Here is a 144,179-nt window from a genome sequence, read left to right on the forward strand (position 1 = left end):
TGTAGCTGTGAGTCCCAACACGCTGCAACACGCTCGATAGTGCCACCGCTGCAGGTCCCAACAGGTTCAGACACGTCGCTGCTGTAGGTCCTGACAGGCTGGATGATGCCGCACCCACCGATGAAGAAGGAAGAAAAACCGTTGCAAGCTATAATAGCAGCAGAAAGACTCCATCTTTCTCACAATTATAGTAAATACAAACATTAAGCACCTTCCACGGCTTCTAACTATTCTGCTGCTGCTGTGGCTGGTGGCGCTTCATGCTGTCTGATTGGAACTGAGGCTGCAGAGCTGTAGGACTCACCTTGTATGAAACATGTGATCGGATACTGAGTTCCTATTGACTAATACCAATTTCGAGCGCGTCTGGTAGCATAATGGCGAACTAGACCAGTTGCTTGCTCCTCTAGATTGGTGGCAGATGTCTCTTGTGAGGTGGAAAACTGACTGTGCATTTCAAAAATGGCATGCAGTTACTACAGCAGCATTGGTCAGCATGACTTGTAAAATGCATCTTGATACCATTCTGCTGCATAGCCATTACCTGATGGACAGTATTCCTCTTCTTCTTCAGGCACTCATCCTACACAACTCCTTTCCATTCTTCATGTAGGAAGCTATGGGCGCAGTCCTCGGCTTTATGCTTATAGGCAATGGTACGAGGGCAGTTCAATAAGTAATGCAACACATTTTTTTTCTCGGCCAATTTTGGTTGAAAAAACCGGAAATTTCTTGTGGAATATTTTCAAACATTCCCGCTTCGTCTCGTATAGTTTCATTGACTTCCGACAGGTGGCAGCGCTGTACGGAGCTGTTAAAATGGCGTCTGTAACGGATGTGCGTTGCAAACAACGGGCAGTGATCGAGTTTCTTTTGGCGGAAAACCAGGGCATCTCAGATATTCATAGGCGCTTGCAGAATGTCTACGGTGATCTTGCAGTGGACAAAAGCACGGTGAGTCGTTGGGCAAAGCGTGTGTCATCATCGCCGTAATGTCAGGCAAGACTGTCTGATCTCCCGCGTGCGGGCCGGCCGTGCACAGCTGTGACTCCTGCAATGGCGGAGCGTGCGAACACACTCGTTCGAGATGATCGACGGATCACCATCAAACAACTCAGTGCTCAACTTGACATCTCTGTTGGTAGTGCTGTCACAATTGTTCACCAGTTGGGATATTCAAAGGTTTGTTCCCGCTGGGTCCCTCGTTGTCTAACCGAACACCATAAAGAGCAAAGGAGAACCATCTGTGCGGAATTGCTTGCTCGTCATGTGGCTGAGGGTGACAATTTCTTGTCAAAGATTGTTACAGGCGATGAAACATGGGTTCATCACTTCGAACCTGAAACAAAACGGCAATCAGTGGAGTGGCGCCACACCCACTCCCCTACCAAGAAAAAGTTTAAAGCCACACCCTCAGCAGGTAAAGTCATGGTTACAGTCTTCTGGGACGCTGAAGGGGTTATTCTGTTCGATGTCCTTCCCCATGGTCAAACGATCAACTCTGGAGTGTATTGTGCTACTCTTCAGAAATTGAACAAAACGACTTCATCGTGTTCGTAGGCACAAAAATCTGAACGAACTTCTCCTTCTTCATGACAACGCAAGACCTCACACAAGTCTTCGCACCCGAGAGGAGCTCACAAAACTTCAGTGGACTGTTCTTCCTCATGCACCCTACAGCCCCGATCTCGCACCGTCGGATTTCCATATGTTTGGCCCAATGAAGGACGCAATCCGTGGGAGGCACTACGCGGATGATGAAGAAATTATTGATGCAGTACGACGTTGGCTCCGACATCGACCAGTGGAATGGTACCGTGCAGGCATACAGGCCCTCATTTCAAGGTGGCGTAAGGTCGTAGCATTGAATGGAGATTACGTTGAAAAATAGTGTTGTGTAGCTAAAAGATTGGGGAATAACCTGGTGTATTTCAATGCTGAATAAAACAACCCCTGTTTCAGAAAAAAAATGTGTTGCATTACTTATTGAACTGCCCTCGTATATATTACACATATAAATATGCTTCCGCTGAAGAGAATTAGCATCAACTGCCTGGCTCTTCCATTTTGGAAGAGTGAATGCTTCATGTGGAATATCTCAGCGCCGGCCGCTGTGGCCGAGCGGTTATAGGCGGTTCACGTTTATTGAAAGTGAGTTCTGGACGATAAGATTTAATGGCTTTTTCTGAATTTTTCAAGGACAGTCATTTGGTAGTTTTACTTCGTACTGAATTGCATGAGCTGCTTTATAGCGTGGAAGTGCGCAATGCTGTAGTATAGGATGTGTAGAAAGCTGTATGAGTTATTTCTAAGCTATAATGTTGTAATATTAAGGCTGTAGTAACAAGAGCAGTGATCAGTGAGGACACAGATGACCAAATCTGTATCAGAACTGCATTCCTACGTAAGGAGCAAGGGTTTTGTAAGACGTTATCTCAGTTGTCTTGCACGAAGTCTTTTGCTAGTTAAAAGGGAATGAGAAGGTGCTAGCTACTATCCCACACCAATATGAGTTTAATGAGCTACTCAGTGAAGCTTTAGATGCTCATGGACGGCTACATTTAAATGAAAATTTTTCGCCCCATGTGAAGCGGATTTTGTTAATGGTTGTAGCTTTACAGAGGAAATATTATACTTAACTATGCTAGTTTATGAGTAATGTTCAAGTTGAATAGATAGTTTGAAAAGTGAATAATTACGTGTCATTCAAGTACCTACCAAGAACGAACTAATTTAACATCAGTACATGCGACTGCTACGGTCACAGGTTCGAATCCTGCCTCGGGCATTGATGTGTGTGATGTCCTTAGGTTGGTTAGGTTTAAGTAGTTATAAGTCTAGGGGACCGATGACCTCAGATGTTTACGTCCCATAGTGCTTAGAGCCATTTTTGAATATCTCAGCAGTTTGCACATAAGCATGAGCAACTTGTATCTTGGCTCCATCCCACTCCACTGTCACAGTCTGCTGAACCAAATTCTTCTGCTTCTTTCTCCTACATTTTTCCATTATCATAGTCTTCCAATCCCTGTGTAGTGAATTAAGATCAAAGTCCTTCCCTGAATGCGTACATGTAATACAGCTATTGAAATTCCCTCTATCCTTTACATTGACTGATTGATCAAGCACATCGCGATGCCTCCACAACAGCAGCTCAGCATAGACTGAACCTCTCCACCAGTTCTGGTCACATGAGGGCAGAAAAGAAATACAAGCCCAAATTTGGATTTCCTGCCAAATCATGGAGGGCGGGGGGGAGGTTTAACGTGATGTCAGCACAGCCTTGAGACAATGAAATTCCCACTATTTTTTAAATTACAACCTTTTTTTTAATTTACTGCCTAAATCCGAAATTCCCGCCATAATTCTAAATTCGAGGGGTGAGGGAGGGGTCAGGGAATACTAATATACATAATTAAATTGATTAATGTGTGTAATTAAGTTGCGATCTTGCAGCCTCTAGCACTACAACGCTGTACCAAGCAGGGGGAAATGGCTCTGAGCACTATGGGAGTTAACAGCTACGGTCATCAGTCCAAGCAGGGGGAGGGCGAGGAAATTTGACAATTCAAACTGTGCTAGTATTGGCTCTGCCCTCTTACTACCGAGAGCAGCTGCGTTTCTGTAGAGTTGTCAGTGCTGACAGACAAAAAGCACTGCGTGAAATAACCACAGAAATCAATGTTGGACGTGCGACGAACGTATTCGTTAGGACAGTGTGGCGACATTTGGTGTTAATGCGCTATGGTAGCAGACGACCGATGTGAGTGCTTTCGCTAGTAGCACGACATGGCCTGCTGTGCCTCTCCTGGGCTTCTGACCGTATTGGTTGGACACTAGACGACTGAAAAACCGTGGTCTGGTCAGATGAGTCCCGATTTCAGTCGGTAACAGCTGATGGTAGGGTTCAAGTGTGGCGCAGACCCCACAAAGCCATGGAACCAAATTGTCAACAAGGCCCTGTCCAAGCTGGTGGTGGCTCAATAATGTGTGAGCTGTGTTTACATGGAACGGACTGGGTCCTCGGGTCCAAATGAACCAACCATTGACTGGAAATGGTTATGTTCAGCTACATGGAGACCATTTGCAGCCATTCATGTTTCATATTCCCAAACAACGATGGAATTTTTATGAATGACAAAGTGCTACGTCAATGGGCCGTAATTGTTCATGATTAGTTTGAAGATCGTTCTGGGCAATTCGAGCGAATGATTTGGCCACCCAGATCGCCCGACGTGAATTCTACCTAACATTTATGGGACATAATCGAGAAGTCAGTTGGTGCACAATATCCTGCACCGGTAACACTTGCGCAGTTATGGACGATGTAAAGCCAGCATGGCTCAGTACTTCTGCAGGGGACTTGCAACAACTTGTTGAGTTCAAACCACATCGAGCTGCTGCACTGCGCCGAGCCAAAGGAGGTCTGACACAATATTAGGAGGCATCCTGCGATTTTATCATCATAGTGCGTTTTTTACTCTCTTAATTACAACACCGTCTGGCAGCAGAAAGTGTTGGATGTACAGGGTGTCCAGAAAAGGGCTCCCTGATTTCAAAATTAAATATCTCGAAAACAAAGATCGGTAGAGGAATGCAGTAAACGGTATGTTTATTGTGAAAGCTGTAAGAAGTTTATACAGCAGTTTTAAATAATAGTTACAAAAGCTGCTAACAGATGGCGCTGTACGCTGTACAGCTCATATCAGCATACATAAGTGAAATAATCGTATGAAAACAATCTTTGCAATCACATCACAATGTTTTCAAAATGTTCACCATTGGCACTACAGAGGTGGCGCAAACGAAGAATGAAATTCGCCATCACATTTCGTAGTGTCTCAACCGAAATGGATTCACATGCCACAGAGATCGCCGATTCAAGCTCGTCCAGCGTGATGGGATGCTTCGGGTAGACCTTGTCTTTCACTGTGCCCCACAAAAAAAGGTCACAGGGAGTCAAATCCGGCGAATATGGAGGCCAATCCATGCCTGCACCAGTAAATTTTGGGATATTCCAAAGCAATGAGTCGATTCCCGAAGTATTCGTCAAGAAAGCGAAACACTTGTTCGGTCCGATGTGGTCGGGCTCCATCTTGCATAAACCATTCAGTACCTGGTCGATTCTCTAACACTTGCTGTGTGGCGACAAATTGTTCCAAAATTGCAACGTAACGTTCACCAGTGACCGTTTCTCGAATGAAAAAAGGGCCAACAATGCGTCTGCTGCATACTGCAGCCCACACAGTGACTTTAGGAGAATACAGGGGTTTCGCTTCACACCAATATGGCTTTTCGGAACCCCAGAATCGCCAGTTCTGCTTATTCACGTATCCATTCAGGTGGAAGTGTGCTTCATCTGTAAACCAGATGCAACCAACATTATATCCTTCACTATCAATCATTGTGAGCATCTGATTAGCAAAAGCAACCCTTTCTTGCACAGCTCGTACGGTTATGGCCTGGTGCGTTTGAATTTTGAATGGAAACATGTGTAGGCTCTTTCTCAGTATTTTCTGCGTGCTGGAACGCTTCAAACCAGTCTCAGATCCAATTCTACGGACGGATGACATTGGATTTCGCTGAATAATTCCAGAAACTGTGACGATATTTTCAGGCGTAACTGCGGTTTGCTTGCGGCCAACATGCCCTACTAGATCATCAGTTACGCTGCCTGTTCGTTGAAATTTTGCGAAGAGCGTATGAATGGTTTTCGCATCGGGTCCTTTTGGAACATTAAATCGTGCTTGAAAACATCGCCTTGTTGCCGTAGGACCTCTTCCAACCTGTGGTACTCTAGCACCAGAAAAACGCGTTGTTCAATGGAGTACATGGTTTTAATCTCTTCCTTCGGTACGCTAACCTCCTTTCACGTTTCAATAGTGGAATTGATCGCTCTGGGCTTCGGATCACTATTTATACTATGCATTACGTATGGCGATTACAGCGCCATCTGTTAGCAGCTTTTGTAACTATTATTTCAAACTGCTGTATAAACTTCTTACAGCTTTCACAATAAACATACCGTTTACTGCATTCCTCTATCGATCTTTGTTTTCGAGATATTTAATTTTGAAATCAGGGAGTCCTTTCCTGGACACCCTGTATCTAAGGATTTATAACAAACGTCGAAGTGTGGAGCAGGTTTTCGAGGATCGAAGTAAGGCCCACTGTTTCCTAGAATACACTATGCATATAGCATTATGACTGTGTTACTTGCTGCAGCGTTACGGACAACACAGTGTCACATTTAATACACTGTACTTCGAATAAAGTATCTGTGAACTTTCTACTGGGCGATTCTGCGATAATGTTACAAACTTTTAGAGACGATGGAGAAGAGTATACGTATCAATTTGAGATAAGGACCCTAGTCCGAAAATTACCGAGTTCAAAGTTTAAAAGAAAATCGTTCTGATATCTCTGACAGTGGAATACATTTATTGGTTCTGTAGTTGCTGCCCAATTCCCATGTCATATGGCACTTTTTATTCGTCAGTGGATGTCGTTCCAACATGATGGAGTCCCACCTCACTTTGGAATGAGGGTTCGTGAACACCTGGCTCAGACATTAGACAGGCAGAGGAGGTCCTATTTCCGGGACAATACTTTCACCAGATTTCCCCCCATTTGTGTCCTTCTTGTGCAGCCATGAGAAACGTCTTCCGAACGAGACAGCTGTCAAGAATGAAGAGGATCACCTGGCTAGAATTTTCGCTGTCTGCGACACTATTAAAAAACACCGGGGATATTACAGTTGGTACAACAGAACTTAATGCGTCGATGCCATGCCCGCATTGATGCTGGCGGGCGTCATTTCGAACAGCTGTTGTAACTGTAACAGTGTGTAAGTTCTGGGCTTCATTATTACTGCGTGGACTTATATTCACTGTGACTGTGACGGAATACACCGGGTGATCAAAAAGTCAGTATAAATTTGAAAACTGAATAAATCACGGAATAATGTAGATAGAGAGGTACAAATTGACTCACATGCTTGGAATGACATGGGGTTTTCTTAAAACCAAAAAAATACAAAAGTTCAGAAAATGTCTGACAGATGGCGCTTCATCTGATCAGAATAGCAATAATTAGCATAACAAAGAAAGACAAAGCAAACATGATGTTCTTTACAGGAAATGCTCAATATGTCCACCATCATTCCTCAACAATAGCTGTAGCCGAGGAATAATGTTGTGAACAGTACTGTAAAGCATGTCCGGAGTTATGGTGAGGCATTGGCGTCGGATGTTGTCTTTCAGCATCCCTAGAGATGTCGGTCGATCACGATACACTTACGACTTCAGGTAACCCCAAAGCCAATAATCGCACGGATTGCGGACCTGGGAGGCCAAGCATGACGAAAGTGGCGGCCGAGCACACGATCATCACCAAACGACGCGCGCAAGAGATTTTTCACGCGTCTAGCGTTATGGGGTGGAGCGCCATCCTGCATAAACATCGTACGTTCCAGCAGGTGTTTACCAGCCAGGCTGGAAATGATGCGATTCTGTAACATATCGGCGTACCTCTCACCCGTCACGGTAGCAGTTACAAAACCAGAATCACGCATTTCCTCGAAGAAAACAGGTCCGATAACGGTAGATGCGGTAAATCCAACCCATACCGTGACTTTCTCGTCGTGCAATGGAGTTTCCACGACAGTTCTAGTATTTTCGGTAGTCCAAATTCTGCAGTTGTGGGCGTTGACAGACCCTCGGAGCGTGAAATGAGCTTCGTCGGTCCACAACACGTTACTCAACCAATCGTCATCTTCCGCCATCTTTTGAAACGCCCACACCGCAAATGCCCTCCTCTTCACTAAATCGCAAGGTAACAGTTCATGATGCCGATGGATTTTGTACGGATAGCATCGGAGGCTACCCCTAAGTGCCAACCAAACAGAAGTGTAAGGAATGCCGGTGCGACGTGCGACTGCACGAGCGCTGACTTCCCCGTGCATAGACGAACCCGCTACAGTCTCCATTTCTTCCTGAACTGTCTCAGCAGCATTATGCCTTTTGCTCGGTCGGCCACTACGGGGTCTATCGTCTAAACAACCCGTGGCTTCAAACTTCGAAATCATTCTCGCCACAGCTGCATTTGTCAACGGACCTTGGCCCGTTCGAATCCCCTTCCTATGGCGATAGGATCGTAACTTTGAACTGGCACATTCCCCATCGTAACTTTGAACTGGCACATTCCCCATTTTGATAATACAGCTTCACTAAAAGCGCCTTTTCAGGTCTAAAGTTGTAGGCAGCCATTGACACTTACGTTAGGAGGTCGTTATCTGAAGTTCACATTTTATATTTTTAGTTTTGACTCGTATATGTTGAGTTTCGTGTTTGGTTCGCATCAGATCTGTATTATTTTGACTTAATCGAACCACTGTGTTCCAATCGAATTTCTTGGCCCTTGGTCATTTCAGGCCAGTGAGTCTTCTCACCTATATGGTAACGTTGGATATGACGTTTAAGACTTACTTTCGTAACATTTCCTGTTAATTGTTCATATAACCTTACTACAATTAAGTTATAAGCGCGCTCTTACCACAGCGAGTATGCGGTTAGCTGGTACTTAGGATGGATGATACAGTTTACAGACGCACCGTTATAGGTGTCACCCTGTCAAGATTTAATGATACCGGTATGCATAAATACGGAATGACTTGTATTTCAACTTGTTGGTCCAGGTCATCAGTGATGTACCAGCAAGATTACTTATTCTCTTATGGATACTGTTAGGTTAATGTTGCCATACATCTTCCAATGAGTTACTTAGTATACTTGAATACCGGTGATTATGAGGAGTCTAGTATAATACTTCAGAATTCTACGTACTATACTTAGATGCTATTTTGATATTTGCCAACATAAGGCACATATGGCTCAACACCACACTTTTCCCCTCCTGTGGAGGTCTCCACTATCATAATTTTCAAATGTGTTCAACATTTTCTAACGCCGTTGGATTACTCTACTGGTCATCTGTCGTTACACTCTTGAATATCCTATTTAACCAATTTTTATCTTTGATGTGACGTTGCATTTCCTTGATACTTAGCTGATGGGTATAAATTCGTTAGTTTGATTTTAGCTAGTCAAATATTATGACTAGCTTTTAGGTACCATTACATTTAGACCCATGCAGACAGTCCCCAACTCACCGAGGTCATTAGACAGAATACGATGACATTGTATGATGTAATTAAGATCTTGATTGTCACTTTATACGATACCTACACCTGGCCTTTTGCAACCATGAGAATGGTTTGACATGAGTATAGGTATACCTTAAATTTTGAGGTTATGTTCGGACTTACAGGCGGCCTCCTATATTTTTCTCTTTCTTTACCTTTTTATTAGTTCGATTCCACTTGGTATAATCCTACATAATTGTATAGGACTAATATGTAGGGAGGTAGACATTTATTGATATATAGGGATCGCGAATCTTCTTTTTCACTTTGACTATGTGAGGCAGTTTCTGTTGTTGCATTAATCCACTCAACACACTGCGAGGTGGTACTACATAGGGGTTCCAATGTCGTGCTTAAGAGACCAGATATTTGATATTTTTATAGTACGATTGCATTGGTTCAATTTGTGAATGCAATTGGGTTTTAAGACAAACTTTTTTATGCTTCTTATCGTCAATACTGCGGCAGCTATTTATCATCGTACCACACACAACACGACCTACGCTACACATATGTAACTTACGTATTCCGACATGGTTATGTCACATTTTATTGTATTTTAATTTATTTTATTAATCATTTATATTAGTTAATGATTTATATATAAAAAAATTCTTCCACTGGGCATATGATAGTATGCAGTACATTTGTTGTGATGCACGGCCTATTACTACTGTGTGATACGGATTTATGAATAATAGAGTATAAATATGTTCCTCTGTTATAGTATATTCTAGTAAAACAGGGTAAACTATTAGTAACAGCATGCCATAGGCAGAAGCATATTTGCCCTAATGTTACATATTGTTTTAATGATGTACAATGTCCTTTTTAGCCACTTACATAGTTAGCACAGAAACCTGTCGATTGTTCACGTATATTCTATATTTTTATAATAGTACATTTGTGCTACTCATTGTACAGGGGCCTGAAGATGGCATCAGTGTACTGCCGAAACTGATTGCATATTGAAGTTCATACAATAAATATCTAAAATACGTACTGCTGTTGGTAAATAATTATATCAAATATCTGGCAGTAGATAGCAGCACAATGCACCTAATGTGAAAAACGTATGTTATTTGAGGTGTCCGGATACTTTTGATCATAGTGTATCTGAGGGTACTGAGAAGTGTTTAGGGGGAATTCTGTTTGTCATGATCAGAGTACGGAACCTTGGTCCCTAGTTTCAGCGCTGGGTGAAGCTAACAAGGCAATGGTTCAATCCGACATGTCGAAATCTAACCTGCAATTTTTCATACAGAAAGTATACACCGAAAGAAATGCAGTGTCAAAATTTTAGCTGCTAAGGCGCACTGCAAGTAATTTTAAAATAACGTTAAAATTAATCATTCCCGCAAGAAGAACCGACAAAAGTAGTTTGTACAACCCTTCGTGGCTGAGGTGCGACTGGGCGGATAAGCAGACGCAGCCATGTCAAGAGAACGTAGCGCCACGGTGAAATTCAGAATGCACACCTGCAAATATTAAGCACTGAAACCGTAGCAAAAGTGTCTCAAATCATCAGTTTTTTTAATATCTTGCATTTCATATCGTCAGTGAAACTGCTGCTGATGTAATTGTTACACAACTGACTCGCAGAGGAAAGAAAATCAGGGCAGTGTATGATGTTACATTGGAGATGACTTACATCTTTCGGGACTTTAGTATGTTGACACGAAATATTTTATAACAATTTCTGTAGCACCGTTCTTATGATTTTGAATAATGTATATTTTACTAACAATGAAACAGTTTCGTGGTTATTTCCAGTGGTCGTCAGAAAAATGGGTAGTGTCTGTTGGATGACCCAAACATATATTTTCTTTACACCTGGCAATTAATGCATTTATCCGTTTCAGAGAAATTGCTAGTTTCATTTAGACAGAAGTAGAATGTAGTAAGAAACGTTCGTGGCTGTTGTGCGTATTGTTATGCATATCCGGCATACTTGATCAAATTCGTAAAACTTGGTGATGCAAATTGATATTGCACAAATGACTGAAGTTTAACAATACTATTCCGAAGAGAGATCTGATGTGACAAACAGCTAGCAGAAATTTGTCTAACAATTTTCTGAAAAATGCTTGAGTGTCGAAAAATATTTTTATCGAAAGGCTGAATCTTTGGGTCGTCCTCTTAAAAACAGACGTGGTGTTAACCAGGCCAAGAGTCCAACAAAATCAGTGAATTATTTGCCGTAACTGGAAGAAGACATTTCGGATGTAATACTGAAAGTTATTCTCTTCCATTTTTCCAGATTTTGCAACGTCGATTACAAGTTTATTGCAGCTAAAGAGTGCTTCTTTTAATTTTAGGTCTAATTTACCTTAATGTTCCTGAAGGCAGACGTAAAGTTGCAGAAATACGAGTAGTAATCCGCTGATACTTACCACTGGCACTGTTGTATACGAAAGCGTCATAGCATTCATCGACTGCACAAGCGACTTTTTATTTCTTTCGCTCGAAATGATAAAATGCGGCTTGCATGCAATTCTTGGTCGAAACCTGACTAATTGGCTTTATACACAGCGTTTTAAGAGATAACAAGAAGCTTTTTACGCCAGCTACGAACTTCTCTGTAGTAATACCTATTAATCACATCTCCTACTCTGTTATTTGTAGTAAACTTCGTAATTGACGACTTCTTTTTCCATATAATTTCCTGAATCTGTTCAACTAGGTGGAAGAAACTTGAAATCATTGACGTTATCCTCACTTGCAATTGAAGTCGCAGTCATGTAGATCTCCCTCGGTAACGTTGCATTGACTCTAATGAGCAGTTCTAAATCTTCCGAATAGTTTTTCTTCCTCAATTTTGCGTAAATTTTTGTTCCGTTTATGCAATTCACGTTCAGATTTTATGCACCATTGCACACTGCTTAACTTTCAGCCCTTTCTCCCGCCTTCGGTTAACCAAAAAGCTTACAGCCTTTTCTCTGGCCCTGAAAGCTATTACCGTATGTGTTTTCTCCGGGATAGCAAGGCATTGTGTTTTTGTTCTGGACTTTAATTAGCACAAAAATGATGGCTCAAATTCACAGAACCGTCAGCTATTTCCTGTTTCTTCTAATGTTTCCATTATTTCTAAAGAAATATCGACATCAATAGAATGGATGTCGAAGAAGACAACTAATAAATAATCTTCTGGGGAAATAGATGGTTTCGACTACATACCACTTTCATCATACTTCGTCTTAACCTGCTCAAAGACAAATGTTATTAACCAGCATATCCATAGAAAACGCAAAGAAAAATTAATTTTATTTCTATTGTCAGTCCGCCGCTCGTAGCCTCGCGGTAGCATTCTCGCTTCCCGAGCACGGGGTCCTGGGGATTTTCACCTGTCCCGAGATGGCTGGGTGTTGTTGTCATCATCATTTATCCCCATTATGGTTGGAGGAAGGCAACGGCACACCTCCTCCATTAGGGCCTTGCCCAGTACGACGGTGCGGGTCTCCTGCATCGTTCCCCTACGCTCTGTCTGTCCTTTATCATTTAGCTACAGTATAGTAAGTCAGCCAGTGGAAGCAGTTAATTCCATAAGTTATCTGGGAATACGCATTAGGAGTGATTTAAAATGGAATGACCATATAAAATTAATTGTCGGTAAAGCAGGTGCCAGACTGAGATTCATTGGAAGAATCCTAAGGACATGCAGTCCGAAAACAAAGGAAGTAGGTTACAGTACACTTGTTCGCCCACTACTTGAATACTGCTCACCAGTGTGGGATCCGTACCAGATAGGGTTGATAGAAGAGATAGAGAAGATCCAACGGAGAGCGGCGCGCTTCGTTACAGGATCATTTAGTAATCGCGAAAGCGTTACGAGGATGATAGATAAACTCCAGTGGAAGACTCTGCAGGAGAGACGCTCAGTAGCTCGGTAGGGGCTTTTGTTGAAGTTTCGAGAACATACCTTCGCCGAGGAGTCAAGCAGTATATTGCTCCCTCCTACGTATATCTCGCGAAGAGACCATGAGGATAATCTCAGAGAGATTAGAGCCCACACAGAGGCATACCGACAATCTTTCTTTCCACGAACAATACGAGACTGGAACAGAAGGGAGAACCGATAGAGGTACTCAAGGTACCCTCCGCCACACACCGTCAGGTGGCTTGTGGAGTATGGATGTAGATGTAGATGAAGCATGGGACTTCATTTACATTCCATTCCATTGTTAACACTTAGCGACACGGCAAAAGCAATTGCTAGTTATTATGAATATTAAATGAGTTGCAAATTCTAGTGAATAGTAACTTTGAACAGTTGACAGAGAAAGTACTTTCAGGTACTGAAATACGCTTAACAAATTACGATTGTGTTGTGCCGTGTTATCTGTTTAGCTATTTGCCGTTTACCAAGGTTACGCACCCGCCGTGTTGCGCATGCGCTGTCTGACGGAGCTACGGCACGGGTGTACATTCTTTCAGCCACCTGGAGAACTAAAAGTCTGGCAATTCCAAGCATATTTTTTAAATACTTGCAGTGAGTCCTAGCAGCTAAGCTTTTGAAAATGTGATTCGTTCATTGCATTTTTCCCCCATAAAAACTTTCAGAACATGTTTCGACATTTCGGATTGGACAAATCATAGGGCGGAGTTTGAATAAATATTCGTTTATACCTTTCGACTGTCGTTTCCAGACTACAGTCCTTTACCACAAAGTGATCCATTTGCACTTCTCCATCATCCCTGTAAGTTTGTCACCCTGCATAAAACATAGTATCTATTAATAGGTAACGTAGGCAACCATTGTTAGCGTAGATGCGAGGGAGTAGAGCAGTCAGAAGCTATTACTGCAACTTGTCCTCTCATCGCTGCTGGACTCGCTAATTGCCGCATGTGAAGTGGGCCCGGTTTGATCGGGGCTGGAAAGAGAGACTAGTTACTAAACGGCTAACTGTTGTCACTTGCCTGTCCACGACGAACCCAAAAGCCTGATCACTGCACCAGATATGAGATTTGCTCATTTTCTCCGACGTAGTTCGCCACCACATAGCGTTGAAACCACAAATATAAAAATACAGGATTGTAGCAGCCATAGACAATCAAAACAATCTTTGCCTTTGAATTCCTACCCCCGATTCTGATAGTTTTTGTCTTAAATATTGGTAGCTACAAACTATATCAAGGCTTCGAGCATCACAGTTCGAAACCATTGTGCAGCTCCTACATCATTAATTGCATAACTGATCGCAAAATGCTGTTCTCGTGGAACTGATTCAATCTCTACAGGGAAAAGCAGTCAAAACTAAGTTTAAAGTTTTGGTTAAAAATACAGCGTGAGAATTAATGAAAGCGAAAAACTGCAGGGAAATCGAGCAAAAAGGTCCTATGAACATGTGTCCGAAAATGCATCGTTGCCACGGTAGATGACGCGGACGAGTTACAGTTCCTCTGAAAACATGTCGTGTGTTCCTTGTGTGTTGCGGGCTGTGTAATTAATGCATCTTACCGTAAGCAGCAGAATGGTCCGGGACTCGTGTCGGGCAAAAGCCGAGATAGTTTTGTGTACAGGCAAACAGATGGAAACTGGACGAGAGACACCAACCTCATCGCACAACATTTGAAGCTGTTTTTGGTCATTTGTGTGATCATGGGTCCTTTTCAGACAGCGAACGTGCAGGGAGGCGGTGGACTCTGCAAACACCAGATCTGGAGCATGTGCTATTGTTCGTCTCAGTATCCTGTAGAACCCTGTCCTCCAAATCTAGTATACAGAGTCCGACGCCTCCCTGCAAGATCGTCTCTCTGAAAGGACCTATGACCACACAAACGCCCAAAAACAAAATGGTTCAAATGGCTCTGAGCACTATGGGGCTTAACATCTGAGGTCATCAGTCCCCTAGAACTTAGAACTACTTAAACATAACTAACCTAAGGACATAACACAGATCCATGCCCGAGGCAGGATTCGAACCTGCTACCGTAGCAGTCACGAGATTCCGGACTGAAGCGTCTAGAACCGCTCGGCCACCGCGACTGGCCGCCCAAAAACAGCTTGAAATATTGTGTGATGTGGTTGGTGTCTGAGGGTAATTGTTTTGGTTTAGACGCGCTACCTCTCGACCATTTCCTTCCGCTTGGCCGTTCACAAACACCACCTCGGCTTGCTCCCGACATGAGCCCCGGACCATTCTGCTGCTACTGGCAAAAAAAGTTTTTCTGCATTTATGAAAACCTACTTACTTAAAAAAAACGCGGAAAATCCCCAACACGAAAATCTGAAATTAGCTACTAGCCACCAAAAGCATTACAAGCAGGAAACACTGCGGTAGCCCTTTCTGCACATGTGCGACTTGTCGGTGCCTAGTGCGCATACGCGGATTGATGGCGGTTTAGAACTGCTCTCTCTTCTGGGGCGCGGATTGTCTGCTAATTTACGTAGTTTCACCAGTTCTACCGCTAGATGGCTGTCGTGCTAGACCAGTACCGTTCGCAGCAGATCGTCGTGTAATACCCGCATAACAGGGAGACGACTGTCAACCTCTCGTCCACACCTACTGCCACCAGCACTGAGCTTCCTCTCCCGGGACTAGTGCCACACTGCCAGCCTCCGTCTGACTCCTGCCAGAGAGCAGATGGTCGAATCCTGCACACAGCAGTCCCCACACCGCCAGTGAATGTGTGTTGAGCCGAGGGGCTGTTCCAGGGCTCATCGCCGTCGGTGAAGTATGACGCCATTGATATCGCGAGTGTCGTCTAGAGATGCTGCTGGCGGCCCATGGACCTGCCATCAGTATCGCAGGATGGCTACGCAGAGTCGTCTCATCAGGGCTGAAGCTGCCGTATGTACTTCAGCGCCGTCAAAGGTCAAGAGTGAGGCGTGTTTCACCTCGCTGAGCAATGACGGAGCATGCACCGAGATTCAATAAAACCTTCTTTATCATCTGAATTGTTTCCAATGGACCCTCAGGTCTGTCACCACCACCATTCCCCCCTCGACGTGCAACAGCACTCTTCAGTACTGCGACTACTGTACATTACTCAACAATAATTAATCAAATGTCTTTTATGCTTTTCGTTGGACGTTCACCTGGCTCCACATACCTGCTGTCATGCTAAACATCTCGCAATGCCACCACAACCTGCTTTGGAGTGAATAATTACATTTGCCGTCCTGACCCCTGCTACAACTGGCGTCAGATGTGGCCTTGTGGATTTGGGATGACGTCAGCAGCCACGATATGCATCATCTGCACGGTGGGTTGCGTGCAGTAACTGTTCTTCGTGTTTTCGGTAAAAAAGGAACCATTGGAGGATTCGCCACATTGTCCGTCCGTCCGTCCCTCTGTCTGTCTGTCTGTCCAACTGTAAGGACCCCTTTTCCCTTTTCCTCAAGAACGTGTTCAGGTATCAAGTTAATATTTATGTCACATAGTAAGACCTACTGTCCCTTGGCAGTGTAAGCTGCTAAATCTGTGCAATCAAAAGACACGGCCATTTTTTGATACTCGCAAATTCACTCATCAAAACCTATAGCGTACTTCCTGTTGATGTAGAATCATAAAATTTGATAAAAGGCAAGGTATCACAGTTCACGAAAAAGGAAAAAATCCGAAAATTGTTGATTTTTTGTTATATCACATATTTTTTTTTGTAAACACGAACTTACATTGCATTTGTAATCTGTCAGAAATCTCAGGAAGTAGTGTATGAATTTTTATCTGGTTGTGATTAATAGTCAGTGGTCACGAGGAAGGTTTTTGTGCATAATTTATAAATATTTCGTGCTAACCGGCTGAGGTACGAAGAAATGAAGTCCCCTGTCATTGTGAAAACATGCCTTTGTCATCTAATGGTGGTAAGTGTCAGACTGCCCGAGTACCGTGCCACACTGGCGTTAACACCAGTAATGTTTCAGAGCAAAGTACTACTGGTTATTGATGCAGGATTGCACTTTCACTCTTTGGGACGAGGTTCCGACATCACATAAAATATCCGTTACAGCATTCCACAGAACAATTCGACACTTGGACAACAATAGCCTTATGACTAGTGCTATTTTCTTCTCTGGAAACTTATCAGATCTTACCATTAACCACAACAGGGACGAGAGCAGACGAAGTAAATGCACCTGCAGTTGCCAATTAGCATAGCATTTTAACATAACTCTAAAACTAATGAAATAAATGGAAAATTATGAAACTGAATGCGAAATTACACAAAAATTTCAGCCTATAACTGAAAATTAAAACAATCTCGAAATTCTGGGATCTGATATCGATAACAGGCAAAGCTCATCGACTTATTCGATTCCCAGGATGACTGATCTACCTGTATACGTAATTAAGTTTGTATGGAACCCTCCATGAGCCAGTCCTACACTCATTTGTCCATATCCTTTTACTTTTTGCGAGTGTGATGGCTGAACGTCTGGAATGGTCGATAGGCTTTAGGGTCAACTTAGACTGGATGACACAGAGGCATGAGACAGTCTAACGGCCACGTAAGAAAAGACTGTGACAGCATGCATCCTGTGAGGTGTGCACAGTGTAATTTGTTAGGTCATGGTGGACTTTGTATGGATTGCCTCCAGTGACCTGCTCTACATCCCACAGGTACACGCATTATGCTAGGCATTGTCGTGAACCCATGTGGGCTACGATCGGGCACAAAGACTAATGGTAATGTTTCATTGATATGGTCCCACTGTGTTTCTCCTCTTTTTTTTTTTGTATTGCATAAAGGCTTCATAATGAATAAGTCAACAACATGGGGGTCTACCATTCAGGAAGTGATTCATTTCCTATTAGAGCAGGTAGCTCAGTTGAGCAGATGACACAGAACTGCGTAAGCAGTTAAATGCTCCCGGAAAGCACAGGAGGCCATCCAGTTCGACTGATCGCATCTTAGATCCAGCTACTACTGGATTAGTTAATATTTTTTCTTTTTTTTTCAGGACAGTAGAGGATATTGTATCATTTATAGATAACCTGTTGACAGCTTCAAAGCTACATAGTTGGAGAGTTGAACAGTTGTTGTAGGTGACTAAGTTATGGACAGGAGACGTGAAATATTATCTTATGTACCACGAGACCCTAAGGAATGCTCAATAATTACATGAACTCAGGAAACGTCTAGTACAACGTTATAGGAGGCTAAATAGCTGCATATTCTATTGCAGACAAGTAAATGGGATGCCATTAAACAAAACGAATCTGCAATAATTTTGTAGACAGGATATGGATGTTCGATGTTAATACCTATCAACACAGAAATAATGATGAAACGAATAAAATATTTCTGCAAGAAGCAGAACATAGGGCATAAGACAGATTTCTAAGGGGACTGTCACCTGATGTGTCGAGGTCATGGCTGACAATACTAGCATTGAAGGAAGTAGATGTGGTAATGAAAAGTCCATGATAAAAAATGTCTTCCCCACTGACGTGAAGTGCTATTCTTATGGACATTCAGGTCACGGATTCATTAAACAGTGATTGCACAATGGCAATATTGAGGAAAGTAGCAGACTGTGGGGTGCGCCTGTCAATGTACAGGCAAAACAAAATCTTCAGATGGTATGAAGAAGTATAGGTTCTGTTGTGACTATCAGTACCTTAACAGTCAAACTGTTACAGATGCATATCCAACACCAAGTATCTGAGAAACCTGAATAACTTGTAACAATGAAGATATTTCTCCAAAGCAGAAATATGAAAGGAGTTCCTCGGTTGGAAATAGTGCCACAAAAGTGACTGAAAACTGCATTTACAGTTCCTTGGATAATCAGCAGCATCAGAAAATTCCGTTTGGTTTGAAAAGTGCACCACCAACAATTCAATGGTTGTTGGGTGGGGTTTTGAGGGGATTAAAGCCAAAACAGTGTACAATGTATCTAGGTGATATTATCGTGTTTACAGATGATATGAAGGAATATGTACAATGGCAGAGAGAATTTTTTAAAAGACTATGTTCACCACACTTGAGTCTTAACATAGAGCCGTTGGTACTGAAAGATATGAGTTAGTTAGGATACATTATTAGCCAGGACAGAGTGATAACACATCCAAGATTAGTGAACACTGTACAAAGCTTTCCCACTCCTCAGACAAGTAAGGAATTATAGTCAGGCTCTGGCGAATTACTATAGGAAATTTGTAATGAGATTTGCAGATATAGCGTGACTACTCATGCACTTGTTAAAGAAAGGCATGAAGTTATAGTGGACATCAGAGTGCAAAACCCCATTCGAAAAATTAAAAAAATTATTAACAAGTAGACCAGTACTGATATTCCTAGCTTGCAAACAATAATTCATTTTATCATGCGACACTAGCAACCATGCAGTATGTTGTGTCTTAAGTCAAGAAGTGGAGGGTAAGGAAATTCAAGTCGCTTACATATCATGGTATTGGAACAAAGAAGAGAAGAATTATTCTATAACCAAAAAAGGGATATAAGTGTAATATACGGAATAAAATAGTTTTGCTGCTATTTATATGGAAAAAAATTTAAGGTTTTATCAGAGCATACACTACTGAAATGGTTGTTGGAATTGCAGGATCCTTCAAGTAGTCTTACAGAGTGGGCGTTAAATTTCAGTGACTTTGTCTCTGAAGTGGCTCATAATTCCAATAATAAACACAATAATGTGGATTGGCTTAGCCAACAAAATTGGCGTATTGCAGCCAGTGGGTCATAAAATTGCCAAGTGGCAGAGAGTGGAAGCTGCTGATGGAGTTCACAAACTATTTGCAACACCACCACAGATCGCCATTGATGATGGTGCATTGTGTAAGGAATCAACTCTTGAACTGCACATAGAGGTCCCTGATGCACTTCAAGAGGAAGTATTGAAGGAAGCACCAGATCATCAATTATCCAGTCATGGAGTAATTATAACCACAGGTCTAAGAGTAGCTGAGCATTACTGGGAGTGAACATGTAGACGTGACATGAAACACTATGTAAAAATACTGTATGCCATGTGTACAACGTGCAAGTTTAAGCCATCAGTGTGTGCCACTACAGAAGTACCCTAATTTTTTTAAAAATGATTGGAATGGACATTTTAGGACCTTTTAGCCAGATACCAGTGGGGAACTGCTATATTCTGACTACTATAAATCAGATCTCCAGCTGTGTTAGGATGATCACTATTCGGAAGCAACAGGCAGATACGGCAGTACACTTGATGACAAATAATTGACAATTAAAGTCCAATATCCTGGAGATGATAATCATGGATCAAGGCACCAACTTAATGCTACGTTTGATGGGGTAGTGGTATACAGTGTGACTGACTGATTGCTGGGGCTGTCACCATAGCTATGAGCTGGCCTCCTCTCTGAGACCTGATGTGCACTTTGCTTGCTGAGGTGCTGGCCGTGTAAATTCGTTACCGCTACTTCTTGCTCTGTAGGGCAATGCTGTTTGTAGGCCATCTCATGATGCCATGCACTGAGCTAAACCTGCTGCCCTGATAACTAGCTCATAGTGTCATCGTAACCTGTAATGGGGTGGATAATTACACACCTCATCATGACCCCTGTAAAGTATACAGTGCTATAATGTTTCGTGTAAACATTTGGACCATTCTCCTACTTGCGGTAAGGAAGGAAACAGACTGCTTAAAATGTTAAATTAAAAGAAGTTGTACTGGAGACACTTGTGACTGCTGAAAATATTATGCTGCTAATGAGCTGTGACAATTGTTACTAGCTAATGCATCCATTCTTAGATGTTTGCATTTATATGGGTGTTTAGTAAGACGACGGGCTCGTATCAAATGTACTTAACTATACCCAGCACTAGTAAGATTTTCACAGACTGCTAATATAATGACGGATTGTTTTAAATTTTTTCTTTCGTTTTTGATAGTGTTCAACGCTCTATCAACATTGTGATAATTAAGGGACTTAGCTCAAGTTCCCCATTAATTAACAAATTGTTCTCTTTATGGGAATAACCTAAAGTGCAAGTTATCCTGAATAGCGAGACTGGGATGTGCCTGATTCATCTGCAAAGGTCCCAGTCAATATGAACATGTGGATTTCCATCAATTGTTTTTGCTCACCTTGTGATGCTAAGAGTGATTGGCTCAAGGAGCCAGAACTGATGGAGGGGCGTTAACGGTCAGTCATCAGCGTGGTGGCCAAAGACTGTAGTCTTGACGAAGCAGTGTCTGGTAGGTGCAGGAGTTTCACCAGCATATCCACACTGGCATAGGTAAGGTGCTTGATGAATACACAATGGCGATTACAGTGATCAAAATATAAGTGCAATCAAAAAGTTTCCATTCGAAGGTATACCAATCATGCAAAATCATTGTGAGTATTGAGGCAATCATCCCACTGATGTACCATTTTGAAGATATCCGTTTAGTAAAACACCATGTCCTGCTGTGTGAAGAAGTCCGTAACTGTCTGCTATACTTCATCGTCCGACAGGAATCATCGACCCTTCAAGGCCTTTTTTGAGGGACTGAAAGCGCATGGGGAGAGGTCAGAACGATAGGGCGAGTGCTTGACTGTCTTCCACTTGCGTTGACATAACTTTTGGCTGACCTCCCGGATCGATCAGCGTCTTGTGTCGAATCATGACCACCACGTAACTTGGTGCACCATTCCACAATAGTGGTTTTCGACAGTTATGGTGCCCCATATACATTCTTCATTTTCTGATGGTCTACCGATGTTTGTTTTTTGGCAGCCAAGAAAAGAATAACAGCACGTTCATCCTCTTTGGACACATTTGGTAATAACTTCACCATAGTTCACATTTCCACATTTACAGCACACATGTGGGACAGGCACATATGCCACATACTCCCTTTCCTACATGTCGTTGCTCATATATCTGCATCTAACTAGCACTACGTGGCGTATACACTGCACCAACGCCCTGAAACAAAAACTATTTTATCGCCCTTTTATGGGATGGTTACTGCGTTTCCAGGGAACTAGGTTACAAACCTTACAAACACGACGCAATGAAACAAAATACTCCAAAAAAATCTATCCAATGAGGCGAGCTCACTGCAGCTTTATCAAGATCCTACAATAAGTGTTGAGAAAAGTACAACTGTTTTTAATTATGAATGTTATGTTGGAAAATAGAATTTATTAATAATTAAACTATTGGTGTGATCAAATCACATTAAGTATGAAATGAAAGTTAACCACATCAGCAAACACTATAATAGGCTGTATTTCAAATCTTGCTTGTGTAGCAACAGTTACAGGCGATATAAAATATGGATATGCAGATATGCCACAGCCAAAAATCCTCCAAAAGCTAAACATAGTACAAAGGCAGCATGAGCTACTTACTTCAACTAATCGTCCTAGGAAATAAATACCTGCAGTCACCCATAACGTACACTTTAAATGATAATTTATGTCAGTAATCATTAATTTAAAAAGTATTTAAGTCGCTATGGAAATGCAAACCTTCCCCTTTTGCGAGTGGTACTGTATCGGGGGTTGTGCTCGGTAGCAGTCAAAATAACCTGGGCGGCGAAACAGTCGTACTTTTAAAATACTCTGCCTTTTCGTTGGACGTAAAATAGTTCTGTATGAGTGCAGTCTCATGCTTCAACTTTTGACTGGACTTAGACTATTCGACGGCGGGTTGCGTGGATAGTGTTTGAGCGCCCATGCAAATTTATTTGTGCGATGTCAGACACCTAGGAAATTCAGACACTTGAGAACTTCATAGCCATGGTTTTTACCACATCTATACGTGTCACATAGTTCATGTGTGTTTAACATATTTTACACATATCTGTATACCTATTTCATCTGTATCTGTATCGAAATTCAGCCTGCAGATTCGTTTTCGCGCAGTTCAATGTTTATTGCGTCGTATCTCCTGAACTTTGCGTCATATAATGATATAATTTTCCAGCTACATCCTGTGGAGTATTTGGATAGTGTCTGCAAAATTTGTTGCGAAAAGAGTAATTGGTAAAGAAATAATTAATGATGCGACAGTTTACCACGAATGTCAGTTTTTACATCACACCGCCTGAACTACAGTATGTGATCAAATGTATTCGGACACCCCCAATAACATACATTTTTCATATTAGGTGCATTGTGCTGCCACCTACTGCCAGGTACTCCATATCAGCTTCTTTAGTCATCAGACATTGTGAGAGACCAGAATGGGGCGCTCCGGGGAACTCACGGACTTCGAACGTGGTCAAGTGATTGGGTGTCACTTGTGTCATACGTCTGTACGCGAGATTTCCAGTTTCCTAAACATTCCTAGGTCTACTGTTTCCGATGTCACAGTGAAGTGGAAACGTGAAGGAACACGTACAGCACAAAAGCGTACCGGCCTACCTCGTCTGTTGACTGACAGAGACCGCCGACAGTTGAAGAGAGTCGTAATGTGTAATAGGCGGACATCTATCCAGACCATCACAAAGGAATTCCTAACTGCATCAGGCTCCATTGCAAGTACTATGACAGTTAGGCGGGAGGTGAGAAAACTTGGATTTCATGGTCGAGCGGCTGCTCATAAGCCACACATCACGTTGGTAAATGCCAAACGACGCTTCGCTTGGTGTAAGGAGCGTAAACATTGGACGATTGAACAGTGAAAAAACGTTGTGAGAAGTGACGAATCACGGTACACAATGTGGCGATCGGTTGGCAGGCTGTGGGTATAGCGAATGCCCGGTGAAGGTCGTCTGCCATCGTGTGTAGTGCCAACAGTAAAATTCGGAGGCGATAGTGTTATGGTGTGGTTGAGTTTTTCATGGAGGGGCTTTGCACCCCTTGCTGCTTTGCGTGCCACTACCACAGCAAAAGCCTACGTTGATGTTTTAAGCACCTTCTTGCTCCCCAATGTTGAAGATAAATTCGAGGATGGCGATTGCATCCTTCAACACGATCGAGTAGCTGCTCACAATGAGCAGCATTTTCCGGAGTGGTTACACGAAAATAACATCCCCGTAACGGACTGGCCTGCACTGAGTCCTGACCTGAATCCTGTAGAACACCTCTGGGACGTTTTGTAACGCCGACTTTGTCCCAGACCTCACCACCCGACATCGATACCTCTCCTCAGTGCAGCAATGCGTGAAGAATGGGCTGCCATTCCCCAAGAAACCTTCCAGCACATGATTGAATGTATGCCTGCGAGAGTGGAAGCTGTCATAAAGGCTAAGCGGTGGCCAACACCATATTGAATTCCAGCATTACCTATAGAGGGCGCCACGAAATTGTAAGTCATCTTCAGCCAGGTGTCCGGATACTTTTGATCACATGATGTATGTGCCGTACAATGATACGTGTATTTTTGTAGGTAGATTCAGCGGCATATGCGAATACTGCCTGAGAAACGCGTTGCGAGTAGAGTAAGTAGCAAGGAAGAAAAATTTTAAACGTTAAGTATGATGCGGCAGATTTTACTAATCTATGTTTGAGGTCACACCTCTTGAACTATGTGTCGTACAATGGTATAATTTTGCTGATATATTCAGTGGTATATGCGGTTGCTGTCTGCCAAATGTGTCGCGAATGCAGTTGCCAGTAAATACGCGATGAACTGAAACGGCGTACCTGATACAGCGAAAATGTAGAAAGCGATAAATGTTTTTCCTTTCATCAGTTCTGGAGGCTGTCAGCGTGAAAGTTTCGTAGAGGTTTTAAATTATGTGTAAAATTTTTTTGTATGTTACGAAAAATTTTCTTTCCACCAGAAAAAAATTCAGGTCTGAAACGATTAAGAACAGACGTATTTGATTTCGCATTTCATTTATGATGTAAATGTAAATCCTTGCGGTCTAATTATTGATACTGATGTCACAAACGTTACTGTACAGTAAAATAATAATGCTAGACATTGACGTATCTGGCAGATAAGTTACTTGTTCAGTAACGTAGTTTTCTGCTCCTTATAGGGCTGTCATAGCAACGCGTAATAGCAGCGGAAACCCTGTGCTTGACGAATAAATACTAGAAAATGCATATTTAACAACAACAGCGAGCCGGCTGGAGTGGCCGAGCGGTTCTAGGCGCTACAGTCTGGAACCGCGCGGCCGCTACGGTCGCAGGTTCGAATCCCGCCTCGGACATGGATGTGTGTGATGTCCTTAGGTTAGTTAGGTTCAAGTAGTTCTAAGTTCTAGGGGACTGATGACCTCAGATCTTACAGTCATGGACTGTGTGGCTGGTCCCAGCGGAGGTTCGAGTCCTCCGTCGGGCATGGTTGTGTGTGTTTGTCCTTAGAATAATTTAGGTTATGTAGTGTGTAAGCTTAGGGACTGATGACCTTAGCAGTTAAGTCCCATAGGATTTCACACACATTTGAACATTTTTGAACCTCAGATGTTAAGTCCCATAGTGCTCAGAGCCATTTAAACTATTTTTTTAACACCAGCGAAAAAAATAAGCGTGTTACCTCGACAGAAACAAAGGAGGAATCACCACAACATAATAAAACTGTGACAAGATGTAAACCGTGTAGTATATTTAAAGCTACGAACATAAACAACCAACTACCTCATGCGAGATAGAAAATAAACGATCATACCCTCTGAACCTAGCACAAAAAGTACTGAATCATGTGTGGGTGCGAAACAGCACCACAAAACCGTGTTTACAGAAGGGGGGATTACACTCCAATTTTTCTTAGTAAGCACGGAAATAAGAAGTGCTGCAACATTCAAAAGATTTAAAAAAATGACGTTCTTTAATCAATTAAGTAGATAAAATAAGAAAGAAAAACGCAAATAACTGAAGGAATTTAATTTTTGTCTACTCAGCATTATTGAAACACGATCTTTGATCTACCACTGCACACGATTCGTTTTGTAACTTATTGCACACGCTCACACAATCAACGGCTGCTTCCCTCTTCTATTTGTGATATGGATTGTCTGTGACCAGCCTTTGCAGTAATTAAATCTCTCTGTTCACTGGGCTCCAACCTTTGCCATTAGTAAATTGCCATCGTTTGTACTGCTTTTCATTCTGTTCCATTTACCTACAATCCACCGACTTGCCTTGTCAACTGACGGCTGCAAGCTGACGTTCACTCACAGGAAGAACGTTTAAATAGAAACAATGATAAAATTATTGCAGTAGACACCTGGAAATTCTTGAAATATTTTGAAGAAACACCATTTCCTCACATGTAGACGATGCCACAAGTATTTGTACCCTGTTGCTCCCTTAGTTCAGTATGAATGATACAACAGACTTATTTCAATTTATGTTTGTATTGATAATAAGCAGGTGGCAGAAATACACCGTTTGTCTCTTTCTGTAAAAGGTGGTATCTAATCTCACTTTCCTCAGAGGGTACAAAAGTGGATCACTTACCTGGCGTGTTCATTTAAGAACTTACAGGGGTTTCAAGACTACCAGCTGCTGCCAATGGAAAAGTTTTTGCTGGTTGATTGCGATTGTTTGTCCTAACGTCGAATTTTTTGAGCCGAGTCTGGTGAAAATAACTTTGCTATTGTTCTTTTGGAGGGAGGTAGTGTTTGATTCTGATATTAAATAATTAGTCAAGGGTTACTTTTTATTAAATATTGTAAAACGTTCTCATGTGCATCTTAATTAGTTTACAGTTTAACATGATACTACGTGAGACCATTTCGTCACATTCAGATCTCTTGCGAAGGGCTTATATTCCGCGTTGTGCTGCGTGAAGAGTAAATAGCTGCTTTTGGACAGTGATGCTTACTTCTCATCTTTGCAGGTAGATTTCTTTCCACGGATTTTATGGTTTTTATAAGGCAAGAAAAAAGAGGAATGGAAAGTAGCAATATAGCTGAATCGTTTTGCCATTTTACTTTTCGTCACAGAGTTGTGTAATCAAACGTCTTTAGTCAAGCACCCTATAACTAAAAGCCATAAACGCAAGCTCCCTCGTGCAGTGAAAAATAGGCCGCATGAGCATTTACGCCGGCCGAAGTGGCCACGCGGTTCTGGCGCTGCAGTTTGGAACTGCGAGACCGCTACGGTCGCAGGTTCGAATCCTGCCTCGGGCATGGATGTGTGTGATGTACTTAGGCTAGTTAGGTTTAACTAGTTCTCAGTTCTAGGGGACTAATGACCTCAGCAGTTGAGTCCCATAGTGCTCAGAGCCATTTGAACATTTACGACGCATCAGCCCAAAATAAAAGACGAAAAAAGCATTTCGAGCAACTTGAAAAATAGAACATCTCGTGTGTGTATCTAAGAAGAAGGGATGTAGCCAGTCACGTTGAACCAACCGAGGTGGCGCAGTGGTTAGCACATTGGTCTGGCATTCGGGAAGACGACGATTCAAATCCGCATCCGGCCATCGTGATTTAGGTTTTCCGTGATTTCCCTCAATCGCTTCAGGCAAATGCCCGGATGGTTCCTTGGAAAGGGTGCGGCCGACTTCTTTCCCCGTCCTTCCCTAATCCACTGGGACCGATGACTTCGATGTTTGGTCCCCTCCCGGAAATCAATCAACCAATGAATCACGTTGTAATGTAGCGGGATGGTTTAAGTTAGCAAAATTCCGAAGTGAAACTAATTTGTTACATTCTAACCACCGGATGTGTGAACACACAACCATATACTAATTTAATACCTCGGCTACTAGTCTAGGGGCCTGGTTGTGAACTATTCAAATGGTTCAAATAGCTCTGAGCACTATGGGATTTAACATCTGAGGTCATCAGTCCCATAGAACTTAGAACTACTTAAACCTAACTAACCTAAGGACATCACACATATCCATGCCCGAGGCAGGATTCGAACCTGCGACCGTAGTGGTGGCGCGGTTGCAGACTGAAGCGCCTAGAACCGCTTGGCCACAACGGCCCCTGCCATAATGCCGCACCATACATTAACCCGCCAACGTCGCTAATGTTCCACTTGTCGCATATATGGCTCTGAGGACTACGGGACTTAACATCTGAGGTTATCAGTCCCCTAGAACTTAGAACTACTTAAACCTAACTAACCTAAGGACATCACACACATCCATGCCCGAGGCAGGATTCGAACCAGCGACCGTAGCGGTCGCGCGGTTCCAGACTGAAGCGCCTAGAACCGCTCGGTCACAGCGGCCAGCTTGTGCATTGTTGCATTGTACCCTATTGAAATCTTTTGAATCGTAAAAACCCACTCTGAGGAGCAGTCAATGAATAAACTGCTAAACACAAATAAATGTGAAATATTAAGTAAGGCGCGGGAACACTCCGTTACAAGTTCGTGAGGAGACAAACATGTAATATTCAGTCTCTGTTTTATTTACGTCAAGGAAACACGTTATATTAAATGGTAGCTGTACACAGACTAATATTTACACGGTGAAACAACTAGGATGTGAAATAACAGCGGATTCAGAGCAAGCACAGCCTACGCAGGCAACGTTTAACAAGTGTCAATGGCATTATGAAATGCACCAGAACGTTAATCTGAACAAATTCCCCACGTTCAAAAGTCCACTCCAGTATATGTCGATATCAGTTCACCAACAACAATGTTCAGTATCAAAGGCATATATTAACACACAACAAAAACATTATGAAATTGCTGACTGACGTACTGAATGGCTACGTCCAATCTGTTTGCATCCCACACTAACACTTTAACATACATACAGATCACAGGCCTCTCAAGTTCTGTTGCATTACTAAACCAAGAACAGCGACCAAAAGATCACGATACAAGCCCTGCCTGTCCCTTCTCAGCTACATCACGTGACTGATATCTTTAAGTGAAAGAGTTACTGCATGCGTGACCACCATTCCAAATAAAATTCTATACAGATTTTCAAGCATTCCAGATATGTACAATTACCTGTCTGAACAGAAGTAAATATCATTCACTTTTCGTTACGTATTATTAAAAAAGAGTCATAAAATTACATTTCATGTTCTACACGAACCGCAACAGCGATTGCTTGTCAGTTGACTATTTTTATACGAATGAGTGGTGTCTGTTCACTCGGACATAGCCGAAAGAACAGACACCACGCGGAACCCACAGCTGTGAAACATTATATGTAAAGTGGAGGAGGAGCAGGGAGAAAGGAAAGGGAAGGGATTATTGATGTCAGCTACATCGGGACTTTACGCAGAATCAGCGTGATGAGTGATAATGTGGGCTGGATCGGACAGTTACGTTAAACACTGTGTTTGCGTGGCACAGTGGTTAATGCAAGTGCCTAATAAGCAGCGGATCCAGGGTTAGAATCCCAGATCGGCACATATCTTTATTCGTCGCCGCTGATAGCACGTAAACTCGCTATACAGGTGACATCAATAATTCCCTTTATTTGCTTTCTCCTCCCTCCTCATTCAGTTTACATATCATCCATTTCTCTTGCCGGCTTCTCACTACGTTGTTAAATTTGTTCCTTATATGTGTTGTTGTTGTTGTTGTCTTCAGTTCATTGTCGTCATTCCATTCTAGAGCTGATAGTTGTCCATATTCGCAATTTGTTTGTTGTGGTCTTGAGTCCAGAGACTGGTTTCATGCAGCTATTCATGATACTCTATCCTGTGCAAGCTTCATCTCCAAGTACCTATTGCAACCTACAATCCTTCTGAAGCTGCTTAGTCTATACATCTCTTGGTCTCCCTCTACGATTTTTACCCTCCACGCTGCCCTCCAATGCTAAATTGGTGATTCCTTGATGCCTCAGAACGTTGTTGAAATTTGTTCCTTATATGTGTTGGTTCCTAAGTCTCTGTCTTACCCCTATATAATCTATCTGAAATCTTCCAGTATCTCTAGGCCTCTTCCATGTACACAATTTTCTTTCATGATTCTTAAACAAAGTGTTAGCTATGATTAAGTTCCGCTCTGTGCAAAATTCTACCAGGCGTCTTCCTCTTTCATTCCTTATCCCAATTTCATATTCACCTACTATTTTTCCTTCTCTTCCTTTTCCTACTATCGAATTCTAGTCCCCCATGACAATTAAATTTTCGTCTCCCTTCACAATCTGAATAATTTCTTTTTGCTCATCATGCATTTCTTCAATCTCTTCGTCATCTGCGGAGCTAGTTGGCATATGTACTTGTACTATTATGGTAGCCGTAGGCTTCGTTTCTATCTTGGCTACAATAATGCGTTCACTATGCTGTTCGTAGTAGTTTACCTGCGCTCCTATTTTTTATTCATTATTAAACCTACTCCTGCATTACTACTATTTGATTTTGTATTTATAACCCTGCATTCACCTAACCAAAAGTCTTGTTCCTCCTGCCACCGAACTTCACTAATTCCCACTATATCTAACTTTAATCTGTCCATTTCCCTTTTTAAATTTGCTAACCTACCTGCCTGATTGAGCGATCTGACATTTTACGCTCCGATCCGCAGTACGCCACTTTTGTTTCTCCTGATAACGACGTCCTCCTGAGTAGTTCCCGCCCGGAGAACAGAATGGGGGACTGTTTAACCTTCGGAATATTTTACGCAAGAGGACACCATTATCATTTACCATACAGTAAAACTGCATGCCCTCGGGAAAAATTACGGCTGTAGTTTCCCCTTGCTTTCAGCCGTTCGCACAACCAGCACAGCAAGGCGTTTTTGGTTAATGTCACAAGGCCAGATCAAGCAATCATCCAGACTGTTGCCCCTGTAACTACTGAGAAACTTTCATATGCGTTAAACCACAAATTTCTTACTAAATAATCATTAACAATTAAGACAATTGCATCTGAAACTCATTCAGTGGGTAACCTTCTCATGTAAGTGTGGAAAACTCTTTGTCTGTTTATCTATATGTCAAATAAGCTCTTTTTGTACTAACTGGTACTATACTATCATACATTGAAGCGCCAAAGAAACTGGTATAGACACGCCTATTCAAATACAGAGCTATGTAAACAGGCATAATACGGCGCTGTGGTCGGCAATGCCTATAACACAAGTGCCTGGCGCAGTTGTTAGATAGGTTACTGCTGCTACAATGGCAGGTTATCAAGATTTAAATGAGTCTCCGATATCGCTGCGGCTGGAAGAAGATCCTGCAAGAACGGGACCAACGACGACTGAAGAGAATCGTTCAACGTGACAGAAGCGGAACCCTTCCTCATATTGCTGCAGATTTCAATGCTGGGCCATCAAAAGTGTCAACGTGCGAATCACTCAACGAAACATCATCGATATGGGCTTTCGGAGCCGAAGGCCCACTAGAGTACTCTTGATGACTGTATGATACAAAGCTTTACTTCTCGCCCGTCATCACCGACATTGGACTGTTGATGACTGGAAACATGTTGCCTGGTCGGACAGGTCTCGCTTTAAACTGTATCGAGCGTATGGACGTGTACGGGTCTGGAGACAACCTCATGAATCCATGGACCCTGCATGTCAGCAGGGGAGTGTTCAGGCTGTTGGAGGCTCTGTAATGGTGTGGGGCGTGTGAAGTTGGAGTAATATGGGACCTCTGATGCATCTAGGTACCACTCCGACAGGTGATACGTACTTAAGCATCCTGTCTGATCACCTACATTCATTCATGTCTCTTGTGCATTCTGACGGACTTGGGCAATTCCAGCAGGAGAGTGCAACACCCCACATGTCCAGAATTGCTACAGCACTCTTTTGAGGTTAAACACTGGTCACCAAACTCCCCAGCCATGAACATTAATTAGCATATCTGGGATGCCTCGCAATGTGCTGTTCAGAAGAGATCTCCACCCCCTCGTACTCTTTCGGATTTATGGACAGCACTGCAGGATTCATAGTGTCAGTTCACTCCACTCCAACACTACTTCAGACATTAGTCGAGTCCATGCCACGTCGTGTTGCGGCAGTTCTGCTTGCTCGCGGGAGCCCTACACGATATTAGGCGGGTGTGCCAGTTCCTTTTTCTCTTCAGTGTATTTATTTGCCAAAGTTGATATGTCAAATATTTACGTCAAAGAAATTTGACGGTATAATAGGGAAGTTTGTGAAATCTCGCCTTTCGTCAAAGAAATATGATCAGATCTAGAGCCTCACCGTAGATCTGATCATAAAAGTCGTTCGTTTTCTGTTCACTGCAATGTGGAATGTACGCACTTGGGGCGCTGGCATCGCTACTTGTATTTGACATCTCTGTAGTGTATTTGTAAACATGGCTTCAAACTTGGGACTAGTTATCGTTGGGACTCTTTTTAATAACCTTGCTTCGACTGAGAGGTTGGGGGGTGGGGGGGGCAGGGGGAGTGGGGTTCTCAAGATGCACAGTGCATGCTACTAATGGTGTGGTGCAGGCGACTTCACATCCACAACCACAGTTACAGCCATCCAGGCAGCTTTACAGCAAGCCGGAATAGAGAAGGTGGTCATACTCTACAATTTTAAAAAAATTCTTAGCTCTCCATTTTACTCTCTCTATTTCTGAACTCACAAGTTAAAAAGCACTTCATCTGTTTCGTACTTTTTTTTTAAATTTTGTAGTTGTTGGAGCATTAATTCTGTTAGTTAAATTACTCAAAAATAAAAATAGTTCATATTACCCATATACTGTACTAACATTTATTTAGCTTCAGATATTCCCCCTTCAGTGCTTTATGAATCGCTTCACCCCTTTCTGGAATTATTTTGGTTAATGTGCAATGTGGTATTAGAGTGCTACTAGAGTAGCTCTCTTCTGAATCAACAAATCTGTGTCACGCTGAGCTTGAATTCTGCACATATAGCATATCTCAAGTGAGTATTCTGTTTTGTAATGTGAGAAACCACTTTACTGAGCAAATACTGAAGTGCACCCTCATCCATTCGTAAGTAATTTATATAAGACTTGACGTCCTCCACTTACAGCTCTCCTGACAAATTTTGCTTAATACTCTTACTGTCTCGACGTACTACCTATGGCTTCACCCAAGTGTTTTCTTTTTTGCCGCAGTTTTTCTTCCAAATGCACACACAATGCAACTGTGGTAGAAGCAACTGCAGAGCATAATAACAAGTAGTTGTTGTCCACCATCTTGAAATTTGACAAAGAATATGACGAGAGTATAATACCCCTTTTCAGCGCCATGTCAAAGATCTTTCTCAACGAAATGTGACGAATATTTGATCATATTTCTTTGCCAAAGAAATTTGATAGTGTAATGCCAGCTTTTTTAACTTCTGCTGATGCCTATACAAAATTATTATTATTATTATTATTATTAGAGGAGATGGGAAACAATTAGGCTATCGTTGAAGTATCGGATGTTGGGAGCAACGGTTCTTGAGGGCGCTGCAGCATGTTAAGTATTTTGTGTGTTGTGTATGGAACTGGGGACATAGAAACGACTGAGAGGCTTCGTCCCGCCACAGCCCCCACTAGTTCACAATCCCACAACAGGCCACAGCAGTCCACCCACCCCACCGCCGACAACTACTTAAACCTAACTAACCTAAGGACATCACACACACCCATGCCCGAGGCAGGATTCGAACCTGCGACCTTAGTGGTCACGCGGTTCCAGACTGAAGGCAAAATGCCTCAGGAGAGTAAAGAGAAGCTGGATAAACATTACTACACCTTCGATTAGAACAATATATAAGTGGTCTCAAAATTTTCGGAGTCGCCATATGGGCACCAGTGGTGCTGAACGCTCTAGACGTCCTGTGGAAGTTAAGGCTCCAGAAATCATGGATAAAATCCAGACAGAAGAGTTAAGGTGCGTGAGATTGCTAGTGCTGTGGGCATCTCAAATGAACGGGTACATAATATTTTGCATAAACATTTGGACATGAGAAAGCTGTCCGCAAGATGGGTTCCGCGATTGCTCACGCTTGACCAAAAATGGAATCCTGTGAAGTGTTGCAAGGATGGCTTTCAGCTGTTCAGGAAGAATGCGTAGGACTTTACGCGTCGTTTCGTCACTGTGGATGAAACATGGATACATTACTATACTCCTGAGACCAAACAGCAATCTAAACAATGGGTTACCAAGGGAGAATCTGCACCAAAAAAGGCGAAGACCAATCCTTCGGCCGGAAAGTTCATGGCGTCTGTCTTTTGGGATTCGCAAGGCATAATCCTCATCGCCTATCTGGAAAAGGGCAAAACTATTACACGTGAATATTATTCATCGTTATTCGACCGTTTGAAAACAGAACTGCAAGAAAAACGCAAAATAGTCCTTTTCCATCACAACACTGCATCAGCACACACCTCAGCAGTTGTGGTCGCTAAATTAATGGAAATAGGATTCCAACTCGTTTCAAATCCCCCCTATTCTCCAGACTTGGCTCCCTCGGATTACTATTTGTTCCCCAATTTGAAGAAATGGCTGGCGGGACAAAGATTTTATTCAAACGAGGTGGTGATTTCAGCAACTAATAGCTATTTTGCAGACTTTGACAGTTCCTATTATTCGTAAGGGATCAACAAATTAGAACAGCGTTGGACGAAGAGTATAAGTCTAAAAGGGGACTGTTGAAAAATAAAAACGGTTTACCCCAAACACGTAAGTAGTTTTTACAGTATTTTTGCACAGACTTTTCAAACGCCCCTCGTAGTTATTCGACTTTGGATTGATTGACAGAGTTGTTTGATGTCCTCCTGAGGAATGTCGTGCCAAATTCTGTCCAATCACTGCGTGAGATCGTCAAAATCCCGAGATGGTTGGAAGACCCTGCCATAATGCTCCGAATGTTCTCATTTGGGGAGAGATCCAGCGACCTCGCTGGCCAAGATAGGGTTCGGGAATCAAAGACAAGCAACGGAAACTCTCACCGTGTCCGGGCTGGCACTATCTTGCTGGAATATATGCTCAGGAGATCTTGCCATGATGGGTAACAAAACGGGTGAATATTGTCGGCGTACAGCTATGCAGTGAAGTGTCCTGCGGATGACAATGAAAGGGGTCCTGCTATGAAAGGAAACGGCACCCGGGACCATCACTCTTGGCTGTCGGGCCTTATGGCGGGCGACTTGTTGGTATCCCATTGCTATCCAGTGCGTCTACAGACACGTCAGCGAGATAATACCCGCACACATATGGCGAGAGTTTTTACAGCTTGCATTCATGCTTTCCAAACCCTACATTGGCCAGCAAGGTGGCCGCATCTCTCCTTAACTGAGATCGTTTGGAGCATTATAGGCAGGACCCTCGAACCATCTCGGCATTTCGGCGATCGAACGCTGGAACTGGACAGATTTCACATGATATCCCTAAGCAGAAAATCTAGTAACTATGTCAATCAATAACAAGCCGAATAACTATTTACATAAGGGCCAGAAGTGTGCTAACGCGTTTTAGGCTTCTTCAGTCTGTGAAGCTTTTTATCTTGAATAAATCATCCAGTTTTTCTGAAATTGTAATCGTTTGTTTGTCTGCACTTCTACAGCGCATGTACCGGTTTCCGTACAATTCGAATAACGTTTTTGTCTTAGTGTGTATGATGTGGGATGCACTAAATACGTAGAAATGAAGAGGAAGGCAGAGAAAAGAGGGGAACCGCAGATTGCTGTAAACCAACGTGAGGATTGAACACTAGAGGAATAGAAAGGAGCCTCATCTAATTCGACAACATTTCGTTGCCCTCGATTTATTTTTGTTAATTTTCATCTTATAATATTTCTTCAAAACACTACCAATTTCGTTCAGTTGCTCTTCCAAGTCTTTCGCGCGTATCATATTTATCAACATCATTAATATAAATAGCAGAGTTATGATAGAATTATACGAGCTGGACAGTAGAAGAAACGTACATTACCGTCTTTTATCCAGTAGTGGCACATGAGGTTCCTTCATAGTTACCCAACAGCTGTCAGTCAGTTGTCACCATTCTTGACTTGCAAGTGGCGTTTTCTGCATAACTAGTAGCGTGAAATGGACACGACGTGATAAAAAGTGGTACACTTGAGCGAGTAAAGGACTTCCGGGAGCAGCTGCATAAACACGAAGCAGCTAGAGGCACTTACAAGCCATCTTCCTTAACGAAGTCAAGTAGGAACGTTGGGAACAGAGTGGTAGGTTTAATCTGCCAAGCCGGATGTTCCCTAAACATCAGTTTCGAAATTTGTATCACCCAGTACAACTTTATCGGTTGTAATGAACGTAAAATCACAACTACCCAAGAAAACAGCGAATTTGTTAAACAGATCGTCACTTGCGCGTACTTCGTTTTACAGTTTCCGTACAACAGAAAATCACATGTAGACTGAGTACGTTGACAAGTGTCAAGAACTGATCTCGGAAGCATCTAGTTTGACTTCCTGTACGAGTAGCCAATTTGTTTCTGACATACTATTCTTAATCACCATTCAGCATCAATTATTAACTCTCAGATGGTCTGTGTCTCAGTGGCTAAGATGCTGGATTGCTATTCTAGAGAACCAGGTTTCAAATCCCACTCCAGCTATCTAGATTTAATTTTCACGATTTTAAACATGGCTGAAACAGCAACTGTTGAAATTCTCCACGGTAAATGATGACAGCCAAAATGGCTATTGACTTCACTAAACAGTGTGATAGACGCCATTTGACACCGAATTACGTGAAGGCTTTTATCAATGTGAAACAGTGTAACAAGGTTCCGTCTACTAAATCAAAACTGGTGAAACAAATGAGTGACAGAATCAGTGACCTTTATAAGAAGAAAGATAAACTAAATGAAGAAGCTTACTCTTTGTATCTCTTGATTACTAGAACTTTTAAAGATTATTTTAACTTTCACGTAGATAGTATTTGGCACGGTGTTAATGAGTGGTTACAGAATCGTAGGAGTGAAATTCAGCTTAGGCACGATTTTAAACTTCAGAAACTAGAAAGTGCTATGCCTAAATCTAATGTTGTTCCTGCACAAAGAACTGTTGATAGTGAACACAAATTCTTTGACAGAGTACTAAATAAAACTTCCATAAGCTTTACTCCTCAAGAAAGCGCCATGCTAGAAAGAGGTTTTAAATACAATTTCATGCCTAGTCTTAATGACCCTAAAGTGGTGGACAATTTTATTGTTGACCTTAAAGTTGGTCTTGACTCTGTAAAAACAGAAAAATCCCAAAAAACTAAGATTGCTCATGAATGCAGCGCAATTTTAGAGAGAAAGGTCAATTCTGTAAAAACAGTGACTTAAAACAGAGGGGAGCATTATCACTAGCATTAACCGTAAATTAAAAAATAATGAGGCTCTTATCACTAAATCTGATAAAGGAAATTCGCTTGTTTTAGCCCATAAAAGCGAATATATTGCTAAAACTTTGGCTTTTTTTCGAGGAAAATGGGATATTCGAAATCGAGCAGGATCCTACCTTTACATTACAAAAGCAAATTAGGGATATTTTAGGCAAAACTGAACATCATATGAAAGATTTCAATAGAAAACTTTAATATGAACCCCAGAGTACCAACACTTCGAAGTCAGTTCAAGGTACACGAAAGTCAACACCCAATTCGTCCGATCGTTAACGGAATAAAGAGTCCACATCATAAATTAGCGAGATTCTTACACACTAAAATTAAAGAAACCTTCGTTTTTTAAAACAATTATTCTGTTAAAAATAGATCTGAGGTAACAAACACGCTAAAAGCGGTAGATATCACTTCCTCCTCTCGTTTGGTTTCTTTAGACGTTGTAAGTTTATACGCTAATGTTCTGGTGGATATCACTCATAAAATTATTGAAGATAACATTCGACAACATAGAACTTTAAGTTAGTTGGAATTGTCGGAACTTACGTCACTATTGCAGGTTGTACTAGATTATAATTACTTTCTGTTTGATGGCAAAATGTATGAGCAACCATTCGGCTTAGCCATGGGTTGCCCGTTAGCTGGTATCTAGGCTGACATCTTTGTGAATGCGTTAGAAGAAATTTTTTTTCAAAAATAATTCTGTGTTGGGTAACATGATTTCTTTCTATGCTCGTCATGTTGATGATGTACTCATAATATTTCAAGGGAGTGACCAAGATCTACAACAAATGTTTCATGTTTTTAACAGTTTTCACGAGAAAATGAATTTCACAAAAGAGATGCAAAACAATGAAAGAGAATATCATTTTCTTGATTTGAAACCTAAGTTATTTGAAAACACAATTAGCTTCGACATTTCTCGTAAAAAAAACTTTTTCTGATAATATTATCATTATCGCAGCAGATTCTTGTCATCCTCAAACTCACAAAATCGTCTTCTTTCATTCTGCAGTTCATTGTGCTGTGAGCACACCTTTAGAACAGAATTGCTTAGAAAAAGAAATATCTTTAGTAAAATCAATAGCTACTAACAATGGATACGACACTAAGTTAATTGACCAAATTGTTAGGAAGAAACAGCTGTAAAATGTTCAACCTTAGGAGATAACAGGGCGAAAAAGAATGAGGGTAATAACTTTATTTCTGTTCCATTTTTGGGGAACGTATCATATAAGAGAAGACTTCTTCAGAAACAAAACGGTTGCAGGGTTGCCATTTCCGAAAATAATAGCCTGAAACAGAGTGATTCGTACTATTGGAGCACGGGAAGAACTTGGCACTAAATCCGGAGTTTACAAAATTACTTGTAACGACTGCCCAAGCTATTACATTGGACAGACAGGTAGATCCGTTAAAGTAAGGTATAAAGTGTGGTGTCACCGCCAGACGCCACACTTGCTAGGTGGTAGCCTTTAAATCGGCCGCCGTCCGGTAGTATACGTCGGACCCGCGTGTCGCCACTACCAGTGATTGCAGACCGAGCGCCGCCACACGGCAGGTCTAGAGAGACTTACTAGCACTCGCCCCAGTTGTACAACCGAATTTGTTAGCGATGGTTCACTGACAAAATACGCTCTCAATTGCCGAGACGATAGTTTAGCATAGCCTTCAGCTACGTCATTTGCTACGACCTAGCAAGGCGCCATTATCAGTTGCTACTGATATTGTGAAGCATGTACCGTCCAGACCGATGTTCACCATTAATGGATTAAAGTTAAGTATTCCACCAGCTACGTCCGTTTTTCTAAATTCTAATTTCCTTGTCCTGTTCCAGACCTCACGCCAGCCTGCGTGAGCTAAAACGCGTGCCTTTCGGCCTTCTTCTAGTAACACGGTGTTGGCTCTCCTGCCAACAAAAACATAAAGAACACGTGCTAGGTAAAAATGGGGAAAACGTATATAATTCCACGTTTGCCGGACATCTATGGCTCTTACAGTATACGCCACGTAAACTGGATGACGTAGAATTGCTTCACGAAGCGAGTAAGGGTCACAAACTGGACCTACTCGATGAATTAGAGATTTTCAAGCATCTGTCTCAGAAAGATGGTTTTATTCTACATGAACACGGGCAGCTTAGAAACAAAATTTTTTTAGACAGTTTCAAACCCCTCCCTGCTTTAATGTAATATAGTCTGGCTGACTAGAAGTTAGTTTTCTTGCCTGTTGATGCTGGTGAGATGCGCTTTTCCTGTCTTGTTGGGATTTTAAGTAATTTTTTATGTTTCCTGTTTGTGGTTTTTCGATGTGTATGTGTGGTTAATTGACTGTTATGTTTTTATTCACAACTACAGATGGTTTCGGTTTACTGTAACATTTTGGTTGTTTTCTCTAGTATTTTTTTACCGTTTAAGTTACGCGAGATTCTCGCGCATAACACTAGTGCCCTCTCTCGTTAGATGAGTTCCGTAGCGCAAGCTTCATCTGCTTGACACTAGGACACAGGTAAATTGGTTTCATATTTTCTATTTTACGTAGATGTTTTTAAATGGTTCTGATATGATTTATTTATTAAGATAGAAGGTATGAATTAGCACAACTTATAATAATTTTGATGCGCATGTGTATGTATCCATGGACTTTAGTGTGCACGAGTGTCTCGCGCATACAAGTGCCCTCTGTCGGTGGAACTGTCTGCCCTAGGGCTTTCACACTCCCTTCACGATAGTTCATACGCGAAGTACTGATGCTAAGCTGTGTTCGCATCGACCCTCTGTCCATAATTATGTTGTATAAATGGAGATGATGTTTTAACTACTGACGACGCCTTTGGCACAATTGTTTTATGAATCTCCATTGCAGGATGTGATTTTAGTGACTAAAAGCTTTTGTGCCTGTAATACTCTGGTAATTTTACAGTTACTTAAGATATAGTGTTTTTTTTTTTTTTTTTTTTTTTTTTAAAAAATCAGTTCCGATGTTAAATTTTTGCTAATGAAGGCGTCTTCCTGTTCAGGTGTATTTTACTTCTGATGGATGTATATTTAGATATACCGAAACCGTGGTCAAGAACTTTAATAAATCTTCATCCTGCAACTGTTTTGTCAGGGTGTCTACGACCCGGGACAACCGGGAGATCCGGGAAAAACCCGAGAATCTTTTTGAGTTCCGGGAATTTTTCATTGTTTTAGTTTTCAGTTAAATTTTTATGATTTTGACTGGTAAGAACCAATACTCCAACAAAAAAATTTACTGTATCCCGCGTCTGCAGAATAATACTGCAGCAACAAAACATGAACGAGAGAAAATGCGCCATATACAACAACATAACACAGTGCTCATACAAGCGTCTGCCGACAGCAAAGTGTGTCAAAGGCTTTAGGACGACTGTGCAGTGCTTCTTAACAACAAATTGCCTCCAATGAGCGTGACGTGACACTTTTTTTACATTAGATTCGTTTTAATGCAAGATCTTTTAATGTTTCACACGTACGAACATACGGGCTTCGTGCGTCATCGTAGCTGCGCAAGTGCAGTGACGCCTGTTATCTGGCTGCTGAAACGTACCTTTCTAATAGGTCACGGAATAATATTGCGAATATTGCTTTGAAAAGCGTTACTTTCAAAGTAAATTTCCTTTTATGTAAGATAAACTATGTGAGAGAGTGTACGACGAATTTCTGAAATCACAGAGCGTTTGACTCTCATTTAAAAATCAACTCTTTGGGGACAACCATGTGAAGAATTTCCAGCCCAGGAGATCAGACATTTACGTCGTTATTAAAAATGTTACTGGCACATTTATGTGATGTATGACGCGCAAAAAAGATCAAGCTTAGCTTCTCTTGCAGCTTATTAATCTTAGAGACCAATATTATATGTGATAGCTTTGCTTTTCTTGTAGCAACAATTGTACATTAATTTAAGTCATTAATTTTTCTTCTTTGTGTGTTCGCGCTACTTAAGAGTGATCTTGCTATTGGCTGACTACATCACGTGTCAAATGCTGTCATCAGCTGGCGAGATCAGGTGACACGAACTGTGACTGGCTTACAAAAGCGAGTCGCAATCTCGATTTTAATGCTTCGGAAAGTAACGTGCGGTGTTTGGTGGAATTCGAATTTATACCTTCGTAACACGGAAGTATGCAGTGTATATGTTGCTGCACATCAAAGATCTTTCCAAAACGTGTTTTTTCCCCTGAGTTTCATTTTCTAAAGTGCCGGGAAATTCTACGCCGGTGTATAAAACCATAAACCATAAACGGATTGATAAGTGCCGAGAAAAAGTATACTGTCACTTAACACGGGAAAAATGTATTTTCACCCGGGAGAAAGTGTGTTTTTAACTGGGAAATCCGGGAAAAATCCGGGAATTATTTTTCCTTGTCCATGTAGACACCCTGTTTGTGCTGTCAGCATTTACCGTGCTTAATTTTCACATCTTTTTCTGAATCGAACGAGGTAAATTCCTGGATGCCCCCCCCCCCCCCCCCCCCCCCCCCCCCCCCCCACGCCCCGCCGCCTCTCCCACTCCCATAGTAAATCGAGACTTTGCTCCGTCTCTAACTTCGTTCACAACAGGCCGTTAAAAAGCGCTCTTCATTTCATTTTCATATTCTCGCCTCCAGTTGTTTAGTAGCCTGTATACTGTATGTATACGACCGACCTGGTGGCGAGAGTGGTTCGCCATTGTTCTGGATTAAATTCCACGCGTCTCCGCAGTGTCTTACGACGTAGTAACGCGAGCGACATAGTTTATTGTCATCCGTAAACTATGGTTTCCACCTTGCTACTATTTGACAGAAACGGTTTCACTTTGTCGCTTTCCCCACACACACCGAAAACATATAACCACAACGACCGTAGTCAGCCATTTTCATTCATTTCTGAATAAAGGCTTCTGCCAGAGTTGTCGACTTACTGCGAGAATCTTTACGAATACCAGTTTTTACGGTCTTTTTCTAATGTCAACAACCCATCTTCCATTAAATCAGCGTAAAGGCCGTTTGCGACCACAGAAAATCCAGAAAAGAATTTCGTTGACAGATTTCCTATCAGATTGTGTTACTACATTCTCAGCATGCCTTTTTAATTACAAAACAGTCGCTATGTTATCTATTTTGCAACTGAATGCCTGTAATTTGATTCTCGTGCTGACTTCTTTCAGTGCCGATTAGCTCGTATCTGCAGCTACATAAAAAGGCAAAAAGCATCAACATGGTTAGTACCTTCATTGACAATTCCCTTCCTTTCAGCATTCCTTTTCCGTTTCAACGATTTACGAAATTCTTTCAAAGTTCTATAACACAGTTTCTGAGCGACATTCTTGTATGTAATTACTGCGATCTCCCCAAATAAAACTTCGTTAACAAGAATATTATATTTTTCCTAATAAGAGATCGGTCTCCTGATGAAAATTTCGGGTAACCACAAAATGTAAGATAGTTAAGCATGACAACCACAACGTTCCTTTGTTAGAGAAGCAATAAATATTCAGTCGCAAAAGAATACATTAAATATGCGATGAGTAACAAGCAAAGACTGTCATCACGTATCATACATAATATATGCTGCGAATGTCAACCAACATACTAATGACTTGACGAGCGTTTAATATGCCTATATATTAAGTGGGAGCGCTAGTGTTCATAGTATGCACATTGGGAGCGCTAGTATCTATTGAAGCTTATAAAAACATATGAAATGTTTAACAAAGCATATAAACAGACGATTAAGTGGTTCAAATGGCTCTGAGCACTATGGCGCTTAACATCTGTGGTCATCAGTCCCCTAGAACTTAGAACTACTTAAACCTAACTAACCTAAGGACATCACACACATCCATGCCCGAGGCAGGATTCGAACCTGCGACCGGAGCGGTCACGCGGTTCCAGACTGAAGCGCCTAGAACCGCACGGCCACACCGGCCGGTAAACGATTAAACATTTTATCAAGTGTTAAGGGGGTAGACCAGGATGACGATCGATGTTTTCAGTAAAACAACACACAAGTTAATCAATGATTGCACATCCTTAAGATTGTACTTGTATTCTTTAAGTAAAACGTTGCACTCCGAGAACACTAAAAGCCGTCGACGAAAGGCCTTCATGGAGTGCGAGGGCGGGTGGTGAGTATTCTGAACGCCACAATTTTCCACACAGAACAAAATTTTAAAAACTGCTTTAAATTGATGATATTGTCTAACTTATTACGTAGGGATGTTTTTTAAAAAATGGTTTGTAGCAAAATGGTGGCACTCGTAGATTGAAGTCAATTTTTTTTTATAAAAATCTAAATTAAAATAAATCGTAAAAATTTCACATACTACAGATAAGAAACGTCGACTCGCAAGTTAAGAAAATGTATAATGTAATTGTCTACATGTTTCATGAGTTACAGCACCTGCCAGCTTGAAAAATGTTGTTTTGAATAAACAAGAGTTTAAAGTTTCTACCTGCTTTTTTTTTCTTTTTTTTTTTGGGGGGGGGGGGGGAATATTGAATCTGAACAAACCTTGAATTGACAATGCCAGCACCATACAGTTAGACTTTTTTCCGCCGATGTCTACTGAACACTCTTATTTTGACTAAATTGTATCCATTAACTGGCTTCCGCCTACCAATCGAAGAGTTTTTTGTGCAACTGGGATCACTTTTCGAATTTTTTCTATCCGTATAAACACATATGTTTGTCATTTTTAAGCACTCACGTTTTACGTCGCATAAAAAAAAGCGAAATGACAAGTTCGGCAATAGTGAAACAAACAGGTGCTTTCAGACCGTTTACCATCAACGAATCATGTTACGAAGAGAAATCTTGTTGACAATAGTATTTTAGTTGGGACTAATGCCCTCTGATACCGTCCGAACCTAACACTATCCGTATTCCGTCGATAACTATTATACACTGACGAGCCAAAGAAACTGGTACAACTGCCTAATACCGTGTAGGGCCCCCGCGAGCATGCGGAAGTGCCTCAACACGACGTGGTATGGACTCGACTAATGTCTGAAGTAGTGCTGGAGGAAATTGACACCATTAATCCTACAGGTTCGTCCATAATTGTTTAAACTCAGAGGAGTGTTCCTGGAGCTACTCTGTAGCAATTCTGGACGTGTAGGGTGTCGCATTGTCCTGCTGGAATTGGTCAAGTCCGTCGGAATGCACAATGGACATAAACGGATGCAGGTGATCAGACAGGATGCTTACGTACGTCACCTGCCAGAGTCGTCTATAGACGCATCAGAGGTCCCATATCACTCCAGCTGCACACGCCCCACACCATTACAGAGCCTCCAACAGCTTTAACAGTATCCTGCTGATGTGCAGGGTCCATGGATTCATGAGGTAGTCTCCATAACCGTACACGTCCATCCGCTCGATACAATTTGAAACGAGACTCGTCCGTTCAGGCAACATGTTTCCAGTCATCAACAATCTAATGTCGGTGTTGACGGGCCCGGGCGACGCGTAATGCTTTGTGTCGTGCAGTCATCGAGGGTACAGGAGTGTGCCTTGGCTCCGAAAGCCCATATCGGTTATGTTTCGTTGAATGGTTCGCACGCTGACACTTTTGATGGCCCACGATTGATATCTGCAGCAATTAGCGGAAGGGTTGCATTCTGTCACGTTGAACGATTCTTTTCAGTCGTAGTGGGCCCCGTTCTTTCAGGATCTTTTTCGGCCGCAGCGATGTCGGAAGCTTGATGGTTTACCGGATTTCTGATATTCACGGTACACCCGTGAAGTGGTCGTACGGGAAGATCTTCACTACATCGCTACCTCGGAGATGCTGTGTCCCATTGCTCGTGCGCCAACTACAACACCACGTTTAAACTCACTTACATCCTGATAACCTGCAGCAGAAACCGATTTAACAACATTACCAGTCTCTTGTTGCTTATACAGGCGTTGCCGACCGCAGCGCCGTATTCTGCCTGTCTAGGTATCTCTGTATTTGAACTACTTCGGAGTTCATATGGTTCAAATGTCTTTGAGCACTATGGAACTTAACTTCTGTGGTCAGCAGTCCCCTATACTTAGAACTACTTAAACCTAACTAACCTAAGGACATCACACACATCCATGCCCGAGGCAGGATTCGAACCTGCGACCGTAGCGGTCGCGCGGTTCCAGACTGTACCGCCTAGAATCGCTCGGCCACCCCGGCCGGGACTTCGGAGTAGTATTTGTTGCACTGGATCGTTCGGATGCGCCAGACACGCAAGCAGTAAATCGAGGTTTTAACCTTTTTGTAACATTTATGGCACAATTTACACGACTGAATCTTAAAAATTGACACTGTAAGGTACATTTTATGCAGATAAAATTTTAGGCTCAAGAAAAAGAACTATACTCTCCTACCCAATTATAAAAAGGGGTATAAAAATATCATTACATGTAAAGGGAGCTGAAGAAAGTGAGGTAATCCGATTTCTTGCATTATCAGCAAATGGTAGAGCCAAGGGCCAAGGGAGACGCTGCGGTTCGTTGAACTTTCCAGTATCGTGGAGACGAGGTTAGCCTCCGGATGCCAATTTGCAGAAAACTCAAGTTACTGAGCTGCTCTCGGGCTACGATGCCAGGGAGTGGAGACCGCCGACTCGGAACCGTGTGAGAGGCCGCAGAGCGTGTTCAAAAGCAGCTCTTTACTGTAACTCGTATGAATACTGACAAAGCCTAGTACGTGAAAACTAGTTTAGCTTGGTACTCATTTTAGCAAGTTAGCATGTGGCGCTTGCAGACCAAACATAGTTGTAGCTCTACGAGCAGAAATTACAGTTAAAAAATAACAGATCGAAGTTACGTTAAAAGCCACTGCTACATACTGAACAGGAGCAGCAAAATGTTCGGAAAGGGTTACTTAAAAATATGTGCACAATAATTTGGCGCTTGACATCACCAATAGCTGATAATAAACGTGAACGTTTTACCTGCCTTTACTCAGCTCCCTTCACTTGTAATGATATTTTTACGCTCGTTTGATTGTTTAACACCTCAGCAAGTAGGACGAGCCTGATTACTAGTAAGTCATGATGCAGATTTACTGCCGGCCGGGGTAGCCGAGCGGTTCTAGGTGCTTCAGTCTGGAACCGCGCGACCGCTACGGTCGCAGGTTCGAATCCTGCCTCTGTCATGGATGTGTGTGATGTCCGTAGGTTAGTTAGGTTTAATTAGTTCTAAGTTCTAGGGGACTGATGACCTCAGCAGTTAAGTCCCATAGTGCTCAAAGCCATTTGAACCATTTTTGCAGATTTACTTACATCTTTTGTTTGCTTTCCTTATACATAAGGTGGCTCTGTTGTCTCGTATTTACGTTGTTTCATGGCAGAACGTGCTATGAATCAACGACAGGCCCATTCATTACTCAGTACTTATAATTTTAATTATTATTGTGTTTATACTGGTTGCTGGTGAGGAGGAAAGTTAGTTATTAGTATTTTATTAATGATCTCATTCATAAGCAGCCATATCACAGTCATCAGTCGCTCAAGAAAGTTATAATTATGCATTACTTGTTTAATCAGAATCGGACGAATCCTTGTCCGCAGTCTCGATGATTCGAAGCGATCTGCAATCCTGTGTAAATAAAATGTCTTGGTTTTCTTGCGTTGCGTAGTCAGTCGGGAAACCTCAGATCAAGCGGAAAGTTTGCTTTGATATAGTTTAATTATCCGATGAAATAATGGAGCTCTTGGATCTAATAATTGCAGGTTCGTTTCCAATTCATCGGAAGTTCCCTTCTGATTACCGACGAAACGACACCTCCGTGCAAATTTCCAATTAGAGAATACATATGTAATGAAATTCCTTACACACCTTTGATGTAAATGCTCAGTATATATTTTCTTGAGTAGCATACAATACATTTTCAATCTCCTTCCAGCAATCTCGATAGCAAAATTACAATTATTCCATGCGGCTATTCGGCACGGAGAAGATCCTAGAAGTCCCCTCAACACACCAGATAGAATATTACAGAGTAATTATGCGCTCATGGAATAGTAATATTACTGTACTACTTTGCGCACCGATGGTCAAGTAGGAAACGTAATTCACTCATCGAATTACGCAGGGATAATTAGTAGAATATAAAGAGATATTACATGCTGTTAAGAGACGTACGTTACAATGCGATGGAGCAGTACCGGTATAGTTTCGCAGAACTCACTGACATGCACCTTGTATATGGGGGAATAAGTGTCCAAGGAATAAAAAAGCAACTGGAATCACTCAATAGAGGAAAGTCCACTGGACCTGACGGGATACCAATTCGATTCTACACATAGTACGCGAAAGAACTTGCCCCCCTTCTAACAGCCGTGTACCGCAAGTCTCTAGAGGAACGGAGGGTTCCAAATGATTGGAAAAGAGCACAGATAGTCCCAGTCTTCAAGAAGGGTCGTCGAGCAGATGCGCAAAACTATAGACCTATATCTCAGACGTCGATCTCTTGTAGAATTTTAGAACATGTTTTTTGCTCGCGTATCATGTCATTTCTGGAAACCCAGAATCTACTATGTAGGAATCAACATGGATTCCGGAAACAGCGATCGTGTGAGACCCAACTCGCTTTATTTGTTCATGAGACCCAGAAAATATTAGATACAGGCTCCCAGGTAGATGCTATTTTTCTTGACTTCCGGAAGGCGTTCGATACAGTTCCGCACTGTCGCCTGATAAACAAAGTAAGAGCCTACGGAATATCAGACCAGCTGTGTGGCTGGATTGAAGAGTTTTTAGCAAAAAGAACAGAGCATGTTGTTCTCAATGGAGAGACATCTACAGATGTTAAAGTAACCTCTGGCGTGCCACAGGGGAGTGTTATGGGACCATTGCTTTTCACAATATACACTCCTGGAAATGGAAAAAAGAACACATTGACACCGGTGTGTCAGACCCGCCATACTTGCTCCGGACACTGCGAGAGGGCTGTACAAGCAATGATCACACGCACGGCACAGCGGACACACCAGGAACCGCGGTGTTGGCCGTCGAATGGCGCTAGCTGCGCAGCATTTGTGCACCGCCGCCGTCAGTGTCACCCAGTTTGCCGTGGCACACGGAGCTCCATCGCAGTCTTTAACACTGGTAGCATGCCGCGACAGCGTGGACGTGAACCGTATGTGCAGTTGACGGACTTTGAGCGAGGGCGTATAGTGGGCATGCGACAGGCCGGGTGGACGTACCGCCGAATTGCTCAACACGTGGGGCGTGAGGTCTCCACAGTACATCGATGTTGTCGCCAGTGGTCGGCGGAAGGTGCACGTGCCCGTCGACCTGGGACCAGACCGCAGCGACGCACGGATGCACGCCAAGACCGTAGGATCCTACGCAGTGCCGTAGGGGACCGCACCGCCACTTCCCAGCAAATTAGGGACACTGTTGCTCCTGGGGTATCGGCGAGGACCATTCGCAACCGTCTCCATGAAGCTGGGCTACGGTCCCGCACACCGTTAGGCCGTCTTCCGCTCACGCCCCAACATCGTGCAGCCCGCCTCCAGTGGTGTCGCGACAGGCGTGAATGGAGGGACGAATGGAGACGTGTCGTCTTCAGCGATGAGAGTCGCTTCTGCCTTGGTGCCAATGATGGTCGTATGCGTGTTTGGCGCCGTGCAGGTGAGCGCCACAATCAGGACTGCATACGACCGAAGCACACAGGGCCAACACCCGGCATCATGGTGTGGGGAGCGATCTCCTACACTGGCCGTACACCACTGGTGATCGTCGAGGGGACACTGAATAGTGCATGGTACATCCAAACCGTCATCGAACCCATCGTTCTACCATTCCTAGACCGGCAAGGGAACTTGCTGTTCCAACAGGACAATGCACGTCCACATGTATCCCGTGCCACCCAACGTGCTCTAGAAGGTGTTAGTCAACTACCCTGGCCAGCAAGATCTCCGGATCTGTCCCCCATTGAGCATGTTTGGAACTGGATGAAGCATCGTCTCACGCGGTCTGCACGTCCAGCACGAACGCTGGTCCAACTGAGGCGCCAGGTGGAAATGGCATGGCAAGCCGTTCCACAGGACTACATCCAGCATCTCTACGATCGTCTCCATGGGAGAATAGCAGCCTGCATTGCTGCGAAAGGTGGATATACACTGTACTAGTGCCGACATTGTGCATGCTCTGTTGCCTGTGTCTATGTGCCTGTGGTTCTGTCAGTGTGATCATGTGATGTATCTGACCCCAGGAATGTGTCAACAAAGTTTCCCCTTCCTGGGACAATGAATTCACGGTGTTCTTATTTCAATTTCCAGGAGTGTATATAAATGACCTAGTAGATAGTGTCGGAAGTTCCATGCGGCTTTTCGCGGATGATGCTGTAGTACACAGAGAAGTTGCAGCATTAGAAAATTGTAGCAAAATGCAGGAAGATCTGCAGCGGATAGGCACTTGGTGCAGGGAGTGGCAACTGACCCATAACATAGACAAATGTAATGTATTGCGAATACATAGAAAGAAGGATCCTTTATTGTATGATTATATGATAGCGGAACAAACACTGGTAGCAGTTACTTCTGTAAAATATCTAAGAGTATGCGTGCGGAACGATTTGAAGTGGAATGATCATATAAAATTAATTGTTGGTAAGGCGGGTACCAGGTTGAGATTCATTGGGAGAGGGCTTAGAAAATGTAGTCCATCAACAAAGGAGGTGGCTTACAAAACACTCGTTCGACCTATACTTGAGTATTGTTCATCAGTGTGGGATCCATACCAGATCGGTCTGACGGAGGAGATAGAGAAGATCCAAAGAAGAGCGGCGCGTTTCGTCACAGGGTTATTTGGTAACCGTGATAGCGTTACGGAGATGTTTAATAAACTCAAGTGGCAGACTCTGCAAGAGAGGCGCTCTGCATCACGGTGTAGCTTGCTCGCCAGGTTTCGAGAGGGTGCGTTTCTGGATGAGGTATCGAATATATTGCTTCCCCCTACTTATACCTCCCGAGGAGATCACGAATGTAAAATTAGAGAGATTAGAGCGCGCACGGAGGCTTTCAGACAGTCGTTCTTCCCGCGAACCATACGCGACTGGAACAGGAAAGGGAGGTAATGACAGTGGCACGTAAAGTGCCCTCCGCCACACACCGTTGGGTGGCTTGCGGAGTATCAATGTAGAATTAGATGTAGAAGTACACTGCAGTGCTCTCACTGGTGAAAGTATGTACAGGGAACGATTTCCTAACAGGCATCACCCGTCACGACGAGTGTTTATTTATCTCGATCGACGAATGTGGGAGACTGGTTCATTGGAAAGAAGAAACGAGAGACCTGGCAACATGAGGACCACTCGCACATCCGATTTTGAAGAAGAGGTACTAAAAGTACGACGGCAGTTCAATAAGTAATGCAACACATTTTTTTTCTGAAACAGGGGTTGTTTTATTCAGCATTGAAATACACTAGGTTATTCCCCAATCTTTTAGCTACACAACACTATTTTTCAACGTAATCTCCATTCAATGCTACGGCCTTACGCCACCTTGAAATGAGGGCCTGTATGCTTGCACGGTACCATTCCACTGGTCGATGTCGGAGCCAACGTCGTACTGCATCAATAACTTCTTCATCATCCGCGTAGTGCCTCCCACGGATTGCGTCCTTCTTTGGGCCCAACATATGGAAATCCGACGGTGCGAGATCGGGGCTGTAGGGTGCATGAGGAAGAACAGTCCACTGAAGTTTTGTGAGCTCCTCTCGGGTGCGAAGACTTGTGTGAGGTCTTGCGTTGTCATGAAAAAGGAGAAGTTCGTTCAGATTTTTGTGCCTACGAACACGCTGAAGTCGTTTCTTCAATTTCTGAAGAGTAGCACAATACACTTCAGAGTTGATCGTTTGACCATGGGGAAGGACATCGAACAGAATAACCCCTTCAGTGTCCCAGAAGACTGTAACCATGACTTTACCGGCTGAGGGTATAGCTTTAAACTTTTTCTTGGTAGGGGAGTGGGTGTGGCGCCACTCCATTGATTGCCGTTTTGTTTCAGGTTCGAAGTGATGAACCCATGTTTCATCGCTTGTAACAATCTTTGACAAGAAATTGTCACCCTCAGCCACATGACGAGCAAGCAATTCCGCACAGATGGTTCTCCTTTGCACTCTATGGTGTTCGGTTAGACAACGAGGGACCCAGCGGGAACAAACCTTTGAATATCCCAACTGGTGAACAATTGTGACAGCACTACCAACAGAGATGTCAAGTTGAGCACTGAGTTGTTTGATGGTGATGCGTCGATCATCTCGAACGACTGTGCTCGCACGCTCCGCCATTGCAGGAGTCACAGCTGTGAACGGCGGCCCGCACGCGGGAGATCAGACAGTCTTGCTTGACCTTGCGGCGATGATGACACACGCTTTGCCCAACGACTCACCGTGCTTTTGTCCACTGCCAGATCACCGTAGACATTCTGCAAGCGCCTATGAATATCTGAGATGCCCTGGTTTTCCGCCAAAAGAAACTCGATCACTGCCCGTTGTCTCCAACGCACATCCGTTACAGACGCCATTTTAACAGCTCCGTACAGCGCTGCCACGTGTCGGAAGTCAATGAAACTATACGAGACGAAGCGGGAATGTTTGAAAATATTCCACAGAAATTTCCGATTTTTTCAACCAAAATTGGCCGAGAAAAAAAATGTGTTGCATTACTTATTGAACTGCCCTCGTACTAGTCGTATTGCACGTGAAATGGGCTCTACACATACTAGCTTGTGGCAAGTACTCCACGAACAAAAGTTACACCCATATCACCCACAATAAGTCCATGCAATGCTTGATTGACTTTGCACCAAGGGTCGCACTGTTGCTCCAACAGTGAGTTGATCAAATTTCCTCGTGCTTTTTACTGACAAGGCCTCATTTCATCGTGTTAGTATTTCGAACAGCTGGAATAGCCATGTTTGGTATGAGGAAAACTCTCACGCTGTAGTAAAGTCATACCATCAAGTACGTTTTGCTGTGAATATTTTGGCCGGCAGTGTAAGCGAAAATCACATTGGGCCATACCTTCTAGCTGGGCGTCTGAATATCCCCTTTGCCGCGAGGGATTAGCCGAGCGGTCTGAGGCGCGGCAGTCATGGACTGTGCGGCTGGTCCCGGCGGAGGTTCGAGTCCTCCCTTCGGCATGGGTGTGTGTGTTTGTCCTTAGTATAATTTAGGTTAAGTAGTGTGTAGGGACTGATGACCTTAGCAGTTAAGTCCCATAAGATTTCACACACACACGAATATCCACCTTTGCTTGAGGCTGGTGCAAAGAGCTCTGAGTTGTTGGAGGACGTACCCTTGGCTATTGTGAGAGGATGTGGATACAACATAATTGTGCACCGCTTCACTTCAGAGTGAATTTCCCCTACTATCACAATGCTGTATTTGCTGGTCGCTGGATTGGAAGGGGAGGTATTCCATGACCTGCGAGGTCACCTGACCTCAACCCCCTTGATTATTTCCTATGGAGATATCTAAAGTCACTTGTGTATGAGATCCCAGTGGATACGGAGATGCAGTTGGTTGCCAGAATTGTAGCTGCCAGTGATGTGGCTGAAAACACGCCAGAGATACTTGGCAGGGGGCCTCAGAATCTTGTTCGCCGATGTTTCTGAGGTTGAAAGCTGTCAGTTTCAGTACATTTTATAAGATACAATACAAATTGTATGTTCATTGTGTCAGTAATGGTATTTGCAGTTAACTAATGTAAATAAAAAAGTACACAGTAATGTGATTTGTTCCTGTTATGTCCTTCAGCTGACTCCAACCTCAGGTGCCCTTCTCCAAATTGTTCCTTGGAGCATCCTCTATGTCCAATTAAATTTTTGAACGCTCTTACGGAAACATCCTGTATAAGAAGGATAAACGCACAGCCCCGCAGAATTACAGACCAATATCCCTAATGTCAGTTTTCTGCAGAATCCTTGAACATATTCTCAGTTCGAATTAATAGATTTTCTTGAGGACGAGAAACTTTTTTTTTACATATCACCACGATTTTAGAAAGCATCGCTCGTTGGAAACTCAGCTTGCCCTTTCCTCACGTGATGTACAGTGAACTATGAATGAAGGGTAATAGGCAGACTCCTATTTCTAGGTACAAGGGTACCGACAGGAGTGTCCCAGGGAAGTGTGACAGGACCGCTGTAATTTTTTTGTACACACAAACGGTCTGGCGGATAGGGTGGCAGCAGTTTCCTGTTTGCTGATGATGCTGTGGTGTACGTGAAATTGTCGAAGATGAGTGACTGTAGGAGGATACAAGGTGGCTTAGACAAAATTTCTAGTTGGTGTGACGAATGGCAGCTAGTTAAAAATGAGGAAAAATATAAGTTAATGGCGATGAGTAGGAAAAACAAACTCGTATTGTTCGATTACAGCATAGGTTGTGTCCCGCTTGACACAGTCACGTCGTTTAAATATCTGGGACTAAAGTTGAAAAGCAATATGAAACGGAACGAGGCTGTGAGGATAGTGATGGGGAAGCTGAATCGTGGAATTCGGTTTATTGGGGGGAAGTTTGGGAAAGAGTGATTCATCTGTAAAGGAGACCGCATAGTGCGACCTATTCTTGAGTGCTGTTCGAGTGTTTTAGATCCTTATTTTAGGAAGACATCGAAGCAATTCAGGGGCGGCCTACTAGATTCGTTATCGGTAGGTTCGAACAGTTTACAAGTGTTACGCAGACGCTTCGAGAACTCAAATATAAATCCTTGGAGGGAAGAGACGTTCTCTTCGAGGAACACTATTGAGAAAATTTAGAGAACCGGTATATGAAGCTGACTGCAGAACGATTCTACTGTTGCTAACATACACTCCTGGAAATGGAAAAAAGAACACATTGACACCGGTGTGTCAGACCCACCATACTTGCTCCGGACACTGCGAGAGGGCTGTACAAGCAATGATCACACGCACGGCACAGCGGACACACCAGGAACCGCGGTGTTGGCCGTCGAATGGCGCTAGCTGCGCAGCATTTGTGCACCGCCGCCGTCAGTGTCAGCCAGTTTGCCGTGGCATACGGAGCTCCATCGCAGTCTTTAACACTGGTAGCATGCCGCGACAGCGTGGACGTGAACCGTATGTGCAGTTGACGGACTTTGAGCGAGGGCGTATAGTGGGCATGCGGGAGGCCGGGTGGACGTACCGCCGAATTGCTCAACACGTGGGGCGTGAGGTCTCCACAGTACATCGATGTTGTCGCCAGTGGTCGGCGGAAGGTGCACGTGCCCGTCGACCTGGGACCGGACCGCAGCGACGCACGGATGCACGCCAAGACCGTAGGATCCTACGCAGTGCCGTAGGGGACCGCACCGCCACTTCCCAGCAAATTAGGGACACTGTTGCTCCTGGGGTATCGGCGAGGACCATTCGCAACCGTCTCCATGAAGCTGGGCTACGGTCCCGCACACCGTTAGGCCGTCTTCCGCTCACGCCCCAACATCGTGCAGCCCGCCTCCAGTGGTGTCGCGACAGGCGTGAATGGAGGGACGAATGGAGACGTGTCGTCTTCAGCGATGAGAGTCGCTTCTGCCTTGGTGCCAATGATGGTCGTATGCGTGTTTGGCGCCGTGCAGGTGAGCGCCACAATCAGGACTGCATACGACCGAGGCACACAGGGCCAACACCCGGCATCATGGTGTGGGGAGCGATCTCCTACACTGGCCGTACACCACTGGTGATCGTCGAGGGGACACTGAATAGTGCACGGTACATCCAAACCGTCATCGAACCCATCGTTCTACCATTCCTAGACCGGCAAGGGAACTTGCTGTTCCAACAGGACAATGCACGTCCGCATGTATCCCGTGCCACCCAACGTGCTCTAGAAGGTGTAAGTCAACTACCCTGGCCAGCAAGATCTCCGGATCTGTCCCCCATTGAGCATGTTTGGGACTGGATGAAGCGTCGTCTCACGCGGTCTGCACGTCCAGCACGAACGCTGGTCCAACTGAGGCGCCAGGTGGAAATGGCATGGCAAGCCGTTCCACAGGACTACATCCAGCATCTCTACGTTCGTCTCCATGGGAGAATAGCAGCCTGCATTGCTGCGAAAGGTGGATATACACTGTACTAGTGCCGACATTGTGCATGCTCTGTTGCCTGTGTCTATGTGCCTGTGGTTCTGTCAGTGTGATCATGTGATGTATCTGACCCCAGGAATGTGTCAATAAAGTTTCCCCTTCCTGGGACAATGAATTCACGGTGTTCTTATTTCAATTTCCAGGAGTGTATATTTCGCGTAAGGACCACTAAGATAACATACGAGAAATTAGGGCTCATGTGGAGTCATATAGACAGTCGATCTCCTTCGTTCTATTTGCGAATGGGGCAGGAAAGGTGTACCACACGCTACGCACCGTACGGTGGCTTGAGATATAGATGTAGATGTAGATGTAGATGAAGATGTAGACAGTGAGTCAGTGAGTCAGTGGAAATGTCAACTGGTCGGATGAATCACGTTTCTTGTTACACTAGATCTCTGGTCCTATCCAGATAGGCTCTCATCCATGCGAACGGCTCCTCCTAACATACGCGGCGCCATCCAGGCTGGCGAGAGAGAGCAATGTTATGTTATAGGGGACTTTAACCTGGGCTTCCATGAGACCTGCGGTAGTAACCCGAGGCACCATAACAGCTGTGGATTACATGAACATACACTACTGGCCATTAAAATTGCTACACCACGAAGATGACGTGCTGCAGACGTGAAATTTAACCGACAGGAAGAAGATGCTGTGATATGCAAATGATTAGCTTTGCAGAGCATTCACACAAGGTTGGCGCCGGTGGGGACACATACAACACGCTGACATGAGGAAAGTTTCCAACCGACTTCTCATACGCAAACAACAGTTGACCGGCGTTGCCTGGTGAAACGTTATTGTGATGCCTCGTGTAAGGAGGAGAAATGCGTACCATCACGTTTCCGACTTTGATAAAGGTGCCGGCCGGTGTGGCCGTGCGGTTAAAGGGGCTTCAGTCTGGAACAGCGTGACCACTACGGTCGCAGGTTCGAATCCTGCCTCGGGCATGGATGTGTGTGATGTCCTTATGTTAGTTAGGTTTGATTAGTTCTAAGTTCTAGGCGACTGATGACCTCAGAAGTTAAGTCGCATGGTGCTCAGAGCCATTTTTTTTTTTTTTATAAAGGTCGGATTGTAGCCTATCGCGACTGCGGTTTATCGAATCGCGACATTTCTGCTGGCGTTGGTCGAGATCCAATGACTGTTAGCAGAATATGGAATCGGTGGGCGCCATCGAGGAGAACGCACATTGGAAGCGTGTGCTCGTCATCGCCGTACTGACGTATCACCCGGCGTGATGGTATGGGGTGCCATTGGTTACACGTCTCGGTCACCTCTTTCTCGCATTGACGGCACTTTGAACAGTGGACGTTACATTTCAGATGTGTTACGACCCGTGGCTCGACCCTTCATTCGATCCCTGCGAATCCATACATTTCAGCAGGATAATGCACGACCGCATTTTGCAGGTCCTGTACGGGCCTTTCTGGATACAGAAAATGTTCAACTGCTGCCCTGGCCAGCACATTCTCCAGATCTGTCACCAATTAAAAACGTCTGCTCATAGGTGGCCGAACAACTGGCTCGTCACAATACGCCAGTCAGTACTCTTGATGAACTGTGGTATCGTGTTGAAGCTGCATGGGCAGTCTACCTGTACACGCCATCCAAGCTCTGTTTGTCTCAATGCCCAGGCGTATCAGAGGTGGTTGTTCTGGTTACTGATTTCTCAGGATATATGCACCCAAATTGCGTGAAAATCGAATCACATGTCAGTTCTAGTATAACATATTTGTCCAATGAATACCCGTTTATCATCTGCATTTCTTCTTGGTGTAGCAGTTTTTATGGCCAGTAGTGTAGATAGCTCCCCATAGCATGATTCCAGGACTTTCAAGTCCTGGGTATGGGTTCTCGAGAATAGCTGTTTACTATGGACTTACACCAGTCATCTCCGGACACGTTGACGTCCCTCTGACCGCCACAGAGAGAAACGATACTCTTCGCTGAACACCACAGTATGCTACTCAATTCGCCAATTGACTCTGGCTCTTCCCAATGCAAGTCACTGTGGTATGGTGTCAGCTGTATATGTCACATGACAACTTGAGATCTCCGCCCAGTGTCCAGTAATTCTTTCCCGATAGTTCGTGGTGACACTATGCCTGTAAACTCTGTCCAGTTAACAGGTGTTGTCATCTGGCTATTCATTAGTCAGTCGAACAATCCTACAGTCTTCTCGTGGTGCAAACGTTCTGGAAGGTCCTACGACTACTCTTACTGCCACACTTACGTTCTGAGTCCGTTTCGTTACCATTCGTTCTTCAATCGTTGCGCTACAGTCAAGTGTCAGTGCAATCCATCAGCTCCCATTCCCTCATGACAATGATTCGACTTTCTCATAGTCCGATAGTCAGCGATAAGGTGCTGGTCCACGTTCTCTAGGCATGCTGCTTTGTTTCTCCACCTAAAAAGTTACAGTACCGTTAGATACACCCATAACAGTATGTGCTCATCCCATTCTTGATCTTTAGGTATGGCTTTTTCTGTACTGAAAATAACCTCCCTTACGGGTGCTAGTTTAATCAATGCATCCTACAAGTATAGAATACTGGAATATCAGCTTGGTAACGTCCAGACAAGGTGTTCAACGTGTAACACTTACAATTTATGTCAGTATATACAGGATGGCCAGAAATAGTCCGATTATGAAGTCCCATACTCCGTAATAGAGCGTAGGGAACAATGTGGGTGCCCGGCCGGGGTGGCCGTGCGGTTCTAGGCGCTACAGCATGTGACCGCTACGGTCGCAGGTTCGAATCCTGCCTAGGGCATGGTTGTGTGTGATGTCCTTAGGTTAGTTAGGTTTAAGTAGTTCTAAGTTCTAGGGGACTGATGACCGCAGAAGTTAAGTCCCATAGCGCTCAGAGCCATTTGAACCACAATGCGGGAGACCCGCACCGCCGTACCAGGCCAATGCCTTCCTCCGACCGTATTGGGGATGAAAGACTGTGATGAAGACGACACAACACCCAGTCATCTCGAGGCAGGTGAAAATCCCTGATCCCGCCGGGAATCGAACCCAGGACCCTGTACTCGGGAAGCGAGAACACTACTGCGAGACCACGAGCTGCGGACAGAAACGATCTAGAAGGCTTTTAAAGATATTACAGGGGAGGTTGTGCTGAGAAATAATTTTTTTAATAAAAAATTCTATACGTTGCTCAGTTTCCGCCTTATTTACCATTGAGGCTAGCCAGTAAGGTCGTCACGCACGCAAATACAAGCAGTCCACCAGAGGTGATGTCGCTAAACGTTCTCTTCGTTTGGTTTACTCAGACCGAACAAACATAGCTTTTGCTAGCCTACCTTCAATTTATCACTTCCGAAAAAAGCATATGTTCAATGGTAATGAGTATGTCCATCATGCATTAGCTCCATACTTAACAATCAAATAAAACCTTCCGCTCAACGAAAGATCCGTACCCAAAGACTGGAAAGTTGCACAGGTCACACCAATATTCAAGAAAGGAAGTAGGAGTAATCCACTAAATTACAGGCCCATATAGTTAATGTCGATATGCAGCAGGATTTTAGAACATATATTGTGTTCGAACGTAATGAATTACCTCGAAGAAAACAGTCTGTTGACACACAGTCACCATGGGTTTAGAAAACATCGTTCTTGTGAAACACAACTAGCTCTTTATTCACATGACGTGCTGAGTGCTATTGACAAGGCATTTCAGATCGATTCCGTATTTCTGGATTTCCGAAAGGCTTTTGACACTGTACCACACAAGCGGCTCGTAGTGAAATTGCGTGCTTATGGAATATCGTCTCAGTTATGTGACTAGATTTGCGATTTCCTGTCAGAGAGGTCACAGTTCGTTGTAATTGACATAAAGTCATCGAGTAAAGCAGAAGTGGTTCCTGGCGTTCCCCAGGGTAGTATTATAGGCCCTTTGCTGTTCCTTATCTATATAAAGGATTTGGGAGACAATTTGAGCAGCCGTTTCGGTTGTCTGCAGATGACGCTGTCGTTTATCGACAAATCAAGTCATCAGAAGATCAAAACATAACTGCAAAACGAGTTAGAAATATCGGAATGGTGCGAAAAGTGGCAGCTGGCCTTAAATAACGAAAAGTGTGAGGTCATCCACAGGAGTGCTAAAAGGAACACGTTAAACTTCCGTTACACGATAAATCATTCTAATCTAAAAGCCATAAATTGAAGTAAATATCTAGGTATTACAATTATGAACAATTTAAATTGGAAAGAAAGCACAGAAAATGTTGTGGCTAAGGCTAACCAAAGACTGCGTTTCATTGGCAGGACACTTAGAAAATGTAACAGATCTACTAAGAAGACTGCCTACACTACGCTTGTCCGTCCTCTTTTAGAATATTGTGGCGCGGTGTGGGATCCTTACCAGATAGGACTGACTGAGTTCATCGAAAAAGTTCAAAGAAAGGCAGCACGTCTTGTATTATCGCGAAATATGGTAAAGAGTGTAACAGAAATGATAGAGGATTTGGGATGGACATCATTAAAAGAAAGGCGTTTTCGTTGCGACTGAATCTTCTCACGAAGTTTCAATCACCCACTTTCTCCTCCGAATGCGAAAATATTTTGTTGACACCGACTTACATAGGGAGGAACGACCACAAAGATAAAATAAGGGAAATCAGAGCTCGTACGGATATATATAGGAGTTCATTCTTCCCGCGCGCTATACGAGATTGGAATAAGAGAGAATTGTGAAGGTGGTTCGATTAACCCTCCAGGCACTTAAATGCGATTTGCAGAGTATCCATGTAGATGTGGATGTAGAAGTCCAGGTGTAGGTCCAGTGTGTCTAGCACGCAGACAGGTTGGTTTCAGGACCTCAACTGGCCACCTTCTAACCAACGCATGGCCATCACTGGTACCGATGCAGAAACAGCTTTCATCAGAAAACACAACGGACCACCACTCTGCCCTCCAATGAACTCTCGCTTGATACCAATGAATTCGCAAATGGGTCCCTGGAATGAACACTACAGAGCGTCTGACTCGGAGCCGTCCTTGAAGTAACCAATTTTTAATACACTACTGGCCATTAAGATTGCTACACCAAGAAGAAATGCAGATGATAAACGGGTATTCATTGGACAAATATACTAAACTAGAACTGACATGTGATTACATTTTCACGCAATTTGGGTGCATAGATCCTGAGAAATCAGTACCCACAATAACCACCTCTGGCCGTAATAACGGCGTTGATCTGCCTAGGCATTTAGTCAAACAGAGCTTGGATCGCATGTACAGGTACAACTCCCCATGCAGCTTCAACACGATACCACAGTTCATCAAGAGAAGTGACTGGAGTATTGTGACGAGCCAGTTTTTCGGCCACCATTGGTCAGACGTTTTCAATTGGTGAGAGATCTGGAGAATGTGCTGGCCAGAGCATCCGTCGAACATTATCTGTAACCAGAAAGGATGTGGTATTTGTGTTTGGTGCTGTTTGTGTTTGGTGCTGTTTGTGTTTGGTGCTGTTTGTGTTTGGTGCTGTTTGCATTTGGCGCTGTTTGTGTTTGGCACTGTTTGTGCTTGGCACTCCGCGTGCTTGGCGCTCCACGTGCTTGGCGCTCCGCGTGCTTGGCGCTGTTCCTAAGCCTTGTAGGATATACACTGATCAGCCAGAACACTATGACCCGCTACTTAATAACCGGTATGTCCAATTTTGGCACAGATAGCAGTGGCGAGGCTTTGTGGCATGGAAACATTGAGGCCTTAGCAGGTCACTAGAGGGAGCTAGCATCATATTTCCACACACAAGTCCACTAATTCCCGCCAATTCCGAGGGGACGGGGGGGAGGGGGGAGGGGATGAGCTCTGACGCCACAATCAATCATACCCAAGATGTGTTTGATAAGGTTCAGATTTGACGAGTTTGGGGGCGACAGCATCAATTGGAGCTCGTCACTGTGTTCCTAAAACCACTCCATCATGCTCCTGGCCTTGTAATATGGTTCATTATCTTCTTGAAAAATGACACTGCCGTGGGGCAACATGACTGACATGAAGGGGTTCGCGTGGTCTGATACCAGTGTACGATACTCTTCGGCCATCGTGGTGGCTTGGACGAGCTCCATTGGACCCAAGAATGCCCATGTGAATGTACCCCAGAGTAGTACAGGTGTCAAGGAGCTGTTCCCCTGGATTCGTGCCATGCCATTGACTTGATGAAGAAGGTATTGAGATTCATCAGACCATGCAACGCTCTTCCACTGTGCCAACCTCCAGTGCCGATAGTCACGTGCCCATTTCAGTCGTAGTTGCCAATGTTGTGGTGTTACCATGGCACATGCATGGGTCAATGGCTGCAGAGGCCCATTTTTAGCGGTGTTCGTAGCACTATGCGTTCACACACACTTTTACTGTGCCCGGCATAAAGTCTGATGTTAGGCCCACCACAGTTCGCCAGCTGTCCTGTTTTATCAGTCTGCCCAGGCTATGACATCCGACATCTGTAATGAAGGGTGGCTGCCCAACTCTACGATGCCTGGACATTGTTTCACGTTAGTTTCGCCACATGTTGAAGACACTCACCAACAGTACTCGAAGACCCGACAATTCGTGTAGTTTGCTAAAGACTCATGCCGGGCCTATGGGCAATCACAATCTGCCCTCACTCAAACTCAGATAGATGGCACACCTTCCCCACTCCACACATGGGCAGCATGCTCACTGATAGTACATGCCCAGTGCGTGTGTCTGATTAGCAGTCATTCCTAGCCGGGTGACGATGTTATCACCTGGATGGGTTTGTACCGACAGCATATCGGTGTTCATGATGTTCTAGCTGATCGGTGTATAAGGGGTGTGGAAAACACATCGGATGTTGAGGTATCATGGTGAGACGGCATTATCAACAACTGACAGAGTTTGAAATGGACCTCACTGTGCATCTCCATCTGGATCGCTGGTCGAATCGTGCAATACCCACATTTGTGCGGCTTTCTGATGTGACAATGGCCTGATGTTGACTGCATGGGAACCGGTCGGAGAGTTTCCACTCGACCACATTTCGCCACCACAAGGGTAGATCGCCATACTGTGCATCGGGCACACCGTAGCCCCTTCACATCTGCGCCTACCGTCTGAGAACGAATAATGGACACCCTGCAACGTACTGTGTTATCCCGCATCATCGGAGACCAGCGGCAGCCAAACCAGGGAATATCCGTCCCATGAGTAGACTGTTGTTAACACAGCATCACATTACACTGCGTTTTCGGTCCTGCCGTCACCGGGAACCACTGATTGCTGACGAATGGCGCCGCACTGTGTTCAGCGATGAATCGCGGTTCTGCACTACACTGGATGATCATCGTCGGGGAGTAAGACGTCGACCTGGAGACAGGTTTATAACTTCCAGTGATTTGGAGGGACACAGTGGCGTTGCTCCTGGCGTCGTGGTGTGGAGAGTCACCAAGTTTTACTTCGGGTAACGTGGGTAACATGTATTACCTCCCAGGCGACAGTATCATAGTGTCATTTTTCAGCAGGACAATGCTCGTCCACACATGGCACGCGACTCCGAGAACTGTCTGCGTGATGTTGACGTACTGCCATGCCCAACTAGATCCCCAGATCTATCCCTGATACAAAATGTGTGGGACCAGCTGGCATGTCAACTCCATACCAGTGTCAGCATCTAGGATATCAAGGACCATTTACGATTGGGGACCAGTTTGCCTCAGGAGGGGATACAATGACAATGATACATTTCCCAAACAATTCAGAGCACGCATTGAGGCCAGAGGAGGTGCGACGTCATACTCATAACTGGCCTCATACAGCCACGTTCATTGTAAATTTGACCCAATTTTGTAAACACTGCAATAACATCACATGTCCTTTAGGCGTCTGAAGTTTCATTTTGTTTCCTCCTGACCATCTGGGTGCTTCACTTTTATTGTTAGGTACTGTGGTAATAGCATTTTGAAAAGTGAAACCCCTTTGTTCTAGAACAACGATACTAATAAGAGAAATTACTACAGCTGTATTTGAAAAATAGGTTTAGATTTGATACTAATATTTACATCTACATCTACATTTATACTCCGCAAGCCACCCAACGGTGTGTGGCGGAGGGCACTTTACGTGCCACTGTCATTACCTCCCTTTCCTGTTCCAGTCGCGTATGGTTCGCGGGAAGAACGACTGCATGAAAGCCTCCGTACTCGCTCGAATCTCTCTAATTTTACATTCGTGATCTCCTCGGGAGGTATAAGTAGGGGGAGGCAATATATTCGATATATCATCTAGAAACGCAGCCTCTCGAAACCTGGACAGCAGGTTACACCACGATCCACCTCTCTTGCAGAGTCTGCCACTTGAGTTTGCTGAACATCTTCGAACGCTATTCACGCTTACCAAATAACCCTGTCACGAAACGCACCACTCTTCTTTGGATCTTCTCTATCTCCTCTGTCAACCCGACCTGGTACGGATCCCACACTGATGAGCAATACTCAAGCATAGGTCGATCGAGTGTTTTGTAAGCCACCTCCTTTGTTGATGGACTACATTTTCTAAGGAGTCTCCCAATGAATCTTAGCCTGGCACCCGCCTTACCAACAATTAATTTTATATGATCATTCCACTTCAAATCGTTCCGTACGCATACTCCCAGATATTTTACAGAAGTAACTGCTACCAGTGTCTGTTCCGCTATCATATAATCATACAATAAAGGATCCTTCTTTCTATATATTCGCAATGTATTACATTTGTCTATGTTAAGGGTCAGTTGTCACTCCCTGCACCAAGTGCCTATCCGCTGCAGATCTTCCTGCATTTAGCTGCATTTTTCTAATGCTGCAACTTCTCTGTATACTACAGCATCATCCACGAAAAGCCGCATGGAACTTCCGACACTATCTACTAGGTCATTTATATATATTGTGAAAAGCAATGGTCCCATAACACTCCCCTGTGGCACGCCAGAGGTTACTTTAACATCTGTAGATGTCTCTCCATTGAGAACAACATGCTCTGTTCTGTTTGCTAAAAACTCTTCAATCCAGCCACACAGCTGGTCTGATACTGCATAGGCTCTTACTTTATCAGGCGACAGTGTGGAACTGTATCGAACACCTTCCGGAAGTCAAGGAAAATGGCATCCACCTGGGAGCATGTATCTAATATTTTCTGGGTCTCATGAACAAATAAAGCAAGATGGGTCTCACACGATATCTTTGTAATTACCAGGCACTGCGCAACTAAAAAAAGGATCACTTTTCCGAAACCCCGTAATTTTGTCCCACTCGAACGTGTAAGTTTGAGTTTTGGCTAAAAGGTGACTACAACCTTCCTCAGTTATTGTGAAATAGAGTGGCATCCTGCGACCTCACCCTCGAGCTCTGTGACGCTTCAAAAAATTGTTCAAATGGTTCTGAGCACTATGCGACTTAAAATCTGAGGTCATTAGTCCCCTAGAACTTAGAACTACTTAAACCTAACTAACCCAAGGACATCACGCACATCCACGCCCGAGGCAGGATTCGAACCTGCGACCGTAGTGGTCAGACAGTTCCAGACTGAAGCGCCTAGAACCGCTCGGCCACAACGGCCGGCTGCGAAGCTTCAAACAGTAAGGTGTCGACACATGCGAAAATACGGCCACACCTCAGAAGTTCATGTGAGCTGTAAGTTGGGCTAATGATCTTACATTGCCACCAAATTTCGCCAAAATTCTGCTCAACCCCACCGTGGACGTGTCACACAATGGGAAGGTCGCAACACCCCCTCTTACTCACATTTCACCCTTTATTTTTACGCCTCTGCTATGGAAGTCAGAAGCACGACACCCAGCGTTGAAATTACGCGGTTTTCATATTGGTGGCAGAGGAAAACGTTCAGACACACCGCCGCTCAGAATCGACACGAAAAGGCGTCTTCTGGTGGCATAAAGGGCTTCAAAGAAACCACCCTATTCTTGGCGCTTTGATTCCCACACATTTGGCAGTCGAAAACGACGGTTCCCTAAGTGCATCACGAAGCTGAAACTGCACTGAATGTGATCTCACCCATTTGTTGTAAGTAGTAGAGCTACGGGGGTGCCAGCGCATTTTTTCAGTGCGGGTTGCCTACACCAGGGGCAGGTATGCACTCAGACCTGTGAAGTGCTTGAAGAAATGCAAAGGTCCCGAGTTCGAGTCTCAGTCAGGCACACAGTTTTAATCTGCTAGGAAGTTTTTGTGAAGTGCTTTTCCATGTCAGCCTATTGTTCTCCTTTGATTGACAGGTCTTTAACCTATTGTTCTGTTAAGTGCTTTTCCATGCCACCCCCATTTCCTTTCGATTGGCAGGTACTTAACCTATTGTTCACCCCACCCCCTCCCCGTCCACCAACCTGCTCCTCCCTTGCTGCTACAGGTACAGTTTCAGGTCTCAGTTATTGGAATAGGCCCCCTCTCACTCTTATCAATTTGATTGGCTGCTTAATTAAATTGATCAATTAATTAACGTCACTGGTGGGAAAGTGCCATGCCCCCCTGCCCCGCCCCCCTCCCAGTCGGGAAATTCAAATGTCGTCAGATTTTCACGAGTGCCACGCCCACCTGGACTTGCAATGAAATAGTTTGTCTCCACCATGATCCTCAACCGACCGCCACGTCCCATTACCAACCCATGGTGGTGGGCTAACGTCTACAAACGTGCACAGCGCACGACCTTATCTAAGATGGCGGCCGTGACGTCAGTTGATGACGCAAGTGCCACACCCCCCTGGCTGGAAGTTAAAATTCCATCAGGAAAATGTAACCTCTACTAACCTAAGAAAATGGTGGGGAAAAACGGGCACCTCCACTAACCTAAGTCATCCGAGCACCACCTCTTCGTAGGAACTGGCGGGAAAAACTCATTTGATCGATCATTTGGAGGGAATTCGATTTCTCTGTGTGGAATATTGTTTAAACAATTTAGACTATGTAAGGAATGTTTAGAAATGCTATGTTGTTTATTTATAAAAAATCTGTTTGTGGGGGTTGGATTTCTCTTGCTCATCGTTCTCGGCTATTTGGAAGCATGTAGGTCTTGCAAGAAGCAGTTACATGTGGCACACATGGTGCATAACCTAATGTTAGGCACTGTACTCTGGGTGGGCCTTTGTCGACACTTAACCTATTGTTCTGTTAAGTCGTTTTCCATTTCACCTCCCATTTTGTTAAACTATTGTACCGCCTTTGATACCAAATTAAGTAATCAGTTATGTCCTCTCACCATTTTCTGTTACACGTTTCGAATTTGACATGCTTTTGAACGCCATTTCTGGCGCATTCTCCTTTGTCACCCACCCCCTTAAACTATTGTACTGGGTTTTATATAAAAGTTATGCAAATTAACGTAGTGTTCTGTACATAAGCTGCTGTTCTGTTCCATGTCACCCACTCATGCACTCTCTCCCATTTACTACTGTACCGCTAGCCGCACATTGATATAAAAAATTTATGCAAATTAATTAAATCGGTATTCTTCACATGTATGGGGTAGTTTTTCTTAATTTGCCGCATCCTATTGGTTGGTGAAATCGATGGAATATAGTTTCAACAAAAACTTTCATACTTTTTCATCCCTCCTAGTTCACGCCCTCCTGTGGCATATTCAGGAGAAGGTTTGACACTGACACACGTGCGAATAATATAGCAAAGTGTCCCTCTAAGACCATCCAGCTGGGCAACACTCTCGGGTGCCTCGGGCATGGATGTTTGTGATGTCTTTAGGTTAGTTAGGTTTAATTAGTTCTAAGTTCTAGGGGACTAATGACCTCAGAAGTTGAGTCCCATAGTGCTCAGAGCCATTTGAACCATTTTTGAACACTCTCGGTGTCAACCATGCACATTTCCTGGGCACGTTAAAAAACTTCCACACCAACTCAGCCCCGAGGCAGCTCTAGAGCCTGAGGGTGGCGTTGCGGAGTGCTACGATTCTACACCATTCAGAGGAAAGTTGTACGTATTTTTGAGTAAAATTTCAAATTTATGCGTCGTAATGGGAGACAATTACAGGGTTTCGAAATATATGGAGTACCAGGAGGAATGATTAGTACACTCCTGGAAATTGAAATAAGAACACCGTGAATTCATTGTCCCAGGAAGGGGAAACTTTATTGACACATTCCTGGGGTCAGATACATCACATGATCACACTGACAGAACCACAGGCACATAGACACAGGCAACAGAGCATGCACAATGTCGGCACTAGTACAGTGTATATCCACCTTTCGCAGCAATGCAGGCTGCTATTCTCCCATGGAGACGATCGTAGAGATGCTGGATGTAGTCCTGTGGAACGGCTTGCCATGCCATTTCCACCTGGCGCCTCAGTTGGACCAGCGTTCGTGCTGGACGTGCAGACCGCGTGAGACGACGCTTCATCCAGTCCCAAACATGCTCAATGGGGGACAGATCCGGAGATCTTGCTGGCCAGGGTAGTTGACTTACACCTTCTAGAGCACGTTGGGTGGCACGGGATACATGCGGACGTGCATTGTCCTGTTGGAACAACAAGTTCCCTTGCCGGTCTAGGAATGGTAGAACGATGGGTTCGATGACGGTTTGGATGTACCGTGCACTATTCAGTGTCCCCTCGACGATCACCAGTGGTGTACGGCCAGTGTAGGAGATCGCTCCCCACACCATGATGCCGGGTGTTGGCCCTGTGTGCCTCGGTCGTATGCAGTCCTGATTGTGGCGCTCACCTGCACGGCGCCAAACACGCATACGACCATCATTGGCACCAAGGCAGAAGCGACTCTCATCGCTGAAGACGACACGTCTCCATTCGTCCCTCCATTCACGCCTGTCGCGACACCACTGGAGGCGGGCTGCACGATGTTGGGGCGTGAGCGGAAGACGGCCTAACGGTGTGCGGGACCGTAGCCCAGCTTCATGGAGACGGTTGCGAATGGTCCTCGCCGATACCCAAGGAGCAACAGTGTCCCTAATTTGCTGGGAAGTGGCGGTGCGGTCCCCTACGGTACTGCGTAGGATCCTACGGTCTTGGCGTGCATCCGTGCGTCGCTGCGGTCCGGTCCTAGGTCGACGGGCACGTGCACCTTCCGCCGACCACTGGCCACAACATCAATGTACTGTGGAGACCTCACGCTCCACGTGTTGAGCAATTCGGCGGTACGTCCACCCGGCCTCCCGCATGCCCACTATACGCCCTCGCTCAAAGTCCGTCAACTGCACATACGGTTCACGTCCACGCTGTCGCGGCATGCTACCAGTGTTAAAGACTGCGATGGAGCTCCGTATGCCACGGCAAACTGGCTGACACTGACGGCGGCGGTGCACAAATGCTGCGCAGCTAGCGCCATTCGACGGCCAACACCGCGGTTCCTGGTGTGTCCGCTGTGCCGTGCGTGTGATCATTGCTTGTACAGCCCTCTCGCAGTGTCCGGAGCAAGTATGGTGGGTCTGACACACCGGTGTCAATGTGTTCTTTTTTCCATTTCCAGGAGTGTATTTAGGAATATAACAGGAAAGATAATTAGAAGCAATGAAGTGCAGTAAACATGGGCTCTAAAATGCCTCAAGAACTATGACCACTTCTTCATCCTCGATACTGTGAAAAAAATCTCTTTAAAACATTCTCTTTGCTTTCCATATTAATATTGGGGGGATGCAATATGGACCAATACAATAAAAATTTGTCTAGTAAACATGGGCTCTAAAATGTATGCCTTAAGAGCTAGCGGCACTTATTCAGTGGAAGAGATGTGTTTCACAGACGCAAAGATGAACAAGTGCTCATAGCTCTTAATGTTATACAGTTTAGAGCTCATGTTTATTTGTTATATTTTTCTTGTTTTGGTCCAGACTGTCACCTCTCAGAATATGGTAAGCAAAGAGTTTTTGGCAGATGAGATTTGTTTGACAACATCGAAGGTGAAGTAGTGCTCACAGCTCTTGAGGTATGCATTTTAGGGCCCATGTTTACTGAAAGTTTTTGCTTAGAATAATGATTCCTGTAATATCGCTGAATAGTGACCATTCCTCCTGGGACATCATGTATATATAAAGGAACTGTAAGATAATCGCTGGCCGTTGTGGTCGAGCGGCTCTAGGCGCTTCAGTCTGGAACCGCGCGATCGCTATGGTCGCAGGTTCGAATCCTGCGTCGGGCATGGATGTGTGTGATGTCTTTAAGTTAGTTTAGTTTAGTTTAGTTTAAGTAGTTCTAAGTTCTATGGGACTGATGACCTCAAATGTTAAGTCCCATAGTGCTCAGAGCCATTTGACCCATTTGTAAGATAATCCAACCAATTCACCAGATTTCGTGATCTCTGACTTCCACTGGCTCCTAACGTTAAAGAAATTTGTGGCTGGGATAACAGATCTTTCAGAATAAACCTTTTTTATTGTAATCCATTCATCTTAAAATTGCTAGATAGTATATATTGATACAAAAGAGGGCTGCGTTGAAACCCAACAAGTAAGTACGTTGTTCCTCCAAGAGAAACCTTCTTTTATTTCCACACCGAGAGACTTTTTTCTTGCCTTGTAGTCAATGGTATAGACGTAGTTTTAGTATGACTTACGTGGCTACGTTCTGGCTCAATTCTTAATGCCGCAGAGACCAAACCACTGGGGATCGATGTAGTTACTACATTGCATGACAACTGCTAAGGAACAACAGCCAGTTGCTACGGAACAATCGCAGTTGCTACTCAGCACCCGGTTAGTAAAAGGAAATATAGAAGGCAGTGCACGAAAACTCTATACAGGGTGGTCCATTGATAGTGACCGGGCCAAATATCTCACGAAATAAGCATCAAACGAAAAAACTACGAAGAACGAAACTCGTCTAGCTTGAAGGGGGAAACCAGATGGTGCTATGGTTGGCCCGCTAGATGGCGCTGCCATAGGTCAAACGGATATGAACTGCGTTTTTTTAAATAGGAAACCCCATTTTTATTACATATTCGTGTGGTACGTAAAGAAATACGAATCTTTTAGTTGGACCACTTTTTTCGCTTTATGACAGATGGCGCTGAAATAGTCGCAAACGTGGTATCACGTAACATTCCGCCAGTGCTGACGGTATTTGCTTCGTGATGCATTACCCGTGTTAAAACGAACCGTTCACCAATTGCGGAAAAGGTCGATATCGTGTTGATGTACGACTATTGTGATCAAAATGCCCAACGGGCGTGTGCTATGTATGCTGCTCGGTATCCTGGACGACATCATCCAAGTGTCCGGATCTTTCGCCGGATAGTTACGTTATTTAAGGAAACAGGAAGTGTTCAGCCACATGCGAAACGTCAACCACGACCTGCAACAAATGATGCCCAAGTAGGTGTTTCAGCTGCTGTCGCCGCTAATCCGCACATCAGTAGCAGACAAATTGCGCGAGGATCGGGAATCTCAGAAACATCGATTGCACCCGTACCATATTTCTATGCACCAGGAATTGCATGGCGACGACTTTGAACGTCGTGTACAGCTCTGTCACTGGGCACAAGAGAAATTACTGGACAATGACAGATTTTTTGCTCCCGTTCTATTTAGCGATGGAGCGTCATTCACCAACAGCAGTAACGTAACTCGGCATAATATGCACTATTGGGCAACGGAAAATCCACGATGGCTGCGGCAAGTGGTACATCAGCGATCTTGGCGGGTTAATGTATGGTGCGGCATTATGGGAGGAAGGATAATTGGCCCCCATTTAATCGATGGCAATGTAAATGGTGCAATGTATTCTGATTTCCTACGTAATGTTCTACCGATGTTACTACAAGATGTTTCACTGCATGACAGAATTGCGATGTACTTCCAACTTGATGGATGTCCGGCACATAGCTCGCGTGCGGTTGAAGCGGTATTGAATAGCGTATTTCATGACAGTTGGATTGGTCGTCGAAGCACCACACCATGGGCTGCACGTTCACCGGATCTGACGTCCCCGGAATTCTTTTTGTGGGGAAAGTTGAAGGAAATTTGCCATCGTGATCAACCGGCAACGCCTCACAACATGCGTCAGCGCATTGCCAATGCATGTGCGAACATTACGGAAGGCGAACTTCTCCGCTGTTGAGAGGAATGTCGTTACACGTATTGCCAAATGCACTGAGGTTGACGGACATCATTTTGAGCATTTATTGCATTAATGTGGTATTTACAGGTAATCACGCTGTAATAGCATGCGTTCTCAGAAATAAGTTGACAGAGGTACATGTATCACATTGGTACAACAGAAATAAAATGTTCAAACGTATCTACGTTCTGTATTTTAATTTAAAAATCCTACTTGTTCGTCTAAAATTGTGAGCCCTATGTTTGTGACTATTACAGCGCCATCTGTCACAAAGCCAAAAAAGTGGTCCGACTAAAACATTCATATTTCTTTATGTACTACACGAATATATAATAAAAATGGGGGTTCCTATTTAAAAAAGAACTCAGTAGATACCCGTTTGACCTATGGCAGCGCCATCTAGCGGGCCAACCATAGCGCCATCTGGTATCCCCTTCAAGTTAGACAAGTTTCGTTCTTTGTAGTTTTTTCGTTTGACGCTTATTTCGTGAGATATTTGGCCCGGTCACGATCAATGGACCGCCCTGTATGCATTCAGCTGTTCATGCTGTACGGTGTTTGACACAGTTTGTAGTTCGACATTCTGTATGGTACGGTAAGACGTCTGCAAGACATCATTGGAGTGCTTGCGGCTCGAAGCCGGTCAAAGCGTCATTACTGTGGCCACAGTAGTGGGTGTGTCCGAAAGTGTCATCTCGCGATTAAAAAAGCCCACTGAAGGTAAAAATTCTATGCGAAAGCATGCCGGTGGTCGTAGATGGAGCACCACACCGCAGGAGTATCTATACGTAGCCCTAGTAGCGAAAAGGAATGGACCTCTCACTCCACGGAAATCGCTGCAGACCCTGCGACCGCTATCAGTAAACGAGTCTCTACCAGAACCATTTCGCCGCGATTAAATCGGGCTGGTTGCTGTGCTCGGAAGGATAATAAATGCATCCCACTTCAACCACGCAATGGTCGAGGATAAGTTCGTCGATGTAGGGAGCAGAAACAGTGGTCCAGAGTAACGTTCTCAGACCAATCCCGCTTCAATGTGGCCACCAGTTGGTGTGGAGAAAGAGGGGAACATGTTACACACCAAACAATTTTCATGAACGTCATCGGCACGGCCTAGGCATTATGATATGGGCAGGCATCATGCACAATGGCCCAACACCGGTGCATATCTTTGCACGATGTACCGTTACAGCACAGTGGTATTGCAGGGAGATTATTCTGGATCATGCCCGTCTGTTTAAGGGTGCGATAGGGCCTGACTTTCCGTTTATGGATGAGAATGCTCACCTACACAGGACCGCTGAGGTTCAAATGGCTCCAAGCACTATGGGACTTAACATCTGAGGTCATCAGTCCCCTAGACTTCGAACTACTTAAACCTAACTAACCTAAGGACATCACACATATCCATGCCCGAGGCAGGATTCGAACCTGCGACCGTAGCAGCAGCGCGGTTCCTGACTGAAGCGCCTAGAACCACTCGTCCACAGCGGCCGGCGACCGCTGAGGAGTCGGACGTACTGGAAACTGAAGACATTGCATGCGTACTCCCCAGACCTAAACACTATAGGGAATGCCTGGTATGGTTTTTGCAGATGTGTTTCTCAACGAACATCCCTTCCCAGAAACGCGCAATAACTGAAAACCGCCTTGAGAGAGGAGTGAGAAAATATCTCCCGAAGATTCCTTTACAATTTGGAAGCCAGCTTTAATAACAGGTGCCAACTTTGCTGGCCGGAGTGGCCGAGCGGTTCTAGGCACTACAGTCTGGAGCTGCGCGACCGCTACGGTCGCAGGTTCGAATCCTGCCTCGGGCATGGATGTGTGTGATGTCCTTAGGTTAGTTAGAGGACTGATGACCTGAGCAGTTAAGTCCCATAGTGCTCAGAGCCATTTGAACCATTTTGAACAGGTTCCAAATGTGCATTTGGGGCCGAGGAGAGCATTTTCCTTACTGGAAGCCCGATATCGACCTTTATGAGGGAAGCCTGATAGGTGTCAAACATGAACGTTATTTACGTCTGTTATCCTCCTTTCCCATCTGGTGAAATCTGTGCCATTTTTTGTCGTCAAGATACCAGTCCACCTTTATTACGTATCTACTGTGTTTCATGTCGTTCATCATTTTTTGTGATTATTCCTGTTTAACAACGTCCCTGCCCCTTTGCTACTGTCAAGCAGTGTAGAATAGGCAGGTAGACCAGAAAAGTCGCTTCTAAAGTACAAGAATCCAAATTCCTCTGAAGATCACGTTCAACCAGTGAGTAGCTAATACAAATACAGGGTAATTGCCACCTATAATAACTCCGAAAGTATGATAGTAGCTAAAAAGTTTGTGGTACAAATGTTGCATGGCACAACGGGGCCATAATATAACGTTGGTTTTTTGTTGCTAGGTGGGGTCGCGTCTGAGATATGAAAGTCAACTTTGTCTTTTTTAAGTTTGATGCTATAGTTTGATACTTATTTTCTGATAGCGACTATTGAGACGAATCCAATTATGTGTAAGGTCTTTGAAGGACAACAAACCTCAAAAAGGTGGCATGAACGTCCATTTACAGAAGGTGTTCGAAGTGATGACCATTGGTATTAATGCAGTGACGCAATTTTCTTATCATGGATTGAGTGGTATTCCTTATCACTTGGGCACTTATCGAAGCACATGCTCTGACAATTCTCTTTTGTATATCGTTCAAATAGTAAATATTCGCCGAATACGGTGTATCCATCTAAGGTGTCATTGACATGTAAACATCATTCGACGGTTGCTTAATACAACACTAATAGGAATGCTAAGACTAGTATCGTCGAATCAAGCGAATGTGAATGATGTATTCCTTCGAAGAACGAGTCGATATGCTTCTCATTTACGGAGAATGCCAACGAAATTGAGTGAGAGCTAGAGACATGCGGTGAAAGATATCCTCAACGTACTCATCCTAAACGTTTATATTTAAATATGTTTATGATAAATTGAGAACAACTGGATCTTTAACGCATCGGAAACATATCCGGCAGAGGAAAGTTACTAACGAGGAATCTGAGATTGGTGCTCTTGCCACTGTGGCTCGCGATCCTTATGTTGGTTCGCGTCAAATAGCAAAGGAATCTGGCATGAACCAGAGTAGCGTTGTTCGTGTTCTGCATCGCCATAAATACCATCCTTGCCATAACAGTCTCCACCAATAATTAACTGCTACGCATTGTATGCGTCGCATTGAATTCTGCCGATGGGCTCAACTTCAGATTCAGAGGGATGACACATTTATTAATTTGATTTTATTCACTGACGAGGCTACATTCACGAACCATTGAAATGTTAGTTTGCATAACATGCGTTATTGGTCAACTGAAAATCGGTGTTGGCTGCGGTAAGTTGCACACCAAAAACCGTGGTCGATGAATGTATGGTGTGGGATTCTGGAGGACAGAATTATAGGCTGCTATTTCATCGAAGGAAATCTTAATGGTAGGAAGTACAACACATTCCTGCAAGAAACATTAGGTCTGTTATTGGAAGAAGTACCATTAGGTGTGGTATCAACACGATGGGTGTCCGGCACATTTTTCTCTGACGGCTAGAAATGAGTTGCAGAGGCAATTTCCAAATCGTTGGATTGGACGCGGAGGAGATGTCGTGACCGGCTCGTTCGCCAGACTTGACGCCTCTGGATTTTTTCTTGTGGGGATTCGTAAAAGGCATTGTTTGTAAAGACGTTCCAACTATACCTGAAGATATGCAAGAGAAAATTGTCAGAGCATGTGCTTCGACAAGTGCCGATGTGATAAGGAATACCACTCAACGCATGATAAGAAGATTGCAGCACTGAATTCACACTGTCCCGATACCCGCTATAAGAAAATAAGTACCAAACTATAGCATCCCATTTATAAAACAAAAAAGACCTTCATATCTCTGAAGCGACCCCTCCTAGCAACAAAAGGCCATCGTCACATAATGGCCCCCGTTGTCAACAGAATAGAACACAAATTACTTTCGATGTGGGAATGGTAGGAACTCAAAGGGATCCACATCTGGTAAGGAGGACGGGTTTTCCAAACATTTATACCTTGGAACCCTTAGATTTCCTATTGGCAAAGCACTTTTGTCGGCAGGTGGATTCTCCTGAGGAAAAGTTGATGAAGACATTGACTTTACCTATATTTCTATTCAATCATTAGCCCGCTGCTTTGAGAAATGTTTCTTAACTATATTCTTCATTCGTAAAAACAATTTTATTATTAGAGTGGGTAAGCTGTTGGGTCTGCTATGGGAAGCTTGTTTCTGTGCTGATGCTTAAGAAGTTAACCTGTATTAATTATTTTTAGCAACCATAACTGCATTTGAGTGCAGCATTTCCGATTAATAAACGCTCAGAATATTTACTTGTGCCATCTGTTGGAAGATAATTAAGGTAAGTTTAGTTGCTTTTAACTCCACTATTATTTACACGATTTTTCAGAGTGATCTATACACTTTCAAATATAAAAAGTTTTTTGTGCCCTGTGCATACAGTCTGTAGTCCACTTCAGCCCACACTCACCCTAAAGTGTCAGCATCGACGTCAGTCGCAGCTGCCCCGATACGTCTTGGTAATTCAGCAAAGTTGTGAGCAAGTGGAGGAGTGAAAACAGTGTCTCTGACGTAGCTCCAGAGGTAAAAATCACAGTGTCAGATCCTGAGAACATGAAGGCCATGCCAGCAACTCTAGACTGCTAGCTGATTCACAAGCGATCCATCGTCGTTGTAGCCCAGTATGAAGGAATTCATGACAATCGTTGTGGAAGTGCGTTGGAGCAACATCATGTTGAGAAATGAAATTATCATTGTTGTCTTGCAATTGCAGCATGATCTATGCGAAATGCCTTCTCCGTTGGTCTGGCAGCCATATTGTTGGATGTCATTGGATCACTGTCAAACAAAGTCTAGATCATTTCGAGTAATCCTGTATATGTTTCAAGAGCATGAGTAAATTCATTTATTTTGAAACAAGTGAAACCTCCCCTTCGAAAAATTTATGAATGATTGTGCTGATAAACCCCTTACGTTATTTGATTTTCAAACACCTGAGCAAAACTGAACGTGCACAGACATTTCTCTCTTTACTTATTCTGATCATCAATAAAATGACACACAATATTTTTAGCACAACGCAATCTGACTTTCAATAATCCCTACAAAAGAATGGTCCTGACTAACAATAACCTATACCTTTCATGAATCACTTACCTCACAAAAATCTTCGTTACTCGAACTACTGCAATACAGCGAGCGTCAATACTGCCTGCCAGCTAAATAAAAGATTCTAACCACTGAAGGCACTAACTACTGATAGGCATAGTTAGCTAATGAAAGATTTTGATAGAGAACAAACAATGTATTTACCTTAATAATGTTCCAAAGTCATCATATATATATCAGTTCATGATATCCAATATCACAAATTTACTCTTTCTGATGGACACACGTCCAGATCGTCCGCTCTCAAAATTCCGCCATCTCACTCCCCACATCCACCACTGCTGGCGGCTCACCTCCAACCGCGCAACGTTATGCGCTGTTAACAGCCAACTGCTCAACACTAAAATAGCAAATTCCAACAATGCAAACCAGCCACAGACTGCACACAGCACATTCAATGATTTTCATATAGAGCGCTACGTGGCGTTACCAACATAAAAACCTAAACAGCCTACTTACACAAGTAATATACTTACATCACAAAGAAGACCAGAATATACTTCGTGTATTAACAAGTAACTGAAGTTTACTATCTTCAGTGTAAGTTATCACTATGAGACAAAAAGAAACATCGATGGGAGCGTTTTAGAACATAAACTTTACCAGATGGCAATCTGTCTGTTGAGGGTTGCCTGGTGTCTGTGCCATGCATAAGAGAAAAGCAGCAATAGTGGCCGCTAGTGTGCTGTGTGGCAAACAGATCGAACTTAAACAGCCATCTACGAACAACTACCTCGAATGATCATTGGTTATACCGAGAACGCAAGTTTCGAGGGACTTTCCTGCGGAAGTCGAAGTCCCTAACATAAAGTATTGGAAGCACAGTGTCCCCCAGTACGTGTATTTCTCCGTCTCCTCTCTTGGCTAACGGTCTGCAAAATTTGTCCTGACACTTTATTCCATTCGATTAGTCAGATCAGATGCCTCGTCTCATCAATCTATCGTTGGGCCTGGTGACCTAGTGGCAAAACCTGTGGCCAGAAAATTAAAAGTCGTAGGGTCCTATTCCATTTGGACAACAGAAATTTCAGTCTGTCTTTAACCTAGTCATCACCTCTGTGATGTGAAGATTCAACGTGAACGGCACGTGGTTAGGTTTCCACCTTAAGCTTCAGGTTTTTTTTCCCTGGCAGCATTACTGGGGTGGATTAGGGACACGCAAGTCGCCGAAGTAGCGTCAAGTTGAAAGACTTACACCAGAAAGAAATATTAGTATTATTATTATTATTATTATTACTTAGACTTACAAAACTAGAGTAAGTTTCCACAGATTGCCGTAAGTAAGCATAGACAGCAGTAGTTCTCCTAGTAGCTGTGGGCAGTTGGGAAGGTGACACGTGCATTACCTGTACACTGGGTATGTTGCATACCCACCTGGCGTGACTCATAACGAACGCTTTCTTTACATATCCGATCAGTGTCTTAGTAGATTACCCTAAAAACCGGAAGTGATGAACCATCTAGAAAGTTAATGACGATATATGAACGTTTTTGTCCTAGATAGCTATCTTCCTGTTGTTGCGCAGTTGGAGGTGAGCCGCCAGCAGTGGTGGATGTGGGGAGAGAGATGGCGGAGATTTGTAATTTGTCATGAACTGGTATATTTATACATGATGATATCAAGGTAAATACATTGTATGTTCTCTATTAATATCTTTCATTTGCTAACTATCCCTATCAGTAGTAGTGCCTTCCATAGTTTGAATCTTTTATTTAGCTGGCAGTAGTGGTGCTCGCTGTATTGCAGTAGCTTGAGCAGCGAAGATTTTTGTGAGGTAAGTGATTTGTGAAAGGTATAGTTTAATGTTAGTCAGGGCCATTCTTGTGTAGGGAATTTTGAAAGTCAGATTGCGTTGCGCTAACAAAATATTGTGTGTCAGTTTAAGCACAGTCTTGTATAATTGTTCAAAGGGGAAGTTTCATATGGCGACCCTGCCAGGATACCTCACTGGAATCTTCTGATTTTTTCTTGTAGTTTGTGTAATTAGTGTAGATTTTGTTTATTGCTAGCGCGTAATTATAGAGAGAATTTCCTTTGTAGTTGTAGTTTTTCATTGTTGTACAGTAAAACAGTTGTGGCATGCATGTAGATTTGCAGCAAGTTTTTCGCAGCTGTACTTGCAATTAACTAAATATTATTTTCAGTGCTATGTTAATGTGTTCTCTTATTTTTGCTCTTCAAATTGTGTTTTTCTGTGTTGTCGTGTGAAATACTGTGACAATAATGGCGTGTGAAAAACGTAACACTCGGCTCCAAAGTAAACTGAGAAATGACAGTGAAGTCGAAAGCAGTGTGTTGGCCCCACCATGTAATGAATTAAATAATATTCAAAGTAGTAATTTGGTAACTGTTCATAGGGAAATGGAGCAGGCGGCAAACAATGGCGTGGACAGTGAAACAATTAGTGAAGAGGGACGCATTATCGATCGATCGGTCGGCAACAGCTTGCCTCAGGAATCGGGAATGACAGGACACAATTTTGCGAATACTGTAGACTCAGGTTTTGGGTTCTCGCCGTTTTCTCAAATAAGTCAAGACACATTTTCTGCATGTCAAAATGTCAATGTTGCCGGTGCAAATTCACTGCCGAAAAGCACTGAGGAACATGTTTCAGACACCAGTGCATTGTTATTACAGTTAATGCAACAAATGGGACAAAAGCTACAAAAGTTAGACACAACACTTGAACAAAATCAGAAACAAATGGGGCAAAATCTTAAAAAGTTAGACACAGTGGAACAAAATCTTAAAAAGTTAGACACAATGGAACAACACCAGAGACAAACACAGCAACAGTTAGACACAATGGAACAAAATCTTCAAAAGTTAGACACCACACTTGAACAAACACGTGAAGATTTAACTACTGAGTTACATAAAATCGAATCGAAATGTCAAAAAGTCTGTAACGACGTAAAAACACAAATTTGTGAGCATTTTCAACCTATTTTTTCGCAGCATGAAAATGCATTACAGAATCACGAAGCAGCCATAAAAGAACTGCAAATTATTGTTCATGAAAATCATGAGACCCTGCAAGCTAAAATTGACTCAGTTGCATCTACCGATTCGGTTACGCAACTTGCAAAAACTCAGGAAAACTTAAAGGACACAGTAGAAAGACACATGGAGGAAATTAGTTCATTATCAGAGAAAGTAGTTGAACTTTCGGATCAGCTAAATAATTTATCTACGAAGGTAGATGATAATCTGAATGACACAAAACCGGTAGTCTTTAATAACACAGAAGAGAGCGAACAAATTAGGAAACTGAAACAAAATCTGAATCAAATTGATACGCAACACCAAAGAGAAATCCGGGAAGTACAAGATCAGCTAACACAGGTAATACAAGAATTACGTATTTCAGAGGACACTCGCGCCCCAATAAGGGAAGAGGGACATAGAAATACGGAACAGCCACAAAATAATAACATAGGGCATTTCGGAAGTTATGAAAGAAATCGGCAATGTGCACCGAATTTTGAGTTGGAACCGCCGAAGCGACGTAACAATGACCGACATGCGACTCGCCGACATGATGATTTTGACTATAAGCTGTTCATTACTACACGTAAATTCAAAACTTTTAAGAATTCTGCCAACGACATTCATCCACAAGCGTGGCTCCATCAATTCTCTCATTGTTTTCCTCCCAACTGGTCGTTAGAACACAGATTAGAATTTATGTGTGGCTACTTGGAGAAGGAACCAGCTGTAAGAATGCGATCGGTAATTCACGATTGCCACAGTGAAGGAGAGTTTTACCATGCCTACCTCTCAGCATATTGGTCTCAAGCTACACAAGACCGTGTAAAACATAGCATCATGATGATGAAACACTTTGAACAATCTGAATTTTCCAGTCTTGTCAAATATTTTGAAGACATGTTGCATAAGAATCAGTATCTTTCAAACCCATACAGCCCCTCAGAACTCATCCGCATTTGCTTACTCAAATTGCCTGAACATTTACGACATATTATTTTAGCAGGACGTTGCAAAGACGACATTGAAGCTTTTCAGGGTCTGTTACAAGAATTGGAAATTGACACTGACAATCGGGGAACGCGGAAGCAGGAACACAACAATTACAGGTCACATCCGTCGCAATTCCGCGATGAAAGAAGTAATAACTTGACACGACAAGGCTATTCTCACAACACAAATCGTGACCAAAACAGACACCACCCGTATGACAACCGTTGGCAGAGTAGTAATAATTACAGGGAAAGATCACCTCTCCGTGGTAATGACTATCACAGAGACAATCAGAGAAACAGACAATATGGGAACCAAAATAAATACTATCAAGGGAGACAGAATAACTTTAGACGCAACGGATCAGCGCGCAGTTACGATTCAAGGAGAAATTCTCCACCATGTGACCGACAAGAAAGAAACTATGGAATCTACCGACATGACGACAGACGATATGATCGTAACGACAGACCTGAATTGCATCAGAACTGGCGGGATTTAAACAGGGCAGGGCCCTCTCGTCACGGTGAATTTGTAGAAGTTAGGTCTCCAAATCCCAATAACGACGCGCGCCAACAAAGAGACAATAGGCAATGACTCACACCGCTGGCAGCCACAAAACGTTCTTATGACACTAACGACGCAGCTGCCGTAGCTAGTAATTACGTAAAAATGGAAGATATTAGGGACATCTTACTCCAAGAACACGACGTAAAACATAACAACGTTGCATATCCTGTGATTTGCATTACAGTAAATGACATAAAATTTACGGCAGTACTTGACTCTGGCAGTCCCATTTCAGTAATCAGTGAAACAGCCTTTAGCAAATGCAACAAATCGAACGATTGCCCCACACTTCCGTTACGTAAGATTAAATTACAAGGTGCAATCTTTGGAAATAGTGTAGATGTACGCCAACAAACCAACTTAGAATTCTTTTGTCAAAGCCACAGCTTCTCTACGAACTTCCTTATTGTTCCATTATTGTCGACGCAAATTATACTGGGAGTAGACTTTTTGAATGAATACAAAGCAATCTTAAACTTTCACGATGCTGAAATAACTTTAGAAAAAGAAGGTAAGTCAGTAGCTTCGAAATTTGAAGATTGGCTCTCAAACCATGATGAGGAAATTAATCGGCTTTACGTTCTGTTAGACAACAGTTCGGAATTTTCTACGGAACTAGACACTAACAATCACTCTGCAAGTACTGACAGGGATGACATCGACGGCATATTTGAAATTAATGAGTTAATTCAGAATAAAATTCAAACAATTGAGAATTGTAATGACACTGATAGGCAGGACCTTTTTGAGATTTTACAAGCACATTCCACGGTTTTTACTCACAAAACAGGAACAATCAAGGGATTTCAATACCAATTTCGTGTTCGTGAGCATACTAAATTTTGTGTTAGACCATACGTAATTCCGGCGCATTATAGGGACCGTGTTAGAACAGAAATACAATCTATGCTTGACGAGGGCATTATTGAGCCTGCAGTAAGCTCATACAACAATCCGTTACATGTTGTTGAGAAGAAAAATGGATCGATCAGGCTTGTCTTAGATTCGAGACAAATCAATACTATCATTATTCCTGAAACAGACAGGCCGCAAACGTTGGAAGAACTTCTTCAAAATTTTAATGGTGTAAAAGTGTTGTCTTCCATCGATCTCAGATCCAGCTTTTATCAGATCGAACTTCATCCAGAATGTAGAAAATACACAGCTTTCCTTTGTTTCGGCGTTTGTTATCAGTTTCGGAAACTTCCTTTTGGTTTGAACATTTCTTCAGCAGCATTCATTCGCGGGCTAAATTCCATATTACCTGAATTCTTAAAACGTCACATCACCTTATATGTAGACGATATTCTGATAGCAGAAGCCTCATGGGAACAACACAATCGCATCCTCAACAGCGTGTTACATATTTTTGCAGAATCTGGAATTACAGTTAACTTGGAAAAGTCTGAATTCGGTAGGACAAAGGTGAAGTTTTTGGGACATATTATTTCTTCTGAAGGGATTCAGCCGGATCCTGAAAAGTTAGAAGCAATCAGAGCCATTCCAGTTCCATCCACAAAAAGACAAGTCCGCAGTTTTCTAGGTCTCGTAAATTTTTACCGTCGTTTTCTGAATATGCAAATTCTTGTTACACCAAAACTTTGTTCTCTCACTGGAAAAAATACTATTTGGAACTGGGACGAACAAGCACAATTGGAATTCAATTCTTTGAAAGAAGCGTTACTTCACGCGCCAATCTTAGCCCATCGAGATCTGTCACAAGATTTCTGCCTTAGCACGGATTCTTCTAAAGTCCGTCTTGGTGCCCATTTATTTCAAGAAGCCACAGAAAATGACACTACCATTCAGAAAACCATTGCTTTTGCTAGCCGAGTGCTAACAAAATCTGAAAAAAATTATTCCATTACTGAATTAGAAGCTTTAGCTATCGTTTGGGCATTTAACAAATTCCGTTTCTTTCTTTCTGGTAAGCACGTAAAAGTATACAGTGATCATCGTGCATTACAATTTCTTATGTCTTCAAAATTAAATCATGACAGGTTAAAACGTTGGGCATTGTTTCTGCAAGAATTCCGCTTCACAATAGTCTACATTCCCGGTAAGGAGAACATTGTTGCGGACGCACTGTCACGCGCACCGGCTGGGCTTGAGAAAAGTAACACACAAGGCAACCTCGAGAAAAATTTCAGTATTCTTTACATTCAGAAAGTCGCCTTTGAAAACTTCATCACCACATCTTTAAAGGACATTGCTCATGAACAAGATAAAGATCCGATTTGGAAAGACATCAAGAGCAAATGGCATGAAAAGACACACACACACAGATTCGGCATTATTACCTGGTTAGAAACAACATACTCTTCAAACGCTGCACTGTTGATGACAAGCTATGGGTACTTTGCATTCCCGACGATTTTGTTAATAAGCTCATTTGGTACATTCATTTCAGCTACGCACATTTTGGCCCACGAAAATGTTATCATATTCTTCGAACGACTTGTTATTTTAACAATATGGAAAAGCGAATTCGAAGAGTCTTGTCTATTTGTAAACTTTGTCAAAAGGCGAAACCATCTACTGTCTCACATCGTGCTCCGTTGTTTCCTATCATTCCTTCTAAATTAAAAGAATTTGCTGCTGTTGATCTCTTGGGACCGCTTGTCAGAACATCTAATGGATTTTCGTACGTTCTAGTCGCTGTTGAACTTACTTCAAAATTTGTTTCTTTCACACCGTTACGTAAAGCCACTGGACGGTCTGTATCCAACGCCTTTGTTAAAAATTTCTTACGTGAAGTTGGACACGTTAGTAAAGTCATTTCAGATAACGGACCGCAATTCAGATCTGCTGTTTGGTCACGCATGCTTCGCAACCATAAAATCAAACCTGTTTTTATTTCATTGTACTCACCACATTGTAACCCGTCTGAACGGATTATGAAAGAAATCAATAAGCTTTGCAGACTTTATTGTCACAGAAAGCATCAGCATTGGGACAGATATTTACACTTATTTCAAAATGTGCTGAATGAAATGCCTCATGATTCCACTGCTTTACCACCTACTCTTGTACTAAAGAATGAAGAACCACCGAACAGAATCAGAGAGCTTGTACCTTTCCCAAATACACGTAAACTTCGACACAAAGACATAATTGATTTGGCTCTTAAAAATATAAAATCTGCAGCAGACAAAAGGAGAAAACTACACGGTAAAGCAAATACAAAGAAATTGTATATTGGTCAGAAAGTTCTCATTAAAGCTCATTCATTGTCACATAAGAAGAAACACTTGAGTCACAAATTCTTTCTAGTTTACAATGGACCTTACAGAATCCGACGTATACCACATGATAATTGCGTTGAAGTTGAAACTCTGCGTACTAGGAAGAGTAAAGGTTTACACCACATTTCACATGTAAAACCGTTTATTGAAAGATAATCTGCTTTTTAACTTTGTCATTGCCATAAAACTTTTCACTTTACATTACTAATATGCTTTGTCAGACTTAGAATCTGTTAACATACAACAATGTTTGAAGTTAAATATCCAATCAAGAACCAAGAGAACTTATTTAAACAGAAATGACGAATGCATTGTTATAGTAAACAGACGTCACAGTGTTATTGTGTGTGTACATTCTTGCTTGTTTGTTGCACGATTACGTAACGACTATAAGGCTCACATACTTAGAACATTTACCAGTACTGCTAATGAGATTTTAATGCAACATTTTGGTTACCTGAAAATACATTCTGTATTTAAAGTACTTTCTGTGAGATACCAGATGACACAGTGGTTAGTTTATGGGACAGCTACACGATTTATATCACGACGTTACTAATGTGTGACAATTTACATTGTTGCTTTTGCGGAGTATCTGTTTTATATCTGCACAGTTTTTCTGTATTATTCTGGAAAGTAAAACATGTTTTAATAGTAACTTTTGTGATATAGCTACAATGAGACAGCCTTTTCCGTAGCACAACAATACGTTACAGCACAGTAATTTCTTCATCACAACAATAAGCGTAATAACTAAGATATCTATACGCAAAGCATTTCACTTTTGTTTATCATGAGGTAAATACATTGGCTTCTGCAGAACTTAGCTTTTGGAGGACGATAACTACGACACTTCCACAGAGATTATGTTACAAGACGCACAGTTTAGCGCTACAGTACACGTATTTGAGTGATCAATTTTATACTTAAAACATTTATTTTTAAAGATTTTTGAATTACAAAGAAAGTTTTCCGTGATACATTTCATTCCATTGCTGTAATCTGTAGCACCTGAGGGTATAATTACATTAATCCTCAAGGGGGTACACGCTTACTTTGTGTACCATGTGTGTGGCAACCACAAGGAACCCTAGCTAATATGGTATTTGCTTATACAACTTTACACATCGGTACCATATTTCTCTAACACACAAATTACACAGCTATCTGATCAGTTTTTTTCTACATCAGTGACACATGTTTACGCAATACACAGTTGGGTAACTTCTCACTTATGAAACTGTATTTTGTCTGTACTTTGTAAACTGTTCATATTTTTCGGAATCATTGTGATACTATGAGAGCTTTGAATGATGTATTTGGTAAGGGAGCATGATTTTAAAGTACGTTTGAGGTAGATGACATTATTGAAATGAGCAGAGAATATTTTTTAGGTTTTGAAATTATTGCAGAAAGCTACGACGTTTTTGAGATTTGACTGAGGTGTTATGATGTTATTATTATGACGACGATGTGTATTATGCTGTTGAGATATGTTTATGATCAATAAGATGATGCTACCGTATATGAGGAATAAGAAGTATGTTGGAAACCAAGAATCGTACTTTAAGAGTTATGAAATGTGTGACTGTATCACAATGCTAACGAATATTTTTTTTGGACACTTATATTTATAGGATTTTGTTTCTACAGATTTGCAATGCTAATTCTTGACCTGTGAAATATTTTTATATGAGACTGCCACGGTAGCAGAAACTGCTGTCGTAAATATTTCCGTACGAAAGTTAAGTGACCACCTGCACGTAATGCGTCGCGGGCACCCAGCTGTGTCAGACGCCTGGAGAACAAGTCATTAGTGAGTGCCTCATCAGAAGCACAGGTAGAAAAAAAAGAAAGGGAAGGCCATTGTCCGCGCTACTGACATTTCCTTGTTGAAAGCATACTGTGGAGCTCGTAATTTATGATATTTACTGAAATGCCTAATAAAATGACAAGAAATATTTTTACATCTGCACACCTGATTATGACAAGTGTCTTTCTACGAGAATTGAGAGCTACTGACTTACGAAATGCCACATAGCTATTGAATGATGTTTTTATGCTTTGGTTTGCGTAATTGCTTATTTCATTTGATATCTGGTTTCCAGCTGTGTTGCAGCATTGCTTTCATAAAATGAAATGCATTTGCTAATGTGAACACTTTCTGTCAACAGATCTATTAAATAATTATTTTATGATCCACATTCTTTAAAAAAGGAGCACTTGGAAAGGAAAGAACAATAAGAAGGAACTAGTAACAGTAACACATAATTTTCTTTTCAAGTACACGGTAATATTTTTTTTACAATAAGTTGTTGTGGTGCACCACTTTAATTACTTAGACATTAAGATGTGATTATACATTTGCCTTATCTGCATTGTTATCTTTAGTGTACTATTTTTTCTGCTTGAGCTATGTCATGTTTCGATATAAGCTGCTGTTTGCCAGGCATAGTGCTACTGAACTTTAATTTGTGTTACTCTGCTAAGCCAGATTTATTTTTTTTTTTTTTTTGCTGCACAGTGCCCTATATTAGTTGTAATATTGCAATTGCTTTGGCATTTGTATTTTTGTCATTGATGTTTGTGTTAATTGTTTTGTGCTGCTGCATTGCCTCGTCCCTTAGTTTAGCATCTGAGCTCAGTAGATTTAAGTTAGATTAAGAGGGGGTAGACTATAGAAGAGAATGAGTTGCGATGAATTGGAAGAAATGCATTGAGAAAACAGGTTTAGGTAGGATTTTCTTGGAAATAAATGTTGAGGTAAGAAATGTGTGAACATATAAATACAGAAAGCATGCTTAGATAGAATTTTTTTTGGTGGAAACAAAGGATGAAATAAGAGGAAAGATATATGAAGTTTTAGGTTGGACTGCAGTACCACATGTTACACTGAAAACGAACCCTGTCCTTTCCTATTGGTGTTATCCCACTATGTGTTTGTGTACCCTTGAGTATTTGTTTTCTTCCTGTCTCTGTGTAGTTTCATAGAATTTTTTCTTCTTTTAATATTAAGCTACATTCACTATGATGAGGAATACTGTTATCCTCAAATATAATTTGCATTAATAATATGTTATTTACTTTGTAAAGATGTTAGACATTATTAATTCCGTTCTGTTTAATGCTCATGTGTGAAGTTGATGTTTCGAAAGTTATTCTGATCTTTTATGTATGTACTTATGTCATAATTCCTGTAACACTGACGTATATGTCTATTTCTATTCTTTGTAAAGCCTGTACTACAAATGTTATCTGTATTATTATGTTCTTTAATGATGTATTTTGTACCTTTGTAATTGTATTTTCATGTTGTAAATTTATAAAATTGTAATTGTCACCAGTTCATCTTATTATTAACTTGTAAGTTACATTTCACTGCACACGTTTCTGTTGGTCATAGTATATGGACAATATGTGAGAAGTAGGGACTGTTAGTGTTTGCACGTGTGTTAATAATTCTGCAAGGGACTGGATAACAGCATTGCTGGTTCTAAGGACAATTCCAAAAACTTTGTGAGTGCACAAGTGGTGGTTTATGGACTTGCTATATTCTCCGCAAGACTCTTTGATGGTGAATGTGCACCTGCACAATCGCAACAGATGGCTGCTGGTCATCTCTACAAGGACTACAGTGGGTCTGCATCTTTGATGGCCCACCATTATCATTATCTCTACAAGGACTACAGTGGGTCTGCACCTCTGGTGGCCCACCAATACCACAATCTCTACCAGGACTACAGTGGGTCTGCTCTGTGATGACCTACCTACCAATATTCTTCCAAACTACGACTGACTCTGCTGTGGGTTTGCTCTGTTTTGGCCCATTATCTGTCAGCATGTTGCTATTCTGCTGTTATGTACGATTAGGACTGTCTTTATGGACTGTGAGAAAATTTGAGCTTTTGACCAACGTTGTATCAATAAGTGTGTGCATTTTATATCTTTGTTACTGTAATTGTGAAAAATTTTTGTCAAATCTGTATTGGCCAGTGCCCAACACCATTTGTAAAAATTTTTTGTGGGGAGCATGGGGGCTATGTAAGTAGGCTGTTTATGTTTTCTTTATGTAAGTAGGCTGTTTATGTTTTCTCTATGTAAGTAGGCTGTTTATGTTTTCTTATTGGCAACGTTACGTAGCGCTCAATATGAAAATCACTGGCTGTGCTGTGTGCAGTCTGTGGCTGCTTTGCATTGTTGTAATACTCGCCATTGTAGTGTTAGGCAGCTGGCTGTGAACAGCGCGTAGCGTTGCACAGTTGGAGGTGAGCCGCCAGCAGTGGTGGATGTGGGGAGAGAGATGGCGGAGATTTGTAATTTGTCATGAACTGGTATATTTATACATGATGATATCAAGGTAAATACATTGTTTGTTCTCTATTAATATCTTTCATTTGCTAACTATCCCTAAAAGTAGTTAGTGCCTTCCATAGTTTGAATCTTTTATTTAGATGGCAGTAGTGGTGTTCGCTGTATTGCAGTAGCTTGAGCAGCGAAGATTTTTGTGAGGTAAGTGATTTGTGAAAGGTATAGTTTAATGTTAGTCAGGGCCATTCTTGTGTAGGGAATTTTGAAAGTCAGATTGCGTTGCGCTAACAAAATATTGTGTGTCAGTTTAAGCACAGTCTTGTATAATTGTTCAAAAGGGGAAGTTTCACTGTCTGTTACTTTAAGAATAAACGGTACTCATAGCAAAACTGAAATTCTCAATGTTTAATTCAGGTTTCATTCGAAAATTCTTGGACTGCAACATGAAACAGAAGGATGTTGTAGTGCAAATAAAGAAAAAAATATAGATTTATCATATAACTTTAGAAAACGCAATTTACTCAACAAAGCGGAAACGAAAAAAAAAACGCAGAACGAAAATATAACAGACATATCATCAATACTTCTTCGAACTTAAATAGAACATGTTCCTGTTATCCATAAACAACGTTGGCGTTTATCAGTAATAACAAGAAACTCTTGCCTTCGATCATGACGAACGTTCTGTTGCGCACAAAAAAACAATAATTATATATGTTTGTTCATGTAAACTGTACTTGCAACAAAAGTAATTGATTTGGTTACACAAAAGCGCAGAAGTTGCCGTTCAACATAATTTTATTACCCAGAAAGTGCAAATTATATTTTATAAGGATATAAAATATACAATGGACGAACACTGAATGATTTACTATTATAATTATGCACAAAACAAACAAGAAAACAAAGGGAAGATGTCAGTTCCCATTTTCCCTCTTACACATTTACTTCCATTTCTTTCCATATCGATTCTACCACTACTACAGGTAATACCACCGCTTACTACGTCATTTATGTAGTATACCAAAACTATCAAACTGTGGTGGTGGTGGTGGTAGAGGGCACGTGTATTATTATTACTATTATTATTACACTACTGGCCATTAAAGTTGCTACACCAAGAAGAAATTCAGATGATAACGGGTATTCGTTGGACAAATATACTATAGTAGACCTGACATGTGATTACATTTTTACGTAATTTGAGTGCATAGATCCTGAGAAATCAGTGCCCAGAACAACCACCTCTGGCCGTAATAACGGCCTTGATACGCCTGGGCATTGAGTCAAACACAGCTTGGATGGCGTGTACAGGTAGAGCTGCCCATGCAGCTTCAACACGATACCACAGTTTATCAAGAGTAGTGACTAGCGTATTGTGACGAGCTAGTTGCTCGGCCACCATTGACCAGACGTTTTCAATTGGTGAGAGATCTGGAGAATGTGTTGGCCAGGGCAGCAGTCGAACATTTTCTGCATCCAGAAAAGACCGTACAGGACCTGCAACATACGGTCGTGCATTATCCTGCTGAAATGTAGGGTTTCGCAGGGATCGAATGAATGGTAGAGCTACGGGTCGTAACACATCTGAAATGTAATGTCCACTGTTCAAAGTGCCGTCAATGCGAACAAGAAGTGACCGAGACGTGTAACCAATGGCACCCCATACCATCATTCCGGGTGATACGCCAGTATGGCGATGACGAATGCACGCTTCCAATGTGCGTTCACTGCGATATCGCCAAACACGGATGCGACCATCATGATGCTGTAAACAGAACCTGGATTCATCCGAAAAAATGACGTTTAGCCATTCGTGCACCCAGGTTCGTCGTTGGGTACACCATCTCAGGCGCTCCTGTCTGTGATGCAGCGTCAAGGGTAACCGCAGCCATGGTGTCAGAGCTGATAGTCCATGCTGCTGCAAACGTCGTCTAAGTGTTCGTGCAGATGGTTGTTGTCTTGCAAACGTCCCCATCTGTTGACTCAGGGATCGAGACGTGGCTGCACGATCCGTTACAGCCATGCGGATAAGATGCCTGTCATTTCGACTGCTAGTTATACGAGGCCGTTGGGATCCAGCACGGCGCTCCGTATTACCCTCCTGAACACACCGATTCCATATTCTGCTAACAGTCATTGGATCTCGAGCAACGCGAGCAGCAATGTCGCGACACGATAAACCGCAATCGCGATAGGCTACAATCCGACCTTTATAAAAGTCGGAAACGTGATGGTACGCATTTCTCCTCCTTACACGAGGCATCACAACAACGTTTCACCAGGCAACGCCGGTCAACTGCTGCTTGTGTATGAGAAATCGGTTGGAATCTTTCCTCATGTCAGCACGTTGTTGGTGCCACCGGGGCCAACCTTGTGTGAATGCCCTGAAAAGCTAATCATTTGCATATCGCAGCATCTTTATCCTGTCGGTTAAATTTCGCGTCTGTAGCACGTCATCTTCGTGGTGTAGCAATTTTAATGGCCAGTAGTGTAGACAACTTTCGTTACTGGTGAATAATGCCCTCATTTCTTGAGATGAGGAATGGACAGTTGCTAGGTGACTTTTTCCATGCTAATGATGATGTTCTGACCCCGTGATTATGTCGGTGCCCTATGACATTTGGTGCACAGAGGTACTCACATATCGCAAAGGTACGGAGGTGGTTCTGCATAGGGTTGCTGTCCAGCATTGAATCTGCGAGTGATTTTCTATACTGTGGCCCGTCTATCTGTTGCTACAATCTGCGACAGTCGACAGTGACACTGCCATCATTAGACTGTTGGATGTAGCCGTTGACTGTTGTAGCTCACAGTACGCCCTTGACACCGCGGCAAGCCGGTCAGTGTGGCCGTGCGGTTCTAGGCGCTTCAGTCGGGAACCGCGTGACCGCTACGGTCGCAGGTTCGAATCCTGCCTCGGGCATGGATGTGTGTGATGTCCTTAGGTTAGTTCGGTTTAAGTAGTTCTAAGTTCTAGGGGACTGATGACCACAGATGTTAAGTCCCATAGTGCTCACAGCCATTTGAACCATTTTTTTTAACACCGCGGCAAGAAAAATTCTCCGTGCCTGCATCTCGGAGATGGCGTTCCCCTGTATTGGGAATCAGAAACCCGGTCGAGATCAAGTATACTGATATGGTGCATCTTGCGGCGAAGTCGCCGTATAAGGTCAGATGACCTCCTATTCACTTAAGACGCCGAAGTAAGGCATTCGTTGTGGCACCGATAGAGCTCTCTCCATCACATGGGCTATCTCAGACCCAGTCGTTCTTAAGTGCTGATAACTCTACTTGGGTCTTACAGCAAAGATAAACAGCATGTGCGAAATGTGACAGACATGCATATGAAGTGGAAATTTAAGTCTATATATCTGTTTGATATGATAAATAATGGCACAGCCATCTGGAGAGCATTATCGAGTGTTCAGTTAGTGTGGAGGAAGTGAAAACACAAAATATAAAAATTACTAAACGGGTACTACGAGGGTTAACTGAAAAATAATGCCTCCACCTTCGTAACTCTTCAACAATTGGCAGCATTGGTATGCGGCAGAAACTGGCTTGTTCCGTAACCTCTTCTCTACAGCTCTAGTTGGCGGGAAGCCTTAGCATTGAACGGTTGTGTTGTTACAGTGTAAAGTATGGAACCCTGCGCAGACGGTCGATCAATGCGATCTAAGCAACGTACAGTCATTGAATTCTTGACAGCAGAAGGTGTCCCCCCAAAGGAGAATCATCAGAGAATGAACGCAGTGTTGATGTGAGTACTGTGCGTCGTTGGGCGACTAAGTTTAAAGATGCTGAGGCAGGAACATCTCAACTGCGTGACAAACAAAGAGTTGGACGTTCTATAACAGCGACCACCGAGTTTCGCAAGTAAAATGTTGACAAGCACAATCGGCAGTTCACAAGAACGTGTGGGTCACATTATTGCTTTGCCTGGCTATCGGAAGATCTGTGCACGATGGGTACCCCGGATGCTGACTCCTGAAATGACAGCGGACAAACTAGAAATTTGCCAGGAACTCCTCTCGCGTTACGAGAATGAAGGTGACGCCTTTCTCCATTCATTGTGATAGGAGACGAAACGTGGGTACACCATTACGACCCGGCGACGAAACGTCAGTCTACTGAATATTGACATAAAGACTCGTGCCAGAAAAAGAAATTCAAGACGCAGCCCTCAACTGGAAAAATCATAGCCACAGAGTCCTGGGACGCAGATGGTGTTATCCATGTTGATTTCCTTGATCGTGGAACAATAATAAATTCAGAACGTTACATAAAAACGCTGCGAACTCTGAAACGACAGCTAACAAGGGTCCAAAATGAAAAGGGAAAAGTATTCCTGACAATGCCAAATCACACACTTCACGTGCCACCACAGCAGAACTTCAGAGACCAAATCTCACCACCGCACGGCATCTTCCATGCGTCCAGATTTAGCACCTTCTGACTTCTATCCGTTCCGATAATGGAAGATGATCTGCGAGGACATCATTATGCTTCTGATGAAGACGTTGAGAGAACTGTGAGACTGTGGTTGCGGAAACAGAGTGTCGACTTCTTCCGTGACGGCGTCGGAAAACTTTTTCATCGTTGGCAGAAACGTATCCAATTGGCTGGTGATTATGGGGAAAAGTGAATATTGTTAAATAAGGATCACATTGTAAGGATTATATCTGCGTTTGATTGATAAATATTCCCATCCAAACCCAATTAATGAAGGTGGAGGCATTACTTTTCATTCAACCCTCGTATATGCAGATGTGAAGAAACTCTACAAGGCACAGAAGCCACAGAACTTTTCTTAATATTTCACCTTTGTTGTCACGTAATTGGTCTCTATACTAAATTAATGAACTAGGACGGTTACACAGAAAAAAGGAAAGAGCATGGTTTAACGTCCTGTCGACTACGAGGTTATTGTAAATGGAGCACAGGGTGGGACTGGGAAAGCACGATATAGGAAATTGGCAGTGTCTTTCTCAGTGAAACCATAGCGGGATTTGGCATAAACCATTTAGGGAAGTCACGAGAATCTGAAATCTGGGTGGTAGGACTGGGGATTTGAGCCGCCATTCTGTCGAATGCGAGTCCAGTGTCTTAGCATCGCGCCAGCTCACTCGGTGGAAGCTATACAGTGCAATGAAATTGTCATTATGTATATCGTCCTGTGATTATAATCATGTGCAGTGTACTCCATGTATAATACGTGTATAAAACGTCATGCATACGGAACCACCACTACGACGTGTCTATTTTAGATGTTAGATAACTTTGTTTGACTGACGCAGATTGGATATCATAGCCGTAACTTAGTCGAAGGAATGACTTCTTTCAGTTTCTTTTATTTTTTTAAATAATAAATCATTCAGCATTCTCTTTGCCACGACTATTTATCACAGTCGTTACTAGGTGATTTTGGAGGTTGTAGAAAGTATTCCTGTTACAGCGGCAGATATGTAGTCCGTCCCCGGTAGCTGAGGGGTCGCCGGCACGGTAGCTCAGCGTGTTAGGGCAGAGAGGCGCTAGCTCTCTGTAATAAAAAAAACTGAGTAAAGAAATCAATGATCAACTTGAACGAATGTCCGGTGACGTCCGCCCAGACCAAACGCGACGAACCATAACAAAAAAAAAAAAAAAATATGGTCAGCGCCAGAGAATGTCAGTCCTAATGGCCCGGGTTCGATTTCCGGCTGCGTTGGAGATTTTCTCCGCTCAGGAACTGGGTGTTGTGTTGCCCTAATTATCATCATTTCATCCCCATCGATGCGCAAGTCGCCGAAGTGGCGTCAAATCGAAAGACTTGCACCCTGCGAACGGTCTACCCGACGGGAGGCCCTAGTCAGACGACATTTACATTTTTAGCAGATATGTATTTATTTTATACTGTTTGCATAATTTGTGGAGTTGTTCTAGTAGTGATGCCTTATGTGTGGCTGTAAATAGCAAAGGCTGTGAAACCTTAACAAGAGCTCACACACATGGTTCTGAGCACTACGGGACTCAACATCTGAGGTCATCAGTCCCCTAGAACTTAGAACTACTTAAACCTAACTAACCTAAGGACATCACACACATCCGTGCCCGAGGCAGGATTCGAACCTGCGACCGTAGCGGTCGCGCGGATCCAGACTGTAGCGCCTAGAACCGCTCGGCCACTCCAGCCGGCAACAAGAGCTCATATTCAAAAATAAGAAACATAAAAGGTCCCATATAACATGAAACCTCTACATTTGTGCTACAGGAATACGTTCCCAGCGTGAAGTGACGAGAATTCCCTGCAATGTATAACAAATGTTATGGTCTCTTTTCCTGAAAGTTTATGATTCAGGTAATTTCATTTCGAGCAACGCTAGGTTTTCCAGTTCCGTGAGGGCAAATATTCAGATCTTGTATGGTCAAACAGAACAAATGCAGATCTTAATAATTTTTTTAAGTAAAGTTGATTTTAAAATTTGGTTTGTTTTACGTTTCTGCCGAATTACTTGAGCATTAAACAAATTGAATTTTGCTGGATTATTTAAGTAACGCTGCTTACACTGCAAAGTTGAGACTTGAGGGCAGAAATAAATTACCTTAATACTGATATAGACAGCCCACAAAACAGCGACTGAGAGAAAAAATAAAATGGAAAAATCAGGAGAAAACAAAAGTAAACGCTGTATGCATCCAGTGATAGACAACCCCCCTGCGGGTCCGGGGTAAGAATAGGCCCGAGGTATTCCTGCCTGTCGTAAGAGGAGACTAAAAGGAGTTTCCACCGTTTCGGCCTTTCATGTGATGGTCCCCCTTGGGGTTTGACCTCCATTTTTCAAAATTCTACAGAAGTACGAGCCTTTTGGGGAAGGACGCCTTACATGGTGTACCACTGGTCCTCAGTGCACTAAGTCCTTGGCACTCAGCATTGTACCGGCGTTGTAACCATACCCACTATTCCTCAAATTGGGCCTAAACGCCTGATGGGTTATACAAGTTACGCCCGTAGTGCGTCCCCATCTGCACCTACGATTATGATGGACTTTCCATGGCACCAGAAATCCAGCACGGTAGCCAGCCCGTTGTGGTGGGGTCGTCATGTACCCTCTAGGTTGTAGCCCCCTGACAACACAGGGATCGTACTGCCGATACCTGAGCTGCAGCCTCCCCACGTCGGCCAAGGAGTAGATGCCCGTCTCCTTGGGGCATCAGGACTCCCGGCAACGGTCATCCTGCCAGGTGGCCCTTGCCGAGGCTTGGTGGCGCCCGTGGGGAGAGCCCCTGGTCGGAGTGGGTGGTATCGGGGCGGACGTTTTGCAGATGAAACGTCAACACGTATCAGGTCGCTCTGCGGCCGAGTCTTTCAAACGGAAAGGTACTGTCTCTAGTTCTGGTTCTCCTGCCCTTTCCCCCTTGGCCACTCCCTGGGAGGAGGGACAGGCCTGCCGGCGTGGGGCGAAGTACTTCCCCCGCTATTTGGTCTGTTCTCGAACCGATGGGGGGACGTTCGCCACCTCCAAGCCCATGTTCTTTGTTCAGCACATTGAGGACATCTTCAGGGAAATCAAGGCTCTCAGTAAGATGCGTTCGGGGTCCGTTCTTATAAAGACCACCTCCGCCACACAGTCGGCGGCGCTCCAGGCGTGCAACTGCCTAGGGGATATCCCAGTGTCCATCGTCCCGCATCTGGCACTAAATAGGACGCAGGGGATTATTTTTCATCGGGACCTCCTGCTGCAATCTGATGAGGAGCTCAGGGCCAACCTGGAGCGCCGAGGTGTGCATTTCGTCCGGCGAGTCCAGCGTGGCCCCAAAGACCGTCGCATCGACACCGGGGCCTTTATCCTCGCCTTCGAGGGGGACGTTCTCCCGGAGAAGGTAAAGGTGATGTGCTACCGGTGCGACGTGCGACCCTACGTCCCGCCTCCTGTGCGCTGTTTTTGGTGTTTGCGCTTTGGGCACATGTCGTCACAGTGTGAGGCTGAGCCCCTTTGTGGCGATTATGGACGTCCTCTTCGTGAGGAACATACATGCACCCCACCACCTCGGTGCGTTATGTGTCCTGGCATCCACTCGCCTAGATCCTCAGACTGCCCCGCATATCAGAAGGAGAAGAAGATACAAGAACTCAAAACTTTGGATCGTCTCTCTTATTCTGAGGCCAGGAAGAAGTATGACCGCCTCCATCCCGTGCCATTGACCACTTCATTTGCCTCAGTTGTGTCCCCTCCTTCCGCGGTATCCTCACCCCTATCCTGTCCCCCCTCCACCTCCTCCCCCTATCCAGGGTCTCTGCCTCCGCCTCCCAAATCCCTCCCTTCCAAATCCTCCTCCCCTGTGGCCCCCACCCCCTCAGCCCCAGTGCCACCCTTCCTCCTCCTCCTCCCCCCCTGCCGCCTGAGAAGCGATCCTCTTCTCAGGCGTCCATTGGGGCAACGTTCCGGACCCCAGCTTCCGAGGTCCATCGTTGCAAAACGGACCCCGCGCGTGATGACCTTCTTCGGGTCCAGCCCACCACCTCTGTGGCTCCTCGGACTTCCAAGAAGGCCCCCAAGAAGAAGTCTCTATCCCCCTCTCCACCCCGGCGCGTTTCGTCTGATGCTCCATCCGTGAGTCGCTGCTCCCGGCCATCCTCAGTTTCGCCGGGACGCTGTGCTGCCAGGCGTTCAGCTGGCCTCTCGTCGGCAAATGATGCTGCCCCTCCTACACCACCAGGGACAGCGGCCGCAGCTGGCGACGACTCGATGGAACAGGATCCGCCTCCCGCCGGTTGTAGCGTTGTTCCCTCGAAACCTGGCCCTCCGCGGCCGTCGAGGTGACCAGCTCTTCTCCCGTCTCGTTCCCCCTCTTTTTTGACTAGCGATGGCCTTGTTACGTTGGAACATAAGAGGTATTCGATCTAATCAGGAGGAATTACAACTGCTCCTCTGCCTGCACTGTCCGCTCGTCCTTCGTCTCCAGGAAACCAAGTTGCGCCCGACTGACCGTATTGCCTTTACCCACTATACCTGGGAGCGGTATGACCTCACCCCTGTGGACGGTATCCCAGCTCATGGTGGGGTCATGTTGCTCGTTCGGGACGATGTCTATTACCATCCCATCCCATTGACCACCCCACTTCAAGCAATAGCTGTCCGTATTACTCTTTCTGCTTTTACTTTTTCAGTTTGTACCATCTACACTCCATCGTCATCCGCTGTTAGTCGGGCTGACATGATGCACCTGATTGTTCAGCTTCCCCCGCCGTTTTTATTGTTTGGCGACTTGAATGCCCATCATCCCCTTTGGGGCTCTCCGCATCCTGTCAAAGAGGCTCACTCTTGGTGGATGTCTTCAACCATCTCAATCTTGTCTGCCTCAATACTGGCGCCCCGACTTTCCTCTCGGACTCTACTCATACCTACTCCCACTTGGACCTCTCGATCTGTTCTACCACTCTTGCCCGTTGGTTCGAGTGGTATGTCCTTTCTGACACCTATTCGAGCGACCACTTCCCCTGTGTCGTTCATCTCCTGCACCACACCCCATCCCCACGTCCTTCGAGCTGGAACATACCGAAAGCTGACTGGGGACTTTACTCCTCCCTGGCGACCTTTCCGGACCACGATTTTCTCAGTTGTGACAGTCAGGTCGAATACCTCACGGCTGTTATCATCAATGCTGCCGAACATTCCATTCCTCATACTACCTCTTCTTCACGTCGCGTTTCCGTCCCCTGGTGGAACGAGGCTTGTAGAGATGCTATCCGTGCTCGACGACGTGCTTTACGCACCTTTCGCCGCCATCCTACGTTGGCGAATTGTATTGGATACAAACGGCTCCGAGCGCAATGCCGTAGAGTCATCAAAGACAGTAAAAAGCTTGTTGGGCCTCTTTCACCAGCTCCTTTAACAGTTTTACTCCCTCTTCTGTCGTATGGGGTGGCCTGCGCCAGCTGTCGGGCATTAAGGCCCACTCCTCGGTACTTGGCCTGACCTCAGGTAATGAGGTCCTCGTTGATCCTGTGGCTGTCTCCAACGCCTTTGGCCGGTTTTTCGCAGAGGTTTCAAGCTCCGCCCATTACCACCCTGCCTTCCTTCCCAGGAAAGAGGCAGAAGAGGCTCGGCGACCTTCCTTCCACTCGCTGAATCTGGAAACTTATAATGCCCCCTTTACTATGCGGGAACTCGAACGTGCGCTTGCACTGTCCCGGTCCTCTGCTCCAGGGCCAGATGCCATTCACGTTCAGATGCTGGCACACCTTTCTCCGGCGGGCAAAAGCTTCCTTCTTCGTACCTACAATCGCGTCTGGACCGAAGGTTAGGTCACCATGCGTTGGCGTGACGCCGTCGTTGTTCCTATACCCAAACCCGGGAAGGATAGACACCTTCCTTCTAGTTACCGCCCCATTTCTCTTACAAGCTGTGTCTGTAAGGTGATGGAGTGCATGGTTCATGCTCGGTTAGTTTGGATTCTTGAATCTCGACGGCTACTTACCAATGTCCAATGCGGCTTTCGTCGCCGCCGCTCCGCTGTTGACCACCTTGTGACCTTGTCGACATTCATCATGAACAACTTTTTGCGAAGGCGCCAAACAGTAGCCGTGTTCTTCGATTTGGAGAACGCTTATGATACCTGTTGGAGAGGAGGTATCCTCCGCACTATGCACAGTTGGGGCCTACGTGGTCGCCTGCCCCTTTTTAGTGATTCCTTTTTAATGGATCGAAAGTTTAGGGTACGTGTGGGTTCCGTATTGTCCGACGTCTTCCTCCAGGAGAACGGAGTGCCTCAGGGCTCCGTCTTGAGCGTAGCCCTTTTTGCCATCGCGATCAATCCAATTATGGATTGCATTCCACCTAATGTCTCAGGCTCTCTCTTTGTTGATGACTTCGCGAGCTACTGCAGTGCCCAGAGAACATGCCTCCTGGAGCGCTGCCTTCAGCGTTGTCTAGACAGCCTATACTCATGGAGCGTGGCAAATGGCTTCCAGTTCTCTGAAGAGAAGACGGTTTGTATCAACTTTTGGTGATTTAAAGCGTTCCTTCCGCCATCCTTACATCTCGGTCCCGTTGTTCTCCCATTCGTGGAAACAACTAAGTTTCTAGGGCTCACGTTGGACAGGAAACTGTGTTGGTCTCTGCATGTCTCTTATTTGGCGGCCCGTTGTACACGTTCCCTTAATGCCCTCAGAGTTCTTAGTGGTTCATTTTGGGGAGCGGATCACACTGTCCTGCTTCGCTTGTATCGGTCCATAGTCCGATCGAAGCTGGATTATGGGAGCTTCATCTACTCGTCTGCTCGGCCATCCCTCTTACGCCGTCTCAACTCCATCCACCATCGGGGGTTACGTCTTGTGACCGGAGCCTTCTACACTAGTCCTGTCGAGAGTCTTTATGCTGAAGCTGCCGAATTACCATTGACCTACCGGCGTGACGTACTGCTGTGTCGGTATGCCTGCCGGCTGTTGTCTATGCCCGACCACCCCTCTTACCAGTCCTTCTTCGCCGATTCTCTCGACCGTCAGTACGGGTTGTATGTGTCTGCCCTGCTGCCCCCCAGAGTCCGCTTCCGTCGCCTGCTTCGACAATTGGATTTTGCCCTCCCTACCACCTTCAGAGAGGGTGAGAGCCCGACACCACCTTGACTCCAGGCTCCGGTTCATATTTATCTCAACCTCAGCTCACTCCCGAAGGAGGGTACTCCAGCTGCAGTGTATTGCTCACGGTTTGTCGAACTTCATGCTCGACTTGCCGGTCACACCTTTATTTACACCGATGGCTCCAAAACTGACGATGGTGTCGGCTGTGCCTTTGTTGTTGGGGCCGCCATCTTTAAATACCGGCTCCTCGACCAATGGTCCAGCTTTACAGCCGAGCTTTTTGCTCTCCATCAGGCCGTTCAGTATGCCCGCCGCCACCGCCATTCATCATATGTACTCTGCTATGACTCACTCAGTGCTCTTCAGAGCCTTGGAGCTCCCTATCCAGTCCATCCCTTGGTTCAACGGATACAGCAGTCCCTCCATTCTTTCGCTGATAATGGTTCTCCTGTCAGCTTTCTGTGGGTTCCCAGACATGTAGGAGTGCCTGGGAATGAGGCTGCGGATGCTGCAGCCAAGGCTGCAGTCCTCCTGCCTCGGCCAGCCTCCCATTGTGTCCCGTCATCTGACGTTCATGGGGATGTTTGTAAGAGGTTTGTGTCGTTGTAGTGGGATGCTTGGTCATCCCTCCAAGGAAACAAGCTCCGGGCAGTAAAACCGCTCCCAACTGCTTGGACAACCTCCTCCCGACCATCTCGGCGAGAGGAGGTCCTTCTGACCAGGTTGCGGATTGGGCATTGCCGGTTTAGCCACCGCTACCTGCTCTCCGGTGACCCAGCCCCGCAGTGCCCTTGTGGTCAGGCATTAACAGTGCGCCATGTTTTATTGTCGTGTCCCCGCTTTAGTCAATATCGTGTTGTCCTGTCCCTGCCATCTACTTTACCGGATATTTTAGCTGATGACGCTCGAGCAGCTGCTCGTGTTCTGCGTTTTATAACTTTGACTGGCTTGTCCAAAGACATCTAACCTTTTTACTTATTTTATCTACATCTTTGTTAGGTCTTTCTGGTGTCCCCCCCTCCCCTTGAGTTTTACTAGATTCCATGTGCTCTAACAACAGTGACTGGGCGCTAATGACCTCAGTAGTTGAGTGCCCTTAAACCCCACCAAAAAAAAAAAGTGATAGAAACGCACCAGAATCTGGAGGAGAAGAGGTAAAATAAAAGCTCTCATCTTCACATTTGGATGTGCAGTTTTGCTAAAAAATTAAAGAAGAATTGACGGAGTTCTCCGAAATACGGGTTTACATCGCCAAATGTGTGCCTCTCAAAATAAAATAATATTTCTGCATCACGTCAGGTTTCATTTTCTATCTGGATAAGAGTTGTTAGTTACCGAAACGATTCAAAGTTGTGGTGCAGTGTATCAGCAGTCACGTAATAACCACGGAAATCTACTGTGCACTCAATTCCACACACGTTAAATGAGAACTGCGCAGAAGCTGAAACCAATTATTGGTGTCTGATGACACAGAGATGGGTGCCGCCCTAGTTTTATCAGAAGAGAAGAATTTCGTATTAATCCTGCGAATATAGTTCTGCCTTCGGTATTTCGCATCAGAAGATACGATTTCAGTTCTATCCTTTTCGTTTTTTACCAATGTCGTATCAGTTTCTCTGTCTACGTTTCTGAAAGTAATTTTTCCCATCCTCCGCCTGGGGGTAGGGCAGATTCCGCCTGCGAAACGTTGCTAGAAACCTAATAACGTCTCATCGAGTCGATACGCGGTTTTTTATCTGTCCTCACAGTCGCAAGCTCATAGTTCCTTTCATGAGAGGAAAAATGCATCAAATGAAGCATCCTTTGTAAGAGAAGAAGCTGAGGGTAGTTACGAATTCTTGCTGCACCGTAATATCGGCATCACAGTGGCTCGCAAGCCAATAAATAAATAGCTTACCGGTTTTTCGTGTTTGGTTCCCGTACTTACTCTGTTTATAGGGTAGCTACTAGGAGACCTTCGGTAAGGATACCGTGATTAATAGCTGCCTCACTCAGTTATTTAAGAAAAAATACTAAAAAGTTGAAACTTACACCATCAAACCGATTTCCTCTTCAGCAATATCTCTATTGAAAAATGATTTTCTTGCGAAGCTAACCTGCCCACTGATCGCTGACATCACAGTTTGGGCACACCTTCCTTTTTCTCAGATCACGTGCACACACACAGTCTCTACTTGCTCCATCATTTATTACCCTTTCTCTACCCTTTTCATTTATCTTCGATCCAAAACTTCTGTACTACTAGAAATAATCGTCAGTTTCAGAGTTCAAGCCGTCATATTAATGTTCACCAACAGGTGTCCGGATACATTTGATCAGACAATGTATCTTGCAGCCATCTATTTAAGCAACTGAAATATTAACTACAGTCTGGTAATAAATGTATTTGCTAGTGACATTTATTGTTAACCAGTTAACCGAATTTGAGTGTAACACTGCATTTCGCAAGTATGGTATTATAAGGTTTTGCATCACCTCGGTTCCGAGAACTCCTGAAGACAGACGTTCACTGTGGATATTGTATCACAGAGACAGTCCCTTTTATTTTCAGAGATGTCACTAAACCCGCCCAAAGATGAAAACAACCATGCATGAGCAACACCTATTAGATGGAGGAGATCCAACAGCCGATCAGTTCCAGTCATTCCACCAGGAAGGAGGTACACAGCTCGTGCTGTCTGTAGTTTAACCATGCCTAGATGGTAAATACCGCGGTTCGGTCACGTCCGCAGTGTTACTTTGTGCCAGGAAGGGTACTCAACTAGGGAAGTGTCCATGCGTCTCTGAGTGAACCAAAGTGATGTTGTTCGGACATGGAGGAGAGAGAGAGAGAGAGAGAGAGAGAGAGACAGAAACTGTCGATGACATGCCTCGCTCAGGCCACCCAAGGGCTACTACTGCAGTGGATGACTGTTACCTACGGATTACAGCTCGGAGGAACCCTGACAGCAACGCCACCATGTTGAATGCTTTTCGTGAAGCCACAGGACGTCGTGTTACGACTCAAACTGTGCGCTGTAGGCTGCATGACGCGCAACTTCACTCCCGACGTCCACGACAAGGTCCATCTTTGCAACACCACGCAGCGCGGTGCAGATGGGCCCAACAACATGCCGAATGGACCGCTCAGGATTGGCAACACGTTCTCTTCACCGGTGAGTGTCGCATATACCTTCAACCAGACAATCGTCGGAGACGTGCTTGGAGGCAACCTGGTCAGGCTGAACGCCTTGGACACACTGTCCAGCGAGTGCAGCAAGGTAGAGGTTCCCTGCTGTTTTGGGGTGGCATTATGTGGGACCGATTGCACGCCGCTGGTGGTCATGGAAGACGTCGTAAGTGTTGTACAATACATGAATGTCATCCTCCGACCGATAGTGCAACCATATCGGCAGTATATTGGCCAGGCACTCGTCTTCAAGGACAACAATTCGCACCCCCATGGTGAACATCTTGTGAATGACTTCCTTCAGGATAACGACATCGCTCGACTACAGTGACCAGCATGTTCTCCACACATGAACCCTATCTAACATGCCTGGGATAGGTTAAAAGGGGCTGTTTATGGGCGACGTGACCCACCAACCACTCTGAGGGATCTACGCCGAATCGCCGTTGAGGAGTGGGACAATCTGGACCAACAGTACCTTGATGAACTTGTGGGTAGCATGCCACGATCAATACTGGCATGCATCAATGCAACAGGATGCGCTACTGGGTATTAGAAGTACTGGTGTCTACAGCAAACTGGACAACAACCTCTGAAGGTCTCGCTGTAGGGTGGTACAATATGCAATGTGTTGTTTTCATGAGCAATCGAAAGGGCGGAATTGATGTTTGAGTTGATCTTTATTCCAATTTTCTGTACAGGTTCCGGAACTCTGGGAACCGATGTGATGCAAAATTTTTTTGATGTGTGTTGATGTTTCGTTAGACTGTGTGTTTTTTTCTCGTTAGAGTTTAAATTCTCGGTTGTTCTTTATTCTGATGAAAGTTTCGAAATAACGAGGAAATTCTGTAGTGATGGTTATTTCACAGAAAAATTGTGGAAGGTATTTAATTTTACGCAGGGTCGACATGTATAGGAGGTGTGAGATAAGTTAATATACGTGTCAGATGTATCGCTATGGAGCTCCGACCTCTGCAATTTGGTCATCTGTATTTGGCGGCAGTGCTGTAGTTATTCTTTTTCATATCGTTGTATGTCACAAAATAATTGGCGGTGGGGAACGAGAGAGCGAGAGAGCGAGAGAGCGAGATGTGAATTGTACCCTGAACGTAAAGGAACAACTGTATAGATGCCGTTCTAAATTGGTAATTCAGTCATCTGAAAGGAATGTAATGCCCTCGTGCGTAACAGTTTATAATTTGAACACAAGGAATGCTCTCAAACTACGCCGATTTCGTTCACAATATTAAAAGAAAATGGAATGCGCCTGTTTTCGTAGAAACAAGACTGCAGTCATGGACTGTGCGGCTGGTCCCGGCGGAGGTTCGAGTCCTCCCTCGGATATGGATGTGTGTGTTGGTCCTTAGGATAATTTATGTTAAGTAGTGTGTAAGCTTAGGGGCTGATGACCTTAGCAGTTAAGTCCCATAAGGTTTCACACACATTTGAAACAAGACTGCTTTTTATTGTCATCGCAATTGTGTTGTTTTTTAAATAGATAGCCGCTTATAAGCGGTGCACACTCCGTCTTCAGGCCACGAGTGGCTTACCGGGACCATCCGACCGCCGTGTCATCCTCAGTGGAAGATGCGGTTTGGAGGTACGTGGGGTCAACACACCGCTCTCCCGGTCGTTATGATGGTATTCTTGACCGAAGCCGCTACTATTCGGTCGATTAGCTCCTCAATTGGCATCACGAGGCTGAGTGCACCCTGAAAAATGGCAACAGCGCATGGCGGGCTGGATGGTCACCCATCCAAGTGCCGACCACGCCCGACAGCGCTTAACTTCGGTGATCTCACGGTAACCGGTGAATCCACTGCGGCAAGGCCGTTGCCCCTATAAGCGGTGCACTGACGTTAATCACAACGATTACACTGAAAATGTTTCCCGCAGAACGGGGGCCGCTAGTCGAAGCAGTCGGTCATGGCAGGGGCAGTGCCGCTGCAGCCGCGCTTTTAGACAAACAACACGTGATCAGGATAGCATGGATCCATCCCTAAGGTGAGGAGAGGGAGGGATGATGGGTAGTAGCAAGGGAGGAGTAAATGTAAATGTCGTGTGATCAGGACCTCCCGTCGGGTAGACCGTTGGCTGGGTGCAAGTCTTTCGATTTGACGCATGTTTGGCAAGTTGCACGTCGATGAGGATGAAATGATGATGATGATAAGAACAACACAAAACCCAGTTCCTGAACAGAGAAAATCTTCGACTCAGCCGTGAATCGAACCCGTGCCCTTAGGATTCACGTTCTGTCGCGCTGACCACTCAGCTACCGGGGGCGGACGGAAGGGAGGTAAGACTGGCTCTAAGCTGGTTACTTTTTGACTGCACATTGAAGAAAACACACACACAGTTGCCGCCCCTCTCTCCTGGAGTGATCTTTCGGGGGTCAGTTTTTGCGGTAGTTGTGTTATTACAATGATTTTTCTCTATTCCCAGTTCACGTGAAGCATTAAGTGTGCTGGTTTTTTCACGACAATGTCTATGTGTAATTAGAACAGTGTAGCATTTCCCATTGTGTTAACATGTATTGGCTTTTCTAACACTTCAGTGATGGTCTGCTGCCCTATACCTCCTTACTATGTATCAGTGTACAGCATACTCTGCAGTTATTCCAAGGTGACCTCTTAGGGGAAGTGCAATAGGTTGAAGTTGCCAAGAAATAAAAAGAGCAACATTTATATGTAATTCAAACACCAGGGCTGCAGGATGAATGTCGATCAATGCTGCGGGAGGCGTCTGTAGTGAACTCCGACATTAGACAGTGATAAATACAGTCCTCAGATATATTCTTACATGTAATACACTTATTAAATTCCTCTCCAACAACATCTTGTCACTTGAACACGTTTCACGCCAAAAATAAAGATAGTACCTTCCACTCCAGTCTTTCTCCAACCGGTTCACAAGTTGAGCAGAGAGATACATTTTGACTTGTAGGTCAAGACCTCATCGTATGTAGCGTTTATTTTGAGTACATCGAGTGTTGTATTTTTTTTCTCATCATGATAACACCAGTTGTATGACATCTTTAATGTTTGGGTGGTATTGCGAATTTAGGCACTCCTTGAGTGGCGTTATGCATAAAGATGTGTAATTGGGCCCAAAATTTATGATTATTTCCTTAATTAGGACCGATGTTTACTTCCGTTCCCCACTCAAAGTAAATAAAGCGCAGTAACCTAACCTATCCTTCCTCTTCTGCAGCTGGACAGTCTGTATAATGGCTGCATTTTAGAAATATGCAAACTCATTCATCCTTGGGAACTAGTTCACTGGTGATCGCTCTTTTTTTGGGAACCGTTCATTTTAACTCGTTCACCGTTCATTTGTGCTTGACATATGGTTCTTATGAAAAATTGAAAATTAGTAGCATAGGGACTGAACATGGAAGGCCGGCCTGAGTGGCCGAGCGGTTCTAGGCGCTACAGTCTGGAACCGCGCGACTGCTACGGTCGCAGGCTCGAATCCTGCCTCGGGCATGGATGTGTGTGATGTCCTTAGGTTAGTTAGGTTTAAGTAGTTCTAAGTTCTAGGGGACTGGTGACCTCAGAAGTTAAGCCCCATAGTGCTCAGAGCCATTTGAACCATTTCTTTGAAGATGGAAGGCGCCAAGAGGGGGCACTTGCCCGCCGCTTTAGTACAGAGTTTTTATTCACTACAGGATTCTCACACACTTGTAATTTTCGTGGTTCTGCAAAACCTCTCGTTTAGCCAACTGTAGCGTTATGTGGCTGATCGCTGTGCAATAACATAAGGTGGCGCACGAAAAACCGGCCCCAAGTGCAGACTGCTCGCCAATTACGCACGGTTTGTTCACCGCTACGAGCAGAATAGATAAACATGTAATTATTAGGCAGTGAAGAAACAACAAATAAGCTAATGCAAACAACTACTTCGAAACAACAGATGACGATTGGTGGGCGACAGTGAGCAGTCTAGTACTCGGGGCCGATTTTTCGTGTGCCACCCTGTACCACGGAAATAATATTCTAGAAACTGTCATATTGTCTTTACAAAATGTGATACCAGATACTCGATTGTGGAGCGCGGACTTCATTCGGTTGTAAGTCGGTCTGCCTTTCATAAGAATGAACATGCTCTTTTACCTTGGATCAAAAAAAGACGGGAAATGGCCACTCGTGTGTGCTCTGGCGACTTCCTTTGCATGTGTAAGAACAAAAATATCTTGCCTTTTTACAAGTATTTCTTGTGCTGTTTATCGAAATAGTGAAGTATGCTAATATGCCGTTTTGTTACCTGAAAATATGTATTACATACCACGTAATTTTTATGTAATTTACGTAATTATAAAATACATTTTAATTACCAGTCATGGACGCTGAATAGAATACGAAAAGAACCATAAGTTCAGAGTAGCAAAAAAAAAGTTTGGAACAGATCTAGAATGGGCGTGCGCAGCGAACGAAAGGAACAACAACTCGATACTGAACTATGAGCAGTCGGCATTGGAAATGCGACGAGTGGCCACCCGAAGAAGGACGAGTCCGCCCGACCGAGACCGAGACCGAGACAGGCGGGAACGGGACCGAGGCTGGAACGAGACCGGCCGACGTGCCGCTGCGGGAACGAGACCGACCGTTTCCCTTGCCGGAAACTATAACAAGAAAGACGCGACCGAAGTGAACTATGAAAGACCGTTCCTTTGAATTCGTTCCTCGCTCGTTCCGTCCATCTTGATGAACCGCTCCTTTGGACCCGTTAGTTCGCGAACGACCCCTCTCTAGTGCATTTGGGCTTTGCGTCCAGAAGGACGGGGATTCGAGTCCCAGATAGGGCACTCCCATTTTGAATTTCCTGTCAATTCCACGGTGGGGGGGACGTCAGCAAAGTCTTGGGACAAAGAAATTCCCGACATTTATGAAATTCCCAACACTTTTTGAATTTCCCACCAATAGGGCGGGTGGTGGAGGGGGACTAGTGGGGGAAGGAGTGGGCACCCATGTGCTGGCTGTGGAAAACCCATAACATCATCAGCGGGTGGAGGGATTAACTTTAATAATTAATTTGATTATAATTTGAAATCAAAATTTGCGTCGAAGTCCCATTACCCCACCAGTGACCTGCCCAGGAAAGGCAAAGGCCACGAGTTTGAGTTTCAGTCCGGCACACAGGTTTAATCTACCAGGAAATTTCCTATTAGCACACACCCCGCTGAAGACTGAAAATTTCATTCAGGCTTGGTGTTGTGTGACGGTGTTCTCGATTATTCTGGAACGCAGAAAACACTTGAAATAATTCGCTGAGGAGATTGAAACCAGAACTGGGAACTGCCACAACATAGAATACGTGAGAATAAGACGGAAGTCCCCGAGTTGCGTGCCAGCCGCCAGAAGATCAGGAATTCTCGTCTTGCACAAAGCCTTGGCGTGCTTACGAAACATCAGTCAGTCATTGGATGGGATTGCAAATTTAGCCTGAGTATGACAAAAAAATTTAAAACAACGCAAAATGTCCAAGATTGGCGATCTTTTACAGAAGCTCAGAATTAAGAGCGGACTTCAACGAGAGATGCTTATATCAGTTTCTACAAAGATACTCTGTCTCGAAACGTAGCGGAAAATCCAGAGAGCTTCTGGTCGTATGTAAGTATGCTAGTGTCAAGACACAATCGATGCCTTCTCTGCACGATAGCTGTGGAAATACTATAGACAGCACGGCTGCTGAAGCAGAGTTACGAAACACAGCCTTCCGAAATTCCTTCACTAAAGACGACGAAGTAAATATGGGTAACTTAGAAGCAGATATACTAGGAGTAGTGAAGCAACTTAAATCACTTAATAAAAGCAAGTCTTCCGGATCAGACTGTATACCAATTAGGTTCCTTTCAGAGTCCGCTGACACAACAGCTCCATACTTCACAATCATATACAACCGCTCGCCAGACGGAAGATCCGTACCCGAAGACTGGAAAGTTGCAAAGGTCACAAAAATATTCAAGAAGGGTAGTAGGAGTAATCCGCAAAATTACAGAACCATATCGTAAACGTCAACATGCAGCCGGATTTTGGGACATATATTTTGGCTGGCTCAAATGGCTCTGAGCACTATGGGACTCAACTGCTGAGGTCATTAGTCCCCTAGAACTTAGAACTAGTTAAACCTAACTAACCTAAGGACATCACAAACATCCATGCCCGAGGCAGGATTCGAACCTGCGACCGTAGCGGTCCTGCGGTTCCAGACTGCAGCGCCTTTAACCGCATGGCCACTTCGGCCGGCGGACATATATTTTATTCGAACATTATGAATTACCTCGAATAGAACGGTCTATTGACACACAGCCAACACGGATTTAGAAAAAATTGTTCTTGTGAAACACAGCTTGCTCTTTACTCTCACACAGTGTTGACTGCTATTGACAAGGGATTTCAAATTGATTCCGTGTTTCTAGATTTCCAGAAGGCTTTTGACACAGTACCACACAAGTAGCTTGTAGTGAAATTGCATGCTTATGGGATATCTTCTCAGTTATGTGGATTCTCGATTCGCTGTTATAGAGGTCACAGTTCGTAGTAATTGACGGAAATTCGTTGGGTGAAACAGAAGTCATATCTGGCGTTCAACAAGGTAGTGTTAGAAGTGCTCTGCTGATCCTTATCTGTATAAATGGTTTAGGAGACAATCTCAGGAGCCGTCTTAGGTTGTTTCCAGATGATGCTGCCGTTTATCGTCTAGTAAAGTCATCAGAAGATCAAAACAAACTGCAAAATGATTTAGAAAAGATATCTGAATGCTGCGAAAATTGTCAGTTGACACGAAATAACGAAAAGTGTGAGGTAATCCACATGAGTGCTAAAAAGAATCTGTTAAACTTCGGTTCCACTATAACTCAGTCAAATACTGTATAAAGGCCTTAAATTCAACTAAATGCCTAGGAATTACAATTACAAACAACTTAAATTAGAACACATAGAAAGTGTTGTGGAGAAGGAAAATAAAAGACTGCGTTTTATTGGCAGAACATTTAGAAAACGTAACAGATCTATCAAAGAGACTGGCTAGGTGGCTTGCGAAGTATGACGCAGATGTAGATACACTACGCTTGTCCGTCCTTTTTTCGGAGTAGTGCTGCGCGGTCTGGGACCTTTAGCAAATAGGATTAACAGAGTACATCAAGATAGTTCAAAGAAGAGCAGCATGTTTTGCCTTACGCGAAGTGGAAAGAGAGTGTCACTCACAGGAGAAACGATTTGTGGTGGACATCATTAAAACAAGGCGTTTTTCGTTCCGGCGGAATCTTCTAACGAAATTTCAGCCACCAACTTTCTCCTAAGAATGCTAAAAAAATATTTTTTACACCAACCGACATAGGGAAATCGAGCATCATAACAAAACGAATGAAATTGGAGCTCGCACGGAAAGATATAGGTGTTCGTTTTTACCGCGCACTGTTTGAGATTAGAATAATAGAGAATTATTTGTGAAGGTGGTTCGATGAACCCTCTGCCAGAGGATCTGCAGATTAACTATTTAGACGTAGAAGGGAAAATTCACCTGCCTGGAGAACAGAGTAAGAGAACAACAAAACATTGAAGCAAGAAATCCCAGTGGCGAGATGATTGGGATATTCAGGCAGAGTATATTCAATCAAACTGTGGATAGTAAGGTAGACGGACAATAAAACGCCGGTGATGAGTGAGGTGTCAATGAGTTAGCAACGCAGAGCCATATGAATCAAAGAAGACAGTGAATTAGTCTTCTGAAGGAATGCCAGCCCATTATCGCTTCAGTCTTCAGACTTCGAGCCACATCTCTGTTTTCATTCCAGTATTTATCGGTACTTCGCGACTTATCCATTTTCGTTCCTTGTAGAATGGACGAATCCTTGCGGTCCGATGCTCGGGTCTTTAGGCATCCGACTGCATTTTCCTTGTTTGACGCTACCCCAATATACACTCTATGAAAAAAAGGAGCATCATGAAGGAATCATCCGAATGGGACGTAAATCGGTAGATGTGATTTACATGTACCGGCAAACACATCAATAAAGTTTCAGAAAAATTGGATGGTTTATTCAAAAGAAAGACTGTCTGGGGTGTCTCCAGAAACGTCTTTGCTGGTCATCATGGCTCAGTTCGAAGCGGCACTCATCGCTGAAGACAGTTCTGCCGAAGCCGTGTCTGGAGACGCCACGCTCAGTGGTGGAATACCAAACGTATTATCTCTCGTCGCACGGCCTGACAACTAGGATAGTGATCTGGGTGCCATTTCATTTCCTAGCAGGACTCCTTTCGTTGTCGTCCGCGGCACTGTATAGCACACTACGATATTCTTCGCTCTGTTTTGTTGCACCATATGGCAAGTCACCCTGAGCTTACATTTCAGCAAGATAACGCCCGCCGCACACGACGAGAGTTTCTGCTCCTTGTCTTTGTGCTTGCCAAACTTGCCTTGGCCAGCAGTGTTACCTTATCTCTCCCCAACTGAGAACGTCTGGAGCAGAATTGGCAGGGTTCTCCAATCAGCTCGAGATTTTGTCGATATAACCTTCCAATTGGATAAGATATGACATGATATACCATAAGAGGACATCCATCAACTCTGTCAATCAGTGGGAAGCTGAATAACTGGTTGCATAAAGTCCAGATGTGGACCAACTAGTTATTGACCTGGACAATTTGTCAAGCTTTTTCTCTTCAATAAAACATTCAGTTTTTCCGAAATTGGCTGGCCGGAGTGGCCGAGCAGTTCTCGGCGCTACAGTCTGGAACCGCGCGACCGCTGCGGTCGCCGGTTCGAATCCTGCCTCGGGCATGGATGTATGTGATGTCCTTAGGTTAGTTAGGTTTAAGTCTTTCTAAGTTCTAGGGAACTGATGACCTCAAAAGTTAAGTCCCATAGTGTTCAAAGCCACTTGAACAATTTTCCGAAATTGTAATCATATGTTTGTTTGTATGTGTACATCACATCTACCGATTTCCGTCCCATTCGAATAATTCCTGCTTGGAACATCGTTTCTTTTCTTTTTCTTTTTTGTCTTAGAGCGTATTATGCTAATACTACTTCTGTGAGACAATTACTGCACACAACATTTGGCGGGAACATGAACACAACAGCACTGCCTCGACACCAGCTGCACATTTCCTGAAGGATTAAGACCGGTGGTCAGCCAGCTCGAAAGAAGAGCAGAGTTAACCCAAAACGCCACATGACATGAAAGATGAAAACTGCTGTCTGTCAGCCCTGATTGACACGTCGCAACAAACTCGCATCTGCCACAAGTGGCTGTATGCAAAGCCGACTCAGTCGAGTGTGGGATGATATAGATAATTCCCCCCCCCCCCCCCCCTACATGGCCAATTGCTGTGTTGTGTATGCCCAGTCAAGTCGGTCCTGATATTTATATTAACTACAGAATAATCAACGTAAATACCCGCCAGGTTAGCTGAGAGTGCTAATGCGCTGCTTCCTGGACTCGGGCAGGCCCGCTGGCCCTGAACTGAATCCACCTGGCGGACTAACGACGTGTGCCGGTTTGCCAGCCAGCCAGCGTGGCTGTGGGTTTTAGGTGGTTTTCCACAGCCCACTAGGTGAATACCGCACTGGTCCCCACATCCCGCCTCAATTACACGGCACTAGACACAGACAGCTGTGGTACACTTGGTTCAAATGGCTCTGAGCACTATGGGATTTAACATCTGAGGTCATCAGTCCCTTAGAACTTAGAACTACTTAAACCGAACTAACCTAAGGACATCACACACATCCATGCCCGAGGCAGGATTCGAACCTGTGAATGTAGTGGTCGTGTGGATCCAGACTGAAGCGCCTAGAACCGCACGGTCACATCGTGGGGTACACTGATTCCATCCCGGGTGGTATAGGATGGCGGCAGGAAGAGCATCCGGCCACGCCTTTAAATTAACCATGCCAAATCCGATTGTAACACTGCCAAAACTGCGGGACAAGGCACAAGCAAAAGAAGAAGAATAAACATAAATGCTTCCATGTCTTAATCCATTAACCATATGTTTCACTACATCTTTGGCGTCAAAAATTGGGTGATCTTATTATTAATTTTCATAATTTCAGTTCAGTCCATTATGCTGTTAACTGTTTTACCTCTTGGGCATGTAAGGATTGTTGTAGGAAAAACGAATGGTCGACTTTGGTTTAACGAATTTCAGGAACGTGTGGTTCAGGACAACAGTGCGACGCATTGTTGAGTATTATTCGAATGTTTAGGATCGGCACCAGGTCGGATAAAGGGAAGAAATCGAAGCAATTCAGAGACAGGCTGCAAGATTTGTTACCAGTAGGTTCGAACAACTTCCGGAAGGCGTTCGATTCAGTTCCGCACTGTCGCCTGATAAACAAAGTAAGAGCCTTCGGAATATCAGACCAGCTGTGTGGCTGGATTGAAGAGTTTTTAGCAAACAGAAGACAGCATGTTGTTCTCAATGGAGAGACGTCTACAGACGTTAAAGTAACCTCTGGCGTGCCACAGGAGAGTGTTATGAGACCATTGCTTTTCACAATACATATAAATGACCTAGTAGATAGTGTCGGAAGTTCCATGCGGCTTTTTGCGGATGATGCTGTAGTATACAGAGAAGTTACAGCATTAGAAAATTGCAGCGAAGTGCAGAAAGATCTGCAGCGGATAGGCACTTGGTGCAGGGAGTGGCAACTGACCCTTAACATAGACGAATGTAATGTATTGCGAATATATAGAAAGAAGGATCCTTTATTGTATGATTATATGATAACGGAAGAAACACTGGTAGCAGTTACTTCTGTAAAATATCTGGGAGTATGCGTACGGAACAATTTGAAGTGGAATGATCATATAAAATTAATTGTTGGAAAGGCGGGTACCAGGTTGAGATTCATTGGGAGAGTCCTTAGAAAATGTAGTCCATCAACAAAGGAGGTGGCTTACAAAACACTCGTTCGACTTATACTTGAGTATTGCTCATCAGTGTGGGATGCGTACCAGATCGGGTTGACAGAGGAGGTAGAGAAGATTCAAAGAAGAGCGGCGCGTTTCGTCACAGGGTTATTTGGTAAGCGTGATAGCGTTACAGAGATGTTTAATAAACTCAAGTGGTAGACTCTGCAAGAGAGGCGCTCTGCATCGCGGTGTAGATTGCTCGCCAGGTTTCGAGAGGGTGCGTTTCTGGATGGGGTATCGAATATATTGCTTCCCCCTACTTATACCTCCCGAGGATATCACGAATGTAAAATTAGAGAGATTCGAGCGCGCACGGAGGCTTTCCGGCAGTCGTTCTTCCCGCGAACCATACGCGACTGGAACAGGAAAGGGAGGTAATGACAGTGGCATGTAAAGTGCCCTCCCCCACACACCGTTGGGGGGCTTGCGGAGTATAAATGTATATGTAGATGTAGAAGTATTACACAGTTGCTACGGGAACTGAGATGGGAGTTTCTGGAGATAAGTGACGTTCTTTTCGAGGAGCGCTATTCAGAAAACTTAGAGAACATCTACATCTACATCCATACTCCGCAAGCCACCTGACGGTGTGTGGCGGAGGGTACCTTGAGTACCTCTATCGGTTCTCCCTTCTATTCCAGTCTCGTATTGTTCGTGGAAAGAAGGATTGTCGGTATCTCTCTGATTTTATCCTCATGGTCTCTTCGCGAGATATATGTAGGAGGGAGCAATATACTGCTTGACTCTTCGGTGAAGGTATGTTCTCGAAACTTTGACAAAAGCCCGTACCGAGCTACTGAGCGTCTCTCCTGCAGAGTCTTCCACTGGAGTTTATCTATCATCTCCGTAACGCTTTCGCGATTACTAAATGATCCTGTAACGAAGCGCGCTGCTCTCCGTCGGATCTTCTCTATATCTTCTATCAACCATATCTGGTACGGATCTCACGCTGCTGAGCAGTATTCAGGCAGTGGGCGAACAAGCGTACTGTAACCTACTTCCTTTGTTTTCGGATTGCATTTCCTTAGGATTCTTCCAATGAATCTCAGTCTGGCATCTGCTTTACCGACGATCAACATTATATAATCATTCCATTTTAAATCACTCCTAATGCGTACTCCCAGATAATTTATGGTATTAACTGCTTCCAGTTGCTGACCTGCTATTTTGTAGCTAAATGATAAAGGATCTATCTTTCTGTGTATTCGCAGCACATTACACTTGTCTACATTGAGATTCAATTGCCATTCCCTGCACCATGCGTCAATTCGCTGCAGATCCTCCTGCATTTCAGTACAATTTTCCATTGTTACAACCTCTCGATACACCACAGCATCATCTGCAAAAAGCCTCAGTGAACTTCCGATGTCATCCACAAGGTCATTTATGTATATTGTGAATAGCAACGGTCCTATGACACTCCCCTGCGGCACACCTGAAATCACTCTTACTTCGGAAGACTTCTCTCCATTGAGAATGACATGCTGCGTCCTGTTATCTAGGAACTCCTCAATCCAATCACCGGCATTTGAGGCTAACTACCGGACGATTGTACTACCGCCAACGCACATTTCGCGTAAGGATCACGAAGATAAGATTAGACAGATTATAGCTCGTATGAGAGTGCCTAGATAGTCTTTTTTCATTCGCTCTAACTGCGAGTGGAATAGGAAAGGAAATGACTAGTAGTGGTACAGGGTACCCTCCGCCTCTCACCATACAGTCGCTTGCGGAGTACGTATTTAGATGGGATGTAGAAGCCTGTCCAGCAGTCCTGTAACTGTGTGACACGTGAATTAGTGATGCCTTACAAGATACACCAGAAAAGCAGTCATTTGCTGTGCTATACAGTTACCGTCTATGAAGTCCTTCCGCCGTTGGCATAAAGATCGTCAATACGAGGTGTGCTCCTCTTTCAAAACTATGCCGGATGTACAACAGCTAACCGCGATGTGCACTATGGCTTTCCATAACAACCACATTGGTGGTCAAGTGCCTTCTGGAATCCAGCAGTGTCCATGACGATGGCGTCGAAACATACAGCTTATAATGCCCAATGGCACGGCTCTTCACGTATAGCGTGTAAATTTTAAGCTGACAAACCAGAATAACTCGAAAAATAAGCTTCACACGAATGAATGTGCGGAATCCAAAGTTATTTCCGATGGGGACATCTACTGGTGCTAAAATTAGTCCGCCACACCCAGCCCCCTGGGTGTAAGGCGAGAGGCAACTTTAAAATTTCAAATGGGAACCCCCATTTTTTATTTCAGAATCAGATTCTACATAAAAAGACTACATACATTTTGTCATAAGTATTTGTTTTGATTCTTGGTAGTTGGCGCTGTAATTCAAGAAACTCCATGTTTTCATTTTTGCGTGGAAAACGGTTACGGATAAATAAAAAGACTTATTTACTTCGTAAATTTTCATTCATTAAAACTAAAACTCTCCCTCTCTCTCAATAGGGTGCAGTTTGAGAGAGAAGAATTACAGTTTTACAAATGTTGACCACAAAACAAGCAAAACTTATCCAAATCTGTGGAAAAAATTGATATTTTGGTCAATATTTGTAAAACTCTATTTCCTCTCCCTCAAACCCCACCCTGTGGGGAAAGAGGGAGAGTTTTAGTGTTAGCAAATCAAAATTTACGAAGTAAATAAGTACTTTTTATTTATCCGTAACTATTTTCCACGCAAAAATGAGAACATGGATTTTCTTGAATTACAGCGCCAACTACCAAGAATCAAAATAAATGCTGAAGACAAAATGTACGTAGTTTTTTTATGTAGAAACTGATTCTGCAATAAAAAATGGGGGTTCCCATTTGAAATTTTAAAGTTGCCTCCCGCCCCACCCCCAGGGGGCTGAGGTGGCAGACTAATTTTAGCACTAGCAGATGTCCCCCTCGAAAATAATCACCATTGGATTCTACACATTTTTTCGTGTTAAGCTTATTTTTCGAGTTATTCTGGTTTATCAACTTAAAATTTACACCCTGTAGGTGTCGTTTTCATCGGGAATAAATTGTTACTGACAGTCAGCGTTTGATGTCGCGTAATCTTAAAGCGTTTAAGCCTGATGCTCAGTATCAACAGCCGTGCGTACTCGCAACGAGATAGCGGCCTCAGAAATCGTTTCAGTGCACACACGGCGACATTGTAGCGTTAATCGCGCAACAGTACTCTTTTCAAAGCCAAACAGCATGCAAGTAGGCAAAAGAAAGCAACCAGTGTTTGGTTATTACGTTTATGGTTATATAAAGAAACGCAACAGGAGCTTTTGGTCTCTCCCAATGATTAGTTCACGGATGCTGATAGGAGCTTTAGTGACAGTGATTATAGATTTAAGAGAAGTTGAGTGGAAATTCTTTGTTTCCGAATGAACGTACAGTTGTTTGACAGTAATACAACAGGTTTAACGTTAACTGTTCCTCTTTTCCAGATACCTCACGCACTCTGATCTGCAATACAGAACCGGCCACGGAATACTGTGTAAAATAAAATGTTTGTAATTCCGTGTGGGAACTCTTGCACACGCCGATATCCAAAGAAGAAAGGTGGCTGGAAAATGCTCTGGGATTTGAAAAGCATGCTATGCGATTAGGACAGTGAAATGCCATAACCGAAGGAGGAAGTCCACTTAACACTAGAATAAATGTTTTCGCTAATTTCCTTACAGGCAATGCTGGCGAAGTGGCATGGCATGACAAATGGAACTAATTGTGGTTGGTAGCAATCGAAGTGAAAATTGAATCAATTTATCTGTAAAGTATTGAAATATGTGCTATTTTGTAATTTGTGGCAGTAGTACAACAATGTAGTGGTTACAAAGAACTGATTCAGGTAACAGAATTAATTTCAAACTCTTATTGTTAAGTAAAGGTTTATTTATTCTGGTGGAAAGGCTCTCGCTAGGGAGTAAAGCATTTGCTGCGTAGCGCTATTTCAAGTGTTAAATGGACACATTCGAGCAAAAACACCATCTCTAGAACAGAAGCACAAAATGGTTTAACAGTGGTGTTTATATATATCATTTCTACCCTGATTCGGTTTCATAGCAAAACCCTCATAAAACATTCTAAATCTACATGGATACTCTGAAAATCACATTTAAGTGGCTGGCAGAGGGTTCATCGAACCATCTACACAATTCTCTATTATTCCAATCTCGTATAGCGCACGGAAAGAATGAACACCTTTATCTTACCGTGCGAGCTCTGATTTCCCTTATTTTATCGTGGTGATTTTTCGTCCCTATGTAGGTCGGTGCCAACAAAATATTTTCGCATTCGGAGGAGAAAGTTGGTGATTGGAATTTCGTGAGGAGATTCCGCCGCAACGAAAAACGCCTTTCTTTTAATGATTTCCAGCCCAAATCCTGTATAATTTCTGCGACACACTCCCATATTTCGAGACAATACAAAAAGTGCTGCCTTTCTTTGAACTTTTTCGATGTACTCCGTCAGTCCTATCTGATAAGGATCCCACACCGCGCAGCAGTACTCTAAGAGAGGACGGACAAGCGTAGTGTAGGCAGTCTCGTTAGTAGGTCTTTACATTTTCTAAGTGTCCTGCCAATAAAACGCATCCTTTGATTAGCCTTCCACACAACATTTTCTATTTAAGCTGTTCGTAATTGTAATACCCAGGTATTTAGTTGAATTTACGCCTTTTAGATTAGACTGATTTATCGTGTAACAGAAGTTTGAGTTCCTTCTAGCACTCATGTTGGTGACCTCACACTTTTCGTTATTTAGAGTCAACTGCCACTTTTCGCACCATTCCGATATTTCTTCTAAATCGCTTTGCAATCTGTTTTGATCTTCTGATGACTTTATTAGTCGATAAACGACAGCGTCATCTGCAAACAACCGAAGACGGCTGCTCAGATTGTCTCCCAAATCGTTTATATAGATAAGGAACAGCAAAGGGCCTATAACACTACCTTGGGGACACATTCCACGATGACAGCATTACACCTTATTGAATCATTAGGTAATAGAATATTTACATATATGAAGATGGTATTTGCTCTTTCGGACATGTCCGAAAGAACAGATACCATCGGTGACCATGCAGCGAGTTTGAATGAAATTACAATGAAATGAATACCCCTAGCTCCATACAGGCGTTGATATAAGTCAACCTATTATGACACTCCTTACGATATTTTTCCCATATTTCAGAGTACTCTTTCACCCCTTCAATGGGCAGGCACTGTGCAAGCTGGTGGTGGATCCATAATGGTGTAGGCTGTGTTTGCGTGGAATGACTGGGTCCTCTGGCATCTGAATCGATCACTGACTATAAATGGTAATGGTCGACTACTGGCAAACAGTTTGCAGCCGTTCATGGACCTCATGCTCCCAAACAACTAAGGAATTTTTATGGATGACAATGCGTCCTGTCACTGAGCCACAATTGTTCGCGAATGGTTTGAAGAACGTTGTAACGTTAGGCATATTTAGGCGAGATAATCCAGCCGCCCATTATTGACAAGAGGTGAATTTGCTTGGAGTCCGCCCCTGGTAGCTAAATGGTCGTGACGCATTGTCAATCCTCAGGGCCCGGGTTCGATTCCCGTCTGGGTCGGGGAATTTTCTCAGCCCAGGGACTGGGTGTTGTGCTGTCCTCATCGACTGCAGGTCACCGAAGTGGCATCAAATTGAAAGGCCGGCACCCGGTGAACGGTCTGCCCGACGGGGGGCCCTACCGATTCGATTAAATAAATAAATTTGCTTGTACAGCTGAACGCTGATGGACATCCCCGGGGTCGTCAGAGTACCGCAGCCGGTCCAGAGGCAGTGACCACTGCCGGCGACCCTAGGTGTGGACACAAAGGCTCCACCGAAAGTGGGGAAAAGCCAGTTTGGACGTCGCGTCGAATGCTTAGGAGGGCCAGCTATGCTCCCAACAATGTCGGGCTTTGAGAAAAACTGAAAAACACCCATTAACAGGTCTTTCAGATTCGACAATAATTCACTTCACTTCAAATATTAATGCAAATCTGAGTACATCGGCGAACTCAGAAAAAATGAGTCGCATCCAATAACACAATAATATCTCAATATGTTTAAAACTGCAGAAGTCAGTACTTCACAGTGAATATTTACTCAACGAACTTCGGAATTACCAATTTTTGAACATTTCATGCGATATCAACGAACGCTATCGTAATTGATAGCACTGCAGTATAGCTATTACCTCTGAAAGCTACATTTCTGTATCTATTTTATTTCTTGATTTATTACGTCTTTTAATCACTACTGGCCATTAAAATTGCTACACCTAGAAGAAATGCAGATGATAAACGGGAATTCATTGGACAAATATATTATACTAGAACTGACATGTGAATAATTTTCACGAAATTTGGGTGCATAGATTCTGAGAAATCAGTACCTAGAACAACCACCTCTGGCCGTAATAACGGCCTTGATACGACTGGGCATTAACTCAAACAGAGCTTGGATGGCGTGTATAGATACAGCTACCCATGCAGCTTCAACACGATACCACAGTTCATCAAGAGTAGTGACTGGCGTGTTGTGACGAGCCAGTTGCTCGGCCACCATTGATAAGACGTTTTCAATTGGTCAGAGATCTGGAGAACGTGCTGGCCAGGGCAGCAGTCGAACATTTTCTGTATCCAGAAAGGCCCGTACAGGACCTGCAAAATGCGGTCGTGCATTATCCTGCTGAAATGTAGGGTTTTGCAGGGATTGAATGAAGGGTAGAACCACGGGTCGTAACACATCTGAAATGTAACGTCCACTGTTCAAAGTGCTGTCAGTGCGAACAAGAGGTGACCGAGACGTGTAACCAATGGCACCCCATACCATCACGCAGGGTGATACGCCAGTATGGCGATGACGAATACACGCTTCCAATGTGCGTTCATCGCGATGTCGCCAAACACGGATGCGACCATCATGATGCTGTAAACAGAACCTGGATTCATCCGAAAAAAATGACGTTTTGCCATTCGTGCACCCAGGTTCGTCGTTGAGTACACTATCGCAGACACTCCGGTCTGTGTTGCAGCGTCAAGGGTAACCGCAACCACGGTCTCCGAGCTGATAGTCCATGGTGCTGCAAACGTCGTCGAACTGTTCGTGCAGATGGTTGTTGTCTTGCAAACGTTCGTATCTGTTGACTCAGGGATCGAGACGTGGCTGCACGATCCGTTACAGCCATGCGGATAAGATTCCTGTCATCTCGACTGCTAGTGATACGAGGCCGTTGGGAACCAGCACGGCTTTCCGTATTAGCCTGCTGAACCTACCGATATTATATTGTGCTAACAGTCATTGGATCTCGACCAACGCGAGCAGCAATGTCGCGACACTATAATCTGTAATCGCGGAAGGCCACAATCCGACCTTTATCAAAGTCGGAAACGTGATGGTACGCATTTCTCCTCCTTACACGAGGCATCACAACGACGTTTCACCAGGCAACATCGGTCAGCCGCGCAGGATTAGCCGAGCGGTCGGGGGCGCTACAATCATGGACTGTGCGGCTGGTTCCGGCGGAGGTTCGAGTCCTCCCTCGGGCATGGGTGTGTGTGTTTGTACTTATGATAATTTAGGTTAGGTAGTGTGTAAGCTTAGGGACTGATGGCCTTAGCAGTTAAGTCACATAAGATTACACACACAGTTGAACATTTTTGCAATGCCAGTCACCTGCTCTTTGTGTATGAGAAATCAGTTGTAAACTTTCCTCATATCAGCACGTTGTAGATGTCGCCGCCGGCGCCAACCTTGTGTGAATGCTCTGAAAAGCTAATCATTTGCATATCACAGCATCTTCTTCCTGTCGGTTAAATTTCGCGTCTGTAGCACGTCATCTTCGTGGTGTAGCAATTTTAATGGCCAGTAGTGTATCTTACTTATCACGCAAATGTTTGTCGGAACATTCGTTTGCTACACATTTACACAGCAAATGAACACAGCATCAGTGCCTCATATTTTGTCATACTTGTGTTTTTATTTAGTGAACAGTTTACTGTTTTGTCAATAAATATTTAAATGTTGATTTCAAGTGCTATTAAAAAACTGTGCTAAGCGAAAAGCGGTCAATCGCACGTGTTAGCGGACATGACAATTTAAAAGAGAATCAAAACACGGTTGTCACGAAGGCATAAATGATTATTTAAACAAAATTTAACGACAATTCGTTGTCATTTAAAGGGAGTGCATTTTGCGCAAGAATACCAGCTTATTTGTTTACGAAAATCCTTTATTCATAATTTTTGTGAATAATCTGAGTGTGACCGTATAATTGTAACATTTCTTTACTTAAATATTGTAGTAATATATTACTTAAGTCAGGGAAGTTGTCATGTTGAATCAAATGATGTCTGTAGCACATAATAACGATGTATATGTGGTGGTGGTGATGTTCAGCTAATGGAAGAGCAGAGAGTAGCGGAACACTACTGGAGTCAAGTGGAGACAGGCTTTTCGAGTGAAAAGTTCAAGGTAACGATTCTGTCACTTTCACGCAAGTTTTGGAGGGAGGCAGACGTGCCTGTGGTAACGAGTGGTATTCGGTTGTGGAGGTGATTGATTGTAGGAGGTGAGCATCTGCTAAAAAACTGAGAATAGACAGAGTGTGAGTTATTATTCTCCGTATCGCGTGTGTTAATTTGTGAATTATCATGTTGAACTGTCAACTATTTTGAGCTGGTCAATCTTTCGTGTACTGTGATCACGAAATAGACACAGTTTTTGCGAGTCTTGGATGACTATTTGGTTTGGGGATTTTGCTACTATTCTCATATCGCTCTCGACGTAGGTTTACTGCATTTGATAAGGGTATTTTCTGTCTGTATTTTAATGTAATATCGTAGGACCACGTCATGTTTATTTGAGATGTCTTTCCTTGAATATACATTATGCAACATCACGGTATCTTGATAATTTTTACTTATGGACCGACTGACAGCAATTGAATAAAACACCATTTTTGTGCCATACACGTTTCGCCTTCATTTTCTGCAAGGCATCATCAGTGGCCTGGAACATGTACATATGATTGCTATTTAATTTACATTTTGGTCACTGTACCTATATGTTATAAAAAGTTCTGGTGGTTGGTATTTCCTATTAAGTAGCAATGTTTTGAACTGTACTTACAGGTTGCTTGGAAGATTTCTTACATATTACGCTCATGTTGCATTTTTGGTGTTCTGTGGGGAAAAAATCGCAAATTGGCATTTATAAGAAATTTGTAAGAAATCGTCCATGCAACCTGTAAGTACTGTTCAAAACATTGCTACTTAGTAGGAAATACCAACCACCAGAACTGTTTATAACCTGTAGGTACAGTGACCAAAATGTAAATTAAATAGCAAACATATGCACATATTCCAGGCCACTGATGATGCCTTGCAGAAAATAAAGGCGAAAAGCGTATGGCACTAAAATTGTGTTTTATTCAGTTGCTGTCAGAAGATCCATAAGTAAAAATTATCAATATACCGTAACATTACACGCAACTGAGGGAGACAGGACTACAACAGTTGAATATTATTCAATATTATTCTGTCGTCTTCATCAATTATAGACGCTAGAATAGGAAACTTTTTATTAAATTATTCGTTTATTTTAAATTTGTCTTTTTGAGAATTTTATTAATTCGCAATTCCAGCCAATGTGTAGACTATTTGATTGCAGGATCACAGCTACAGGTTATTGTTCGCAGCGGCATAGCTATGTAGCCTGAAAGCAGACGTGCGTGGCTCGAACCTATGACTACATCGAGCAATTCTTTTTAAACAGAGCCATGCATAGCCTAAGTATCTAAAGTACGTGTAACCGCAGGTAAAGACGCAACTGGTTTGCTTATATGGGTTGCTGTTTAGGAAGAGCAATTACACCAGCATCGACCGTTAGGTACCGTCGCAACATTCTGAACAATTCGAGCGAATAGTTTTGCCACTTAGATCACCCGACATTGGCTTTGAGAGGTCAGCTGGGGCGCATAATCCTACACCGGCAACACTTTCGCAATTATAGACGGCTGTAAAGGCAGCATGGCCCAGTATTTCTGCAGGAGTCCATTCCACGTTGAAGTGGTGCGCTATGCCGAGCAAAAGGAGGTTCGACATATTAAGAGGCATCCCATGACTTTTGTCACCACAGCGTAGAATTCCTCAGGGGATTCCCCAGCCACAATCAATGGTAGGTAATCATGTCGTGTTACGTCGCTCGTAGGCGTGGCTGACGAGGCACTAGCACTCACTCGCTGTGACGTGGTATTGCCATCTGGCTTCAGCTTTTACCACAAAGAAACACCGTGTTAACTGCCTGCTTCTGGAATTTTCTCTATAAACCGCTGTCGGTGGACGCAGTCATCGGTTGGCGGTCCTGACAAGGGGAAGGCCTCAGACACGGTCAACCGATTCGGCTCAAATTTGACAGGTCGCTTGTGTACAACCTAAAACGAAGGAATCTAAGGTATTTTGGGTCAACAACCCCGCGTTTTTGAGAAAACCACCCACAAAGGTAATGACGAGGAATCAACTCAAAATTGGCGGGATCGATAGATAATTCTAAATAAAGCATTTTTCACCATCAGGTGTGGGACCCGAAAACGTATACTTTTCCAGAAATCGAGGTAAGAACCTTTTACAAAATGGTTCAAATGGCTCTGAGCACTATGGGATTCAACTGCTGTGGTCATAAGTCCCCTAGAACTTAGAACTACTTAAACCTAACTAACCTAAGGACATCACACACATCCATGCCCGAGGCAGGATTCGAACCTGCGACCGTAGCGAACCTTTTACAAATGTCCCTTCTGTACCCACATGGTAAACGATTTTCGCCGCCAGCACCGATAGACAAACGGCCAAGGTAACTGCCTGAGAATCGGAGAACCCGGATTCGAATCTCGAAGAAACTGTATTCATTCACAAAACGTATTTCATTCGGCGCTTTAACGACGGAAAAATCACTACACGTGTCCGCGAGGTTCGCGGCAGCCTGATGACGGAAAAGCAACTCTTTCCGATTGACTTCTATAAGGTTCATGCTAGACACCTTCACTCTTCCAGGTTCACAACTACAATATGACGAAGAGGCAACCGGGACAACATAACTCTCCCCGTGTGCATTCTGTCCCGTGCCTCGCTGTAAACGAGCGTCGCGCGATTGGCTGTCTGTGGTCCCTCGTGAGGAATTCGCAGCACTCTTATTCGGAGTTGTTTTCATGTGACAAGGCTTGAAAGTTTCATACTTTACTAACTCAGGGCGTTTGAGAAATTAGTTTGCCTACCTTATTATTATCATTCCTTATTGATTTACTTACCTTATTAAACCTCCTATCCCTATCAATTGAGATATGGAAAAATAGAAACGAAAGGAATGACATCCGCCAGGTGTCTTCGAGATTCGAACCCGGGTTTTCCGATTCCCAGCCACTTACCGCGTCCGTTGCGCTATTGGTGCTGTCGGCGAAAAGCGTTTACCATGTGGGTACAGAAGAGGCAGTTGTAAAAATTTCTTTCCTCGATTTCAGGAAAAGTTTGCGTTTGCGGACCCCATACCTGATGATGAAAAATGCTCTATTTACAATTATCTATCGATCCCTCCAATTTTGAGTCGATTGCTCGTCTTAACCTTTAGGGGTGATTTTCTCAAAATTGCGGGGGTGTTGACCCAAAATATCTTAGATTCCTTTGTTTTGGGTTGTATACAAGCGACCTGCCAAATTTGAGCCGAATCGGTTGGCCGTGTCTGAGGCCTCCCCCTTGTGAGACCGGGAGGCAAGGCAGCTGGCGCTCGACAGAGCCTGACGCAGCGCGATGTTCATTTTCTGCTACTGCTGCTCATGCGCGCAGCGGCTGTTGGAAGCCTGTGGAACGCGACAGACGCTCAACCGTCGGCCGTATGCGGCGAGCGAATGCACTTCAGGGCTTTAACCCTCCAGCAGGCGCGTCAACTTTCATGACGCCACTAGTCGCGATGTATCTCGTGGATACAGGCGACGATTTTTGTGGTTTTTTGTTTGTTTACAGGTTCTCTTTCTTTTGTTTTAAATTGCAGTTACCTTTATTGTTACAGATTTTACAAATACAGAAGTGAACATCAGGCTCATTACACTTTCAAATTAACAGAAATATTTGACATTTTGTAATGGAGAAGTACATGAAATTCTTTTAAAAATTGATTTTATTATAGATACAAATAAATTATTGAACTAATCAAAGCATGTCTCTTTTTACTTATTGCCCTCTACAGAAAGACAGTTCACAAATTATTTTTGTGTGCTTTTGCAAACAAATATGTGTACCGCATTTTTCACATGTATACTTGCTGAGACAAGTCTTTTTTGTCTCCCTGTAACATGACTGGCACCTTTTTCTTTTCTTGTTTTCTGATTCCAAGGATTGTTCAGCGTTTTCTTGCTCTTTTCCTTTAGGTTTGTACTTTACTAGCATTGAACTTATATCATATAGAGTCATAATAAGAGCTCTTCTTTTGGGATGATCTTGCAGTAGAGTCATAGCCAAAGTTTTGAGGTACTCGCGGCGATTTGAGTATTTATTCTTGTTGCCCAAGAAAATTACTCTTGAGTTGATGCCTGCAATGTTCAACAGGTGGAAAAAAATCACCATAGGCCATCTGCTTGTTGACCTAGCTACATTGTAGGTTGCACAGAGTTTGTCAACTACATCAACTCCAGTTTTGGTGTCATTATAGTGTAGAATAATTGCTGGTTTTTTTCTCTAAACCTTCCAAAACCTCACTTGACGATACATGCATACTCGAAAGAAGGACTACAGTTTTCCCTTTTGTCGGGACATACGACACAAGGGTTTCATTCTTGCTGTAGCCAAATACACTATCGTATTGCTGTCTGCTTTTTGGTGCTACGAAATTCGATGGCAGTTCCTTCTTGTTTTTTCGAATTGTGCCTACAAACGACAGTCTCCTTTTATGCAGTTCTCTTACTAACTCCAAACTAGTGAACCAGTTATCTGCTGTAATATTTCTACCCATCCCATGTTCAGCAAGTCTCAGAACTACTTCTTTGGCGGAGTTGTTATTCTGAAAGGGTCCTTCTGGGTGTAATCCACAATATATTTCCATTTTGTAAGTGTAATAAAGCTTGGCATCACATAGGCAGAAAATTTTTATGCCATATTTAGATGGTTTGGATGGTATGAACTGGTGAAATCCACACCGGCCTCGAAATGCTGGTAGCTGCTCATCAACTGTGACGTTCTGACCGAGGGAGTAATGTGTCTTGCAGTTATTCAAACACATGGTGAACATTTCCATCACAGCTGCTAATTTGTCTGTCTTGCGCCGTTCTTGTCTTGTGGCTCCATCATCAAAACGAACACATCTTATTAGGAACAGGAAACGTTTTTCGGACATGGTCATTCTAAAAATATTCAGACCAAGGTCATCTGCTGTCCAGAAGTCGTGAACATTCTGTCGCCCACCACGGATCACACCAGCAAGGTATAACAAGCCAAGAAAGGCTTTTATTTCGATTACGTCTGTGTCCTTGCAGTCACTCTCGTGAGCAAAGTTTCCTTTTAGATCAGCTATACGCCTGTTAGTGTTGACCACAATTAGATCTAGGATATCATTACTGATGAATAGGCTCCAGCAGTCAATTTCAGTTACCATTTTCTTTGCGTCTCCAACTACCCCAGGCAGTTTGATTAGTATATTATGAGGCCGTGTCTGTGTTGCTTTCCAAGGCACTTTCCTCCATTTAGTTCCATCCTTACCTAAAATAAAAAAATAATACATTACACCATTATTAGATATTGTTATTATTACATCTGAAAGCATATTTATTGTCTTTTCTACTCACCAAAATAGCAATGTTCATCAGTTTCCTGCACTTCATTATTTTCCTCTTCATCAAATTCATGATCTGTGTCTGAGTCTACAGATCGTGTTTCGAGTATATCTTTGGTTTCTGAATCAGTTTCTGCAAGATCATCTTCATCTTCAATGGATACCTTGTCGTCGAGAAGAAGGCGATGTACTTCTTCCAAATCCTTACGATTTTCTAGATCATATCGTTTACTCATTTCGAAAAAGAGTACACGTAGCTACAACGAAACTTTGCTTCATTTAGAAGACAACAACGCAACTGCCGACTTGCGTGCGCTGCAAACAATGCAACAGCTGCAGTCAGTAGCGGCGACAAAGCGTTACCCAAGTAGGCGCGCTGTATCTGAGAGATACAGGCAGTACACGTTCCCACACCTGACTCATTTATGACCTTGTCAGTATCGGTATAAGACTGAAATTCCTGTGAAGCAATAAGAAAGGTATGACACAAGATGTCGTGGGCCAGCAAACCATTACCACCGTTCATTGCGGTAATATTAGAGAAAAAGTAGGTCATGTATCTCACAGATACATGCGCGACTGTCGGAGGGTTAATGATGAAAAAGAAAGAAGGATCCTTTATTGTATGATTATATGATAGCGGAACAAACACTGGTAGCAGTTACTTCTGTAAAATATCTGGGCGTATGCGTGCGGAACGATTTGAAGTGGAATGATCATATAAAATTAATTGTTGGTAAGGCGGGTACCAGGTTGAGATTCATTGGGAGAGTGCTTAGAAAATGTAGTCCATCAACAAAGGAGGTGGCTTACAAAACACTCGTTCGACCTATACTTGAGAATTGCTCATCAGTGTGGGATCCGTACCAGATCGGTTTGACGGAGGAGATAGAGAAGATCCAAAGAAGAGCGGCGCGTTTCGTCACAGGGTTATTTGGTAACCGTGATAGCGTTACGGAGATGTTTAATAAACTCAAGTGGCAGACTCTGCAAGAGAGGCGCTCTGCATCGCGGTGTAGCTTGCTCGCCAGGTTTCGAGAGGGTGCGTTTCTGGATGAGGTATCGAATATATTGCTTCCCCCTACTTATACCTCCCGAGGAGATCACAAATGTAAAATTAGAGAGATTAGAGCGCGCACGGAGGCTTTCAGACAGTCGTTCTTCCCGCGAACCATACGCGACTGGAACAGGAAAGGGAGGTAATAACAGTGGCACGTAAAGTGCCCTCCGCCACACACCGTTGGGTGGCTTGCGGAGTATAAATGTAGATGTAGAATGTAGATGTAGATGTCCTTTACCTAGTTTAGGAAGTCTACGAATCTAACCAATAACGTACTGCACCATTAAGGCTCGATGCATATGAGCGATTTATTATCGCGCTCTCTCAGCGTCACTTACTCGCACGCTTCAGTAGTGCATCAGAAACAAAGGAGCCGAGCACACGACGGCGGGCACGCTGCTAAAGGTACGTTGTCCAAGACGCGACGCACACTAGCGACTGCGACGGGTCGCTACGTGACGTCAGAAGTTGCCTGCTGGCGCATGCGCAGTTCGAGTTTGGGATGCGACGCGCGACTGTTGCGGCAGTTGCCGCAGCACTGCACCAGTGAGCAGTGTTACGACGGAAGTCGGACGACACAAAGACGTACGGCTGCCAGAAAGATGTCGAGCCAGTCAAGGAAAACTGAAATGAGCCACTCACAGGATGTGATGCTCTGTGAGCTGGTCTCGCAGCATCCTTGCCTTTACGACTTGGAGAACCCTAAATATAGGGACACTTTGTTCAGAGACAGAATTTGCGAAGAAATTGGTGCACAGTTGAAACTGGCAGGTGAGTGAAATATATATTATTTTCCCATTAATGCAAATTTTTGAGTCGTGTCGCTATGATTTACCTACCACATCATATAAAAAATATAATTGATGGCAAGCCGATATTAAACTGATTTGAACGTTTTTTCGCTCTGTTGAAAAACGTAAATATTTGACATTTGTTGGTTTTGTTAGGACGTCTACTTCTACTTGGGTATCCTCGTCCAGGTTCAGAAGAAAATACTAGAGGTGAGTAATTTATCCTCTTCCCAAGAATGAGAAGAAAATATATTGAAGGCAGCATGTCTTTACTTTTCAGGGGCTCCGGAACGCCCAATACTTGCAATGTTAAAATAACGCTTATAAATTACATCTTTCCTCACAAAATATTTGAGGTAGGAAGTTGAACTTTTACAGATTATTTATTGGAATATGGGCTACAACTTAACACAGGGATTTTACAAAATTTTAGTTCAGTTATTGAAGATGATTTTTTTTCAATTGTAATGAAAATTCACAACATTTTTTTGCAATTTTTTATTTATATATTCAAAAATATACAGTTTTTTGGAAAAATGCTGTGTTAAATTATGCAGAAGGTACTGTGTAACATTTGCTGAAAGTTTGAAACAAATATGTTTGGAAGATCCTTAGAAAACATGTAATTAGTATGAGAAAATAAAAGTTTTGGGAATCGAGCGACAAAGATTGGATTAATTTTTTAGTGCATTCCAGGTCCATAGGATGGATTATCTTCATCCTCTGCAAACTCCTCCTCCAGCTTCCTCTTGTTCCTCCTCCTGTTTACTCTTGCTTGTATTTCTAGACTCTTTACAGCCCTGTCTGCAGCCCGAAGGCGTTCCTTGTCTAAAGCAAGCATCGCTCGTTGTTGTGTTCGTAGATTTTGCTACCATTTTCTTCAGTTGCAGTTACTGCAACACTGTTCCAAAAGGTGGTCATGTATGAACACTTATCACATTTCAGTTGTATTTCACTAGCAAGTCCTACGTGCTTTATTATGGAGAGTTCCAGACCAACTTCACTACAATGAATACATCTTACACAGTTTGAAAAAATTCCTTTGAGAACCGACATATCAAATATTTCATTCACATCCGATTCGCCCATAAAACATTCATAGTTTTCACTCATTGAACCAAGCTTCTTCTGTGAAGTATTTTCTTTCCCACTTTGACTGCTATGGGCAGGTGTACTTGAGAGGTTAGGTTCACTCACTTGGTTATCGTCTTTATTGTTTACAGTAATAACACATACCTTTGGCTTTCCAACATTTCTCCTTTTCTTAAAAGCCTTCAAAGGATTTCTAATAACTTTACTTTTACTCATTATTATACTTCAACAAAACAGAGACTCAAGAAACAGAATTAATTACGAATATTTTCGAGATAACGACAGAGTAAATAAACATGAAACAATCGACAATCACACCAGCGATATATATTGAACCATCACAGGTTAGCCACAACACATACTTTATCTCACATCACTAAAATGTACCTGATGAACACGGACGTTAATAATAACACCATTTGACAGCAGTTTAACAGCGCCACAGTGGGTCACGCCCATGTAGAACACATTTCAAAAAAAATTTAAAAATAGTTTTAGTCTTCGGAATTGAATAAATTATATATCTATTAAAAGGTAATAGTCTGGAGATTCAGAAAACGCAAAAAAGTAAAAATTGAACTTTTCATGATTTTGAGCCTTTCCGGAGCCCCTTAAGAAACCTACATTTCGTGGCATTTTAAATGAAGTTGTCAAGAGCATTTGGAGAAACATTAGTAACTCATACCGGAGAAATATATGACATAAAATGGTTTCATTAGGTCCAAATGTGTCAGCGAAACAAAACAAATGCATTCTCTATCGTGTGATGACCACATGATTCACGTTGCGCGTCGACAGAACTGGCGGCTAGTTGCGACGCTCCCGGAGATATATGAGCCCAAATCTCGGAAACTGAGATCGATATAATTCTGATCTCAACTTTAAAAATAATTTCGATATGTTAGCTTCTTTTCATCGGCAACGATGTATGACCCAAAGTGAACCATACGCAAAGTAGCCAGCGACCACATTTTTCACTGTACACAATTGAAATTTTATGCAGTAGGTTACTTGTAAATTAAGTATCGTGATAACTGTGACGAGTATCGGAAAAATAGACACCTCATTATCAAGCTGTGATGTGAAACTGTAAGATACGCAAACATCAATTTTTTGTGCCTTTTCCTTTCCTCACAATCGATAGAAAAGTAATATACAGTGAAAAAAACACGCAAAACCGGAAGAGATACTTTTCAATTTTTTTAAGTAAAAGGAGAATCTGTATCGTAAAACTATCTCTGGGAGCCGATGTAACTTTGTTCCATTAACATACAGTATTTTTTACAGCAAGAAAATTGGAATTCTTATTTTTCTTGTGTATTTGAATCCGCCGCCGCCGACCAGTGCTTGGGAAACAGCGACGACTCCTGTCGTGTTGCGGCCTTGTCGCCGTCTGCCAGGGAGGGTGGGGGGGGGGAGAGAGGAGGGGGCAGTGTCGTAGTCGCAGCCAACTATCGCGTCTTGCACAACGTAGCTTTCCCGCGGTGCGACGATTATGCTCGCCAGCCACAGCTGCATCGCAAAGATCTCGTCATCACAGCGGTGCAGCGGTCGTCGTGGGTGAATGGGGCAGTCAGTGCACGCACGCTCGCAACACTAGCAACAGTAAAGCCGTCGACAGACGGGCTGTGCTGTCGAACGTCAACGTTGAACGCGCTAAGTTCAACGTGCTGCTGAACGCTCAGAAATGTTTTGACTTGTGCATACGGTATGTGGGCCCCAACGTGGTATACGCGATCACAACGCACTCCAGCGGCAGTTGCGGGATGTTTCTAGTTCGTAAACAACACTGTTTACTAAACGGGCGCGCGTAAAATTCCCACGTTAGCTCTATTAAAACACACATTTCCTCCATCCTCCACGAAAACGAAAGTAGCATGTCCAATCAATAAGGACACAGACTTATAAAAGTTCCATTACAAACAGTGCGATACAAACTTGCAATACTTCTCCACGTAAGATAAACATTATTTCATCATTCCCACATTTTGGTAAAACGCCAAGGTCAGCCTTACTTGATCACTGTTCCTACCCAGTAGCAGAATCTTTGCAACATGTGAATTACGAAGCGTTAAAGAAAAAGGAGCAAAATATCTTTATACAAGTAGCGCAAGCTGTCCGATAAATTAAGTCAATCGAACAAAGTCACCCCTCAAAACAAGGTGAACTTATATTTACATAACATCAAATATTATGGGCGAACGTCGGAAGACAGCCGTTTAGTTTCGTTATTGATCGATTAACTCCGTTTTTTTATTACAGAGTGTAGCTAACCCTCATTTTTCTTTTTTTTCTTTTTTTTCCAATTTGTTCGTTGTTGATCGTTGTTTTTGGTCGATGCGAACGTCACATGACATCTTCAAGTTCGTTTTGTTGATCCTTCCACTCAGTTTTTTTATTGCAGAGGCCAACCAGCTCTCTGACCGAACACGCTGAGCTACCGTGCCGGCATTACTTCGCTACCCCAACAACACACTATTGATGCTCAATCATAGAATGTTAGCACTTGCTGAAACCCTTAATCGTAGATATGTTACTAATTGAAATTTTTTTATAACAAATTGTACCAAGAACAATGCGTTTTGGGTGTATCTTCAGTGTGTCACTGCCTTCAGATAGCATACTCTCATAATACGCAAGTTACAATAATTCTTTTGCCACGAATATGATGATTCTCATTATTTTATGGGAACGAATCACACAGTTAACAATGGGTTTTCCAGTGATTCTCAATTTGCTGTCCCCAGAAACGGCATATATACGTATAGGCTTGAAATGAATGCCAATATGGCGCCTCACAACTCTGTACAGTGTGTTAACTGTAAGACGGCAGAGTTGTGAGGGGAGTGCGGGGAGAGGAGGAAGCAAGCATTGGCTGGCGAGGAGTGAGGAGTGGGGGGGGGGGGGAGACAAGGCACGCCTACCAGTTGCAGTGCTGGCACTACAGATTACACATCATACTTACACGAAAGCAGACGAAAGGCTTGGAAGTTGTTGGCGACTCCCGAGATGGGCCAGCAACTACTCATTTTGATAATGTGTAGCACAACTGCACAATAAGAACACGCAGAACAATACAGCGCAAAACAACAACGAAGCAGACGACAATGGCTACCTTGTACAACACAGTCAGCTACGTAATGTTGGCAGCAATCGAAACTGTGTGCCTACCGAAGCCTCCCGACGTTTACCGACTTCTACCGACTCAGGACTAGGGAGAGGTCTGCCATCTAAAAGTTTACACACTGTACTGAAGGGAGACAGCGTGCGTGTGACGTAGGTGGCGTCCCCGAACGTGCTATTCCACGCTATGACGTCATAAATTCAGCACGCTCAACGCTGAACGTTCGGTTGCACGGTCCGTGTGCCGACGGCTTACGCCTGCCTTGGATGAAGCGCGGCCCGCATCTCGTGGTCGTGCGGTAGCGTTCTCGCTTCTCACGCCCGGGTTCCCGGGTTCGATTCCCAGCGGGGTCAGGGATTTTCTCTGCCTCGTGATGGCTGGGTGTTGTGTGATGTCCTTAGGTTAGTTAGGTTTAAGTAGTTCTAAGTTCTAGGGGACTGATGACCTAAGATGTTAAGTCCCATAGTGCTCAGAGCCATTTGAACCATTTGATGAAGCGCGTTCGTTCAAGAAGAGACCATGTGCGGAACGCCTGAAACATCCCCAGCTGTGGGGGTTGCTGATAGAAGAGATGTTCCTGGTTCAGCAATGGGAGACTTCCCGACTGACAAGTCGTGATGTTTCAGCCGTTCCCCACATGGTCTCCTCATGAACGAAGTTCACGAGCTTCATCTGGTGTGATTTCTCACGTGATGAGGAAGTGCCTTCTTGTGTTTTCGACATGTCATTATGAGTCATACGGTCCGTGTTTAAGCTTCCTGAACTTTCAGTTTCACTTGCACAAAACTGCTGTAGCTCACGTTCGTTTACCATGCAACACATCCTTGTCTGCATTATCACCCATTTAAGAGACTTTCTCTAAGTTCCTTTGCAACTGCTGTCTCTAATCTCTTCTGCAGTATCATGTCATCTACGAAATTGTCAGCTGTTAACCCGATATCGCTTCTTAGTGGAGCGCCTGCCAAAGGAAATGATAAAGGCGGTGAAGATCGTGATGATATCGATACCATGCAGTAGCAGCAGAGACCCACGCAGCTTCGACAAAAAAAAATGTTTCAAATGGCTCTAAGCACTATGGGACTTAACATCTGAGGTCATCAGTCCCCTAGACTTGGAACTACTTAAACCTAATTAACCTAAGGACATCACACACATCCATGCCCGAGGGAGGATTCGAACTAGCGACCATAGTAGCCGCGTAGTTCCGAAATGAAGCGCCTACAACCGCTTGGCCACAGCGGCCGGCGCTTCGACATCGTCTGCAGAAATAGAGGGTGGTGACCGTTGTATTATAGATGAATGTAAGAATCACAGCCGAAAACAGTGAAGTGCAGTGAAAATATTTTTAGCATTTCCAGCCCTACATAAATGACATTCAACTTAACACACAAAAATTTATAATAGCTTAGATGTTAGTTTCCCGTAAAGCAATTTGGAAGATCCCAGTGTACTGCAGGTTGCTCTTAGACGTGTTTTGAGAGTTGGGCATTCTAAAGAGAAATATATTATTACATATCCTACACCCAGGGCACAGACAGGGTTCTTTTGGGACTAAATAATTTAGGAACAGACTTGAAATTATTATGTAAGCTCCTTCGAAAGCATTCACGAGATAAAATGAACCATGTGGCATTGAGCATTTACGCGCGGATTTTGTAAAAGCGTATGGACGCGTTCTCTTTGGCCTGGCCCTGCCCTCGAAACACATAAAAGGATAAAGATACTACAGATAAATGCTGCACGCCGGCCGCAGCGGCCGAGCGGTTCTAGGCGCTTCAGTCCGGAACCGCGCTGCTGCTACAGTCGCAGGTTCGAATCCTGCCTCGGGCATTACTTAATATTTCACATTTATTTGTGTTTAGCAGTTTATTCATTGACTGGGTGTTGTGTGATGTCCTTAGGTTAAGCCGTCCGAAGTGGCCGTGCGGTTAAAGGCGCTGCAGTCTGGAACCGCAAGACCGCTACGGTCGCAGGTTCGAATCCTGCCTCGGGCATGGATGTTTGTGATGTCCTTAAGTTAGTTAGGTTTAACTAGTTCTAAGTTCTAGGGGACTAATGACCTCAGCAGTTGAGTCCCATAGTGCTCAGAGCCATTTGAACCATTTGAACCATCCTTAGCTTAGTTAGGTTTAAGTAGTTCTAAGATCCAGGAGACTGATGACCTCAGAAGTTAAGTCCCACAGTGCTCAGAGCCATTTGAAGTGATGACCATAGGTATCAATGCAGTGCTACAATTTTCTTATTATAGATTGAGTGGTATTCCTTATCACATTGGCACTTATCGAAGCACATGCTCCGACAATTCTGTCTCATATATCGTGCAAATAGTAAATCTAACGTGCCATCGACGGTTTCGCAATGCTAATAGGAACTAACAGGAATGGGAAGATTAGTATCGTCGAATCAAGCGAATGTGAATGATGTATTCCTACAGTTTCTACAGTACGGTTCGTGCAAACAGACTACACTGAGGTGATAAAAGGCGTGGGACAGCGATATGCTGAGAGGTGGCATGAGCCCCCTCTCATATTTCTATCTTACGATTTTCCTCTCTAATTGCATGCAGTGAAAAGTCGCTATTCCTTCACACGCAGACTTCCCACGCAGCGTCTCTCGTCACCCGGCTGGTCCGGTGACAAGCGGGCTCTTTTGATCTGGAAAGGGTTAAGCCGATGGGTGTGAGGAAGTTGAGTGAATGCTTTGCAGACGCCGACATTGTCAAAAGACACGCCCGGAGGGGTCTGAAGTAGCGGCTGGGCTAGAGGTTCCGTTACTTCGCAGAAACTTAGCGAAAACACTTTCTGGCGGGCTACCAGCGAGGCGTGGGAATGACTTGTGTACCCAGGCAGTTGTGGCGGGAAAATTCCCGCGCTTTCTGCAAAATAAAAACTGTGATTGGCTTCCTCAGGGCATAGCTCCGTGAAGTAGCAAAATCAGCGCAGAAATTGGCGCCAAGAATCTCCATTGGTGGAATGGTAGTGCTCCAGCAATAGAGTGGAATTTTCCGCCGGTTTTCGAGTTGCTGATTGGAACGTTTAACCACGGCCACTGTCGTGGGGGCGGGAATGTTGTGTGTTCGACCTCTACGGGTGCTCTAGGTAGTCGGCTCTCGCCTTTCAGTCGAGGACGTCGAAGCAACCAACCATCGTCCGGTACGCCAAATCGTGTTCTTGCAGTTAAGAAGGTATGTCCGCAGCACCGGCAGACAGGGATTTTCCTAGGTGATAATCAGAGCTCAGCAGAGCGCGCCTGTTCGTCTTTTTCTAACTTTGTTCTGTCTTGGGTAGCAGCAATTAATGTTGGGTTGGCTATGTGTTTTCTCTTAAGATTTGAGTTGCAAGGAATTGGCTCCACATATCACTTCGTCATAATCCTCACAATCTAGTTTAGGGACAACTTCACATTCACAGCGTTTGTTTGAATATCCATTTTGAGCCAATTTGATGTATTGTAAATGTTTCATGTGTTTTTGTTTATTATTTTGTGTTTAGTCTTAATAAATCATATTGTTATTTTGGACAGAACTTTCATTCTGTTAATCGGTAGAGCAACCCTATCATTCCTCACTATCTTAATGAAACCTTCGTTTATTTAACTTATTTATCAAATTAAATTATTGCAGGTGCCAAACTCTCTTCTACTCCACTGGCAGGGTTGATTAGAGTCAGTTCGCGTTTTTTTTAATCCTTGTGCAACAGCAAAAGTCGGAGTTAGAATAGGGGGGGCTTAGAGCATCATTTAAATATGTAGATTCTAGAATTTAATGTTAAATACACTGCTAGCCCCGGCACCTCGCAATGCACATACACAGATGGTGGTAGTATCGTGTACCAGAGGTATAAAAGGGCAGAGCATTGGCGGAGCTGCCGCTGTACTCAGACGATTCGTGTGAAAAGTTTCCAGATGTGATTGTGGCCGCACGAAGGGAATCAACAGACTTTGAAGGCGGAGTGGTATTTGGAGCTACAGGTATGGGAAATTCTACACTACTGGCCATTAAAATTGCTGCACCAGGAAGAAATTCACTGTTGTTGTTGTTGTGGTCTTCAGTCCTGAGACTGGTTTGATGCAGTTCTCAATGCTACTCTATCCTGTGCAAGCTTTTTCATCTCCCAGTACCTACTGCAACCTACATCCTTCTGAATCTGCTTAGTGTATTCATCTCTTGGTCTCCCTCTTCGATTTTTACCCTCCACGCTGCCTTCCAATACTAAATTGGTGATCCCTTGATGCCTCAGAACATGTCCTACCAACCGATCCCTTCTTCTGGTCAAGTTGTGCCACAAACTTCTCTTCTCCCCAATCCTATTCAATACTTCCTCATTAGTTATGTGATCTACCCATCTAATCTTCAGCATTCTTCTGTAGCACCACATTTCGAAAGCTTATATTCTCTTCTTGTCCAAACTATTTATCGTCCATGTTTCACTTCCATTCATGGCTACACTCCATACAAATACTTTCAGATATGACTTCCTGACACTTAAATCTATACTCGATGTTAACAAATTTCTCTTCTTCAGAAACGCTTTCCTTGCCATTGCCAGTCTACATTTTATATCCTCTCTACTTCGACCATCATCAGTTATTTTGCTCCCTAAATAGCAAAACTCCTTTACTACTTTAAGTGTCTCATTTCCTAATCTAATTCCCTCAGCATCACCCGACTTAATTAGACTACATTCCATTATCCTTGTGTTGCTTTTGGTGATGTTCATCTTATATCCTCCTTTCAAGACACTGTCCATTCCATTCAACTGCTCTTCCAAGTCCTTTGCTGTCTCTGACAAAATTACAATGTCATCGGCGAACCTCAAAGTTTTTATTTCTTCTCTATGAATTTTAATACCTACTCCGAATTTTTCTTTTGTTTCCTTTACTGCTTGTTCAATATACAGATTTGCAGGGAGCGAATGGCTATTTACAATTTGTACAGAAACCAGATGGCAGTTATAAGAGTCGAGGGACATGAAAGAGAAGCAGTGGTTGAGAAATTCACTATTGCCCATTAAAATTTCTACACCTAGAAGAAATGCAGATGATTAACGAGTATTCATTGGACAAATATATTATACTAGAACTGACATGTGATTACATATTCACGCAATTTGGGTGCATTGATCTTGAGAAATCAGTACCCAGAACAACCACCTCTGGCCGTAATAACGTCCTTGATATGCCTGGGCACTGAATCAAACTGAGCTTGGATGGCGTGTACAGGTACAGTTGCCCATGTAGCTTCAACACAATACCACAGTTCATTAAGAGTAGTGACTTGCGTATTGTGACGAGCCAGTTGGTCGGCCACCATTGACAAGACGTTTTCAGTTGGTGAGAGATCTGGAGAATGTGCTGACCAGGGCAGCAGTCGAACATTTTCTGTATCCATTAAGACCAGTACAGGACCTGCAACATGCGGTCGTGCATTATCCTGCTGAAATGTAGGGTTTCGCAGGGATCGAATGATGGGTAGAGCCACGGGTCGTAACACATCTGAAATGTAACGTCCATTGTTCGAAGTGCCGTCAATGCGAACAAGAGGTGACCGAGACGTGTAACCAATGGCACCCCATACCATCACGCAGGGCGACACGCCAGTATGGCGATGACGCATACACGCTTCCAATGTGCATTCACCGAGGTGTCGCCAAACACGGATGCGACCAGCATGATGCTGTAAACAGAACCTGGATTCATCCGAAAAAATGAAGTTTTACCATTCGTGCACCCAGGTTCGTCGCTGAGTACACCATCGCAGACGCTCCTACCTGTGATGCAGCGTCAAGGGTAACCGCAGCCATGGTCTCCGAGCTGATAGTCGATGCTTCTGCAAACGTCGTCGAACTGTTCGTGCAGATGGTTGTCTTGCAAACGTCCCCATCTGTTGACTCAGGGATCGAGACGTGGCTGCACGATCCGTTAGAGCGATGCGGATAAGATGCCTGTCATCAACAGGCCGTTGGGATCCAGCACGGCGTTCCGTATTACCCTCCTGAACCCACCGATTCCACATTCTGCTAACAGTCATTGGATCTCGACCAACGCGAGCAGCAATGTCGCGATACGATAAACCGCAATCGCGATAGGCTATAATCCGGCCTTTATGAAAGTCGGAAACGTGATGGTACGCATTTCTCCTCCTTACACGAGGCATCACAACAACGTTTCACCAGGCAACGCCGGTCAACTTCTGTTTGTGTATGAAAAATCGGTTGGAAACTTTCCTCATGTCAGCACGTTGTAGGTGTCACCACCGGCGCCAACCTCGTGTGAATGCTCTGAAAAGCTAATCATTTGCATATCACAGCATCTTCTTCCTGTGGGTTAAATATCTTGTCTGTAGCACGTCATCTTCGTGGTGTAGCAATCTTAATGGCCAGTAGTGTATTTCGGAAACCTTTAGGGAATTCAACATTTCGAGATCCAGTGTCTCAAGAGTGTGCATTACCTCTCACCATGGACGACAACGCAGTAGCCGACGTCCTTCACTTAACGACCGAGAGTAGCGGTTTGGCGTAGAGTTGTCAGTGGTAACAGACAAGCAACACTGCCGAGATCTATGTGGGACGTACGACGAACTGGCAAAATTTGGCGTTAATGGGCTATAGCAACAGATGACCGATGCGAGTGCCATTGCTAACAGCACGACATCATCTGCAGCACCTCTACTAGGTTCGTGACCATATCGCTTGAACCCTATACGACTGGAAAACTCAACTGGTCAGACGAGTCCAGATTTCAGTTGGTTAGAGCTAATGAAAGGGTTGGAGTGTGGCGCACACGCCAAGAAGCCATGGACTCAAGTTGTCAACAAGGCTCTGTGCAAGCTGATGGTGGTTCCATAATGTTGTGGGCTGTGATTACGTGGAATGACTGGGTCCTCTGGTCCAACTGAACCGACTACCGATTGGGAATGGCTACTTGGAGCCCATATGCAACCATTCATGGACTTCATGCTCCCAAACAAACATGGAATTTTTATGAATGACAATGCACCATGTCACAGTGCTACAGCTATTCGCGACTGATTTGAAGAACATTCTTGACAATCCGAGCGAATGATTTGGCCACCCAGATCGCCAGACATGAACCCCATCGAACATTTACGGCACAAAATAGAGAGGTCAGTTTGCGCACAAAATCTTGCACCGGCAACACTTTCGAAGTTAAGGACGGTTATAGAGGGAGCATGGGTCAGTATTTTAGCAGGGGACTTCAAACGACTTTTTGAGACCATGCCACGTCGAGTTGACGCACTGCACTGGGCGAACTGAGGTCCGACACGATATTAGGTGGTAGCTCATAAGTTTTGTCACCACAGTGTAAATTTGCTGCTTTTTTTAATTTTCGTATTTCAGTGTTAGAGAGTTTAGCTTCCGCAGCATTTCAAAACGGTTCAGTTGGCTCTAAGATGTGGACTTAACATCTGAGGTGATCAGTCCCCTAGACTTAAAATTACTTAAACCTAACTAACCTAAGGACATCACAAACATCCATGCCCGAGGCAGGATTCGAACCTGCGACTGTAGCAAAAAATGGTTTAAATGGCACTGAGCACTATTCGACTCAACTTCTGAAGTCATAAGTCGCCTAGAACTTACAACTAATTAAACCTAACTAACCTAAGGGCGTCACACACATCCATGCCCGAGGCAGGATTCGAACCTGCGACAGTAGCGGTCGCTCGGCTCCAGACTGTAGCGCCCAGAACCGCACGGCCACTCCGGCCGGGCGACTGTAGCAGTAGCGCGGTTCCGGATTGAAGCGCCTAGAACCACTCGGCGACAGAGGCCGGTCGGTAATATCATCCAGATATGATTTATAAAAGGCGATTCAGATAAACCTTTTTCTCTATAAGTTACAAACTGATAACCGAAAAGAAACGTTTATGTAGACAGGTTAATGGTTCAAATGGCTCTGAGCACTATGGGACTCAACTGCTGAGGTCATTAGTCCCCTAGAACTTAGAACTAGTTAAACCTAACTAACCTAAGGACATCACAAACATCCATGCCCGAGGCAGGATTCGAACCTGCGACCGTAGCGGTCTTGCGGTTCCAGACTGCAGCGCCTTTAACCGCACGGCCACTTCGGCCGGCGTAGACAGGTTAATGTTAGAAACGTTACACTTTCTGCGGACTTATGAACACAGTTTACTTATTTTCCAGAGAGTTACGGCCACTGAATTACACTTTTTCTTTTAATTGGAAAATTTTACACTGTTACTCGTTGTTACCCACGGCTCCACTCGTTTAGCAGTAGTTCAAAATGGTTCAAATGGCTCTGAGCACTATGGGACTCAACTTCTGTGGTCATCAGTCCCCTAGAACTTAAAACTACTTAAACCTAACGAACCTAAGGACGTCACACACATCCATGCCCGAGGCAGGATTCGAACCTGCGACAGTAGCAGTCCCGCGGTTCCGGACTGCGCGCCTAGAACCACTAGACCACCGCGCTTAGCAGTAGTTTTGTTATTAGTGACGATGAGAAAGTAACGTACATACAATAATATCAGCTGCCCTCACGTGTCTGGCTGTTCGGCTAAGCATAGCTCGTAATGCGCTATTCCAACGTACGATGTGTCGGTATGCACAGCATCCCTTTTGATCAATGCATACAGAGAGGCACGGGAAGGAGTGCGCATCTGTGCTTCGTGCTATTGAAGTAACGATAAATCATACAACGTGTACAGTACGCAACGAATAGTGTGGAAATATTGATTAAACGCATTTAAGATTACATTAGCATTGTATTCATTACTTTTCAGTGACCGATGATCTCGGTGTTTTGTTTCCTCTCACGAATCAACCAACCAACCAGCCATTACTTTGCATTGCATTGCAGTTATATACAACCACTCGCTGATAGAAAGATCCGTACCTAAAGACTGGAAAATTGCTGAAGTCACACGAATACCCAAAAAGGGAAGTAGGAGTAATCCGCTGAATTACAGGCCTATATCACTAACGTCGATTTGCAGTAGGGTTTTGGAACATATACTGTATTCGAACATTATGAAGTACATCGAAGAAAACGATCTATTGACACATAGTCAGCACGGATTCAGAAAATATCGTTCTTGCGAAACACAAGTAGCTCTTTATACTCATGAAGAAATAAGTGCTATCGACAGGAGATGTCAAATTGATTCTATATTTTTAGATTTCCAGATGGCTTTCGACACCGTTCCTCACAAGCGTCTTCTAACCAAACTGCGTGCCTACGGCGTATCACCTCAGTTGTGCGACTGGATTCGTGATTTCCTGTCAGAAGGTCGCAGTTCGTAGTAATAGACGGAAAGTCGTCGAGTAAAACATAAGTAATATCCGGCGTTCCCAAGGATGTGTTATAGGCCCTCTATTGTTCCTGATCTATATTAACGACATAGGAGACAATCTGAGTAGCCGTCTTAGATCGTTTGCATATGATCTTGTTAATTCATCAGATGATCAAAACGACTAGCAAAATGATTTAGATAAGATATCTGTATGGTGCGAAAAGTGGCAATTCACCCTGAATAAAGAAAAGTGTGGTGTTATTCACATGAGTACTAAAAGAAATCAGCTAAATTTCGATTACGCGAAAAGTCACACAAATCTGAAGGCTGTAAATTCAGCTAAATACTTAGGGATTACAATTACAAATAACCTAAACTGGAACGATCACATAGTTAATATTGTGGGAAGAGGAAACCAAAGACTGTGATTGGTGGAACACTTAGAAGGTGCATCAGGACTACTAAAGAGACTGCTTACACCATGCTTGTCCGCCCAATTCTGGAGTACTGCTGTGCGGTGTGGGATCCGCATCAGGTGGGACTCACGGATGACATCGAAAAAGTACAAAGAAGGGCAGCTCGTTTTGTATTATTGTGGAATAGGGGAGATCGTTTCACAGACATGATACATG

Source organism: Schistocerca serialis, chromosome 3 (genome assembly GCF_023864345.2).
Source record: "Schistocerca serialis cubense isolate TAMUIC-IGC-003099 chromosome 3, iqSchSeri2.2, whole genome shotgun sequence".
NCBI classification, from domain to species: Eukaryota; Metazoa; Arthropoda; class Insecta; order Orthoptera; family Acrididae; genus Schistocerca; species Schistocerca serialis.